General features: G+C 36.5%; 1 long non-coding RNA gene across 2 annotated transcripts; it reads right to left on the reverse strand.

Annotated features, from left to right (window-relative positions):
- Nucleotides 1-37677: 37677 nt before the first annotated feature.
- Nucleotides 37678-121692, reverse strand: LOC116645691. Of its 2 annotated transcripts, none has more exons than XR_004301996.1 (5): nt 121643-121692; nt 111995-112207; nt 50361-50412; nt 41109-41152; nt 37678-38083 (listed from the first exon to the last, which is right to left on the reverse strand). It is a non-coding gene; the product is annotated as an uncharacterized LOC116645691 (long non-coding RNA). The 2 variants fall into 2 exon arrangements; XR_004301994.1 differs by having other exon boundaries at nt 50361-50417.
- Between the last annotated feature and the right edge of the window lie 4060 nt (nt 121693-125752).

A 125752-nucleotide genomic window follows, 5' to 3' on the forward strand; every position in this document is an offset into this window, starting at 1 on the left:
AAAATCTATAAAAAAAAAAAAAAAATATACAGATGGGGCTGATTGTTGGCCAGGGCAACCAGTACTAAGATGACTGTCCCAAATTAGGCCAGTTGGGCTGATCCTTGGGTCCCAACCTTGAGTAGGGGCATCCTGGTTAAGTGATGAAAAGCAGTAGTTCTGCTTTAGGCTCCATCACATGCAGTGGTATGATGAATTTCCAGTGCTGTTCACTCAGTTGATCCCACGCAGCTGCCCAGCTAGCCAAGGGATCCAAGAGAGGAGTGACCTCCTCTAGCACCATGACAGTTGTCAGGAGACTGAAGATAAAGAAGGCTGCCACCTCACACAGATAGCAATATGCCAGAGGGCTCAGATTTGGCTTTATCTTACAGCAAGATGTTTCTATGGCTATTTTGAGCTTCTGTGATCTAAGGTATAAAGGGCAGCTGGATGCAGTGGGTCATAAGCTCTCATTAGGTGAGAGCCTCTATTTTCCAGAGAGCCCAGTATATGATAACCAACAATTGCCACTCTATTGGCACATAGTGCAGGGTAATTTCTCGCAACAGAAGCCCATGGACAACTAATGGGCATCATGAGTGATTCAGAGACTCTAAGAGGTGTGAAAGGAGTTTGCTAAAGTTTCTATAATGCAGGTACCTCGCAGGCCACACTTGTATTACAATTTTGGACAGATTCTAGATGGGCTTCCATTCAAGATGGGTCAATTTGCAAGTGACAGTGTAAACGAGTTTAAGTAAAATCTATAAACAGTGAATATATTTTGCCTACGGATCCCAAAAAGCCTAAAAACTGGGAGCGTGTTTTTACATTTTGGGTGCTGAGAGGTTAATAGCAGTTTCTTGACTGTGGAAGGGTTAGAGCTGTCCTATGTTTACCAGTTAATCCTCAGGAAGCTAATCAAAGTGGCAAAACCTTGTACTATGTGCAGAGTAATGCCCCATTCCCTTTTCAGGAGCTCCTTTGTATTTGTATGTCTTGAATGAGTGTGTCAAATGAATCTCCTCAGAGGAGAATGTCATCGATGTAATGAAATACCTATGCTTCTGAAGAAAGGTAGATACAGTTAAGATCTTGCCTGAAAGATTGTGTGTATGGCAAGGCTATTTGGGTACCTCGTGTGTAGCTGGGGAAAGGTATACTATGTCTCTTTGTGAAGGCAAAGTGCAGCTGAGAAACTGTTGAAATAGGCATAGAACAGAGCATATTAGTCAAATCTATATAATAGTAAAATACTTACCAAAATAGTTGCTAATTAGATGGAGTCAGTAATTTAAATAATATTGACTATGGGAACTTTAACGCATGAAACCACAACATTAAGCTTGTGGTAATCCACACTGAGGCGCCATCCGTACTTTCCATGTATAAGAACAAGTAAATCAGGCTATTACATGGAAGTGCAGTGGGAAAAATCAGTCCTTCACTAATTGGTCTTATATAATGTGTTTCAATCCTTGAAGGCCCTGTTTGAACACATTAAGATGTAGTTTCAATAGTTATGATGAGATGTACTTTTCTGGCTACTAATTTATGTCCAGGAATTTTCCTATGATTATAAGGTGTACCTTGTTTAAATTAGTGGGATGCCCACATGTGATTGTAATTTGAGCCCAAGTATTGATTAAGGGCATGAAGTTTTGCCATTGGTGCATTTCAGAAGATTATTAGATTAACTCAGAACCTGCATTGGTCATGTATGAGAGTCAATCAGAGCCCTTTTACTTTTTTGTTGGTAACTAATTTTAATAAATTTTGAATTAATAATTGGGTCAAACTATGGTGCTCTATTTAATTTTGTTGTTGTGTTCCCTTCCCTTGTATCCATGTTTCCAGGTTCCTTTCTTTCTTTTTCTCTTATCTTGTGTATGGGTGGGGGGGGATAAGGGGTGTTCTGGAATACTTTGGGAGGAGAGTTCTATTCTGCTCACATTTGTAAATTTCTCCATTTCAGAGAGTTTTATATCAGTATCATCAGGGTTAGGGACCTGTTGCTTTACAGAGCTTAAGGACTCTGGATTTAACCAGTGGGTGTTTTCAACCATTCAGTGTGTTTGTGTGTATGTATGTATATATGTGTGATAATATAGTCTATATATATATATATATATATATATGTATATGTATATATTAGTCAAAGACCACTCATCAAAGATCACTAGGAACACATCTATAGTTGTGAATAAATTACATTTCATTCCTGTTGCAACAACTAGGGAGACCATGCAATGTGGGAAACTATGGGGCATCTCAGTAAGAAGGTGGGAGAAAGAATTTAAAGAATATGGGCTTTGGTTAGGTGATTTAGGGGAGGACTCAAGGAAGTAGGGATTTTTCTCTGCATTGGGTAATATCAGGAAATGGAAAAATTCTATGACTGGATATGTTAATCTTATCTAGAACAAGGACAGACTAAAGCAAGGATCAAGCCATAATTAATTTAAAAAAGCAGCAGGCACTCATATTTGCCAGGAGGTGGGGGATGTTTTCTGGTGTGCACAGTGACCTTGTTTATGTCTGTGAATAGACAGAAATATGAAGTGGTCTTGCTTCTGGCCTCATTATGATCATGCTCCCATGGCAGCCTTGTCTGAGTTGTTCTGCAAAATGGTTTATGTTCAACAAGAGAACACCAAGGCCTAGCTGTGAGTGAAATATGAAAAATGAATGAAATACACACAAATATGTAATACACTTATCTCATTTTCAAAAAAGCAAGCATAATTTCCGAATGAGGAGAGACATTGGCAAAGAAACTTTCAGACACAGATACGTTATTAGCTAAGAAACTTTTGGTAGAAGACACTCAGGCTTTCAGATTCTGAAAATTCCTTCTCTTCAGAACTGATATGCAGACTCTGGCTTATCTGGCTTTTGAAAAGTTACAATCTGTTGATTTCATTTGTTCTCTAAAAGGGAGAAAAAAATCACGACATGGCCATGTTGGGAGATTGTGAGAGGCTATCATAAGACATTTGAGTGTCTTCCCAAAAGATATAGGGAATAGTTGAAGGAGTCTAACAGGTAGGTGAAAGAACAAAAAAAAAAGGGGGGGGGGATTTTTAGCTTAGAAAGATGACTCTCTATGGGTTGGAATGAAGCAAAATCAGAAACAAAGGCCGGATTGGAGGCTAGACATGGTTCATTGCCAGTGTCGACAGAGATGAGTGCTTTGAAGTAGGTAGAGATCATGAAGTATGGCAGATGGTTAAAAGTGGGGAGTGAGAGAGGAAAGACTTCATGGTGCTCCCACTTTTAACATGAATTTTATGTAAATGTAACTTCATCTAAATAAGTAATCATACCGGTAAAGGTTGAAGAAAGCCAGTGTTTATTTGAAGGCAGTACCATCTTTTTATCCCATCCTCACTTCCTTTCCATGCGTGAGTGTTGCTTCCCTCACTTTGTGACCAGTAAGTCATGTAAAGGCATCAGTAAAACGTGGTTTAGAGCAAATACCTCCTTATTCTGATTAATGGATTAATCCAACCATTGTTCCATTTATGGGCTGAATGTGTGCAGGGCTTTTCTCATTGAAAGAGGATCAGCTTCCAGCAATAGTATTTTCCATTGAACAAATAGATTATCATCCAAAACTGAGTACAGCTTTGTCCTAATCTCACACTCTAAAATGAACACCTTGCCCCTTATCAGTGTACAGTGAGCCTCAGTTGCCTGCTCTTTGTATTTAGAGACTTCAGCCAAATAGTATAAATAAAAATTAATAAGTGTGATCCCGAATAGCCCCTCTTGGAAATATCCTGTCCTGTCAATTCCTGGAAGTAGTAAAACAACCACCACTGTAACATTCAGTGCCTTTTCAGAGCGCTTGAGTATTCCATTTAAGGGGAGTGAATAGAAGCCCTGGTTAATAAGAAAGAAGTTTGAAAATCAGGTCCCTGCCCTCAGAATTTATGATAGATGGATGACAAGAGAAAGAATAACATTTCTAATAGAAATTACAGAAAACTCTATACAATTACATAATGGAGTGGTGAAGTTGTATGTATGTCCTGGAAAAAAATGGCAAATGAAACAAAATGCTATTTGTAATTGACCCATGATTATGTAGGGCTTTGAAATTTTGCTTCCCATAAATAATCATTTATTGAGTTACTGAATGAAGAGGAAAAACGGTTTCACAAATCTAGGAGATGAAGGCTCATTGGTCATTTGCAAATGTCTCTAATAGCAATAAAAATAATAATAGCCTAGATGATATATTAGGCTTTGTGGAAGGCCCTTTATAAATATGATGTTATAATGTGCAGGACAAGCATATAAAGGTTCATAGACAAGAAAGCTGGAATTAAGAGAAGTTAAATAAATTTTTCGTTGTAAATGTCACATACCCAGTAAATGATGTTCCTAACTGATCTATAGAATTGTGTACCTGGTCTAAATTTATGCTAGTTTATTGGTATTCAGATTAGGACTAAAATGGTTACTTAATGAATATTTTTGAGCATCAAATTTATGCTAAGCGCTAATCACTAGGAGTTCTTTATTTTTTTTTTATTTTTAAAGATTTTATTTATTTATGAGAGAGAGAGAGAGCAGGGGAAGGAGCAGAGGGAGAGGGACAAGCAAACTCTGTGCTCAGTGTGGAGCCTGATGTGGGGCTCAATATCAGGACCCCGAGATCATGACCTGAGACGAAAACCAGAGTTGGATGCTTAACTGACTGAGCCACCCAGGCGCCCCTCACTAAGCCTTTTTTTGTTTTTTTTTTAAGATTTTATTTATTCATTTGAGACACAGAGATACAGAGAGAGAGAGAGAGAGAGAGCATGAGCAGGGAGAGAGGCAGAGGGAGAGGGAGAAGCAGGCTCCCTGCTGAGCCAGAAGCCCAATGTGGGGCTTGATCCCAGGACCCTGGGATCATGACCTGAGCGGAAGGCAGACGCTTAACCATCTGAGCTACCCAGGTGCCCCTCTCACTAAGACTTTTTTAAATGAACAATATGATGCAGAGACTAAAGCAGTTTCTCAGTAAAATCCTGTATGTAATTGGGGCAACCACAGTTCAGATGAATTCATTTATGAAAAATTACCAGAGATGTGTCAAGCAACAACCAGAGTTTGGAAGAAAGGGCTTTACTAATTTTTCACCTAAGATCTGTAATTCATTATTTCTTTTCTTCAGTGACTCAGTTGAAATAAAACCGAGTTCATACCACTGAGATACTCTCTTTAAGAGATAATAGTAATGCCCACAGAAGAAGCACTCCCCTTGAATAAGCTGCAGGAGTCCAGGGGCACAAAGTGTTACTTTTCCCACCCCCAATTTACTACAAATAACAATCCTCCCTTATTGACTTAATAAAACCAAAAAATTACATGAGCGAAGCATATTCATGTACTAGAAATATAATCGAACAGAGTTCCCGTGTAAGTTTAGAATTAGATTTCCCCAGCTGCCCATGCAAAAATTTATTGTGTGAATGGGTTAGATGGTCCTGGAGCCTCTGATATTCTTTCTGTTAACACTACTGGTGCTGAAAACCAGTTTTGTGAGATTCAAATATCAGTCTTTCCACATCAGTGCTTTCCCCATTTTTGATCACAGAAACCTCAGAAGGCAGCTTTCCTGATTCTCAGAAAAAGCTCGCCTCTTCTGATCTGGCACTTTAAAGAGAAAGATAGATTCCTTCATTTTCTAGTTTATTTCAAGATGTAGCATTTATATTCTAATAGCGAAGGGCTTAGAGAGCTCCAGTGTGAATACTTTTCCCTCCCTGACATAGTTATCTTTTTATTGCTGGTCCCAATCATTCCTTTTCCTTTCTTTATGTAATAAAAACAAAGCACTACCTGCCCCCACCCCTCAAAAATGAGATTTGAATGATGATATTCTCAAAATGTTTCTTTAACACTTACTTCTTTTTCTATTTTAATCAATTTAGAAGCTGCAAAAATTGAAAGCTTTGATTTTTAGAGTGCCATCTTCAAAAGCCAATTTCTGACATTAAATGGAAATTGTATCCAACATAATGGCTGGCTTAATACAGCCTATTATGTTTATAGAAATCTCTACTTTTATTTCAGCAGTCTGTTCTAGTTCTGTGTGCATGAAATATACACAGCATTAGGAGCAAATTTTAATTTCCAAGTTGCTACTAATCTTAAAGTAAGTGGTCATTCTCCTTTCCCTGCTTTATTCATGCTCTTTGGTAAAAATATATTTTGAACACATATTGACTAGTTCCTGTATTCTTCATACTATGATTAGATTTGACTACTAGGATCAGAAAGGCAATGTTTTAGAATGAACCATAATCATCTTCATAAGTAAACACATATGTCAATGCTTTTGATTTATTTTCATGGTTTACATTATAGAATTATTTGAATTGCAGTTTTGTTTTACTTTGGATGATATAATATTTTATTAATTTGGGAATCTGAAATGAAATATAAAATTCACTTTAATTCAGCACAGATACAGTTAACATAATATGCAATCTTCAGAAATGTGTTACAAACAAATAAAAAATATTTTCTGTCTTTATAGCCTCATAATCTTGTGGAGACATATGATACATACATATAAGTGTACATATTTGAGTAAATTGGTTAGGTTTCTTGGATGTCAGCAGTAGAAACTGACTATAAGCACATATATTAATAATTTAAGGATAACTTTCATTATTGATTAAAGGGATAAACCACAACCACAAAACTGTAGAATTCACAGAAGTGGGTTGGCTGTTTAGAGTAGCAGTAATTAGTGAGCTGTCTTTTTTTTTTTTTTAAGATTTATTTATTTATTTTAGAGAGAGAGCACAAGTGGGAGGGGAAGAGGGAGAGGGAGAGAGAATCTCAAATAGACTCCCCGCTTAGCACAGAGCTTGACACGGGGCTCTATCTCATGACCCTGAGATTACGACCTGAGCCCAAACCAAGAGTCTGAGGCTTAACCAGTTGTGCCACCCAGGTGCCCCATTAGTGAGCCATCTTTTCAAACAGCTGTCCAGTTTAAACTTTCTTTATTCATTCTAATATCCTGATCACATTTATATTTCTTGGACTTGCTGTGTTTCGCATGATTTCTTTGCCCGTCATTAGCCAAGAAAGTCAGGGCCCAATACTGATAATCTCAACAGCAGTGCAAGCTGGACTTACACTTTTGACAAGGTGTAATATCGTACGGAGACTCACATTCTTAGTAAGACAGGAAATATAAGATATAAGCTATAAAGTGAAGAAGCCAAACAACATACAAGAAATGTTAAAGCATCATTGAGAACTATTGAGGCAATAGGACTCGAGGAGCCACATTATTCTGTAGTTGAAGTCCTGCTGTGCCCTTTTTGGAACTTTCCATAAGGGGTTCTGACTTTATTTGGCCAATGATGGGCATAAAAGTCAAGTGAGACACGACAAGTCTCAGAAACATGAATTTAGGAAGAGAACTGACAAATACATTCTCTCTACATTCTCAGAGCCATATTGTCTATGAGGGCATTTGCTGATTATTGGTGGAGATGCAGGTGGCTAGAAGACAGAAGTCAAAGATTAACTGTATACTGTGAAGATACAAAGAGCCAGCAGTATTTCTGACCATCTCAAAGAGGTAGAAAGATGATTTTGGAGTTCATCATTGCCAGGACTGCTAGGATGTAAGACACTAAAATCCTGTAAGAAAGGAAGAGTAAAAAAGTGAATTCCATATATGGTAGATTTTTGTACAAGGAAGTTGCCATATTCCTAAAATGCATAGAGTAAGAGACTAAGATGCTAAAAGGAAAGACACTAGAAACCAGATTAGAGATTTTTCATAGTTTCATGATATAAAGGAGACAAAGAATTGAGTTCAGAACCTATTCTGAAGACCTGGATGAGCCTAATAATCTCTTGAGGCTCTCATTTGAGATTCTTGGAGAGCTATGTGCTGAATGTAGTGATGAACCAGACGCCCCCAAAACTATAATCTGGCCCCAAATCTGGTTAGTCCCTGGTTATATAAGGTGGTATATCCTGAACCTAAATACTACCACAAGATAAAATAAACTCTCTTTAGAGAAGGTAAAATCATTACAACCCACAATTCATCAAATATGGTATCTGTCACACAATTGAAATTACCTGGTGTGCCTAGAACCAGGAACAACAACAACAAAAAGACTTTTCTTTCTTTCCTCTCCTTCCTTCTGTTCACCCATTTTTTTTTTTTTTTTTTTTTTTTTTTTTTTTTTACTTATTTATTTAAGAGAGAAAGAGAGAGCACAAGCAGGGGGAGCAGCAGAGGAAGAAGGAAAAGCAGACTCTCCACTGAGTAGGGAGCCCAGTGCAAGGCTGGATCCCAGGACCCTGGGATCATGAACTGAGCTGAAGGCAGATGCTTAACTGGACGGAGCCCCCCAGGCACCTCCACCTATCCTTCTTGTTTGTAAACTCTAGTAACAGGGGGCCTGGCTGGCTCAGTGAGCAGAGCATGTGACTTTTGATCTAGGGGTCATGAGTTCAAGCCCCACATTGGGCATAGAGCTTACTTAAAAAAAATAAATAAAAACTCTTGTAATAAAAGATGTGCCTCACCTTTAAAAAAATAAAAAGAAAAAAGCCCAATTAAGGGAAACAAACCTACAGTTGATCTAAACACAAAAATTGATAAGATGGTTCATTTCTCCAGAGAATGAGAATGCCAAGTAATTAATTAAAAAGAAAAAAATTAAATAAAAATGCAATATATTGAAAGTAAAAATTAAATACATTACCTTAAAGCAGATAAAAATCAGAAGAGAATTAGTGTACTGAAGATAGATCAACAAAAATTGTATGAGTTGAAGCAAAGAGACCACGAAAGAAGGAAAATATAGAAAAGGAAATTACCTATATGCACATTTCATTTAACCTTATGAAAACCAAACACTAAGAGAAATCTTAGAAACAACCAGAGTAAAAAGGACACATTGCTTTCAAAGGAACACCACTTAGATGACATCTGACTACTCAGCCGAAGGAATGAAAACCAGAAGATAATAAACTGCTATCTTTAAAGGGGGACCCTTGGCTGGCTCAGTCGGTAGAGTACGGCACGACTCTTGATCTCGGAGTTCTGAGTTCAAGCCCACGTTGGGAGAGATTACTTAAAAATAAAATTTAAAAAAATTACATGTTGTCTTTAAAGTGCTAAAAACGGGGCACCTGGGTGGCTCAGTCGTTAAGCGTCTGCCTTCGGCTCAGGTCATGCTTCTCCCTCTCCCTCTGCTGCTCCCCTTGCTTGTGCTCTCTCTCTCAAATAAATAAGAGAGAGACTCCCACTCCCCCTGCTTGTGTTCCCTCTCTCTGTCAAATAAATAAAATCTTTAAAATCTTTTAAAAAATTGAAAAATAGAGTGCTAAAAACAAATGACCACCAGCTTCTAATTCTATACCCAACAACAATATCCTTTAGAAGTGAAGGCAAAATAAAATAAAAAATTTTAAAAACCAACTTTTGCCAAATTAAAACTGAAAAAAAAAATCAGCTCTGCATGTATTTTAAAAAAATGCTAAAATCAGTTTATGCAGAATGTAAATATCTTAGAAAAATGATAATGAAAGAAAAAATTAAGTATAATAGAAAGGGTCAATATCTGGCTAAGTGTAAACAAAAATTAACTGTGTAAGCAATAACAAGAATGTCTTGTGGGGCGCCTGGGTGGCTCAGTTGGTTAAGCATCTGCCTTTGGCTCAGGTCATGATCTCAGGGTCCTGGGATGGAGCTCCACACGGGCTCCCTGCTCAGCAGGGAGTCTGCTTCTCCCTCTGCCCCTCACCCCATTCATGCTCACACACTCTCTCTCTCTCTCAAATAAATAAATAAAATCTTAAAAAAAAAAAAAAAAAAAAGAATGTCTTGTGAGTTTTAAAACTATGGTGATGGAGAATGCAACATGATTATGGCATTGTTCAGAGGAAGGTGTGATGAAGGGGTAGTTTGAGGAAGATTTTTATGTTACAGAACAGTTCTATACTGAGTGGGTGACAGTTCCATGAATCTATGCCTGTGTTAAAACCTGTAGATTTGTACAACAAAACAAAACAAAACAAAAATAAATAAACAAGAAAAACCACTAAAAACAAAATTAATATAATGACTACATGAGGATTTTTCAGGTAAAAGCTACATAAGCAAAGCTTATTTTTTATAAGAAAAAATGTGGGAGAGGACACATAGAGTTCTGAGGTTCTCACATTGCCTGAAAAATGATAAAAATACCAGTTTGTATTAAGTTTCATTAAATTAAAGATACATATTGTAATCTCTAGGGTGCAATGTAAAGGAATAGTAAAATAATTTAAAATCAATAAGTTTATGGAGGGGAAGTAGAATCATAACAATAAATTAATGAACAAAGAAGTCAGAGAGAAAGCAAGTGGAACAAATGAGATGAATGAAAAGCAAATAGGTAGAAATAACCATAAAAGCACAGTACTAACATTTTGTATAAATGGGACAAATGATGCAATTAACAAAGATTATTAGAATGCATTTCCTTAATGTTGTTTATTAAAGACACACCTCAAATGTAAGAACAAGGATGGAAAAAGATATACCATGTGAACAATAATCAAGGATGGCTGGTGTCACAATTATAACAGACACAATAGACTTAAATGCAAGAAGCATTACTAGAGATAAAAAGGAATATTTTATAATAAAATTGTATCAGCATACCAAGAAGATAATACAGTTCTGAATTTTAAGTACCTAATAACATAGCCTTGATATATATAAAAGAGTTGATATAACCCAAAGAAGAAATATCCAAGTCCTAACAGAAGTGGGAAACATTAACACACCTCTCAGAATGACTTAATAGAGAAAGATGACAAAAATTAATAATGATATATAAGATTGGAAAATATGAATATCAACTTTGACCTAATTGACATATGTACTCGGTTGATTGTTATCAGCTGGGATTACCAACAATCCCATTTTCCAGAATACAATTCCCTGTGGAGTTCCAGATTATAAGGACAGGGACTTTGGAGATTTGAAAGTCAGAAATGAAGCAAGCCAGTCTTTGGAAGATCTTGGCAGTCAGGTGTAGCAGATTTTCAGACTTTACAGTAGTTCACACTTCACTACACAACAGATCACAGATTTTTCTGATATTAGAGCATTCTTTCCTGCTCTAGGGCATCGGACTGAGACTTTACCACTGTTTTTCCTATACTTAGCCAACTACTCCCACATTTATATAAATTCTTTTCCCCTTATTAATTTCCTCATTCCCATTATACTTTTTAGTAGACACTGCTGGTGATCTGCCCAGATCCCCTTTACTGGTCAATGCACCCATTCCCCATGTTCTGTGACCATTGACAGCTAATGGTACATGGCTTCTCTCTTCTCTGAAGCACTGCCATCACCTGTAGATGCCACCTCACCCCAAAATTCCTGGGGTGACCTTTATCTACTTGAGCCCCTTTCATCAAGGTGAAGCAATTCCATGGTGCCCTTCATGCTCAAGAACTCGTCTGGGTGTTAAACTAAGGCTAGCCTTGAGCTAAAATAACACCTTTGTTTGTCCCCTACCCCCCAGCTCCTATCGTGCTTCTCTCTCTCTTAGCAGTTTCTCCTGAGAACACTCTCAGTCACTTGCAAGAGAATCCTTGTCTCAGACTCTAAGTCCATGGAAATCAATCTAAAACATACATGTAGTAGTTCTGTTTTTCCAATGAAACCCAGACTTACAAAGGTTTTGGTAATGGAGGTGCTTCAGGGGAACATAACCTTAAGGAGAGAAATTTAGAACTGAGTCTCTGTTCTGTTTTGCCTTAAAGGCATTCATGACTTCATTTCTAGTGGCAAATTGAACATGGGTAGCAAATGGCATACTATGTCAAAACACTTTCTTAAGTTGTCCCCTGAAGTCCCCTGGAAGAGTCCAGTCACCATGCAAAGCTTTGGGCGATCACATAGCTGCTACAGTAAAACATTATAGTGGAAATAAAAATTATAAAGACAGTGAGGTTGCTTGATTTCTTCTAATTATGCTAGTAAACTCATAGAAAAATAATGAGCCCAGGGCTTTAAACTCCTAACTCAAAGCCTAGTTAAGAAACCAGAAAGTTTCCATGGTCATTTTGAAAGAATCTTTCATCCCTGTAGCTGCAAAGAAAAGATTCCTAAAAACCAACCCCAGGGGCGCCTGGGTGGCTCAGTCAGTTCAGCGTCTGCCTTTGACTCAGGTCGTGATCCCAGGGTCCTGGCATTGAGTCCTGCATCGGGCTCCCCGCTGAGCAGGGAATCTGCTTTTCCCTCTCCCTCTGCCTCTTCCCTCTGCTCATTCTCTCTCTCTCTCTCAAATAAATAAATAAAATCTTTAAACAAACAAACAAAAAACACCAACCCCAAGTTAGATCTTTCCAGTTGCTGAATTTCAGCACATATGGAATTCACAGTATTCACAGCCTTGTAGGGTCTCTTCAAATAGTTACAGCAGTGATTGAAAAATGTAATCAGAACATATGGGGAAATTCTGTGAAACTCCCCAGATCTGCCCATCTTCCATTATCAGTAGTGATAGCCATTTTCACTTTCTATGAATGGTTATAGTTAAAAACCAACCAACCAACCAACCAACCAACAAACAAAAACCCTATTCCTCAAGCTCTCCCTCTCTCACCAATCAACACTCAGTGCTGCCAAACTTGTAACCAGATTTAAATCTCAGCAGACCCTAGAGGTATAGATTCCAAGTATGACCTGGAAAGATATTATAGGCACACTCAAAGAATTGCAAGATTTTTCCAATTAAGATTCACAGAAATCTTAGGAATGTGTATGAGAATGAATTCTCAAGGAATATAACATTGGGAGACGAGACAAATGTATTGCTATGAATGCACTAAGTAGATAGTCTAGATTCAGTTTGTTAGCTTGAACATTTGATAGTGGTTCCAGCATTTGGCTTAATGGGTTGAATGAAACTGAACCCAAAAGTGGCCTGCATTTAATGAAACAATAATGGCAGAACTTCATTTATAAACTGTATAGGAAAGTATCTGAAGGTTTAGATAGGGACACGGAGATGGATTTATCATAAGCAACCTACTCCTTTCCTTAACTATTTGTCGTGGAAAGGTCTATAGGATACCTCTTGAGACAGGGCTTTGAAAACTACAGTGATGAAGCGAGCGCTAGTTTTTTTTTTTTTTTTTAAAGATTTTATTTATTTATTTGCCAGAGATACGAGCGCTAGTTTTTAAAAATATCTCCAGTGGCTGTTCTCCACAGGCTAGAAGTTATAGTGGGAGATGCTGCCGTCAAAATGGGCTTCCTGAAATCAGCGGCAATGATGGGATCCCAGAGGGACAGAATCCAAATGGCAGCATTCAGTCAACAAAGATACAATGGGCATTATTGTAATGAGAATGAATACTGAAAGAATTATCAGAATAATTCCATCCTTGGTGATCTTTGGCAATAAAAATGGTTATTCCAGTAGCCCCCCTTATATGCAGGGGATGTGTTTCACAACCCTCAGTGGACACCTGAAATCATAGATAGTACTGAACCCTATATATACCATGTATTTTTCCTATACATATATATGTATGATAAAATTTAATTTCTAAATTAGGCACAGTAAGAGATTAAAAATAATAACAATAACAAAATAAGACAATTATAATGGTATACTGTAATATACTCTCTGTCTCTCTAGGTCTCTCTCTCTCTCTTTCAAGATACCTTATTGTACCATACTCATCTTCTTCTTAAGATGAAGTGAGATGATAAAATTCCTATGTGATGGTAGGTGAATGTATCTGTAGGCTACTATTTACCTACTGCCAATATATCAGAGGGAGGATTATCTGCTTCCAGACGGCAGTTGACCAGGAATAACTAAAACCATGGAAAGCAAAATTGCCAATGAGAGGAGACTACTATACTAATGTCTTACATAATTTGTATAAGCAAAAGTCTGTTGCTTCAGTTAACTGCGATCTGACCAGAGTCATCATTATTTAGTCATGGCTCTCTCCCTAATCCCAAACTTTAGTCCCAGAATCCCTTGAATGAAAGGAAGCCTTAAGGAAGACTGAGGTCCCCTTGAAGAACCTTAAAACAGTGCCTAAACTTTATACTGTAAGTCATCCTTGTGGACTTGCCTCAGAGGAATGTACAGCTATTCATCCAGGTAAACAAGTGTTAGAAAAAGGAAAATATGAAGGCTTTGGGGCATTATTGGACACTCACTCTGAACTAATGTTAAGTCCTCATGAACCAAAAAGCATTGTGATTTACCAGTACGAGTGGGGGCTTTTGGATTCAGGCAATTAATAGAGTTTTAACTTTGGTTATCTCACAGCCAGCCTGGTGGATGCCAAAACAAATCCCATGTTTATTCACCCACTTCTGAAATACAATTGGAATAGATACACTCAGCAACTGGTAAAATTTTCATATTGATTCTCTCACATATGAAATGAAATTGTTATTTTAGGAAAGGCCAAGTTTAAACACCTGCAACTGCCTCTATCTGCCAAAATAGTAAAAGCAATGTCACATGCTTAGAAGGATTGCAACGATGCAGCTACTATTGCAGATGCAGTTACTCTTGGGGAGCAGAAAACATGGATACGTGACATGCAGGTATCTATCTGTCAATTTTTTTTCCCTATATATTTATTTTAGGAGCAGTTTGTTTTCACCTGAAAAATGCAGCAGGATACCTTAACAGATTTAACTCACCAACAGTCTGGCACTCTACCACAATTTAATCTGTAGAAGAAATGATCATCTAACCATTCGACAGGAAATCAGTCTGGCCTACTACATCAATGTTTTCATTATGATTGTTGATATCATGATGATACCTATTGACCAAAAGCTAGAAGCTATCCTTGATACTTTGGTAAAACAAAAACAAAAACATTCATTCCAAGAGATAAAATAAAATACAAAAGTTCAGGGTTCTACCACCTTGGTGAGATTTCTAGAGGTCCACTGGTCTTGGGCATGTTAAGACCTCTCCAAAGTAAAGAACAAATTAATACATTTGGCGTATCTTATCACTAAAAAAAGAAGTGCAATGCCTAATGAGAATTTTTGATGGATTATATATTTTTGGGGAAGGTGCACTTCTCTAATCCATATACAGAGTATTTTCTAAGATTGCTAGGTGTTTTTTTTTTTTTTTTTAAGATTTTATTTATTTATTTGAGAGAGAGAGCGCATAAGCAGGAGGAGGGGCAGAGGAAGAAGCAGACTCCCTGCTAAGCAGGGAGCCCGAGATAGGGCTTGATCTTAGGACCCTGGGATCATGACCTGAGCCAAAGGCAGATGCTTAGCCAACTTTCACTTTTTGGAACACCCAGATCAACTAGCCAATGCCATAGGTCTGTGCAAGTCAGACTGTTCTGATTGCTGCTTTGACTCTGCTGTCCATTAAGGTAATTATGCTCACCTTGCCTTTGTTGGTTGAGTGCCACCACCTGGCCCCTGCCATCCTAGGATCCAATTACTCCCAAACCACTAACTGAAGTGGTTTCCCAAACCACTGACTGAAGTGTCCACTGCAAGGTCTGGCCTATAGAGAAGAGTGATCACAGAGCTCTTCAAAGATGCCAGATTTCTCCTCACAAATTTATTTTTCATAGTAGTGATAAAAGGTATGCCTTCTGGACCCTCCCAGAGTAGATGAGTAGGTCTTAAATGACAAATCCACTCTAATCCAAAATCCCCAAGCCTTTGAATCCATTCCTCTATGTTAAGCCAAGGCAGGTTCAGAATTTCCATTTCACTCACTGTGGGCCACTTTTTGGTCCACTTTTCAGACAAACTTTCAGAGCCCTTTCAAACTCCCAGAGTGGTAATATTAAATACAAAAATCTCTGCTCAGTAAGCCCATGTAAATAAATTCAGCTTGATCCAAAATGGTGTTCCTTCCACCATTATCCCATATCTAAATACCCACCGTCACACATATTTCCCAGATTTCTGTGTAAATTAGAAAATGCAAGTAGTTCTTGGAGTGTAGTATACCTCCTCATGAGTCACATTTTGTGCGTGTCACCTTTAGGAGTCTCTTAGAACTTGAGTCAGTTATAAGTTTAGAAGCAAAAGGGTAGTAAGGGTGAGTCCTTAGTAGAATCACCATTGTCTTGAATAGCAACTGCTTCAGGGAAAACCATTAGTTTCCTCAAGCAAAAAGCAGTGTTAATCTCCTCAGACCCAGGTAGAGAGTGTAGAGGCCTGTTCTACTGGCAAAGAAGAATCATTAGCATTTAGGGACTCAAGGTCCCCAGCTTCAAGATCTTTCCACACATTCTTATTCCAATTTACAGAATCCCATTCTTTCCCAGTCAATTCCTTCAGATACCCTGTGAGGCTGAAAGTTCAACTTGTGTAACTCAGCTGCCACTCACAGGATAAGATCCTGCATTCTATCCTCAGCAACCTCATCCCTGAGGCTATGGGAAATAAGGATCTGCTTCAGGCTCCGTGAGAAGCTTTTGGGTAATTTATGGGGAGCTTGAGCTGGGAATTCGATTTCCTAAATTCATCCTTTTCTCATTCCAGCAGCATCAGGAGTAACCAGTCAACCTCATTATATCCATTAGATTTCCAAAAATGTCTGAAAGTATCACATACACAATTACACAGCTCCTTGCTTCTTGCAAGTGGTTGATTGGGAGTATCCAGGGGGATATTTTGCATCTGTTGGCGGCCAGATCACACCATGGACCATCAGTGCTCTCTTCACCACTGGAAATAGACTCATTAGCATTTTTAAAAAGATTTATTTATTTATTTTGAGAGAGAGAGAAAGAGAGAGAGGAGGGGCAGAGGGAGAGGGAGAGAGAATCTCCAGCAGACTCCCCGCTGAGCGTGGAGCTGGACACAGGGCTCAATCTCAGGACCCTGAGATCATGACCTTAACTGAAATCAAGAATCTGACACTTAACTGAGCCACCCAGGTGATCCCTCATCAGCATTTTTAAATCTAGTTAGATTAGAAAGATTAGATTAGTCAGATTAGAGCCAATTCCAGAAATGCCAGAAACAATTCAGAAAACTTATCCTTAAAACTCTGTTCCTCTAGAAGTACTCTCAGTACCAAAATCTGTATCAGTCAGGGTTCTCCAGAGAAACAGAACCAATAGGGTGTGTAGGTATAAAATATATTTATTAAAAGGTATTGGCCACACAATTATAGAAGTTGAGAAGTCCAGACCCAGGAGAGCTGATGGTATAGTTCCAGTCTGAGTCCAAGCCTGAAGGCAGAAGATGGATGTCCCAGCTTAAAGAGTCAGACAGAGAGAGAATTATTTCTTACTTAGCCTTTTATTCTATTGAGGCCTTCAGTGGTTTGGATGAGGCCACCCACATTAGGGAGGGCCATCTGCTCTATTCAGTCTTATCAATTTAAATATTAATCTCATCCAGAAACACCCTCACAAACATACTGAGAAATAATGTTTATCCAAATATCTGGGCACTCTGTCAAGTTGACAGTCAAGTTGACAGTCAAGTTGACACACAAAACTAACATTACATCCACTTCTCTTAGACTCTTTATTCCTTCCTTGACCATCTTCTACAGTAATTCAGACATTTTTACTTTGCTGAGAGTTGGTCATTTTTTTCTTACAGGTTTCTAGGAGCCACCCTAGTAGCAAAGATACCTCATTCCCTAGTGTTCTTGTGGGGTGGCAAATCATGTGTCCTGAGGAAACACCCCTTTATCCAGTCTTGAATTACTAGATACAAATACAATCCCAGGAATACTCCCCTAGGTCCTGCTGGTACATGCTGTCTAATTCTTATATTTCTTTATTTTAATGTTCTTTTTACAGGCCCAGCATTGGAGGGGGGGAGGCGGCAGTGCATTTATACTGGGATTTGAACCCAGGTATTAGCCTAGCCTCTAGGATGGAAGGTGGGGCAGCTCCTGAGGGGACATTGGTTGCTTTGTGGGAAAGAGACATCTGCAGTATGTTCCAGCACAATATTAAGTGCTAACTATTACTAGAGAAGGGTGGACCACTTCTGTATATCCAGAAAGTCTGGGGGGATGGATAGAGTCAACCCTCTTAGGGACATCCATTCAATTTTGAGGATCCCAGATTTCCTCTATATGGCCATGACCTTCACATAACAGACTTGCCTTAACTGAAAATTAAAGCATCTCTGGAGCTCTGTTCTCACAATTAAGTCTTCAACCTGCTGTTTGTCTGTGTCTGCCCTTCCACTACAGGTGATAAGGGCCTTTTATAGCCACCATTGGGGCTCCCTGGCTCTCACACTCAGCCATTAACAGCTGCTTGTTAACAGCCCCTAGCCTCTCATTATCCTTCTGCGGGGAGTCAACAGAACTTGGCAGTTACCAGCCAACTCTGCTCTATCTGTAGGCTTTGTTTCATATCTTTCAAATGCCTATATCACTGAGCCTGCAACAGCATCCCTGCTCCACTGGGATACTTTCCCAAGTCACTACTGGTGAAACCTTTAACAATCAAGCCACTACTTTATCCTATCTATATCCATGCCACATCCCATCTTTGAGGCAATCCCAAATACCCATCTTACTGCCTGTTTTCTCAGATCCCTTGGCACCACTTATGTTAGCCCAGATCCTCTGAGAAGCAGACTTCGAAATGAAATTAAACATGCAAGTATTTTATTAGAGAAAATACCTATGCAAGAGAAATTGGGAGAGTGCTGGAGAAATTTGGGAAGTTGTTAGGCCAGACTGTAATCCTGACCCTTTGTAAAAGAGAGAGGGACAAGAGTTTGAATGGAAGTGACCTAGAATGCAGGTGGTCTCAGGAAAAAGATATGGGCAAAGATGCAGGGGAATCTTCAAGACAAAGTTGCCTGCTAGAGGAGTCCTGTGTTCACCTCAGTATCCCTGTGATGCTCAGTAATTGACCAGGAGCAGCCATCAGAAGGTATGGCCTTGTTGCAGACAGTAATTGGCTACATTTAAAACATGGCACTGAGAAAAAAAATGGCACTGCAGTATGGTGAGGGTAAGGATTTTATTAATAAATAATACTGATTAATTAGATCTGTGTATGAAAAAAAATAATTTTCATCTCTACTTCACTGCACACAAAATTTTCAATTCCAGGTATACCATACATCTAAATTTGGAAGATAAAGCAGTAAAGCACTTGAAGGAAATTATTGGCCAGAAGTAAGAAACATTACACAATATTTTCATGAGGTCCCAATAGTTTATTTTTGCTTTTGTTTCCCTTGCCTCAGGAGACATATCTAGAAAGAAGCTGCTACCACCATGTCAACTCAGTATCCTGCCTGAGTTCTCTTCTAGGATTTTTATGACTTCAGGTCTCACATTTAGGTCCTTAATACATTTTGAATTTATTTTGGTTATGGTATAAGAAAGTAGTTCAGTTTCATTTTCTTGCATGTTGCTGTCCAGTTTGCCCAACACCATTTGTTAGAAGAGACTTTTCTTTTCCCCATTGGATATTCTTTCCTGCTTTGTTGAAGATTAGTTTGACCATATAGTTGTGGGCTCATTTCTGGGTTTTCTATTCTGTTCTATTCATCAGTGTGTCTATTTTTATGCCTTTACCATAATCTTTTGATCACTACAGCTTTGTAAAATAACTTGAAGTCCAGAATTGTGATGCCTCCAGTTTTGCTTTTCTTTTTCAAGGTTTCTTTGGCTATTCGGGGTCTTTTGTGGTTCCATACAAATTTTGGCATTGTTTGTTCTAGCTCTATGAAAACTGGTGTTGGTATTTTGACAGGAATTGCACTAAGTGTGTACATTGCGTTGGGTAGTATAGACATTTTAACAATATTTGTTCTTCCAATCATGAGCATAGAATGTCTTCCTATTTCTTTGTGTTATCTTCAATTTCTTTCATCAGTGTTCCCTAGTTTTCAGAGTACAGGTCTTTCACCTCTTTGGTTAGATTTATTCCCAGGTATCTTATTATTTTTGATGCAGTTGTAAATGGGATTGTTTTCTTAATTTCTTTTTCTGCTGCTTCATTATTGGTGTATAGAAAAGCAACAGATTTCTATACATCGATTTTGTATCCTGTGACCTCAGTGAATTCGTTCATCGGTTCTAGCAGTGAAGGAAACAATCAACAGAACTAAAAGACAACCTACAGAATGGGAGAAGATATTTACAAATGACATATCAGATAAAAGGTTAGTATCCAAAATACATAAAGAACTTGAAAACTAAACACCCAAAATCCGAATAATCCAATTAAAAATGGGCAGAAGACATGGATAGACATTTTTCCAAAGAAGACATACAGATGGCCAACAGACACATGAAAAAATGCTCAACTGATCATCAGGGAAATACAAATCAACACTGCAGTGAGATATAACCTCACACCTGTCAGAGTGGCTAAAATGAACAACACAACACAAGAAACAATAAGTATTTGTGAGGATGTGAAAAAGGGGAACTGTCTTGCACTGTTGGTGGGAATGCAAACTGGTGCAGCCACTCTGGAAAACAGTATGGAGGTTCCTCAAAAAGTTAAAAATAGAACTATCCTATGATCCAGCAATTGCACTACAAGGTATTTACCCAAAGAATACAAAAATACTAATTCCAAGGGATACATGCACCCCAATGTTTATAGCAGCATTATCTACAATAGCCAAATTATGGAAACAGCCCATGTCCATTGACTGATGAATGGATAAGGAAGATGTGGGGGGTGTTTGTGTGTTTGTGTGTGTGTGTGTGTGTGTGTGTATGTATTGGAATGGATATATAGATGGAATATACATACACACACACACACATATATATATATTATTCAGCCATAAAAAAGAATGAAGTCTTGCCTTTTGTAATGACATGGATGGAACTAGAGTATTTTGCTAAGTGAAATAAGTCCGTCAAAGAAAGGCAAATACCATATGATTTCACTTATATGTGGAATTTAAGAAACAGAACAAACAAGTTAAGGGGCAAAAGAGAGAGAGAGAGAGAGAGAAGCAAACCAAGAAACAGACTCTTAACTCTGGAGAACAAACTGATGGTTACCAGAGGTGAGGTGGGGGAGGGGAGAGGTTAAATAGGTGATAGGGATTAAGGAGCGCACTTGTCATGTTGAGCACCAGGTGATGTATAGAAGTGTTGAATCACTATATTATATACCTGAAACTAATATCACACTGTATGAAAAAAAATTACCGAAAGAAACTATGAAGAAAAAAAAGTACTAATTTAAAGGTCAGAACTTCTGTTAATGAAATGACACCATTAACAGAGAAAATACAAGCTATGAAGTGGAAATAGCTTTTTATACACATATTTTTAAATCATTTGTACCCAGAATATGAAAAACCTCATAAAATCAAAAAGGAAATAGATAAGCAATTTATAAAAATGAGCAATATACATGAACAGTTACTTTACAAAAATAAGGATATTCAGATCAAATAAATTATATAATATAGAAAAGTGTCTAGCTTCATCAGGCATCCAGGAAATAAAGGTTAAAATCACAATGAGTTATCACTGTAGACCCACAGAATAAGGAAAATTAACCCTGACAATAACAAGTGCTGGGACCGGTTTGGAACAATTGGAACTATCATCCACTGCTGGTAAAAATGTAAATTTGCCAAACCAGTTAGGAAAAATATTTGACACCATCTCCTAAAACTAAAGATAAAGATATTGTGTTATTGAACATCTTTCTCTTATAATGCCTTTATATACTTAACAGAATCATGTACAAATTTTCACCAGAGGAGTTTCAAATATATTGATTAACAGCATTTTCATAAGAGTCCAAATTTATTATCTTATAGTTCTGGAAATTAGAGGTCTGAAATGAACCTCACTGGACTAAAATGAACATGTTGGCAGGGCCACATTCCTTCCTGAAAACTTTAAAGGACAACCCATTGTCTTGTCTTTTCCAACTTGAAGAGGCCACCCTCATTCTTGGTTTATGGCACTCTTCCTTCTTCAAAACCAATAATGGTCAGTCAGGCTTTTTCACATCCCATCCCTCTGACACTGATTTTTCTGCCTCTCTCTTCTGTATTTAGGGCCCCTTGGGGTTACACTGGGCCCACCTGGATAATCCAGGGTAATCTCCTTATTATAAAGTCAGTTGATTAGCAAATTTAATTACATCTGTAACCTTAATCCCCCTTCGCCAAGTAATGTAACCTATTCACAGCTTTTGGGGATTAGGACATAGACATATCTGGAAGGTCATTATTCTGCTTGCCCTAAGGTATGTTCACAAATTGGAATACAATACAGCAAGGAGAATAAACAAACTACTGCTATGAGCAATGATATGGGTAAATTGCACAAGGTTAATGTGGAGTAAGAGAAACCATACACAGAAATGAACATATTATATGATAATTCTATTCATATAAGGTTCAAAAAAATAGGCAAAACTACTCCATGTGTCAGAATAGCATTTATAGTTGAGGGGAAGGTAGTGCCTGTGACCAACGGGACTTCTGAGGTGCTGGCTATGTTTTATTTTTTGGTTTAGATTATGGCTACATATTTGTGTTCAATTTATGAAAATTTATCAAGTTATATACTCATTACTTGTGTGCTTTCTGTATGCATGTTATATTTCTATAAAGGATTACTTTAAAAAAAGTGGGGGGGCAATTGGGACTCAATGATTTCCCAAGAATGATATGGATGCTGTTATCAGAAGAAGAAAAATCTACTCTGGGCAGGCAAAACCATTGTACTCAAGTGTTACATGTCATTTTTTTTTTTTAATCTGTAAGTGTATGTATGTAATAGGTTCATATATAAGAATAAATAACCTAACAAACAACACCAAGCAATATTGGATAAATTCCAAAATAAATACTATTGCTAATCATTAGGAGTGAGTTTGGGATAAGGTACCATGGAATGATTTTCTGGAGGGCATATATAGCTTCTTGATTTTGAGAAATACCCATTAGTTGTATAGATAAATGAGGAGATGTTCCAAACAAGGAACAAACAGGAACTAGGATTCTCTTACATGCAGCTTCTGTAAGTGATACAGTTTTTTCAGAGAGCAATTTGGCCATATGTAGCCCTTTTGGGGGGCTTGTGTTTGCCTACCTCTTCACCTCATAACTCAACTCTACTCAAGATGAACTACTTTTAGATTCACGAACGGTCCATGTGATGGCTTTATTCAATACTTCATACCAATTTTTACATAATATGTAATGCTTGTGTTTATATTTTTGAACATGTCTTGGTTGTTTGCTTAAATACATGGTGGATTTCTTTGGATTTTTTTTCTGAAAAGGAATATCTTCTCATGAGATCCAGTCAGTATATCAGGCAGAAAATAATTAACTAGAGCTCCAATTCCAATTCTTAAAAAACAAAACAAACAACAACAAAAATGAAATCATTAAGCCCTAAACTAACTAGAAGTATGTCTGATGTGGCAAATGGGAAAGAACTTTATATATTATGAGTTGGAAACAGTTGCAAAAGAATTCCAAAAACAAAAACATTCCTATAGCAGAAAATACCTAACTTTCTGTCACAACCTAAATTGTGACAGAAGGGGGGAGAGATTCAGTAATTATAAAACTTTAGGGGCACCTATAACTTTCTATAAAGGGGTCTTTTGTGTCTGATCTGACATCTTGACAAGCAGGGGCCTCATAAAGCTAGGCCCACTATGTAGTGACTCTTGGGTGTGGGGAGTGAAGCCTCCTCTGTTTGTCATACTGCAGGGCAGGAATGGTGATGGGTGCCCGCCCCACAGTCAGACAGTGCTGAGTGGGAAAGAGGAAAGAGGTTTTGTACTCTCACACCTAATTAAGCTCAATTCATCAGGAATTAGAAAAAGACTATGATTAGGGAGCAGCAAGGGATGGATAGATAGAGCATAGAGGATTTTTTAGGCAGTGAAACTACTTTGTATTACACTGTAATGGTGGATACATGTCATTAATAATTTGCCATACCCATAGAATGTACAACACCAAGAGTGAACTTTAATATAAACCATGTACTTGGGGTGATAATGATGTGTCAATGCAGGTTTGTCAACTGTAACAGATGTACCCCTCTGGTGGAGGATGTTAATAATGGGGAGGCTCTGCAAGTGTAGAGGCAAGGATATATGTGAACTCTCTGTGTCTTCCACTCAATTTTGCTGTGAACCTAAAACTGTTGTAAAAGAAGTTTGTAAAAAAAAAAAAAAAAGGCTATGTGGGTTTAATTTATATATATATTATATGTATATATATATTATATATATATATCAAAAGTGAGGCACTTAATTGACTGAGCCACCTAAGAGCCCCATGTTTTTACTTTTACTTTTATAAATCTCTATTCCCATTAGTTCTTTAATGTAGTTTAGAGGGAATATGTAACTTATGTGATATATAAAAGAATATTAATTATCTAGAAGGAAATTGATACTTGTAGTTCAAATAAAACCTATCAGATTAAAGAAATCTATACCCCTTAATGACAAAGCCTATGAATAACAACGCCTGTGAACAAAATTTGAAAGAGGGAATTAACCAGAACCTTCAGAGATTTCAACTGAGTTTTATCACATTCAGAATCTTAGAAATCTTATGACTTATCTATAAAAAGAGAGAAATTTTATCCAAAGGAAGAAAATCTGAGTGATTACTTAAGAAATTACTTCATGCCTAAGTTGAATATGTGGGTCTCCATCTGTTCTCTGATGATGTTGATGACAGGACAAGAAAAAAAAAAAAACAGATCAATGTGGTAAAAGGAAGAGAATCAGCAAAGACATAAGGAAAAACATTTTGATAAAATAAATATTTAAAATATCAAATTCCACCAGTGCCCAAATCCCTTAGATGTCCCTTCTCCCTCTAAAGGATAATGAGATCAGTCAAAAAGTTTGATCCACCTAGAGTACCATTTGTTGAAAAGACCCAACTTAGTTCATGCCTTGCCTAAAATTATAAGCATTCCACTCTAGACATTTAAAAAAAAAAATAATCCTATTTTTTTTGGAATTATATTCCCTCCTTTAAGAAAAAAAGAAAAGCCTACTCTTCCAGGTTTTATTTGATTAATGAGGCTTTTTCTTATTAGTGACAAATGACTAGTGAGAATAAAACCATTAATTTGATTTACAATAAATACATTTAAATAAGTTCCTGTTCTCTATACATGCGTAAGATCAATCCAGAGAAATTTTAACATTACAGTGCTATTTGTGAATTCTAAATATTGATATTAATAATGATGTTCGAGTAACACATTATTAGTAGCCTCATAGGAGTTTATAAACTAGTGTTGTTGGCAATTTTTAAGAGTCTTTAATTCTTACTCAATTTATATTTTAGTTTTGTTAATCAATGAATTGGTTTATTAGGAAAACCCTGCTTTATTATCATTGACATAGAGACAAATAAATCTAATATTAATCATCTACAATGAGTGGATACTATTTTCTTATCTAGAATTCTAAATCATTGTGAGTAAAGGGCTAATTAAAATATTATTTTTAAAGTCTACCATTTGAATAAATTTGCCTCTCTTAGTCTCCCATAAAATGTGCATCTTTTTGAAATTCACTCTCCTTAAATATTTTGAAAAATTTATACCAATAGCATGCAGTTTTAATTACCATTTATAGACTTGAATTTAAATTGCATTTTAAACTAATTTGGTTTGTTCTTAAAGTTAATTAACTAATTGGGAGAATGTTTCTTGGTTGCAATTGAGATAATAGAGCAGATGTGGAAATTTATTGGCATCTCTTGAAAGCCTCCCAAACTAAGACATTTTCTCTTTGTCATGCTTAACTAACCTTTAAAACCATGTACTTCTTCAAGATGAGAGATGTCACTCTTGTTTATAGTGGACACTCAGCAATAGTCAGGGTAGACAATTCTGAGTTTATTACCTCCAAACTTTTATGTTTGAGATAAAACTAATGGTTCTTTCTACATAAATTTTGTTGTTGGATGCTAGCATTATACAAGTAAACAGAGTATATGGGGGTCATATTCTCATCTTAATGATAGGAGTTAGTTATTTCTTTTGCTTAGATTTACTGTAGCACTCAATTACTCAATCGTGTTTCCTTCAAGCAATAGAACCCTATGAAACAAGGTTCCTGAGTAAAAGCAATGAGTCCAGCTATGAAGATGGTAACATTCATGTACTTGACACCTTCTCTGTATAGAATTCAGACTTTGTCACTCCTTTTTATTTCCTCTCATACTATCTCAGCGAGGTATGGGAGAGCATATCTTCTACTATAAACATTCCTCATTATTGAAAAGGTAGTAAGTAAATGTTTATTATATGTTGGCTTTATTAGAGTTATTGCACAGAGTGCTTTATAGGAATCATCTTATTTAACCCTCATAACAACATATTATGTTATTTAATACTAGCTTCCCTTTAATAGTTGAAGAAAGTGGAGTACAAGGAGTATAGGTAATTTGTCCAAGATCCCATAGGGAGTAAATTTACAACCCAGGATTCACATCCAAGTAGCCTGAATTCAGAGCTCAAGAATTTTAAAGAAAAATATGTGCATAGGTATTCTGCATAACAGCTCACACTCTGCTGTTTTTACTTAAATACCTCAAATTTCTATGATTTTCATAAGAATAATTTTAATGGATACCTAATAATTACTTGGTTTGTATATCTTCACTGATTACATAAATTCCCTCATTATTAGACATTATTAGATTATATATATGTGTGCATATATAGCATACATGCACACATACATACATAGTATTCACTATATATAATCACTATATATATATATATATAGTATAGATATATGTATTCTACTTTAAATCACAGACCAAACATATATATGTGTGTGTGTGTATATATATGTATCTTTATACCAAAGAGGTTTTGATCAAGCTGATTTATGTTTTTAAAATTCTCAGAATTGGGATTATTAGCATAAAGATATCACTATTTTTATGGATTCTACCATATCTTATATATTTGTCAACTATAGAGACAAGCAAAGAGCCGTCAGCTGGTTTATATAATGGGTGGGAAGTAAAGGTTATGCCATCTGCTGAAGAGCAAGTTATTTCCACTCAGATCACTAGTGTGTATGAGGTAATTCAATATTTTAGTAATTATTCTCAGATAGGTCAATTGCTATGCAAGAACAAATGTGGCTTTAACATAGGAAGAACCATATACATTTCCCAGACCCTTATAGCCTAAGGATTTATGTCACATTTTTCTCAGGCACTAACAGTGTATTCATAACATTGCCAAGACCATTGACAAACTGTTGGAATATTTGTTGATAAAAAGTCCAGATAGCTAAGTAATATGTTTCATATTAGTAATAAGCCCCTCTAAAAAAACAATTAACCTTTCACCATTCTAGTATTAAGGAAAAAGGATAATGATCATTATCTTGCAGGTAGACCATGTTACAGCAGATATTTTTTATATGGGTACTTGCTATGGTTCAGAGGAAACAGTGTAATCTTTGGAATACATAGATATATATTTAAATGCTATAGGATGGAATGCTATGTTTGGTCTGTGATTTAAAGTAGAATACATTAGTTATCAAATACCTAAGAATGCTATGAAAATGAAAACCCCATTCATTACACAGCCACAACATACAAACTAGTTTCCTAACAGTGCTGGCTTTTATCAGTATATATATATTTTAAACTAAGACACAAAAGGATCATTTCTTGGTGTAAATGAAAGGATTTTGTAAAGTCAGTATCCTATGTTTTGCTGAAACCACTGAACTAAAGCATTTAGTTTGTACCTGTAAAAATCAGCACTATGGACAGCACAACCCTTTGTAGGACTTTACTATAAAGATGACTAAGTGCCACACGATAAAGTTTAGGTCATTTACATATCAAATGGCCATCATAACAAATTCATTAGCGCTGATGGAGACTAGATACACAAAACTAATCCAAAAGTTAGGTCATTGTGACCATTCAAATGAGTTTTACATTTTTCAGATGCAATGCAAGTTCTCACTCATGTGTCAGATTCTATTATTTTCCTGCCATACCAGTAGGTGTGGGTCAGTGCCTTAAAGGCCACTGGTGCTATAGCCTACATTTCAAAGAGTAGATTGTAGTTAACCTTTGGTTTTGTATTTGTAACAGAAATAAGCTTACCAGTGGTGTGTTAGTGTGCTTTGATACTCCTGTACTCTTTTTTCATTGACATACACAAGGCTGACATCCAGAGACACTCTTCTTGGGCATTCATGTGTATCAGGTTTGGTACTCTCACTGTCAGCTTGATAGGCCCACTAAATGACTGTGCATTGATCCAGAAGCAACTATTCTTCATTCTCTGCAACTTGGAAGATTTATGCATACTGTCCTGGATGACAGCTTTTTTCTTTTCTTTTTTTATCTTTTTTTTTTTTTTGGCAATGATTATACTCAAATTTAAATGTCTTTCCACTTTCTTCCCCATCAGCTAACATTTTTTTTCTTTCCCCCCACCTTCTCTCAAAAGATTTAATTCCAATTACATATATGCAAAAAAAAAATTTTCCACACTTATTATTTTTATAACCATTAGGTGAAGTTTACTTTCCTGGAGAATTGGGGTGTGTGTGTGTGTGTGTGTGATCAATCTTATGAAACAAGCAGGTGGATATAGTGACAGACTTGACTCTATATTATGAATTCTATATAAAGTCACTATTGTACATTCTGTCCCAATATATTTTTAGTTATCTTCCAATACTGTAAAGAAGATTTGGCAAAATATATTCATTTTACTCATACTTAGCATTTTATAATTTTCTTTTTTTTTTTTAAGATTTTATTTATTTGACAGAGACACAGCGAGAGAGGGAACACAAGCAAGCGGAGTGGGAGAGGGAGAAGCAGGCTTCCCGCAGAGCAGGGAGCCCGATGCGGGGCTCAATCCCAGGACGCCAGGATCATGACCTGAGCCTAAGGCAGACACTTAACGACTGAGCCACCCAGGCGCCCCTATAATTTTCTTTTTCTATTTATCTCCCCCATACCTGTTTAGTACATCATTTGACATTAAATTTATTTGCAAGCAGCCAGATTAGTTTGCACATGTTTGGGAACCCAGTTAGCTCAAAACGAATCATGTCTTAATCAATTACAAAATATTCTCTAAAGTTTTTCACTTTATTAAATAATGAGTCAATATAATTGTGTAGATATGTGGGCCCAATATTCTGCTTCTGAGTCTTAGAAAAATTTCATAGCCTCACTCTATAAATTTTTTGGAGACTTATCAAAAACAATGAATCATGGAACTACATCAAAAACTAATGACGTATTGTATGGTGATAACATAACATAATAAAATAAAATTTAAAAAAGAAATAAATAAAAAATAAAAAAAAATTTTTTTGGAGACTTAACCCAGATTCAGAGGACAGCATGTCCCTTTGAATGCATGACTTCAGAAGTTGATAGAAACTGCCAAAATATACTGAAATTTCTTCTTCCTGATTATATGTTGTATATTATTGTAAAGTGGATTTATGGAAGCAGGTTTGGCCAGAAGCAATATAGTATATTTTTGAGGAACATGATTTATATCTAATATGCCTAAAGAAGTTAATTTTTAAACACTTCAATTTTCTTGTATTTGTGTAGAACAATAATATCTAACTCATATTCTTTAGAGAATTAAATGAGGTATTACTATAAAGTGCATATTACCATATTAGATACCTAGTTATTACTGAGTAAGTGGTAATAAGGATAATAAGATAATAACTAGAATCATACTCAGATAGTCCAGCCAGTACACCGTGCTATATTATAAGTACACTTTACCGAATCTGGTGAAATCCACTCTCTTGAGATTAAGTGTATATTTAAGTGAAGCCAAACTGGACAATTGTAGGATGGATTGAGTGGCCAAGACATAGAAAACATCTAAACTCTCTGGTATCTTGAGTTATATTTGGTACCATCATATAACAGGCCATTGATCATTTGGAGTGAGAAATAACTGAGTTTAAAAGAAACTTACCAAAGAATTCCATGAGAGAAAGGTATGGGAAAGGTGCACTTAACATGTTATTTCCTATAGATTTAGTACCTGAATACTGACTGTATTATCTAAATACATGAGATCATTATTCAACAATGTTCGAGCTCTGACCTAAGAGTTCAGTTGGACTTCCCACGAGAGCTGCTTATAAAGCTTTATTATAATGTGATTATGATATAATTTAGCCTCTAAGTACATATGTGAGCCAAAGGGTACATTTTATAGACTCATTACTACAAGCTTAAGGGAAAAAAAGCATAGAATTATCATCTGAGAATTTGGTTTGATATTTTTAAATTATGAGTGAGCAATGACAGCATGTTCATTTTCAGTAGGAGAAAATATCATGGAGCCTTAGTTTTTGTTCACCTGGAAATACAGTGCATTCCACTGAATCCTTTGCTCCATCAATCCTAGAGGTAATGTAATATACTTGGAAATGCTTATCATTTTAAAAGAGGATGTGTTCAATTAAGCCTCATTACTAATAAGGTCATAAAGGAGAAGAAGAAAAAAAAAACATAAGGGGAATAAAATGAGCACTTTTTCAGGGACTGGAAACTGAAAACGACTATTATTGAGCCCCTTGAGGCAATTTCATTAAAGGTAGGGATGGAAGTTCATTAAACCCTTTTCTACAAACTATTGCCAGGCATTCTTATTCCCTGTCCCACCCCAACATCCATTCACAAAAAAATCAAAGACATAAACTGGTAGTATCCAAAGAGTTTTCACTTTCTGGCCTTTAGAAGTATGTCATAATAAATGAAGACTTTCAGATAGTTCACTTATGTTGTACAGGGCAAGTCTTACACATAGACCTAGTATTCACTTATATTATATTATAGAAGCTTTTCTGCCCATGGATATATTCTATACCAGTTATGTTTTCTGCCTGGTAATCCTATTTTTAGGATTATCCCGTTCAGATAGGTTAAATCATTGTGTATCTAGGAGTTCCATGCTCACTTTCAGATGTTGCTAACAGGCATAAAATATACAATTTATATTCACCTAACAACAGAAGTTTGCATGAAATGGTATTAGTAGCAAGATATTTCAGTATATCTGTCCTGTGAAATATACCTTCACAATATTCTAAATTTTGACATGAGGAGAGATAGAAATGGTGGGACTTAAAGCTAAGTATTATTCAGGGGAATCATTTTGTATAAAAGATGCCAAGCATCTTTAAAGGGACTGAGGACCTAAAGGAAGAAAATATTAAAATAGTTTCACTATATCTTAATTCTGATTCTGTATTTGAAATAATAAGGTTACTTAAGATAAATAGAATGGACTAAAAAAAGAAAAACGTAAAATCACTGATCTAGAAGCTCAGCAAACTTCAAGCTCTTCAAACCTGAAGAAAACTGCCACAAGACACACCAAAATAAAATTACTTGCAGCCAGTGGTAAAAACAACAACAAAAACAAACAAGCAAACAAACAAAAAAACAAACATCTTAAAAGCAGCAAGAGAAAATGGATACATTGTATAAAAAAGAATGAAGAAAAAGATGATAGCAGATTTCTCTTGGGAACAATGCACATAGGAAAATAGTAGATCATCAGTAAATTACTAAGAGAAATAATCAGTCTAGAATTCTATATCCAGGGGCACCTGGGTGGCTCAGTCATTAAGCGTCTGTCTTAGGCTCAGGTCATGATCCCAGAGTCCTGGGATCGAGTCCCACATCGGGCTCCCTACTCTGTGGGAAGCCTGCTTCTCCCTCTCCCACTCCCCCTGCTTGTGTTCCCTCTCTCGCTGTGTCTCTCTCTCTCAAATAAATAAATAAAATCTTAAAAAAAAAAAAAGAATTCTATATCCAGCAAAGTTTTTTCAGAAATGAGGCTGAAATGTAAACTTCCTCAGACATAGAAAAAACTGAAAGATTTAATTACCAGCTAAACTGCATTATAAGAAAAATTAAAGGAAAAAAATCATACCAAAGGGAAACATAAAACTGTATAAAGGAATGTAAAGAACTAGAAATGGTAACTTCAAAGATAAACATGTAAAGTTGTCTTTCTTATTAAGTGAAGATTTTAAAGGTAAAATTTATGGTTTCAAGTAGAAATAACAATATGCTATGAGGTTTTAAAATACTTCTTAGTAAAATGCAGTACAATGGTAACACAAAGGTTAACTAGGGGAAAATAAAAATATGTGGTTGAAGTGTCTCTATATAGGACACGTATGAGGTGATATAATACCATTTTAGATAGACTTTCATAAGCTAAAGATGCATACTATATACCCTGTAATAACTACTAATATGACACAAAAGAAAGTTGTAGCTAATAAAACAACAGAAGTTTATTTACATCTCTTCTTTATTGAGGGAATCACAAATACTCAAATGGTATAAAAGAAAGCACAAAAGGAAGGAAAGGAACAAAGGACAGATGGGACAAATAGAAATCAAAGAGCAAGATGAAAGTTGAACTCAGATCAACAACCACATTAAATGAAAATTATCTAAATATGCCAGAGAGAGTTAAACATTGAGAGATTGGATTAAAAAAAAGAAAAACCCAGACCCAACTATATTCTTTCTATAAGAAATTCACTTAAATATAAAGATACAAAAAGGTTAAAAGTAAAGAATAGAAAAAAATATACTAAGCTAACAGTGTTCAAAAGAAAGTAGAAGTGACTATATTAGTACCAGTTTTCAGAGCAAAGAATATTAACAGGAAAAAAGATCATTTGATAATAAAAGAAGTATCAGTTTACCAACAGTAAGTAATAATCCTAAAGTTGCATGAACTTGATAATAAAGCAAATCCCATGCAGAAAAAAAGATGTAGAACACCAAGAAGAAATAAATTTGCATCCCTCTTTCAATAATTTATAAAACAAGCAGACAGTAAATCAGTAAGGTTGTAGGAGAATTGAACAGTGCTTTCAATGAACTTATCAATGACATTCATAGAAGACCCCAACTAATCATATCGGAATACACATTTTCTTCAAGGGCACAAGGAAAATTTATAATGATCGACCATTGTTTGGACCATAAACAAATCTCAAATTTAAGAGGACTCAAGTCACAAAATGTATGTTCTCTGACCACAGTGCAAATAAATTAGAAATAACTTACAGAAAGATATTTGGAAAATCCCTCAAATAACACAATAACTAAATAACACACTTCTAAATAACTCCTAGATCGAAGATAAAATTCAAAAGAAAATTATAAATTATTTCAAACTGAATGAAAATGAAAACAAAACATAAAATTTGTGAGATGCAGCTATAGAAGAGCTTGGAGGGAAATTTGTAACTTTAAAAAATCTGTATTAGAAAAAGAGAAAGTTCTCAAATCACTTATCTCCATTTTACCTTAAAAATTAGAAAGAAAAAAAACAATGAACTCTGAAATGATCAGAATAATGGAAATGATGAAGATCAGGGGAGAAATAAATGAAAGGGAAAACAGATAACAATAGAAAAGATAAACAAAAACTGAAAAAATCAAATTGATGAACAACTTGCCAGACTAATCAAGACAATAAAGGTGAAAATACAAATGATTAATATCAGGAACTAGACATGACAAAAGCTTCTACAAAGATTAAAAGGATAATAAGGAATATTATGAACATTTATTATTAATTATTTTGCCAATAAATTCCACAAATTAGATGACAAGAACAAATTCCTTGAAAGATGTGAACTACTTATTGAAGGAAAAATAGCTAACCTGATTAACCCTTCTTCTATCAAAGAAATGGAATGTGTTTTTAAAAACCTTCCCACAGCTAAACTCCGGTCCCGGAGGGCAACAATGGTAAATTCTAACAAACTTATAAGGAAGAAATGATATCAATTCTACACAAACTCTTCCAGAAAATTGAAGAAGGAATCATTATCCATTCATTCTATGAGGTCTGTGTTTCTCTGAGACCAAAATGAGACCAAGACATTAAAAAAAAAACTACAGGCCAATATCCCTTGTGCAAATAGATAGCAAAATTCCTAACAAAATTTTAGTGAATGGAATCCAAGAATATATAAAAATAATATATTATGAGTGTGATTTATCTCAGTACAAGATTTATTTAATATATTTAAAAAATCAATGTAATTAATAATATTAAGAGATTAAAAAACTTTGTATACACATGCACATCTCAAAGGGGCAGTAAAAACATTTGATAAAATCCAACACTAATTTCTAATAAAATCCTTCAGCAAACTAGGAATAGATAGGAACTTTCTTAATCTAAAAAGGCATCTGCTTAACAACATACTTAATGGCCACAACCTGAACATTTTCCTACTAGAATGAGAAATAAGGAAAAGATGCATACTCTTACTACTTCTGTTCACTTATAGTAAGTTTCTAGCATGTGTAATAAGGCAAGAAGAAAAAACAAAAGGCATTCAGATTGGTAAGGAACAAAAAAATGTGTTTTGTTTTTTTTTCTGAGACACATGATTGTCTATGTGCAATATTCTATGTAATCTAGAAATATAGTACCAGAACTAACTAGTGGGCTTAGAAAGATTGCAGGATTCAAGATCAGTATACAAAGCCCAACTGTATTTCTGTATACCAGTAATGAACAATTGTATTTCTGAAATACAGTAATGAACTGTATTTCTGTATACCAGTAATGAATTGAAAAACATTACCACTTATAAGGTAGATCTCATGTTAAGTATTCTTACCATATTTAAAAAAAAAATGATTAATGCACTTGAGGTCTATTTTAAATGGATATGTTCCTCTCCTTGTATGAAAAAAGAATCTATGGCTTAATTTTTAAGTGGTAGGATTTCATTTTTAAAATAAAATTTATATTGCATAAAAAACCCACTTATGATAACACCAAAAATATAAAGTGCTTTGAGAAAAAATTGTTCAAAGATATGCAAGACCTACACACAAATTTACAGAGCATTGCTGAAGGAAATCAAAGAAGTTATAAATAAACTGAGCAAAATATCATGTCTATGGATTGAAAAGACTCAATATTATTTAGATATCAATTTCCCACATTGACCTATTCATTCAGTACAATCCCAATAAAAATCCAAATTGAGGGTGCCTGGGCGGCTCAGTTGGTTGAGTGACTGCCTTAGGCTCAGGTCATGATCCCGGGGTCCTGGGATCAAGTCCCACATCGAGCTCCCCCTGCTCTGCGGGGAGCCTGCCTCTCCCTCTGCCTCTGCCTGCCACTCCCCCTGCTTGTGCTCTCTCTCTCTGTGTCAAATAAATAAAATCTTAAAAAAAAAAAATCCAAATTGACAAGCTTAATCTAATATTCATATGAAAATGCAAAGGACCTAAAATGGCCCAAATTACTTGTAAAAAGAAGATACCATCTAAACTTCAAGGGTTGTTATGTACTCTTGATGTAAAGATTGATAAATAGATCAATGAAACAGAAATATACTTACACATGGATTCGATTTATTTTTTACAAGGGGATACACAATGTAGTGGAGAAAGTATAATGTTTTCAACAAATAATACTGGAAAAATTGGATATCCATATATTTTTAAATTATTCATCTGTGCCTCTCACCATCTAAAAAATAAACCACATAAAAATTTTTCTCTCTTCCCCTCTTTCCATATGTGTATGTATATGTAATATAACCATAGCATTATTTCCTCACATTAAAACACACTTCTCTTTTTTTTTAAATTTTTTTATTGTTATGTTAATCCCCATACATTACATCATTAGTTTTAGATATAGTGTTCCATGATTCATTGTTTGTGCATAACACCCAGTGCTCCATGCAGAACGTGCCCTCCTCAATACCCATCACCAGGCTAACCCATCCTCCCACCCCCCTCCCCTCTAGAACCCTCAGTTTGTTTTTCAGAGTCCATCGTCTCTCATGGTTCTTCTCCCCCTCCGATTTCCTCCCCTTCATTCTTCCCCTCCTGCTACATTCTTCTTCTTTTTTTTCTTTCTTAACATATATTGCATTATTTGTTTCAGAGGTACAGATCTGAGATTCAACAGTCTTGCACAATTCACAGCACTTACCAGAGCACATACCCTCCCCAGTGTCCATCACCCAGTCACCCCATCCCTCCCACCCCACCCCCCACTCCAGCAACCCTCAGTTTGTTTCCTGAGATTAAGAATTCCTCATATCAGTGAGGTCATATGATACATGTCTTTCTCTGTTTGACTTATTTCGCAAAACACACTTCTCTTGAGTCTACTTTTAGCCTCATCTACTTCCTCCATTTGCTTGCTACCAAAATTCCTGAAAGAGTTGTCCATTTTTTCTGTTTCGTCTTCTCTGATTCTCTTTTCAATCCACTCCAGTTATACTTTCGCACCAGTCACAATACTACAAGTGTTCTTATCAAGATCATCAGTGATTTCTACTCCACTAGATACAGAGGTCATTTCTCACTGCTCACTTTTTCTTAATAAATCAACAAGACTGGACACAGCTAATCATTTCCTCCCAGATACACTTTTGTAGCTTAGCTTCCAGGATGCTATACTCTTACTTTCCTCCTACCCAAACTGTTCATGCCTTCTTAGTTTCTTTTGATATTTTTCTGCTTATTTCCAGCCTCATAGTGTTGCAGTATCATAATGCTCAGTCCCTACACTTGTCCCTCTTCTCTGCTCTGCAAACATTCCCACCTTAGGTGAGCTCATCTCATCACATGCTTTTAAATACCAGTCATTTAACGTCAGATGGATAGGTAGGGCTCAGACTTCACTGTAGTTCCAACTCAAATACCCCAGTGTATACTTCTTCTCCTCTTAGGTATTTAATGGACATCTATAATTTGACATGTCCAAACCTGTAATGTTGATCTCCCATACATTTGGTCCACTGAGAGGCTTCAGAATCAATTAATGGCAACCATATTTTCATTTACTCAGGCCAAAAATCTCACAACCATCTTTAATTTCTTCCTTTATTTTATACCCCATCCAATCCTTTAGGACATCTTTTCAACACTGCCTTCAGAATACATGCAGAATCTGGCCTCTTCTCAATATTTCCAATGCTAACACAATAGATGGACACTTATTTCCTTCATTTGATTTAAAGAACTTCTCTATATATCCTATGTAATAACAATTATTTGTCTAATCTTTTTAAAAACTAAATATTATACCTATATTTACATTTTTAATTTTAATGGATTCAAATGTGTCTATATTTTTCTTTAAGCTTTGCCTTTTTATTTAAAGATTTTATTTATTTATTTATTTATTTATTTATTTATTTATTTGACAGAGAGAGCGAGCGAGCACACAATCAGGGGGAGCAGCAGAGGGAGAGGGAGAAGCAGGCTCCCCGCTGAACAGAGAGCCTGATGCGGGACTCGATCCCAGGACGCTGGGATCATGACCTGAACTGAAGGCAGCCGCTTAACCAACTGAGCCACCCAGGTACCCCTAAGCTTTGCCTTTTATGGCTCATTCAGGAAATATTCCTTAATCTGATTTAATAAAAGATAATTTCCTGTGTTTTATTTTCCAGATTTAAATGTTTGCTTTTCATAATTATGTCTCTAAACTACTTAGAACTTCTCTTTTCTTTTTTTTTGGTTTGGTGTGAAATAAGAATCCACTTTCCTCTGAAACACATTTATTGAATTGTTTGATTCTTAAAATGCTTTATTGTAATACCACCTGCAACTTCTTAGCCAAGGTTTACAAGGAAGCAAATTCTGGGCCGGGATTAAGGGCTAACACTGCATTTGTAAAATGCAAGCGGAGGTAATGAGGGTGAGAAAAAAAGAAAAGTGAGGTAGGGTAAGATGTGAAAGGAGACCATACCCTGCATTGCTGTTCCAGCTATGCTGCTTCCAAGGGAACCCACTGCTCAGACACACACCTCCCTCCAGGCTCCTCTGGCAAGACTTCCATGTGGATTACCTTCGAGTTGTCCCCCGGAGGGAGGACAGGAGGAAAGGTATCTGCCTGTCTGCTTCCCTCCTCTATGGTTCCATTGGTCGAAGTGCACGGTGCAGGGAGCTAGCTCCTCCTGCACCGCTTGGCTACATCTCCAAATCTCAGCCATTTCTCAGAAAGCTATATTCCACGCAGCACAGTAGGGTGTATTACTCCAGTTCAAAAGCGACCAACTGGTGGGGAGAGGGTGCCCATCAGCCAATCAAGAGAGAAAAGAGAGAGAGGTCAAGGAATTCTGTGAAGGCAAACAAGATTTACGTCTAGTGTGGTAATATTTCAAGGTACCTTATATGTTTGAGTCTGTTCCTGAGCCTACATTTCTGCTCCACTAGTCTATTTATCTATCCCTAGAGCAACATCAGACTATTTTAAATACCATAGCTTTACAATAAATCATATGTCAGATAACTCATGATAAACCTTACATTTTTATGGGCCAATCTTTCACATACATTTTAATCAGTTTGCCAAGTTCCAGAAAAGTATAACTAATAGTAATTGGTATTGCATCACATTTATAAATCTGGAAAGAAACATCATCTTTATGATATAGAATCTTTCCATCCTTGAACATAATATTTTGGGTCTTTTTCATAAACATCTGGAATATTTAGGTTAGATTTATGCTTTATGCATTTGTGTTCTTATTGGGAAGGGGATTTCTTAAACTCCATTTTTAAATTGACTGTGCTGATATATTAGAACAATATTGATCCGTGTAGGCTGATCTTTACCCAGCAAGCTTATTGAATTCTTATTACCTCTGTATTTTACATATATTCTTTTGAATTTGCTATCTAGATAGTGCTTTATTAATAATAAGTTTAGATTTTTCCTTTTAAATTCTTCAGCCTTTTACTTCCTTTACTTTTTTGTCTCATTGTATTATCTGAGACTTTCAGCACAATGTTGAATAAATGTAGTGATAGGAATCATCTTTGGCTTATTTTTGTATTCATTTGATCAGATGACTTCTAATGTTTCATAATTAAGGTTGATTTTGATAGATATACTCTATCAGGGTAAAAAAGTTCTCTTTTATTCTAGTGCACTGTCTGATTCTCATGAATTGATTATTAATTTATCAAATGATCTTTCTGTATCTGTTTACATGATTAAATATTTCCCATTTAACCTGTTAATGTAGTGAATTACATTATATAGTTTTCTAATATTTGAATGTACTTCCATAAAAACTACATTTTCATGTTGAATGAAAGAAAATATTTTTGCTGGATTCAGTACTGGGAAAATCTCATCCCTTTGAATATTATCTATTTTATATTTACCCCATCAGAACTCTTTTGTATCTAGACACCTGGCCTTCTGAGTTCATCCTGTCTGTTTCTTAATGACATTTTTATATTTTCCACAGTATTTTGCTTATATCTGTCTCCAAGCACACAAGTGTCTTCTGCTATGTCTACTCTGATCTTCGAATCATCCATTTATTTTATTTTATTTTATTTTTTAATAATCCATTTATTTTAAAACTACAATGACTACTTTTAATTTCTTGATGCCTTTTTTGGTTGTTTTTTTTCATATATGACCTTCTTTTACATCTCTCATTCTTTTATTTTTTTAAAAGATTTTATTTATTAATTTGAGAGAGAGAGAGGGAGAGGGAGACAGAAATAGTGACAGAGAGCATGAGTGGGGCAGAGAGGGAGAAGCAGACTCCCTGCTAAGCAGGGAGCCTGACGTGGGGCTCGATCCTAGAACCCTAGGATCATGACCTAAGCTGAAGGCAGATGCTTAACTAACTGAGCCACCCAGGTGCCCCAGTCTCTCATTCTTTTATTATAATTTCTATCCCTTTTAGAGCTAACAAACTTGAGCTTCTAAAATTCTCTTTCAGATATTCTATTATTTCTAGATCTTCGGGTTTAAAATTTCTTATTTATTTTATCTGTCCATTCTCCTTCCTGGTAGATGTTTTTCTTACATGGTGTATAATTTAACGCTAAGTTTAGTTTCAATAGGGATTCACATTTTTCTTTGGGAGTTCTATGTGCTCTAGGGTATTAACGTATCTCCTCAGAATAATTTTGGCTTATTCCTGATACAACTTTACATATGACATTGCTTCAGATTTGATGGTATGTTGACTGTTAGCTTGGGATTCCCATGCTGATGTCAATATCATGAAGGTGTCATAATTGTAGCCCCCCCCCCAGGCTGGGGGTTTTTAATTCACATGAAATCATTTTGTAAAATTATTCATTCATCTTGGGGCGCCTGGGTGGCTCAGTTGTTAAGCGTCTGCCTTCAGCTCAGGTCATAATCCCAGGGTCCTGGGATCGAGCCCCGCATTGGGCTCCCTGCTCTGCGGGAAGCCTGCTTCTCCCTCTCCCACTCCCCCTGCTTGTGTTCCCTCTCTTGCTGTCTCTCTCTCTCTGTCAAATAAAATCTTTAAAAAAAAAAATTATTCATTCATCTTTATTTTTTGTGCAAATCCAAAGGCAGGTAGCAAGTATTACAACTACTTCTCTGGGCTAGTGAGAGGTATTTTCTAGCTTGCTTTTCAGTGTCAAGTGGATTCTAGCTTCATGAAGTGCTTAGTTACAACTCTATCTCCTAAAACCTTAAGGACTTTGTCCCAACACCCCAGCCACCAATTCCTTCAACCTATATCTAAATCTTATGCACCACTAGACTGCCAAAGCTTCAATTAAAGCTCATTACATTGTATTTGAGTTCCCTCTTTGTTCCTGTCTTTGACTTTTCTTATTTCTTGGCTATATTTACAATCACTGTGGTCATAAATTCATCCATCCTTTATCTGTGTCTATAGTGGGGAAGGAACCATTCCACTGTTGCTGTAAGTTCTGGTCTATTCATTGTTCCACAAATTTTCTTGCAATTTTGATTTCCATACTTAAGCTCACTGTATTTTTATCATTTCTTAACCTCCTTTTCATTTATGAATCTTTCTTTCATTGTCATACCCAAAATAGGGTATGTCTGCCCGTAAGTAGATACAAATCTTATAACTTTAAAATTATATGTTTATGTGACAGTTTTTTACTGTCTAAAATATAAGCTTAAGGCAAGAGACTATGTCTCATCCTTCCATAGCTCTCTTCTTATAGTAGTTAATTAATATTTACTATTTGATTATAATAAAATAAAAATTCTAGGGAAACTAGTATTCAAACTTTTTGAGTGTCAGAGAATATCCTACGTGCTACGTACATTTTTAACGTGTTTCCACATGTGGAAGCTCTTCAGATCTCCTTCTGTGGGGAAAAAAAAAAAAACTGCTATGAAGAACTAGTTAGCTGACAGCTTTGAAATCCACCACAACATTCACAATGAGGTCAGGCTGTTCCCATTGAAGTCAAGCTCCCAGCAAATGAGTGAGCATGTCAGAAGTACTAGAGCCTGGCCATTCCTATCCAATGTAAGACTCCTCTAATGGGCCATCTTTGCTCTGGGGCTCTATTTGACCTGGCTGAGACTTTCTCAGAGCTACAATCTGAGGCTCTTATTACCTAAACCTCCCTCTTCTTCCCCCTCCCTCCATCCCACCACTCTTCTCAGTTCCTAACATGATTCCCTACGGTAGTGGGCACTCAATGAATACTTGTTAAATGCTTTAAATAAAGAGGGGATTTTATAACTGTTGTAAAATATTTAAAAGGCTAGCCAGTGAAGGGAAATCAGTCTCCCTATACTATTACAAAGTGTTTGTTGTATTTATTGGGGTATACTCTAAATTACTGTAACAGAGACATCATAAAACATAGTAGATTGAACAAGAAAGAAGTTTATTTCTCTGTCAGCTATAGTAAAGGCTCCAAGACTGAAGGGATAGTCCTGCTATCTTGAATACATGGCTTGAATTCCAGAGTCAAAATAACTCCTTCAGTTCTTGATATCTCTAACCAATAGCAAGGAATAAAGGGTACAGGGCAGTGCACATCTAACTGTTTCTTTTTTTTTAAAGATTTTTTATTTATTTGAGAGAGAATGAGAGCACATGAGAGGGGGGAGGGTCAGAGGGAGAAGCAGACTCCCCGCCGAGCAGGGAGCCCAATGCGGGACTCGATCCAGGGACTCCAGGATCATGACCTGAGCCGAACGCAGCCGCTTAACCAACTGAGCCACCCAGGTGCCCCACATCTAACTGTTTTAATGGCAAAACATGGACATAGCATGTATCATTTATTCTTCATTTATTTGCCTAGAACTTAGTCACATGGACACCTTGCTAAAACAGAGACTAAGATATATAGGATTCAGCTATATGGCCATATGTCAGTTAAGTCTCTATTCCTATAAAATCAGAGGAGAATGGATATCAGGGCAACCAACAGTCTACCATAAATATATAGTAAATATCTTCTAAATAGAACTGAATAAAAAACAGTATGTCAACGACAATTAGTGAGCTACTTATTATTAGTATATTTAAGCAGAAACATGATAACCATTTGCAAAGGATAATCTAAAACCAATTCTCTTTTTATTTCTAATGGAGGGTTCAAAGAAATGACTGTTAAACTATATTATATGATTTTAAGATTCATTTTTAGTTCTTATACCATGTGGGATGTATTGTATATAGTGGGGCTTAGATGACCTGCATCTTCTAACACTGTAAACTCCATGAGAGTAAGGACAGTGTCTGTATTAAAATCTACTCTATGCCAGCACATAGAAAAATACATGGTAGGTGGTAGACAAATGATAGGCAAATACATATTTGTTGAAAAAATGAATTCATGACTATTAAAAATCATGGAGTTGAAGCTAAAATGACGGGGAATATACCTCTGTTTCAACAAGAGGAATTTTAGATTGACACTCAACACAAATGCTCAGATATTGTATTGCAAAATATTTTACTACATCTGCAAAAGGTATTGCATAAACATGAAACGCAAATATATGTTTAGTGTATTTTTTGGCATTTCTCAAAGGCTTATAGCAGTGCTTTCTCTCCTGAAGTCACAGAAATAATGAATGGGTTTTTTCTTTTTTTTTTTTTTCAGGTACAAAATGACTGTAAACTCATCGTTATACATTAGTATCCCTCACTTGAATTTGAATCTTTGTTCAGCTTATAAATTCAAACAGCTACTATTTAAATAAAAAGTGGTCCTGGGCACCTGGGTGGCTCAGTTGGTTAAGCGACTGCTTTCTGCTCAGATCATGATCCCAGAGTCCCGGGATTGAGTCCTGCATCAGGCTCCCTGCTCAGCAGGGAGTCTTCTTCTCCCTCTGACTCTACCCCCGCTTGTGCTCTCTCTCTCTCTTTCACTCTCTCTCTCTCAAATAAATAAAATCTTTAAAAAAAAATGAAAGTGGTCTCAAAGTAAATAACTTAAAATAATGTCAGTGTCCCTGGAGAAGAACATTTTCAACCCTCTCTATACATCTCAGTTTCTGGTAATTAAGATTCTTCAGAGACTTACACTGGGGACTGGGTGGTAAAAGATAAATTTTACCAATTGCATATTCTCTTTTCTCTCCCTCTCCTTCTCTCCCTTTCTTCCTGTCTCTCTTTTGTCTCTCCCTCCATCCCCTTTCCTTCCTTGTTCTCTTCACTCCTACCAGACCCCTTCCATTCATCCTATGTATGCGCTCTGTCCATTCATCTCTTGTATGATTTACCAATGTATTTCTTTATTCCTCAAACCTGGATTACTCAAATACACTCTATCTCTGAGTATAGTAGTAATAGGATATATAGTCTATCAGAATCATATGGAGAATAAAGAAAAGATGAAGCAGAGATAAAGAGGAATAATATCACTTTTTTTTTTTAATTTAGTAACTGATAGAATCATCCAGAAACAATGTCCTTGGTAATTTTTTTCTTTTATTCTTTTTCTCTAAATTGTCCCTATTTCCCATTTGCTTTGGTCAGGTTTTGAAAGAATGGCTAAATTTTGATCAAGCATATTACAGTGTATCATGCACTCATATATTAATATATGTATCATACTCATATGCTCTGTGTTATTCCAGGGATAGATGAAAACCAGCTCCATTCTATGATATTTTATGAAAAATGCATTCTCTACACAAGTAATATCAAAGAGTCTAATATATCCTGAAGCAGCAATTCTGGTTTTTACAGTAGAATCTATTTAAGATTTTTAAATGACTTGTCTCTTCCAAAAGAATAGAATATTTGCTCATATGTGAGTAAGAGTGAATAGTTTTTGCAGAGGTGTCTCATGAAAAGCTAGGGGCTTACTTTGATGTCAGTAACAGTTTGAGAAGTAGATGAAATCCGAGAGCAGAACATATCATTCAGCGATAGAGTGGGAGGCTCCCTATGGCCTAGTGAGTAGAGAAATTGGTTATGTCATTCCATGTGTGCCATTGATGTCCTAAGTCACTGTTCAGACAGCCCTTATTTTTTTTTTTACCACTTCTTTACCACTGGCTTAACTCCTACACTTATTTAACATTACCCCATCAAAAACAACACTTTACTTTTATCAGACTTGGCCCATTAATTTGCTAATTCCTAGATATGTCAATGGCAGAGTCCCATATGTCATCAAGATTTGCTCTCAAATATCATCTGCAAGAATAGCCTTTGTCTAAAAGTAACATCTTACCACCTGTCCACGAGCTGTGTGTGCCATATCTGTGAGATCTATGTAGACCTAGGGCTACAGAATTGGCTTCACACATCCAGCTCTCAGATAACTCAGTGACTTTGGCTAAATTATTTAGTTTTCCACTTAGACTAGGTGATTGCTAAGGTTTCTTCTAGCTGTCCCTTTTGTTTGAGGAAAGTCTGTGCTGAGGGCCTCAAGGCAGATCACATGGGATCTGATCCCATTATTCTCTGGTGAATGAGATAAGGATTAGAAAGCATATTCTTCTCAGTGACAATCCTCCTGAAGTCGACAATAATAATTGTCATATAGCATTTCATAGAAACACAGCAAATGCAAACCTTCGCAGATTTAGCCTGCAGTGGGGTGTAGGACAACAGCTCTTCTCTATGGATTTTCCAAGGTCAGCAATCAACCCCATCCTACCCCTCCCTTTTGATTAAAATGTCCCATCTACATACTCCTAAACCACAAATCATTCAATCTTAGTATTAGTCACACTACAGTGTCATATTCTCTTTCCAACTTTTTTATTGTGCTATAATAACCATAACATAAAATTTACCATCTTAACCATTTTTAAGTATACAGTTCAGTGGTATTAAATCCGTCAATAATGTGTAGGGGCACCTGGGTGGCTCAGTCGGTTAAGCATCCGACTCTTGATTTTGGCTCAGGTCATGATCTCAGGGTTGTGGGATCAAGCCCTGTGTGGGGCTTCTCGATGGGCATGGAACCTGCTTAAGAGTCTCTCTCCCCCTCTCCCTTTCCCCCTCCCCCCACTAAGAATATATAAAAATAATGTTGTGCAACTATGCATCTATCACCACCATCCACCTCCAGAACTCTTTTCATCTTGTAAAACTGAAACTATCCCCATAAAACACTAACTCCCCATTTTCCCTCCCCCACCAGACCCTGTCAACCAGTATTCTACATTTGGGTTTCCATGAATTTGGCTACTATAAGCACCTTATACAAGTGGAAAAATATAGTATTAGTTCTTTTCTGACTGGCTTATTTCAATTAACATAATGTTCTCAAGTTTCATTCATGTTGTAGCATATAGTAGAACTTTCTTTTTAAGGCTGAATAATATTCCACTGCATGTTTATACCACATTTTGTTTATCCATTCATCCATCAATGGACACTTGGGCAACTTTCACATTTTAGCTATTGTGAATAATGCCATTATGAACATGAATGTGCATATATCTCTTGGAGACCTTGGTTTTGGTTATTTTGGATATATATCTAGAAGTGGAATTGCTGGATCATATGGTAATTTTATGTTTAGATTGTTAAGGAATCACCATCCTATTTTCTATAATGGCTGTACCATTTTTACAATCCTACCAACAATACACAAGGTTTCTGATTTTTCCACATCCTTGCCAACACTTGTTTCTGTTTTTTAATGGGTATGAGGTAATATGTCCTTGTGGTTTTGATTTGCATTTCCCTAAGGGTTAGGGATGTTGAACATATTTTCATGTGCTTATTGGACATTTGTATATCTTTGGAGAAAATGTCTATTCAAGTCCTGTGCCAATTTTTGAACTGGGTTGTTTGTTTTCTTTTGTTGAATTTTAAGAGTTCTCTGTATATTCCAGATACTAATTTCTTGTAGAAATATGGTTTAAAAATATGTTCTCCCATTCTGTGGGTTGCCTTATTATTCTATCAATATTGTTTTTTAATGTACTTCTTTTTAAAAATTTTCATGAAGTCTAACTTGTCTGTTTTTTGTTGTTGCCTATGCTTTGCTGTCATGTATATGAAATCATTGTCAAATCCAATGCTGTGAAGTTTTTCCTTATGTTTTCTTCTAAGAGTTTTATAGTTTTAAGCTTTACATTTTGGTCTTTGATTTTTAGTTAATTTTTGTGTGTGATGTTAAGTAAGGATCCAGCTTCATTCTTGCAGTGTCATTTTTATGTTATTTTTTTCTTCCAGATCACACTGTGAACTCTTCACAAATAGGAAATGTTTTTGTGGGGTTTTTCCCAATGTAAAAAGAAAAAAAAGTATCTCTGTCTGCCTTTCAATAATCTCCCTTGTTTTTCTTCTCACCTCTTTTTAATGACAGACTTTCTGTCACTACACATACCAATGACTGAGTGGGGCCAGACATCCCGTAGCTTATAAGTGTGTTCTCTCTGAGTTTCCATTCCTGAAGGAGAGAATTTCCTTAGCATGAATCAACTTTCCAAATCAGGTTCCCCAGGGCTCTGCATTTGATACCTCTGGACAGCTCTCTATCATTCCTGGTCCAATCATCTGTGTTGGAGATCAGGAGAATAGATGCCATGTTCAGTAATTTCAAACACCACTTACACACACTGCATACTGTAGTTTCTTATAACTAGAGAGAATAATGAGTTTGCATCACAGGAGACCTATACTATGGCCTTTAGAATAGGTGAGCCCTTCAAACAAAGAGCAAGATAATACTGGGATTAAATTAAAGTACTGGGAAAGGATAGTTTTCTTTTCATGTGGTGCTTTGTCTGGCTTTGGTATCAAAGTGCTATGGGCCTCACAGAGTGAGGTTGGAACTACTCTCTGTCTTACTCAATTTTTTGGAAGAGTTTGAGAAGGATTGATATTAATTCTTTAAATGTTTGTTAGAATTCACCTGTGAAGCCATCTGGTTTTGAGCTTTATTTTGGGGGGAGATTTTTGATTACTGATTCTATGTCTGTATTTGCTAATGGTCTGTTCATGCTTTCACTTCTTGTTTCAGTCCTGGAACATTGGATGTTTCTAGGAATTTATTCATTTCTTCTAGATTTTCCCATTTTTTGGCATATATTAGTCATATCACCCATATATATACTTTTTTTTAAACTTCTGTGGCATCAGTTGTAATATCTCCTCTTTGTTTATTTTATTTATTTGAGTCTTTTCTCTTTTTTGCATGGTTAGTCTAGCTAAGGGTTTGTCAACTTTGTTTACCTTTAAAAAAAAACAACTCTTAGTTTGATAGATTTTTCTGTTATTTTCTATTTTCTGTATTTTTTTAAATTTCTGCTCTAATCTTTACTATTTTCTCCTCTTTGATAACTTTGGGCTTAGTTTGTTCTTCTTTTCTAGTTTCTTGAGGTATTAGAGATCTTTCTTTCTGTCTGTCTTTATTATTTTATTTTATTTTATTTCATTTTATATATTTTTTAAGATTTTATATATTTATGAGGGAGAGAGAGAGACAGGGGGCAGGAATAGAGGGAGAGGGACAAGCAGATTCCACGCTGAGTGCAGAGCCCCATGCGGGGCTCAGTCTCACCACCCTGAGATCATGACCCAAGCCAAAACCAAGAGTCGGACACTTAACCGACTGAGCCACCCAGGTGCCCCTCCTTCTTTTTTAATGTAGGCATTTATCACTAGGAACTTCTTTACTAGTACTGCTTTTGCTGTATCCCATAAGTTTAGTAAATTGCATTCTATTTCTATTTATCACAAGACATTTTCTAATTTCTCTCTCAATTTCTTCTTTGATCCAGTGGTTGTTCAACAGGATGTTGTTTAATTTCCCACAGTCCTTTTGTTGTTATTTCTAGTTTTATTTTATTGTGGTTGGAGGAGATACTTGGAATTATTTCAGTCTTCTTGAATTTATTGAAACTTGTTTTGTGATGTAGCATAGGATCTATCCTAAAGAATGTTCCATGTGCCCTTGAGAAAAACGCGTATTCTGCTGCTGTTGGGTGGAATGTAATGTAGATGTCTGTTAGGTTCATTTGGTCTATATTGTTCAGGTCTGCTGTTTCTTTATCGATTTTCTGTCTGGATGATTTATTCATTATTGAAAATGGGATAGTGAAGTCTCCTACTATTATTACACTACTGTCTATTTCTCCCTTCAGATTTGTCAATTATTTGCTTTATATACTTAAGTGCTGATATGTTGGGTGCAAATATGTTTATAATTGTGATATCATCCTGGTGAATTGACCCTTTTATTCTTAGGTAATGACCTTCTTTACCTCTCTCTTTTTTAAGATTTTATTTATTTATTTATTTATCTGAGAGAGAAAGAGAGCATGCAGAGCCAGAGAGAGAACATGGGCAGGGGGAGGGGGGCAGAGGAAGAAGGAGAAGCAGGATCCCTGCTCAAGGATGCAGGGCTCCAGACATGGGGCTCAATCCCATAACCCTGGGATCATTACCTGAGCTGAAGGCAGATGCTTAACTGACTGAGCCACCCAGGCACCCTGACTTTATTTATCTCTTATGATAGTTTTGACTTAAACTCTATTTTGTCCTGCATTTGCAACAACATGGATGAACCTGGAGGACATTATGCTAAATAAAATAAACAAGATACAGAAAGACAAATACTATATGATACCATTTATATGAGGAATATAAAATAGTCAAACTCATAAAAATATAGAGTAGAATGGTGGTTGCCAGGAGATCAGAGGAAGGAGAAATCGGGATGTATTTATCAAAGGGTATAAAGTTTTAGGCGGCAAGATGTATAAGTCCTAGAGACATACTATACAGCACAGTTCCCATAGTATACTGCATTGTAATCTTTAAAATTTGCTAAGAAGGTAGATCTTATGTATACCTATCACAAAATAACAGGAATAACAGCAAGAAGAAATAGAAGGATGAGGAAAAGAAAGTGGGAGGAAACTTTTGGAGGTGATGGCTATTTTATGACATAGATTATGGAGATGGTTTCATGGATGTATACTTATCTCCAGACTCATTAAGTTGCATACATTAAATATTTACAGCTTTTTTATATGAATTATGCCTCTATAAAATGATTTTTTAAATAAATAAATAATTTTTAAAATGATAAGGAAGATACTTATGTTATCTTCCCTCAGGGAGTATATAGTCTAGCTTTAAATTTAGATAACTTTGTCTCTCTTATTAATACTAGGGGCAGAGATTCCTCCAGAGGGTGGTGAGGTATCAGAGACATCCTAAAATATTTCTGGTTCAATATTAACTTGAATAATTTTTGTGTTGTTTTCCCCCAAAGGAATCTAAAAACGGGCTAAATTTCAAGTCTCCACTAAAAAATTTCCAGCCAGTATCCAACATCAGGAAGCCTGAAGCAGCCTGAATTGCAGTGCTGGTAGGAAGGGTAATCCCAGGATCACCTGACCTAACGGGGCAGCATCAATGAAAGCTTGGTCCTGAACTGTTGCTTATAGAGCACAACCATGTAAGAGAACGCTGGAGAAAAGAGACAACTCTCAACAGGACACATAAAATCTTAGAAGGTGAGAACTACAGAGACCTGTATTTTATTTAGAAATGCCTCAAAGTTGGGGGAAGGCCAAGAGGACTAGCAGGTAGGTCCTTCATCCCTCTATCACCAAGACCAACTAGGAGTTTATATATATTGAGCATTTGATTTGTTTGATGCCTAGCTTGCACTACAAAATTCTTGTGTGTCCATTAATTCATTTTGTAGTGAAGAAAACTAAGGGACACAGAAGGAAAGGGAGTTGCAAATATCCAAGTCATTACACCAGCTTGTATGGGAATGAGATAAAAATTCCATGCCCTTTCCACTAGAGTACTGTGTCCTGTTAATTTTCCATTGGTCCAAGGACAAAAACATAAAGTCCTTTTCTGAATTATTTGCTTAGCAGTCAGACCTATGCGTGGAGTAACAAACACAATATTTATAGTTCCTTGGACTTAAGAAACCAGGTACTCATCTTTTGTTTCAGGTCAAGCAGTTCATTTCCCTGGGAGAATTTTGAAGTCAAATTCCATCTAAAATATTATTAACTTACCTGAGGGTTCTGAAAAATTAGTTCTTAAGCAACTTGACTCAGAGCATGTTCTCTTGACAGATTGCTGCTCCCTGACCAGCAGTGGTTACTTACTCAAATTCCTGGTGCCCATGAATGCACGCTTCTGTTTCTCTTGAGTCCAGGTCTTTACTGGGCCATGTGTCATAAAAAAAAAAAAAAAAAAAAAAGGATATTTTATTTCCCAACAACTCAAGCCATTAAATGAAATTCTGAATTTTTTAAAATTTTTTCTACACAAGTCGTTCCTTTGTTCTTGTTAGTTTTGTCACTCTTCTAGCATTACATTCTTTCAGGCTCTTTCCCTACCATCACAGGAACCAAAGAAAGAGTTTTTTGCAGAGCTGTATTTATCCATATGTTGGAATGGTCCTCATTCATTTGCTTTTTCATTCTAACCCTAGATATAAATACACAAGTATTTTTCTTATTATTTATCAAAAATTAATCCAACCTGGAAATATCAGATAACGTGTTAGTGGACAAAGTGAATTAAAACATAAATGATAGCTTGAATGGTACCAATAGATTCCAATTTATGGTCATGTTACATTTAGTGAGCTATATACATATGTTTCTAGGTTGAATTTGGAAATAAAAATGCTTCAACAGTCCTTTCTTCAGTTACAAAAGTCTTCCTATTTCCTTTTTACATTGCATAATAAAACCTATTAAGCATAGTTTCTGTTATAGTGTTTAAAAATGTGCTAGCTATTCACTATCTTCTAAACCATTAATCCTTATCTCTCTTACGGGGACTTTTAAGATCATGAAGAAGGAGATATCAAAAGTATCAGATGCTGAAAATAATCAGAAAATGTTCCTTCTTTTAATATACCTATAAACCATCCTGAGCCTTCTGCAATAGCCATGGAAGACACCAGCCTCCATCTCTGAGACTGGCTTTTTTATCCCAGCATCCAAGAAGCACCCATTCATTTGGGAAAGAATGATTAAAAGTTGTAAGCATTTTTTTCTTGACTGTGCCACAGAATGAGAAGCATAAACAGTCAACAGCAAAATGGCCTTAACAGAAATGTACAGAAACAGCATTCTAAATGTAGTCACTGTAACGTTCACATTACAGTCAGGAACAAGAAAAGGATGTCTATTTTCACCATAGTTACTACATATTATACTTGTAATTTACAAAATTTAAAAAGCATGGAAGTGAGATTTTAAATGGTAATTTTAGATTTTAAGTGGCATTTTTATGATTATATACATATATAAAATGCTCTATCAAACAAACTACTTGCAAAGAGAATTTCGTAAGTTGACTAGATACAAGATTAATATAAAATAACCAAATAGCTCTCTATATTTCAGTAAATCAATTACAAATATAATAGTAAAGAGCACTTCATTCATAACAGTAATAAAATTATAAAATACATAAGGATGAGCATATCAAGAAATGTGCAAGACCTTTATAAAAAACACCATATAAGTAGAGGGTATGAAACAATATCTGAATATGTGGAAAAAGACAATGCTCATGGATTGGTAGACTTGATATTTAAAAGATTTTAATCTGGGAATACAGTGCAATTCAATTCAAAAATTTCAAAAGGAATTTTTCATGAACTTGAAAAGCTAACTAAAAAATTTATTTGAGATATTAAATGTGAAAACCAGCTAACTGTATAATATTTGTACATAAATAGACAAATATATCACCAAAGCAGGGAGTTCACAAGTAAATGCAGTATGTATCTGGGAATTTAGAGTATGAAAATGATGGCATTACAAATTATTGGGAAAGAATGGCCTAGTCAGTAAAGGGTATTAGGACAATTGACTATTTGATGTGAGATAAAGATCTAATTTTATGGGGTTTTTTTTTACAAAGAAAAATAAATTCCAGTTAGATCTAAATGTAAAAATAAGGAAACTAAAACAAGTAAGAAAAATAAAACTAAGAAATTATTATGAAGAAAATACAGGTTATCCACAACATGGATTCATATGGAAAAGATTGATAATATTTTCATTCCTAATCATCCCTAATCAATCTGATACATTCAATGATATCAAAATATGAACACCTTTTGTAACAAAATATGCCATAAATAAAGTGAAAGTATAAGGAACAATCTGGGAGAAAATACAACATATAAAACAGAGATGAAATACTGTGGATATATAAATTAATAAATGTATATTAATTATGTATAAAAGGCATATAAACAACACAGTAGAGAATAGAGTATACATATGAAGGCAAATAACAGAAAACATAATAAAAATGTCAAAAAGAATTTTTAACCTAACTGATTTCTAAGGAAATGTAAGAACAAGAAAAAGCATCAACTCACAAATAAATATTTACAAAAAATTGAGAGTAAATGAAGTTTTGTGGAACTGAATCCACACTGTGGAATGCTGTGAAGCTGTTTTAAAGAGTGAAATAGTTCCATACATACAAACATAAAAAGATCTCAAGGGCAAATAACTTAAATCATGACCGGTCAGATTCATTATATTCTGAATGATTTTTTTCACTATATTATACTGGAGGTATGAACAAAAAAAGGCAGGAGCTCAGAGGAGGGACATTAGAGAACAGCAGAAGATAGGACCCCATAGCCAATTGCTAAAATATAAGTTAATATTTGATAGAAATATAGTGAATGGGACTTCTAGGAAGAGGCCATACTCTGAATCCAAGCTCCTTACAATTGCTTCTCCAGTCTTCCCTGTTAAAGTCCTGCCAGGTCATCTGAAATCAGCCCCCAACCAGCATCCTCTCCCAGCTTATGCTCTTTTATGCCTCCCTGCCTTGTACCCCTCTATTTTCCTCCACTAAGTATATCCCTCTGTTCTCTGACAGTCTCTTTCCATTTGCCTGGCTAGTGGCTTCTACACCTAGCTAGGGCACCACTTTCTTCATAAAGCCCTTCCTGATCCTGATATTCTCTGTTTGAGCTGTCCTAGTTCCTCATGCTTCTTTTACCATAGAATTTGCTCTAATGCTTGAGATTCAGAATCAGAACGGATTAAAGAGATTGATTTTTTTTTAAGTCCGTAAAATACTGATAATAAAAATGATTTGAACTCACATGCAGCATGAGCATGGGTGTGTGTTTCAATGAATAAATTATAGAAAGTGAAATACCAATAAAAGAACTTGAACAATTCTGTAAAACTTAGGTTAATTATGCAAATGATGCCATGTCAAAATTAGTATAGGATGTTATCTACCATGTAACTTCTTACTTGAAGTCCACATAAAGGCACATTTCCTTGATATATACACATAGGTGTAAAGAGTTTTTTTTTCCCTCTTCTGGAAATCTTCATAGGCTGCTAATGTCTCTTTCTCTTGTTACATTTACAAATGTCAAAACAAATGAAAGTAAGTAAATTTATAAGGTAAAACTTACAGATTTTCATTGTCAAGCACAACAATTTAAAAAACACTATGTGCTCCTTTCAGCATTAGATTATAAAATTGGGGATGAAAATGTCCTGCAAGATTTAAATAAATGACAAGCAGAGTCAGTATATTTTTTTCTCATGTTATCAATACTTGAAAAGAAGTGAAATCTATTTCTGAGTTTATAAAAAAACAGAAAAGCAACATAACTTTGATCACCAGTGAAAAAAAATATTCTTCATGTATGATAATAGACATACTATAATTGTTATATTATTGTATTGTCATTTAGTAAGGAGTGTTGAGGAGCAAGAAATTCCTGTCGCCTTCTAGGTCCTTCTAGCTGGACTAAGAATCAAATTAATATGTGACAGATTAATAGGAGAAAGTAAAATTTAATAGTGTACATACAGGGAATCCACACAAATATGGAAATTTCAAAGTCAGGCAAAATGTGGTATATATGTCATCCTGAACTAAGGAGATAGGGGTATGGGTCTGGGATTTCAAAGGGAAGGAATGCAATTCACAGGAAGATGAAAAAAAGTAAGTGGCTACTCAGAAACCATGGAACAAAGGGAGGACTTTGATAAAAGTAGCCTTGCTAGGTCCTCCCTGTCCACCATACCTGGTTCATATCATAATGTAGTAGCTATGGTAATAGCTCTCTTCCTGGAGCAGGTCCTCTATCTAAATTCTTTTTATGAGTTGTAGGGAAGGTAAAGAGCTTTTCCTGAATCTGTTGGGTTTTGATGGCTGTATAACTCAAAATAATCTTCAGGCCAAAGTGGTCCATCTTGGAGTGGCCTGCCCTTGGTCCCTACAGGAATGTCATTACCAAGCAAAAGGATTTCAGAGCACAAGTGAATTGAAACTATGGATGAGAAGGCAAACTAGAAAAATATGTAAGAGAAAGAAGAAAATTTGACAATATTGAAATGGCTTATTTATTCAGGCATTACCAGTAACTTTCCATTACCTTATTCAGTTTATTTTTTAAAGATTTATTTATTTATTTTAGAGAGAGACAGAGAACACGAGGGAGAGGGGCAGAGGGAGAGAGAGAGAGAATCTCAAGTAGACACCACACTGAGCACAAACCTGACTTGGGGCTCCATCTCATGCCCCTGAGATCATGACGTGAACTGAAACCAAGAGTCAGATGCTTAACGGACTGAGCCCTCCAGCCACCCCCTACCTTATTCAATTTAATCTAGACTGAGATTTAGGTTATTGAGATACCTGCCAACAATGTGGACTGGGACCATAACCATCAGTTAAGGGTTTAGATAGATCTGATACCTAAACTCTGCAAATCTAATAATGACTCCCTACTCCCTCATGCCCTTTTTATAAGAAACAGAATAAAAATCAGATCTGCAACTCCCAAATAGCCACCAATTGCTGAAGCATAACAACATTGTTTAGATTTAGTGGATGGATTGCTGTATACAGATCACATTTTGGGCTTGTCATGTAATACAGCTCAAAGCACTTGTGTTTGCTTAATCTGTTGGAGGTTTCCGTATACCTTTTAGGTGCCTGAATTAATACATCACTAACATAGAAGCCTTTCTATCCAGACAGATAGGAAATTAACATGTTGCTAAATGAATTATAGCCATGGTTTAGTAAAAAAAGGAAAAATAAAACCAAAAAAAAAACTCAAAACAGTGAGATGAAAGAGTTATATATTGATTCTTATTGTTAAAGTGGATTTCAATGTACAAAATACTAACTCAACAAAAATCAATAATTTCTTTCACTTCATAGTGTGCCATTAAAAACATCATTCCATTTTTCAAAGATTGGATGTTTAATTCAAGGCACATTCCTAATAGTTGCTGCCTCAGTTAAGAGTACACAATACAAGTTGGCAGAATAAAGAGTGGGAGATTCTAAGGAACTGTTAAAGTACATTCTCAGATCCATTCATTAGGCTTATTCTGATAGTGGGGGAATAAATTAAGACTACTGAAAGCTAATATTTTATTTCATTCCCAAGTTCTAAGCTATGTGAGAGTATCAACCCTTAATATTAAATGAATTTGTCAATTTTAGTTTCAATTTTGGAGGAGAGCTAAAATTTCCTTAAGACAAAAGAGTTTTCTTTTATTATTTGACCATTGAAAGACTCGAGAATTGGAGAATTCAGTAGCCCCTGCCTCCTTGGGAGTTTCACTCACTTTGTGAAACAACTCACTACCCAGCTGTTTCAGGTCTCATCTGTCAAAGAAGCATACCCATTGCCTAACTCATGGGGTACTGCAGAACAAGAATAAATAAGGCTGTTTTTCTTAACAAAAAGCATTATGCAAACGCAGCTTGTTAATAGAGAAGTTCTTTAATGTCACTCATAATTATGTGTGTGCATAATCAGAAATGGTCGCTTTACTTTCATAATATACCTGAAATGTCCTTTAGGACCAAATATGAAATATAATTGAAAGTGATTATTTTCTGTATTTATTTAAGCAATAGAGCAAATTGTCCATTCTTTAAAATTGTCACAATTTCACAAATTTGAAAACACGTGGTCTCTTTTCTTTCCCTGCCAACTCTGGTACCTTTCTTTAAAGAATTTAAAAGGACAGTCTAATCACCCTTAAAAGAAATCTGTTTTATTTTTATCTACTCTACGATTTAAAAATTCTTTCAATTTTTCTCCTGCAAGGAAAGTTTAATGAGGCATATTTGCTTGTTTCCATGGTATTTCAAAGGAGGATTACTAGCTGAAGGCAAGAAGATGTATACAAAAAAAAAAAAAGAAGAAGAAGGAGAAGAAGAAAAAGAAGAAATAACAGTGCTTGTAATAAGAGATGAACTTTACTTTTCAAATAAATTCCTTACAGTAGTAGTTACTCATTTATATTCTGTAAAATAATGCCAATCATTTTGAGTGTTATTTAAAGATGAGTTTTTCCTGGAAACCAAAAAGAAAAAAGAATGTAACAAGAGTTTCATCATACACCACAATCTGTCACTACAAAAATCCAAAAACACCCTGTCTTAGTAATGGACCAAAATCCAGTACCAGATAAACTGCTGTGTACATAGAGAAAATAAGGATAAAGTCCAGCTTGCATTATCTTTGATTTGATAGCTAGGATGCTGAGCATTTTTTGTGTAACAGATATTTTAAGTACCATGTTCTATTAACTTTGAACTCTGACATTTGCAAATCCAATCACAGATGCAGATTTTCCTGGGAGCAATCAACCAACATATATTGTGCTAGTCAGGCTCTTTCATCTACAAAGTATATATTGGTAATTTCCTTTATAATTTTGTTTTATAAGCATTTTGATGAGGTCTGAAATTTAAAATACAAAGCAATCATTCGAAACTTTGTATAACAACTCATGCAAGGATATTACAATATCACATTTATAACTTGTGATGAAAATTAAATTCTATTAATAACTCCAATCTCTCTTTAACATATTTAAAATTGAGAGGGTGAGAGGTCACATGTAATTGGGAGAACAGGTCTTGAATTCACTCACATGAGTCTGACATCATAGGTCCTATTTTAGCATCTCTGAAAAAGGGATACTAAGCATGAGCAATGTTATGTTGTTGAAGGCAATTCAGTCTATTGCCAATGGATAAAATGCCAATAAAATGAAAAAGAGTACAAACCATTAGAAAATGTCAATTTCATGGAGCAATATATTCTAGTAGAAAGAACCCTAAATTGAAGCTAAAAGGTGTCAGTTTCTAATCCTAAGTCTGCCATTTAGTAGAAATACAAAGTCTTGAGCTGCAGTTTCCTCATTTGTAAAATGGTGGTAGATTGGAGGATGGATTGGATGGATAGCCTTTAAATTTAGGCTAATATAAATTATGAGGGTGGGAGGAGGGAAGTAGTCAGTGGGCTTAATCTCTCTGATCATTGAGTAGCTGTGAGCTCAAAGGCTGGGAAAGAAAAAGGGCCACAGAAGGAAGAGTTCAACAGAGAGTGGACTATGACACCTCAGTCTTTTCCCTTTGTGCAATCAGAATACAGCAGAGTCACAACCTCAGTCTTTTCCCTTTGTGCAGTCAGAAGACAGCAGAGTCATAACCTCAGTCTTTTCCCTTTGTGCAATCAGAAGACAGCAGTCACAAAGATGGGAGCTGAAGACTGACTAGCCAACCTCTTGGACCTTCTTGTCTGTGAAGACCATTGTAGCAGCTGCAACACAACTAAGGGCCTCCAAAGAAGCTGAATTCACTCAAGGTAATGCTGCCAGTGGGGGTGTTACAGAAAACCAGACATAGTAGTTAGAGTGGTAAAAACAAATTTCAGTCACAAACTATTACATAGAAGAAAGGAGATGTCAGTGTAGAACTGAGCTCAAGTGGGGAATTATGGTGAAGGAACAGAATGAGAGCGTCAGTTGATGGGAAATCACTAAGGGGAGAGAACAAGGGTTGGGGTTAATCTTGCCAAGCTGACCTAATGAGATTCTTGTGAGGGCAGACCATGATAAGACATCACTTGGGGCATATTCAGTCAGATATGGAAGGTGATCAGGTAGGTATCAATGGTGGGTGAGTATCCCTAAAATGACTTACCAGTGTTACTGGTGCTCTGCAGGCCCAGCAAGGCTGGGGGCGGGAGAGGGAAGGGTAAAGGTCTAGGCATCCTGGAGAAGGGACCTCCCCAGAGCCTGACAAAAGCTTGGTCAGGAACAGAGTCCTTGTCAGTGACAAGCAGTGCACCCAGAAGGACACACGGAAGTGCAAGAATCTCTTAGGTGAGACATCAGCTTCAGAATAGCAACTGAAATTGTTTTAAGAAGGAAAGAAGAAAAAAAAAAAGTTAAGCAAATATGCGGGTCTATGAACAATTATATGCAGTGTATTAATGTTTTGGCTTGGTTTGTTGGGTTTTTTTCCCCCTAGAAGAAGAAACAAATTGTTTGTAGGTTTTACAGCTCTGTTGATCATACACATTTAAACAAATGTCCTCATTAAAAATTCAGATTCCAGAAGCTAGCAGCAGAGAAAACCAGTGCCCATTTTAATATTTCATTTAGGTTTTGTTTTGTTTTTTTTAAGGCTAAGATTTCCTTGTTTAGTTGAGATGTTCTGAGGAAAAAATAAGGAGAAACACTGCTTCAACTAAAGTGTTAAATATTCTCTGATTTCTAGAGCTAGCAAACTTCTCGGCCTAGGTTGAGCTGAATTTCAAAACCATTGTCATTCCTGAGACAACCTGTAGTTTTAAATGACTAGGCTGTCAGCCTTTTAGTTCTTTGCATTTGCCTTTTCTGCTATAGTGAATGGTAACAATTACATTACAAACAGCATGTTATTTCCAACTGTTTTTTTGACAGAAATCTTTGTGTTACAAATATTGCAAAGTTGAGTTCATTTGCATGATTCATTTTTTATGTAAATCTTGAGGATGCAGTTTTTTTAAGGCTTTAATAAAATAAAATAATATTGACTTTAAAATAATATTGACTTATCTTCTCACATTAAAAAATGCTTGATAAACAAAATAGTTTAAGGGCCTTTGTATAGATTTGGAAACAGTTTTTAACATAGAATTGTTAGGTTCATATGGCATGACTTTGTAATGGTTAGAATTCACTGATGGGAAGAGGTAATGCAATTGGGAGAAAGAAACGAGGGAAATTATATATTCCTTTTTTTTTTTTTAAAGAAGGTGTTGGCAATGTTTCTGTTCTTAACAGGGTTAGATTGATTTGTCTTAGAAGTAACCAACTGAAAATATCATTTTTGAAAGAAGACAGAATTTAAGAAAGAAGAATGAATTTTTGTGTTACAAAGTGCAGTAAGTTTGGGAATAGATGTTGGATGAGCCAGACCCTTGAAGATGTTTATCTTTCAAGCTGATTTAAACTTTTAGCAACTACTAAGCCTTTCAAGATCTAAGGAAAATCCAGTAGGATCAAAGCCTATGTTCTCATTTTAAAAAATACTCGAGTAACTAAAACAGACTTTTCTTAGCACAAAGACCTTGTATAGAAATTGTCATATAGATATTTTTAGTATATGTGTAGTAATTTATTTACAGCAATTTGTAATTCATATATATATATATATATATATATATATATATATATATATATATGAGGAGATCAGATTAGATGTAAAATCTTTTCCATTTTTAACATTTTATAGTTCTAGGAAATGTTTAATTTGCACAAGGCATTGGTCTTTGTAAAGGGGTAAGTGCATAATGGATACAAATGTTTCAACCATTGACCAAGAGGTTGCCTAAACTTTAGACAAATAAATGACAATTGGCAAACAGATAGCCTACTCATGTTGACTAACTTCCTCCATAACATTCTCCAGTATACCCTTTCCACTTTTCCCAAGGCTTAAAAATCATCCTGCCTTTTGTCTTAGTGGGGTTGCATTCAATCTCAATCCCTTATTACAATATTCTTTTTTTTAAATTTTTTATTGTTATGTTAATCACCATACATTACATCATTAGTTTTTGATGTAGTGTTCCATGATTCATTGTTTGTGCATAACACCCACTGCTCCATGCAGAACGTGCCCTCTTTAACACCCATCACCAGGCTAACCCATCCTCCCACCCCCCTTCCCTCTAGAACCCTCAGTTTGTTTTTCAGAGTCCATCATCTCTCATGGTTCATCTCCCCCTCCGATTTCCCCCCCTTCATTCTTCCCCTCCTGCTATCTTCTTTTTTTTTTTCTTAACATATATTGCATTATTTGTTTCAGAGGTACAGATCTGTGATTCAACAGTCTTGCACAATTCACAGTGCTCACCATAGCACATACCCTCCCCAATGTCTATCAGCCAGCCACCCCATCCCTCCCAACACCCCCCCCACTCCAGCAACCCTCAGTTTGTTTCCTGAGATTAAGAATTCCTCATATCAGTGAGGTCATGTGATACCTGTCTTTCTCTGATTGACTTATTTCACTCAGCATAACACCCTCCCGTTCCATCCACGTCATTACAAATGGCAATATCTCATTCCTTTTGATGGCTGCATAATATTCCATTGTATATATATACCACTTCTTCTTTATCCATTCATCTGTCGATGGACATCTTGGCTCTTTCCACAGTTTGGCTATTGTGGACATTGCTGCTATAAACATCGGGGTGCACATACCCCTTCGGATCCCTACATTTGTATCTTTGGGGTAAATACCCAGTAGTGCAATTGCTGGGATCATACGGTAGCTCTATTTTCAACTTTTTGAGGAACCTCCATACTGTTTTCCAGAGTGGTTGCATCAGTTTGCATTCCCACCAACAGTGTAGGAGGGTTCCCCTTTCTCCGCATCCCCGCCAACATCTGTCATTTCCTGACTTGTTAATTTTAGCCATTCTGACTGGTGTGAGGTGGTATCTCATTGAGGTTTTGATTTGGATTTCCCTTATTGCAATATTCTTAAATAAGGTCTTCCTTGCCTGTTTAATTCTGTCCAGTAGTTTTTCTTTGATACCCACAAGGAATACAAAATGTATGGGAGTAATATCATGTGTATAGTTCATTTAATACAAAACCAAAGTCTTGTAAATTAGTACAGGAAAAGTCACCAGACATTCTTAAGAGAGATTTTGCTTTGTAATTACATATACAAATGATGAGGGAGCAGAAGGCTAGATGAAGACAAAGCATAAACTGACCCCATGCAACCTCCCCCCCCCACCCCCTCTGCTGGGTGGGATATTTGTGACATTCTTCCAGTAATCTCTCAAACTTCTTAATGTTAATGCCTTGCTAGAGGGTAAACAACCTTAACTTGACAATGGCAAGGCCTCCATTATGTTGTAGGTCCTCTTTAGCATGTGAAAGTTCTTTTGAGACCTCCCTTTTGCTTACTTCCCCCAACTCCCAAGTATATAAACAGCCACCCCTCACAACCCTAGGGCAGCAGCTCTTTCTGCCCATTGGTCCTGTCCCCGTGCTTTAATAAAACCACCATTTTGCACCAAAGACATCTCAAGAATTCTTTCTTGGCCGTGGGCTCTGGACCTCCCTCCACGGAACCTCACCTATATTCCAAAACCACATCACAAACACTTAAAATGAACATATAGCCTCTATTATCAACCTGAATTTTAATGCATCACAATTCATTTATTTTTATCTCATCATATATACCTATGATGATTCCAAAATGATTTGTAGTGACTATCATGCCTTGTAATTATATTAGTGAATACACATTGAATTCTGAATGGTTAATGATTACCTAAATTTAATAATACTTAAGTCAACAGTTTCTGTCCTCAATGCTTATTGTAAATTCTCTTTACCTTTAAATTATAATTCTAATATCACAATTAGGTCAATGTTTTCAAAATATCAACCCTCAGACCATCCTAATTTGTCCTTTTCTTTGTACCCTGTATATCATTGGCCACTAGATCTTACTGCTTCTTAGGCAGTCCTTTCCTTTAGTCAACCATTGCCACTACTGAGAGCAAAACTATCTGCACTTACATCATTTACTGTCAACACTTACATAATATGCTATCCAACTGCATGTATTAATATATCTAATAAAGCTATAATGATAAAAAAATTTCAGGAAACACTTACCCAGGTAGATGAAGGGTTGCAAGTAACTATGTTTCAGAAATCTCCCCCAAATCCATTTATTCAAGCAATAGAGGACTTTCAAAAGCCCTTAGACCAAGAGATTTTTTACCTAAGATAGCCAACACTGCTTTAAAACCCTCAACTGGCTTTGTTTATCAGTGCCACACCATTAGGTCATAAACTATATTCAAGCCTTATCAGTAGCTTCCCAAACCACTAATAGGACCCCCCCCCCTTTTCTAGATAAAACTTCATTAATATACTGCCTGTTTCTTCTCTCCTCTTATGGAAGAAATGGTACCTTATGCAGCAGTCAGTAATAAACTTAGCTTTGCTTTATCAGCAGATTATGTTGATGGTATTTTGGGGGAATCTGCTGTTAGTACCACTGAAGACCAGTGGGCATTTGGCCATGAATGGTGGGCATTTCCCCAGGGTTTGGGTCTTTATTTTTTATTGGCAGCTATGAACTAAGGGATGGAATATTTATTATTTGGGGAGGGGATTTGTGTGGGAGCAGGGTTTCATGTTTTTTCTTCCTTACTTGGTCAAGGTCTCCAACCTTCTTAGTCTTGGGCCTTTCTGATTTGATCTGGCTTCTTGTGGCCCAATTTGTGGAATGCTGCTGGGGCAGGGTTCTCAGTTTCCTGATAAGGGGCTTTGACTCCCCCTTGGTTGGTCTTCAGGCACCCTGTTAAAGCCTAACTAACTGTAGACTCTAATAGTTGGAGGCATGAATTAGGTTTTTTATTGCTTTTCAATTTTCTATGACAAACTGACAAAGTACCTGAAAACACTAAATGCATGGTTAGATCCCCAGTCAACTTCCTGATCCTTACCTCCTTGAACTTTCTGTATCTTCCAGTTCTTTCCATCTCAGTCTAACTCTTGGTACTGGCTATACAAAACATAGCTCATGATTGACCTCCAGTTCTAGTGATGCGGACTTACCTACTTTGTTGTGCAAATTAATGTAAGTGAACCCAGGAATGATGCAGAAGTAGGTATGGGCATACCTTATTTGATTGTGCTTCACAGTATTGTGCACCACAGATACTGCATATTTTACAAATTGAAGGTCTGTGACAGCCCTGCATGGAGCAAGTCTATCAGCATCATTTTCCCAACAGCATTTGCTCATTTTGTGTATCTGCGTCACATTTTGGTAGTTCGTGCAATATTTCAAACTTTTTTGTCATTACATTTTTTATGCTAGTCAATGATCTTTGATGTTACTATTGTTATTGTTTCGGGGCACCCTGAACCATGCCCATGTAAGACAGTGAACTTAACAATAAACATTGTGTGTGTTCTGACTGTTCCTTCCCCTGTCTCTCTCTCTGTCTCTCTCTTTCTCTCCTTGGACCTCCCTATTCCCCAAGACACAACAATATCAAAATTAGGCCAATTAATAACCCTACAATGGCTTCTAAGTGTTCAAGTGAAAGGAAGAGTTGCAGGTCTCTTACTTTAAATCAAAAGCTAGAAGTAATTAAGCTTAGTGAGGAAGGCACGTTGAAAGCCAAGATAGGCCAAAATCTAGGCATCTTGTACCAGTTAGTTAAGTTGTGAATTCAAAGGAAAAGTCCTTGAAGGACATTAAAGGTGCTACTTAGAGCAAACACACAAATGATAAGAAAGCAAAACTACCTTCTTGCTGATATGGAGAAAGGTTTAGGGGTCTGGATAGAAGAGCAAACCAGCCACAACTTTCCCTTCAGCCAAAGCCTCATCCAGAACAAGGTCCTGACTCTCTTCAATTCTGTGAAGGCTGAGAGAGGTAAGGAAGCTGAAGAAGAAAAGTTTAAAGCAAGCAGAGGTTGGTTCATAAGCTTTAAGGAAAGAAACCATCTCCATAACATAAAAATGCAAGGTGAAGCAGCAAGTGTGGAGCTATAAACTCAACTCCCTTTAATACATACGGGGCTATTGTGGATGTCTGTTTCTTCTTGATTGAGCTTTTGTAGTTGAAGGCTTTCAAGGAATTTTTCCATTTCATTTATGTTCTCAAAGTTATTACCGTGGAGTTGTTCATAATATTTTATAATTATCTTTTTTGTTTCTATAGCCTTTAATGATGCCACCACTCTCACTGCTAATACAGATCATGTGTCTATTCCTTCTGTGTTTCCCACAAAGAAGTTGATTATTTTTATTGATTTTATCAAAGAACTAGCTTTTGGGTTCATTCATTTTCTCTATTTTTCTGTTTTCTATTTGACTTCTGTCCTACTAGGTACAATCTCCTTATTATTATTTGGGACTTAATTGGTTCTAAAATTTCCCTTCAGGTAGAAGCTGAGGATATTGCTTTGAATCTCTTTGTTTTTAAATATATCTGTTTTGTTTTCTCTTTATTGGGTTCAAAATATTTTCTAATTTCTATTTTTACTTTTTTAACTTCAAAATTATTTAGAAGTGTTTTATTTAGCTTCCAAACATTTCAAATTTTTAAGTCTTTTTTTCTGTTACTTATTTTGAATTTAAATTCCTTGTGGATAGATAACATATTTTATGTGATTTGAGTACATTTATGTTTACTGAGACTTGTCTTATGGACCAGACTATTTTGTTTTTAGTAAATGTTCCATATGCACTTGAAAAAGTACATAGAATCTTGTATTCATTGATTCTGTTGTTTTGGGATAGAATATTCTGAAAACATCAACTAGGTCAACTTAGTTGAGTATTGTTCAAGCCTTTTATAGTCTTACTTATGTCCTCTATATTTATTTTATCAATAATTGAGAGTCAGTTATTAAAATTTCTCAGTATAGTTGTAGATTTGTCTATTTCTCCTTGTGGTTCTTTCTATTTTCACTTTATGACTTGTGAAGCTCTGTAATCAGGTTCATAATTATTTAGAATTGTTGTAGATGTATTGACTCCTTTATCATATTGAAATGGCCATATTTATCCTCAGTAATATTATTTACTCTGAAATCTACTTTCTCTGATATTAATAGAGTTTTCATTAGTTTTCCTACTGGTATTTTTTTTTATTCTTTAATTTTTAACCTATTTGTGTCTTTATATTTAGGTCAATTTTTAATAGGGCCTTGATTTTTTCGGCAAATGGTCACTTCTGCATTTTAATTTGGGATATACGGATATATCACATATTATGATTATTGATAAAGTTGGATTTTTTAAAAATTTCCCCAGTTTTTCCTTACTTAGAAGAATGGAGGAGTGTCTGTAAACTATCTTTCAAACTGAAAAGGTAGTTTAAGACTAAAGAATGAAACAAGCCATTCCATACCTCTTACACAGAGTTTTATTCAGGGTAACTTACTGATGGGGAGGATCGGGTGGATGGATGATCCAGGCAGTACACAGCCATTCTCTGCCCAGTCCTGAGCCTGATCCCCAGCTTTTATACAGTGAAGGGCATGGTGGTGAGGTCACAGGGTAGTTATCCAAAGTGGCACTATCTGCACACTAGTCATCTCTACTAGGTATCTGAAGTGACACCTTAGGGATATCAGAACAAGTCTTCCCTCATTCCAGTCAGGGCACACAGTAACCTCCATGCGGCCTGGAATGCACTGCCCTGAGGGAGATCATTGCATGGGCATGGACAAGATAGAGTGTTAAAGGTTGAGTAAATATTGTGAGCATTCCTACACCCCTTCTTTTTTGGCCTCATTTTTAATTGAGTATTTCTTATAATTGCATTTTATTTAATTTGTTGCTACATTGGCTATAACTATTTGTTATGCTATTTTAGTAATTACTAAAGTGGATTTGTATTATATGTCATTTACTCATCACATTCTATATTTAAGTGAATAATTACTTCACATAGAATAATCCTATGACCATATACTTCTATTTTTGTCCTCCCAATCTTTGAACTAATCTCACCATATAATTACTTATACACATGTTATATAACAGACAATTATTATTTTTGCCTTAAACAATTTATTCTCATTGTTAATAGACTTTGTTTTTTAGAGAAGTTGTAAGTGCATGGCAAAATCAGAGAGTTGAGAGAGTTCCCATATATCCCTTTTTCTGCACATATATAGCTTCCCCAACTATCAACATCCTGTACCAGATTGTACAGTTGTTAGAATCAATGAACCTACAATGACATATCATTATCATCATAGTTTATAGTTTACCTTAGGATTGTACATTCTATGGGTTTTGCTAAATGTCTTATGACAGGTATGTACCACTGTAGTATCATACAGAATAGTTCCACTGTTCTAAAAATCTTCTATGTTCTGCCTATTCATCCTTCCCTCCCCATTACCCCCAGGACTATTGATCTTTTTACTGTCTCCATGGTTCTTTTTCAGAATGCCATATTGCTGAGATCATATAGTACGTAGACTTTTCAGATTGGCTTCTTTCACCTAGAAATACTTACTTAAATTCCCTTCATGTCTTTTCATGGTTTGATAGCTCATTACTTTTTAGCAATGAATAATATTCAATTGTTTGAATATGCCACAGTTTATATATCCATTTACTTACTGAAGGACATTTTGGTAATTTCCAAATTTTGGCAGTAATAAATAAAGCAGCTATAAACATCCATGTGCAGGGTTTTCTGTGAACATAAGTTTTCAATGCATTTGGGTAAATACCAAGGAGAGTGATTGCTAGATCATACGGTAAGAGTATGTTTTTAATTTTGTAAGAAATTGCCAGCCTTCCAAAGTGGTTGTACAATTTTGCACTTTCAACAGCAATGAATGGAAGTTCCTGTTGCTCTACACCCTTGCCAGAATTTGGTGTTGTCAGTGTTTTAGATTTTAGCCATTCTAATAGGTGTATTAGAATGTTATATAGAGGTATGAACGATAATGGGTATCTCATTGTTGTTTTAATTTAAAATTTCTTATGATATATAATATGGATCATCTTTTCATATGGTTATTTGTCATCTCTTTAGTGAAATGTCTGTTTAGATCTTTTTCCTATTTCTTTTCTTTTCCTTTTTTTTCAGTCTGTAGCTTGTCTTCTCATTCTCTTTGTCCATTTTCTTTTAAAGAGATTAAATAATCATAAATATAGCCTTGTATACTTACCAATGTAATTGTTAATTCTGCTGTTCTTCATTCCTTTGTATAGATCTATATTTTCATCTTACCATTGTCCTTCTGCCTTTAACCTTTCATACAGGGTACCTCTATTGGTGTTGAATTATTTCAACTCTTCTATGTCTAAAAGGCACTTATTTTGCTTTTATTTATTTTTTAAAAGATTTTATTTATTTATTTGAGAGAGAGAGAATGCACAACTGGGAGGAGGGGCAGAGGGAGAGGGAGAAGCAGACTCCCGGCTGAGCAGGGAGCCTGATGTAGGGCTCAATCCCAGGACCCTGAGATCATGACCTGAGCCAAAGGCAGCTGCTTAACCAACTGAGCCACCCAGGCACCCCATTTTGTTTTTATTTCTAAAAGATATTTCCTTTGGATTTAGAAATCTAAGCTGTTTTGTTGTTGCTTTAATCAATTCAGTACTTCGAATTTGTTATCCCATTGTCGATTGACATGCATTGTTTCTGATAAGAAATCTGCTTTTATTCTGATATTTATTTATTGGGTCATTGAGTTTTTGAATCTGTGGGATGATTGTTTTATTAAATTTGGAAATTTGGGGCATTATTTTTTTAAAGATTATTATTTTTTTTTTTTTTAGAGAGAGAGAGTGTGTGGAGGTTGGGGGCAGGGAGGTGCAGAGGGAGAGGGAGAGAATCTCAAGCAGACTGCTAAGCATGGAGCCTGACATGGGACTATATCTCACAACCCTGAGAACATGACCCAAAATCAAGAGTTGGTCACTCAACCAAGCAAGCCACCCAGGCACCCCTGGTGCATTATTTATTAAAATACTTTTCTTGGGGCCCATTTTCCTTCACAGATTCTAATTAAAATGCTTGAGGTTGTTTCACAAATCATGATGTTCTGGGTTGGTTTATTTTTTGTCTTTTTTGTTTCTTAATTTTTAGTTTTTTCGCTATGTATTTAATCTTATCCACTGTAATATATAATGTACTGTTAATTCCTCCTGCATATTTTTCATTTCTGACATTGTAATTTTCATCTCTAGAAGTCAACTTTGAATCTTTTCCCCATTATCGTTCATACCTCTATATAACATTCTCAATCGTTCTCCTAGGTTTGACCATATTAAATAAGGTTATAATAACTATTTTTTTTGTATTCTTATCTACTAATCTTGTTATCTGTGTCATTTCTGAGTTGGTTTTGATGGACTGACATTTCTACAAATTATGAAAAATAATTTTCACCTTCTTTGCATGTCTAGTAATTTTTTTTATTAGATTTTACTCATTATGTACTGGACATTTTTTCATTCCTATAAATGTTCTTGACTTGTGGGAACAAGATGTGATTCAGTTAAGTTGCTAGTAAATTGATCCTTTCAGGTCTTGCTTTTTCATGTTTGTTATGGGGAACCAGAGCAGTGCTCACCTGGGGTTAACTTTGTCCCACTATTGAGGCAAAGCTTTTCTGAATGTTCCATGTGACACCATGTGAATTATGAGGTTTCTCACTCTGGCTGGTAGGAAAAGGAATCATTCTTAGCCATGTTTGAACCCTAGGGATTATTCCTTCTCATCCTTTTAATGGTACTTATCCCAGCCACAGTTCATGTTCTCACATCCATTCACTGATCAGTACTCAGCTTAAGAATTGAGTGGATTCTCCAGAGTTTTCTCTCTCATCCTGTCCTGTAAATTTTAGGTGTCTTTCCTAATCAGAATTTTAGTTTTATCTCATCTCAAAGAGACCACTGGGCACTGCCATAGTTCCCATTGGATGCCATGGCCTGGAAATTCTCACTTGGCAATAAATGAGAAATGCAAGAGCATCTCATTTGTTTCTTGTCTCAGAAATCATTGTCTTCTCTTGCCTGATGTCCAGTTTCTTCAGAATCACTTTTTTTCTTATATTTCGTCTTTTGTTTTTCTTAGTCTCTAATGTGAAGGTAAATTCTGACCTGTGACTCCCTCTGGGTTGGAAACAAAATGTCTCTCTTTAATTTTAAGGCCAATTTGTACTGTGTTTCTAACATTCCATGCTAATTGTTTTGATTAAGGTTTTGTTGAGTTTGAATATTGATGTAAAGAAAAAATACTGAAATTCTAAAAATGCATCATCTGAATATACTTTACTTTTAAATGTAACAGCCACAATCCAGTCACCTATTCTTTTTTAAATGAGCACTTTATATGTGCATTAAAACAATTATTTAAAGCAAAAAAATTCAAGCACTCGGTTTTCTCTTTTTACATAAAAGATTTTGAAAAAATAATTTTTCAGTAGGATTGTGAGTGCTAGGTTTAACTAAAGGATATGTTAGTTGCTCTTTCTTTGGTTGGAACAATTTTGATGAATTCTTCTCTCAAGACAAAGTAATGATTTTTGAGACCCTTTCCTGGATCTTTCACACTCTGTAATACTAGAACTTGCCTTCATTGCAAATTTTTATCCACCGCACATATAATTTTCTTTGCCATAACAACTGTAGTATGTTTTTAAGTTTTGCCTGAGTCTATATGAAACAATTCCCAAACTTTATGTTAAATTATTAAACTTTTTTGTCAATATTCACATTGTCACTGGACTTATAAATATAGTAAAGATAGGGGAGAATTCAGCAATCAGAAAGTCAATATCCAGAAGTATCTCCCAATAATTAAAATACAAAAAACAAACCAAAACACTTTCCATTTAATAGATATTAGATTAATACAGAGTAACAATTAACTCCTAAGAGTAATTCAATTGCCAAGCAGCTCTACTTCCAACCAAGTCAGCTTCAATGATCCATTTTTTGCTCTTATTCCTTCCTTCCTTTTCCTTTCTTTCTTCCTTCCTTTCTCTCTTCCTTTTTCTTTTCTTTCTTTCTTTCTTTCTTTCTTTCTTTCTTTCTTTCCTTCTTTCCTTCCTTCCTTCCTTTTTCTTCCTTCCTTTCTTTCTTTCTTTCCTTCCTTCCTTCCTTTTCCTTTCTTTCTCTTTCTCTCTTTCTTTCTCTCTCTCCTTCTCTCTTTCTCTCTTTCTCTTTCTTTCTTTCTTTCTTTCTTTCTTTCTTTCTTTCTTTCTTTTTCTTTCTTTCTTTCTTTCTTTCTTTCTTTCTTCCTTCCTTCCTTCCTTCCTTCCTTCCTTCCTTCCTTCCTTCCTTCCTTCCTTCCCTTCCTTTCCTTCCTTTCCTTTCTTTCCTTTCTTTCCTCCATGATATTGTATAGGGCAATATTAGGACAATGGTGCTGAGTTATAATGATAAATGATGATGATAAGCCATACCTAGTAGATTTTCATTCTAACAGAAATAAAAGTGGAAAGGATTGACTTTAGATGCTTCCCTATCCTTTTCATTTTTTAACTGATGATGCAAAGAATAGTTTTAAATTCTTGCATGTGCATGTCTCACACATACACACACAATGAAAAAAATTCAAAGCAATTATTCAGATAAGTGAGGCCTTAAAATTCCCACTATGTCTGATATTTCAAGATAATGAAAAACAGTTCAAAAATTGTTTTTACTTAAATTATCTAGATACATGCCTCATCTGCACTTTGCTCTTTGCATGCAAATATATCCTGACTATTTCTCAGGGTCCTCTTTCACTCCAGCCAGGTTTCAGTTTTTTAATTGATTTGACTGGTTATCTCACAACTGTATTTACACATTTACACCCAGACAATTATCAAGTTCTAAAATAAACTTTGACAAATGACAAATATAAACTTTTCCCTCTTGAATTGTGGCTGAGCTGAAACAGACTTGTGGATTTAGCTAGACCTAAAATTGGTGTGTGTATATGTGTGCATGTGTGTGTGTGCATTAATACATTTATATCGTCTCATTTTATACTTTCTTTCAAGTTTTTGTCCACTAAGCAGCTTTGTGAAACAGATGCTATTTATTATGTCTTTGTCTTCCCCTCAGTTGTTGTTAATTTTAGAAGTCAATGGGAAACATTAACTCTAAAAGCTAAAAGCTTTGTCAAATTAAATGTGGTCAAGAAGACATCAGAATATTACAAGAGTCTATTGGAAATATATATGCTTATTGGTTCTTGTATTGTCTTCTTTTTGCAGAGATCTATATTTATGCGTGTTCCCTGTTTGCTTCCTTAGAAATCTATAAATTATATCTATATCCGTCAGTCTGACAAATGTATTACCTTATACACCAAAGGAGAATTTTATCAGGAGAATTTTAATGGCCTGTAGGTATTGAACACAGCTGGTGACAAACCATTTCTTCTGTTATTGATCACAGCTTTAAAACAGCTTTCAAAACAACATTCAAGAAAATCAGAAAACTTGGGTACAATATGTATTATTCATTAAAATAAGGTACTGTTTATAGAAGAAAAATGCAGATGTTCTCAACTTTCTTATTGGATTTAAATGGCAATTAATTAAGAAATGTCATAGTTATTATATCTGACCCTGTGAAGAAATCTTTAAATTTAAACATTGCAAGAAGAGGTTATAGAATTATACCACTCAGGAGACTAGAGGAGGTTAGGTGATTCTTATTTCTGACCTTTCACATTCAAAGCATCACTGTAATCTCAAGGTTTTTCCAAACTTTTTTCCTTTACTATGCGTCTAGCACTTTTAATGTATTATTTAATCTCCACAAAAAAATATCCAGGAGGTAGATAATCTTAGCACTGTTGTACTAATGAGAAAACTAAATTTGGGTAGAATCAGTATATTGACCAAATGTTTACAGTTGACATTTGAACTAAGACTTTCCTATTAAAAAAGTCGTTTTTTATTAATTACACAATATACTCTCAGTTAAGTAGCAGAGGGTGATGAAATAATGAGTACTTTAATTTGGTAGATTGTAAAAAAGAAACAACCAGGGATTCAGATATTCCCTGGCACATATTCACCATTAAAAAAAAAATCATGGATGAATAAATTAAACATCAAGATACATCAGGAAACATCAAGATACATTTCTTCGTAAAGTTTGTCTATTATCTTTCTCCCTTTGCCTTTCTTGCTGTAAGTATTTAATAGTGTATCATTGTAGGAAAATAAAACTAATGTAAAAGTTCGTAATAATGATCATTAAGTACCCTATGCACCAATGTCATGAACCCATTCTATTTTAGAGTCATTTTCAAGCCACAGTGTTTGACAAATTGCCATGCATTTTCAGAAATCAACAACTAAAAGACATTTGGATTATTTTTATGAGAAGTGTCATTTAAATATCCACCATCAATTGCAACTTTGCACTGAGATTTTAGTAAAATAATTTGCTTTTATTTTCTATTATATATCAGAGTGCCTTAATTGAAATCCCATCATTGCTTTCTTAAAATTTGGTCTCACCTAGAGCAAATAAAGGAAGCTAACTACATTACTAACAAGTACTTTGACTATTTCAAGTGCTTATTTTTGTGTCCTGAATATGATGATCAAATATCATCCCTTATAAGAAAAGAAAAAGAACTGAGTGATTTCTTTTGAATCTTACAGCTCTTGAATCTTTTCTTTTTAAATCAAATACATATCTTAGAAATAATAATGCCTTTCAAATAATGAAATAATTATTAGACTTATTTGCTCAGGCATTTCTTATTCAACAGTTTTCAGCCTTAAAACTAGATTTTCATTTATTCATTCATTTTTAAAAATATTATTGAATAACTACTATATGCCACCTCTGGTGCTAGATTCTATGGATACAATGGTGGAACAAAGCAGATACAGACTTAGCAGTGTGTTATAGTGGGTTGGCTTGGAAGATATTAATCAAATACTGATAGAAATGTATTATGGTAAGTTATGTCAGGTGCTTTGAAGAAAAAAGATAGAGTGTTCTATAAATATCAGGAGGCCTGGTCTGGTCTGGTGTGGGATGGGGAATTTGGCTGGGAAAGTCTTCCCTGAAAACAATGTTAAAACTGATTTTTTTTTTTAAAGGGATATGTAGGGGTCCCTGGGTGGCTCACTTGGTTAAGCATCCAACTCTTGACTTCAGCTCAGGTCATGATCTCAGGGTCCTGGGATCAAGCCCTGCACTGGGCTCCTTGCTCAGCAGGGAGTCTGCTTGAGGATTCATTCTCTCCTTGTCCCTCTGCACCTCACCCTGTTCATGCTCTTTCTCTCTCTCTCTCTAAAATAAATAAATCTTTAAAAAATATATATGTAAAAATTAATTAGGCAAAGAAGAGAAACAGTAATTCAAAATAAGAATCAGTACAAGCAAAAGTCCCTGAGGTGAAAAAGAGCATTGCTGCTTTTGAAGGAAAGACAGAACCACATGAAACAGCCAAGAAAAGTAGAGGCCAGACTAGCTAGAACTCTGAGGTCATTCTGGGTGTTAGAGCCTCTACCCCAAGAGCATTGGAAAACCACTGAAGGATTATAGCTAACTGACACTGAATAAATATTTAGACTTTTTTTTTTCTTGTAAGGTGAATTACCCCACAAGCTAGAAGAAATATTCCTTTTGGCTGTAACTTTTCAATATTGAACATGGAAGAGTATATATCCCATCTTGGAGTAAAATGCTATCTTTCTATAAATGAATAATGACTTAGGACAAAAAAAAAATGACAACGTTCACTGTTTGCTAGAGTGTGGATGGCTTGGAAAATCTTACTACAGAATTGCTCCATGATGGCTATAGAACATGAGCTTTCTAAACTAAATTCTACTGCAGATAATGAATTGACCTTACTCCCCATTATCTGACTCTCAGTGAAGTTCTGATGGGTAGAGTAATTAGATTCAGAAAGGGTAAGTCTTGAGAACCTGCCATATGCAGACACATGAGCTTGTCCTTACTCTTTCCTGACAAGGTATTTTCTATTTACTGATATATCTTCAAATAATGTTTTCCTGATTCTTTGCCTTTTAAATTTCCAAAACTTACATAAATCATTATTTATTTTTTCTATATTTTGATATGATTTTGACTTATTTCACCTATTTTCTTATTTAAGATTTACTTTTGTTTTGTCAAAGTATTGCCCTACAAATGTAACATTAAATAAAAGCTAAAATGCCATTTAACAGCAAAAGATCAAATTGAAAAAAAATTAGTCTCTTGTTTCCAATTTCCTATCCCATCTTTCTAATCCCCTAATACAAAATCTTTTAACTCTTCAACAGTTACTTTTGTGAAAAAAATAAACTGCCAAATTTCTAAGTAATTGGTATATTGATATGACATATTCACTAGTTAGTAAATATCAACTTACTTCCTCTTTTTATGGCTGAATATTTTGTCATACACCCCTGATTTCTTCCTGTATTATACTATTTATATATTTATAATTTATTTTTAAAGATTTTATTTATTAATTTGAGAGTGTGTAAGCAAGAGAGCATGAGTGGAGGGAGGGGCAGAGGGAGAAGCAGATTCCCAGCTGAAGGTGGAGCCTGACACGGGACTCGCTCCCAGGACTCTCAGATCATGATCCCAGACGATGTCTGATTTAACCAACTGACCCACCCAGGTGCCCCATATTTGTAATTTTTTACTGTAGTAAATTATTGTCTCATTTTTGCATTTCTACTTACACAGACTTTCATTTCCTTCTCTTCAGCTTCCAAACTCACTCCGTTACATTTCAGTTTTTCAATTTTCTGAACATCTCTGGGTGGCTTCAGGGATAGTGGTTGTGTTTTTTCTTCTTCAGAATCCTCTACTTGCAGATGTTCAGGGTTGACTGCTGTGATGCATGCACAGACACACACACACACACACACACACACACACACACTGGAAACCAACATTCATGTCCATTCCCTTCGAGTATTCTCCTCTGCTACCAGAGGCTGGTAGTTGGCTGGAAGCTGCATGCATGTTCCAGAATTTTGTAGTAGCCATATTCCAGTTTAGATTCCACCAATAAGAGCCATATGTTCAAGTTTTGGTAGTGGAAGAGAAACAAAAGTCATCACAGCAGATACCTGTGTTTTGCATATGAAAGATACGAAGGTTAGCCAGTTGTTTCCTGGCATTCTATTACTATCAAGCACTTCAGTGCTAAAGGCAGTTGATTACTAATTTTCCTTAATTGTTGCAATTCTCTGATTTCCCTGACCTTCACTTCCCTAGACTTTCAAACATTTTGAACCCCTCATTCTTTCTATTAAATCTCTCCCAGCATCAAAAATATAAACTACTTTCTGTTTGGTAAATCGTTTCTCAGTTTTTCAACCCTATCTATTTCATGTATTATGCTTTGTTTTTAGAAATAATTCCTAATTTCATCAAAGACTGAGTTCATTTTTCTGGTCCTCAACCTTTTAAAAATTATTCATTTTAGCAACGACTTATTTATTCAACTGATTTATTCAACTCAATTTATTCAGTTAACCAACTGAATACCAGCTCTGTGCCAACTAAGAGAGCATACAAAAAAAGTATAAAGCCTTCCAGCACTGAATGTGTTAATTAAGTCTCAGATAGAATAAATAGTTAATATAGTAGTTCAAGTAACAATTTCAATAAGTGCCAAAGGGATTTATGGAGAAAGGGGAAATCAGTGTGCTCAATACACAGCCCGGGGAAACTGCAGAGGGCAGGTGTGACTCAAGCTGGGCCCTTAGTAAAAGTACTTTGGGGATAGGTGGAGAGAAGGAAGGGCATGCATTGAGGAAAAAAATGAGATCAGATACTTGGAACTAGAAATAATTGTAGCAAGTTAGAAGCAGTAAGAATAAGATGGAATGAGAAGTAAAAGATAGGTTAGTTAGATATACAAGCACGAGATTACTGATAGCCTCAGAAACCAGGCCAAAAATATTTTTATAAGAAATGAAAGTTGAGGATTATCATTCAGAGCAGAAGGCATGATAAGAGTGCATTTTGAGAAAACTGGTTTAGCCTCTCAACTGGCACCGATGTCAGCTATACCACAGTTTTTGGTTTCATTTAAAAGGGGTTAAACTCTAAGGTAGGAGAGAGACATAACCATCTAGGGTGGGTCAGGCACCCAGAGCTCCAGGGATGCTGTGATAGAGAATAAAATGTGCAGTGGGAAGGTGGGCAAAAAGAAGGACAAAAACAGACATTTGTCCTAGTCTAAGTGTCCAACGCATATCCAAGAAATTTATGACTTCAGGATCTGGCGTCTGACAGTTATTGTAATGTTGGTTCTTTATTGCCATAATGGCTATATTACCAGTTTCTGTGATGTCCTTTTAGCCTGAGTAGCTCTACAGTCCCTGATGGACTATTCCTTCTGTCCTTAAGGATTCCCAGCCAGAGCTCCACCATCATCAGTATCATGTTTACTAGCACAAAAGATAGGACACACAGAGGATCTCAACCACAACCCCTATTAGGTACTCAGCGATGGAAATCAAAGGGGAAAAGGGACATAGCAAAGATGTACCAAAGAGTCTCAGTCTAGATAAGAATGAAACAGGCAAGGGGCGCCTGGGTGGCTCAGTCGTTAAGCGTCTGCCTTTGGCTCAGGTCATGATCCCAGGGTCCTGGGATCAAGCCCCGCATCGGGCTCCCTGCTCAGCGGGAAGCCTGCTTCTCCCTCTCCGATTCCCCTTGCTTGTGTTCCCTCTCTTGCTATGTCTCTCTCTGTCAAATAAATAAATAAAATCTTTAAAAAAAAAAAAAAAAAAAGAATGAAACAGGCAAGTTACATCTACAGTTGGTTGAAGGATGAGGGCCCTACCTTTAGATTTATACACGTTAACTTGGAGAGTTTAGATGATAGCAGGATTTCTAAGTGTCACTATTTACACTTGTCCTGAAAGTTGGAAGAAATAATAGAAGGAAAATACTGTGATAGGCAGATGGAAAGAGAATATTCCAGAATGGTGATTCTCAACCCTATTTTTCCCAATGCTCCCTTCTTTATACACACTCTTTTGTAATGCCTATTTACCATCCTGAAGTGAAATTCATTGATTATAGAACCCACTGATGCCCACCTTAAAATTAATATGACTATCATACAAGGTAACAATTAAGAGAAATAATAAAATATAATAAAATAACATGTGTTTCCACATGTAAATGTTTGGTCTGACTTCTGTAGAAGATACAGGGAAGTATTCGGGTTGCTTGCATCTATGTGTGGAATAACCAGGAATGTGGTAGGCTCATGCAAGTAAATACAGGTACATTATTTTGGTTACTTCAGTGCCATGAATGTAATTGTCATAACTGGGACACTTTTCTGAAAATGGAGAACAATTCTTGATTGAGTTCCAAAGGAAATACATCTTTTTTCTCAATTTACACGTGAGTTGTGTTCTTGTAAACTTTAGTGTGCATGAAAAGCATATAATAATATAGCATTTACATGTAGAGTTAGGTTCTCAATTATAAATGGGCTTTGCATCTAGATAAATATCTAGAAGAGCCTGAAAAGGGTTTTTTGTTTTTTGTTTTTTGTTTTTTTTAAGATTTTATTTATTTATTTAACAGAGAGAGATACAGTGAGAGAGGGAACACAAGCAGGGGGAGTGGGAGAGGGAGAAGCAGGCTTCTCGCAGAGCAGGGAGCCCAGTGCGGGGCTCGATCCCAGGACCTGGGATCATGACCTGAGCCAAGGGCAGATGCTTAATGACTGAGCCACCCAGGTGCCCCAAGCCTGAGAAGGTTTTCTGTGATGTGGGAAACCATGTCTTTGAAGACATCTAGCGTTACTACATGGCCTATTCAATGTAATTAGCACTATTCAATGTAATTAGTAGTGATATGGGAAACCATGTCTTTGAAGACATCTAGCATTACTGCATGGCCTATTCAATGTAATTAGCACCACAAACATTAGGACAGTAAAAAAATCTCCACAAATTCCAATACTCTTTCTGGGGAGTGGTAATACCTGTTATTAATCTGTTCCAGGGACATAATATGAGTGGGGCAGAGATGAATATGGTTGGATCCAGGAAATATTTAATATGGTTATTCATCCTTAAACCCACATTCTGCAAGTTATTCTTCCTGGGATGTCTGCATTTTCTTTCTTCCACATCATTTTCCCTTCCATATAATGTTTCTTATGCTTTGCCTCTCATCTCGACCAAGTGCACAGAAACAGAATTATTGGATCAAAGAATGTGAAAGGTGGAAGGGTCTTTAGAGATTACCTTCATTTTAGAGTCAAAGAGAGTGAATCCAGAAATTACACAGTGTGCCCCAGTTGTAGGCAGAATTTCAAGTGGAAAAATTCAGGGTTCTTTTTTAGTGGATGGATTCATATTTTAGCCACATGTATGAAATGCATAGTTTTATTTATGCCGCAATGAAAAACTCACAATAATATTGTAATAATTATGGAATATAAAAACACATAAAACTTTTAGCACGTGGCTACAACTCCACTAAATCTGAGACTTTGGCCCTGGAATCTCTACTGCACTGGTGTCTGGTAGACCTACCCACATACAGGTATGATCCTGTCCAACCCTTGCATAACTTTGTATCTCTTAGTGCACAACATCTTTTTAGCATTCATTCATAATGTATTTTAGCCAGAATTGGTTGTACTTTCTTTGTTGGTGTTGGTAATTACTTATAAATTATATCAAAACAAAATCAAAATGATTTGCTTTCTAGCCATTTACAGGGTTTTGCTACTACAAAAACTTCTGTTGACTTATTTCCCTCATTTCTTTCATATCATGATCTCTTTCCTCTACCCACCTGGCCCACAATCCTTGGGAGTGATCATATGATGTGGAAATTAAACATTAAGATAATTACTTCTTAATTTCAGAATCAAGAGAAGTAAATGTATTTTAGTGTACAATGTTTGAGAATCAAAAATGATAGCATATAGCTCTCCATTCACAGTAGATGCATACAAATGTATGTACATGTATATATGTATGCATATAAATATATATATATATATATATATAAACCTGTATATGTATGTGTTACATATGTATGATGTTAAGGACACACTATAAGGAAATTAGATCACAGTCTCAATTCTACCACTGACTCCTAATCCAGTACTTTTTCAACCATACAAAGAATTCCAAGGGTCAGACCTGTTGGGTGACACAATATGCCCCATGAGGGTCTTTTCATTAGAGTGAACTTGCATAGATAATTGCTTTAACCAGAGATCTTTCTTCTGACATTATAAAATCAAATATCCAAACCCTATAGAGGAAGATCCTGCCCTCTGTCACTTCCACGTGGACAAAGAGAATCCAATTCAGTGTGCATGTAATTTACAAAATAAGCATACTATGTCTATAATTTATCTTGATTTCAGTTGTAAAACAGATCTGGGTTTTCTGTTTTTTTCTGTTCTTCTAACCTCCTACCCTTGCTTAACTTCCCTATCATTGATTGGTTTTGACATATTTTAATGGATGTTTTTGTAGTAATAGGGAAAGCTGGGATATTCATATCAGACCCACTGTTTGCCATTCTGGGGTGATTCATCAATATGTCAAAACAGTGTAGGGAGAAATAAAAACAGCCTGTGCAATCTGGTAGCTCCAAAGATTAAGTCCCCATCCCAACCCCCAACCCAGAAAGAACCATAAAAGGCTTTTGCTTAGGCTTTTTTTCATTCAGGAAGTGTACCCTAATGATACCTCATTGATTTTGTAATGCTTAATTTAAAAGGGCAGTCAGGCTAGTACATAATCTTGTGTCCAGTAAAGACAAGGTAATTTATATGGCAAAGCACCAGATGAAATGTAAAAGTTCCAGTTGACTAACAAGTACATAATTCAAGCCAAATCACATTAGGGGAACCTGTGTGGGCTTCAGCACAAAAGCATCCCAAGGGACAGTGGCACAGATCTCTTTGCATTGAAATCAAACCCATACAAATTGTAGAGTTCTCAGTGTTTGAATTTCTACTAAGAACTCATTCTCCATGGGCATTTATTCCTGCCTCCTCAGCAGAGACAAAGAGGAACTCTCCCCATGTTTTAGGGAGCTATAACTGTCATTTCTTCAAATTTTAAAGTGGCCATAATAAAGTCTTTATCATAGGGTTATCCTGAGTATTAGTGAAACAGGTATACAAAGTGTTTAGCATACTGTCTGACACAGCACAACAGTTAATAGATGGTTGTCATTCTTCTTCTCCTTTATTCATTCCTTCAACAGATAATTATTAAGTGTTTGGATGGTGGGTGCCAGGCAAACAACATCGACTACAGTAGACAGAATCCATGCTCTATAGGTGGGAAGGGGGTGGGGGCCATAAACAAAATAAGTAAAAATACATGCAATAAGTCAGGTGGTGAAAATGTCATGACAGTAAAATCTAAGGCAAAATAAGGGAATTGGAAAGCTAGGTGGTGGTAGAAGAGACACATTGCTGTTTGTATAGGTGGTTAGAGAGGCTCTCTCCGTGACAGTGACAGTTAAGCAGAGACTTGAAGAATGGGGCAGGGGGACTTCACTATTGAAGTCTGGGGAAGAACAGTCCAGCCAGGTAAGGATAGGATGCACCCCAGAAGGTGAACAGTTCAAGTCAAAGTCACATCCAAGTCAAAGGCAAGAAGGAGGAAAGAGGAAAGAAAGATTTTTTTTTTTTTAAGATTTTATTTATTTATTTGAGAGAGAGAGAATGAGAGAGAGCACATGAGGGGGGGAGGATCAGAGGGAGAGGCAGACCCCCTACCGAGCAGGGAGCCCAATGTGGGGCTCAATCCAGGGACTCCAGGATCATGACCTGAGCCGAAGGCAGTCGCTTAACCAACTGAGCCACCCAGGCACCCGAAAGGATTTTTTTTAAAGATTTTATTTATTTATTTGACAGAGAGGGACACAGTGAGAGAGGGAACACAAGCAGGGGGAGAGGAAGAGGGAGAAGCAGGCTTCCTGCTGAGCAGGAAGCCCAACTCAGGGCTCAATCACAGGACCCTGGGATCATGACCTGAGCCTAAGGCAGACGCTTAACGACTAAGCCACCCAGGCGCCCAGGATTTTTTTTTTAAAGGAAAATACTTAATTCAGAAGCAGCTACAGTATACTGGGCACTTATCATATGTGCTCACTTGCAGGTGTTCAATAAATATTTATTGAATGAATTTATACATAGTTATAATTTATTGAGCCCTTAATATGCTCAATACAATTCTAAACATATTTTACATAATAGCACATATAAATCCAAAAAATATAGATTGGTGAGCAACAACCTGTCATCATTAAAATAATATAAATTATTAAACTGATAGAATGATAATATTTATTAAACAGCCAATAGCCTAAATATGTATTTATTTATATGATTGTCAAGTGCTTTTGTCTATTTTTGATGGTCTCTAGAGTCTTAGAATTCCAGAAAATATGATTTTGTCCATAAGCTTGTGAAAGACCCTCCTGGCATCCTACGTTCATCAGCCTAAGTAAGGTCATCCTTTACCCAATTAATGGGTTGAATTAGTTACTAAGCAAGAGTGGAATAATATTCCACAAATCTAAAATGAAATCATCTATTTTTACCTAAGCACTTCCCATGCTCAGCTTTCATAATTTGTAAAAGAAAAAAAAAAAGAAAAGGTCACTCTTTTCGGTCCCCAGACTCATCGCTGTAGCATTGTTTCAAACTCTTCCTTCTCCTTAACTCCCCGGTGAGTCCTGGCATACTAGACCAAAGCTCTGGTCTTTCCAGTTGTTCCTCACACTGTCTTTCTGAGCTGGCCTCTTCTCACCAGTCCTGTAGCCATTAGCCACATCCAAGATTGCTTCCAGGTTTACCTTGTAAATCATCCTATTTATAACTTCTAAAGGCACACTAGTTCTAATTTATTAATAATCTGTTCAATAAAATTAACAGCTTCCAATTCTCTATGGAATGGTATCTAAACTCTTTACCCGTTCATTGTTCTACCAGCAAGGTATGGCAATTTTATGTCCAGCATCATTTTATGTTCAGCAAGAGTTGCAAAGATAAAGGATTATAAGAGCTATGCCATAAAGAGCTTTGGTTCTTAAACTCATTAACTAATAGCAAGATGCAAGTTTGGATGGACATAATGAGAGACTGAGCAGGAGTTAGGATGCTGTTGTAAAAGCTCTGGTATCGAGTGAGTTTTTTAATATAATAACCACATAGTTATTAAGCACCTTCTACATGGCCCACAGTTTACATACAACAGCCTTGATGGGTTCCAAATGGCACATTTGGTGCTCTTGCCTTGAAAAATACATTTTTGTTCACCACATCATTTGTCATGATACTATGCTCTCCTTATGCATTCAGTAAATAATCATTTTGGTTGTGTCACTAATTAAGTTCATAACCTTGAGCAAATATTTTAAACTCTTGAACCTTTGTTGGATTAGGTCTTCTATAAACTACCATGTAGCCCTATAGGTCTATGATCGCACTGGAGGAAGATAATCAGAAAAATTCCCCAAACAATTCAGTGTGTTCGGAATATGTTCTCTCAAGAATTGTTTATATGGCCAAACATTAAGTATCCATCAATAGAAAATTGGCTAAATAAATTATGGTATATTATTATGATGGAATAAACATGCTATTTTTAATGACTATACAGTATGTATTAACTGCCACTCATTCTTGAAAGCAAAAATGATTTATAAATGATGTATAACATGACCTCATTTATGAGGAAGAATATTAACCATAGTGCAAATTTCAGTAATCTCTGGAAGGAAGAATTTCAGATAAATTCTATTTTCCTCTTTATGTTTTCTTCATTGTTTGATTATTTTTGCAATGTTCCTGAATCATTTTTGGATTCAGATAAAAGAGCTATATAAATGTTAGGAAAAGTAAAATTGACTACACTAGATTATCAAAATAAACATAAAATATAACCCTATGATTATGTAAATGAATATGCTATCCCCTCTAGGTATTTCAGAGCTTCCTCAACTTATCTATACTCAGAACAAAAATCCCATTTCATTCAAATATTAGAACATTCTAATGGTAGAAGGGAGAATGGGTAATGCGAATGTTTAAGTCTGCTATCATGATTATAGCTTTCTTGTCTGAATTTTTAAAACATTGCAGTCATTTTCTGAGGCAGTGGAATAAGTCAATGAGGAAAAGTCTGGTTCTCAATATACTGATCTCTCACTTCTTTTTATTTATTGGTCATAACAGGCAATTAGCCCATTAAGGAGATTTCTGTTCAGTTTCTCATGTGGAAATGTGAACTGCTTTATCTCTCCCCTCTACCTTATTAAGTAAAAACTGCAAAAGACTCAGAATCATTGCACCTGAATCCAATTGGCAGCACCCATTTCAGTTTCAAAGTGGAAAGGTTTAGCTGTTCAGTCCCTGCTGCTTGAAGATTCTGTATTCCCAATTTAGAGTGTCAAAAAGCTATGGCTAATTATTCTCAGAGCAGCGATAATCACACCAATTATGATTCTTAAAAGAACTGAGGAGACAAGAGTACAGGTAAGACTCACAAAGACAAGGTAGAAAAAAAAGAGTGATTTTAAATGTTATAAACCTGAACCTGTGTAGACTTTTCCTTTTGGAAAGAATAACAATTAAAAATGTATGAAAGAATCAAATGATCCCTGTTAAATCTATCAAATGTGGGTGAGCTATCAATTGCATCTTCATACCCTAGTCCCACTCCTGAGGACCGCCAGCTTCCTGTTTGTAGCAAGCTGTCAAACCCCATCTCCTTCCCACTCCAAAATGTATATAAAAAAAAAAAAATCAGCAGCAACTCTAAGGAAATGAAAGTTATAAAAGGAAATATATTGTTCCTTCAAGAGAGTTTATCTTTAGGTAACTTTATGGAAGTTAGTAAAAGTTACAGAGAAACCATGAGTCATGGGCAGATGCCTTTATCCACAAATGCACAAAAACATGTTTCTTTCTGTTTTACTTTAAGCACAGGGGAAATTTGTCTTATGCTACATTAGTAATAGTAACAGAAGGAGAATCATCTAGATTATACTTTTAATCTGTTCCTCAAATTTGATAAATCAGTAAGCAACACTTTTTATTTCAAAATTGTACTCCATATTTCAGGTCAGTTACAATGATCAAAACAGGGTTGGGTTTAATTTACAACATACTGAGGCTGCAAAAAGATTCATCAGTCAATATTGCACTAGAGTCTAAATGGTAGGTAGGATTACAGAGAATATGAAGACTAAGCTAAGCTTGTGGAAGCAGTGGAATATATTATCAGGACTGATTTTTTCTTCTTGTCCTTTGTTCTTTATTTCCATAGGAAAACAACTAATCTTTTTCAGATGGTTTGATGAAACTGCTGTGCTAGAAACTCTTCATTAGAGAGGATAGGTTATGTGAAAACAGTGAGATGCGTAGCCCTTTGACTTAGTCAATTGAGGCTGCTATAACAAAGTACCACAGTCCGGATGGCTTATAAACAACAAAACTTTATCTCTCACAGTTCTGGAGGCAGAAGTCTGTGATCCAGGTACCAGCATTGTCGGGTTCTGGTGAGAATCCTCTTCCCCTCACAGACTGCTGATGTCTTATCATATCCTCAGACTATGAAAAGAGAGAGCTACTTTCTGGCCTCTTCTTATAAGGACACTAGTCCCATTTGTGAGGGCTCCACTCTCATGACCTAATCACCTCCCAAAGGCCAGACCTCCGAATGCCGTCGCTTTGGGGGTTAGGTCAACCTATGATTGGGGTTGGGGGGAGACACAGACACCCAGTCCATTAATAGCACCCTTCAATTTACTCTTTGGAATGAAGTCAGAAATAAATGAACGAATGAATTAGTATGAACTTGGTGCCTCTAGCAAGAACATACATCATGGATTGCAGTGAACATAGGTGGAGATACAGATGTTCAGCATCAGCTAAAGCTCCCTGTAAAGGATCTAAGTATTTTGTGGATTTAGGGTGAAATTGGGCTACTTCTCTGTTATTTAAGCTGAGATGATTTCATCCCATTTCTATTAATGCTCCGGATGCCTGCTGAAGATAATGCCAAGAGACTGTGTAACCATATGGCTGAGATGCCAGCCTCTCTGAAAGCAGCACCCAAAGGAGCCCACTGAGGACTCTCAGCCATGGGCACATTTCTTTTCCTCTCCTTTCTCTGCTTCTTCACTCCCCCACATGCCCACCCTCCTTCCATTCTTCCCTCAAATGTTCTGTCACTGTCAGGTTTCTTTCATAGAAATATGTGAAATTATAATGAGACAAGAGTTAGACGTGCTGGAACTGAAAAGACTCTAAGTTTAAAAAAAAAAAAAGGAATTGCTAAATCGCTACACTCTTTGAAAGCCTTTAAAAGGAGGAAGGAAGTAGATGAAGGGGTTACCCTGCTCAGGAAGCTCTCCCCTTGCACATTTAACTTTCAAAAATGCCTCTCATCATTTTCCAGGGCACTGGTGCTGAATTAAACCGGGTCCAAACAAAGCTTCACTGTGGGGCTGAGCAAGTTGAGACCCAAGGATGCTGTCCTTCCGGCCTGAATGGCCATCAGCTCTGAGTTGTCAGTCACAATCAAAGTCTTCCTGATCAAAGTCTCACAGTTAGTTAAGTGGTAACACCCGGTCTGAAACCTAGGCCTTCCAATTAGAAATATCCCATTTTATAAGTGATAGAGTCTAGGTTCCAGAATGTTAATGACTTGCACAAGATCTTGTGCCGAAATTCATAGGCAAAGTGGCACCAGACCCCTGGGCTTCCGGATCCTGGACAGGCAGCCATGCTTTTCTGTATTCTGGCTGAAGGGATTGTTCTGGTGTGAATATGGGTACTGTTTACTGAGATAAGGAAGGTTTGGAGTGGAAGATTACAGGTTTCATTTTGAATATGATGAGGTTGATCTGTCTGTAGTGGAGTTAAATGGAAGTCCATCAGGTATATGGAAACTAGTGTTCATGGGAGATACTTGGACGGCAGTTATAGACTTGGAATTCATGAAAGTCAGATAGAAATTGAATCCAGAGGAATGGATAAAGATACCCAAAGGGAGTGCATTGAGTTAGAAGAGAAGTGGATTTAGAATTCAGTGCTGCAAAATGACAGCATCTAAGGCATAGGCAGGAGGTAATGCCTTTGAACAAGATGAGAAAAAAATAACCTGATAACTGGGTACATTGGAAGGGAGTTTTTGTCTGCAATCAAGAAATTAAAAAAAAAAAAATTCTGAAAATTAAGATTTAGTAGATCATTTGGCAGCAAAGACGGACCTGAACTGACATGAGGAATGCATCCTAAATTCCAGGGCTCTTCTTGATTTATCGTAACAAGAGATATATCTGGAAAAGAACCTAGGATTATAATAATGACCCAAATAAATGAACCATAACTCTATGTCATTTTATTATATGCACTAATCAAACCAGAATCAAATACAGTTGGTGGGGAGGGCGCCTGGGTAGCTCAGTTGGTTAAAGTGCCCAGCTCTTGATTCCAGCTCAGGTCATGATCTCAGGGTTGTAAGGTCAAGCCCTGAGTGGGGCTCCATGGTGGGCATGGAGCTGGCTCAAGATTCTCCCTCTCCCTCTGCCCTCCCCTGCTCTCTCTCTCTCAAAGAAAGAAAGAAAGAAAAAAGAAAGTGCAGCTGGTATAGTGTTAGCTACCCTGCCTCTATCAAGACCTTGGTGAGGACACAACCCTCAGAGTTTCCTCAGCAACAGGGATTGTTTTGTGTTTATCTGTCTCTTCCTATCAGAACTCCTTGCTGAAGAGATCAAAAAGCTATCACTGAGGGTAGCCCTTCCAACCACACTTAGAAACTCAGGAAATAAGCACGGTAAGGGTTTGAGATACCCTGGACCATCTTGTGCAGTTGACTCCACCCCAAACTGTATTGATCAAATGATTCCCTTGAGTCTCACCCTAGCGTGTAGATGGTAATATAGGCAGGATCCCCAGAGACACACTGAAAGCTCTGCAGGGATATTTCCCTCATCCCAGGATCCACGTATCCTAGATATCACTCAGATGTTACAGAGCTCTTACTCAAAGTTGCTACACCCTCTTCTTTGATTCTGGGTTTATAAAGTGACTCACTTCAGGGAATTAAGAGAGAAGTTGTGACTCCAATGAGGTCTCTTCAATCAGGCTGTTCTTTGGCCAATGTGGAATTTTCCCATTATATGTCTTGGGGTTATACATCTATCTGATCCTGTGATCTCATGAGCAGGCATTCACAGATGGGGAAGTGCTGGGCTGCTGCCTCTCATGGTCGCCACCACCCCTTGCTTCTGCTGGTATAGTGCTTGTTGTCAGCCTCCACCCCCTCAAGATCTTACGGTCTCCTCCGAAAGTCAGGGGGCCCACTTCATCAGCAAACTCTTCCACTCTGCTACAGATCTGAGCTACCAAATAGTCATATGTTTCTTCCCAAAGAGCTGGCTCACTACCCTCAATTCCCACAAGTATTTTCTCAAGACTTTGGAGTGGTTCCATCTTTTGGGTTCTCTCAGGGACCACAGATTGGTCTCAGGTGTGTGTTGGGATAGGCCACCATAAATCCATTCTAGCACTCTTCTCTTTGTGGTTGTTTTGATTATTTCTCATATCATATTCCAGAAGATTTCTGACATAGTGTCTTCACTGAGACTTTTTTTTTTTTTAAGAGAATGGAATTTGGGTTCACAAACTGGGTACAGTTTTGGTGGAGCCAGGGTCTGTGATGTTGGGCCTTGCTTGTGCTTTGGGTGTGGGCAGGGTACCTTAATGAGCCTGTGTTGATTGATCTGGGCAGCTTTTTATAGTTGTGAACTTGGCTTTAAATTGTTTTAGTTTGAGTAAGAGGCTTTAAATCAGCCATGGGTATTTTGACCTCAGGGGCTGACTGCACTTGACTCTACAAGTAAGTGCTTCTTTCTTTTTTTGTTTTTAAGTTTTTAAAATTTATTCATCTGAGAGAGAGCGAGAACACAAGCAGGGGGGAGGGTCAGAGGGAGGCAGAGAAGCAGACTCCCCACCGAACAGGAAACCCAATGCAGGACTCGATCCCAGGACCCCAAGATCATGACCTGAGCTGGAGGCAGACGCTTAACCAACTGAGCCACCCCCAGGCACCCCAGTGCTTATTTCTGCACAAGAAGAGAATCAAGCAAAGGCTCTTGGACCTCTACAAAGCACAGGTCACAGAACCAACTGAGCCACCCCCAGGCACCCCAGTGCTTATTTCTGCACAAGGAGAGAATCAAGCAAAGGCTCTTGGACCTCTACAAAGCACAGGTCACAGATTAGAGCCAAAAGGCAGGTGTCCTAAGTCAAAAAGTGGATAAAGAACAAGATAGTCTTGCAGGCTTTAGTCAAAATTTGGGGGCTAGCAAGAAAGGCCAGCTACATGCATTGTTAGCAGGTTTGTACCCTTTCTTCAGTGTCAGGATGTAAAAATGAAGTCCACCTCAGTTTACTACCTTAGTTTTCGCTAAAGAGATATGATTATGGCTAATAGGTATTTGGTACCCAGAATGAATTTTTAAAGATTTATTTATTTACTTTAGAGAGAGAAATAGAGAGAGCATGAACAGGGGGGAGGGCCAGAGGGAGAAGGAGAGAGAGAATGTCCAGTAGACTTCCTGCTAAGTGTGGAGCCAGATGTGGGGCTCTATCTCACAACCCTGAGATCAAGACCTGAGCCAATATCAAGAGTCAGATGTTTAACTGACTGAGCCACCAAGGCACCCCGAGAGTGAATTTTTTACTAAACCCTCCTCTGTATGATAAAATTATTTCCCATAATAACCATGTAATAATATAATTATTTTTGCTTGTTCTTTAGTTGTAAAATAAGTCAAAAGGAAGAATAAATTTGTGTTTTAAAGATATTATTGAAGTTCAGCAAAATGCTTCATGTATGAACTGAAATTTAGACCAACTACACAAAAGTACTACATCTCACAGTTAGCATTCTGTTTCATTCTTGCAAAGAGTAAACGCAAATGAAAACTTCAGTGTTTGCACAGGCAGAATCAAAGAGACTAAAGTTAGTTTCTTTGCCTTTGCAATCACTTGTGCCATGATGTTTATTTGAATCTATGGTTTAAATGCAGGGATATGTAATACAGCAAGGGCTGGGGATACAAGTTGCACTTGAAACAAACTTGAACAATTCTAAACATTTATACACTGGCTTTTGAACAAATGTATATAGAGAAGTCTGCATATGTCAGGGGCTGACTATTTATGGGGGTGCTCAGAATTACTTTCTGGATAAAAACACAATGTTTATTAAAGGGTAGGTAAAAGTGTGTAAATTTAAAGCTTATTTATTGTTAAAATTTAATGGCAGCAATTGTTTCAAACTTAAACCAACAAAAGGTTTTATCAGAAAGGAATATTTTATCACTGGCATTTTAGGATTACTGATGAATGGTAATAAAAATTAGACCAGCTTTTAGTAAGTATTAGTGTAGTTCTTCATTTTCTTAAAGCATCTTCTTATTGTTTGAAACCAGGCTGACTGGCCCCACCAGCCTGCTCTTGGTATGTCTGGTTAGGCAACAGCTCCATATTGGGAAAGTAAACATTTTATAAGCCTTTGAAGCATTTGGAATGAGAAAAAAGATTTGCTATACTTAAGTTAGTTTATGTGGCTAGATTGTGTGCACCGTAGTGAAAATGAGTAGAGTTACAGGTTTAAATGGTTAATTACTAGCCAATGGAGAAAATTGGACAGAAGGAAATTTGTGGAGGTTTTGCTGATCCAGCACTCTTATGATTCTATGAAATAGTTTCCCAAGTCTGGGGCTCACTGTTAGCAAGCATACCTGGCTAACAGACCTAAAACTGTATTTTCCTAGGGGTCTCTATCAGTAGGCCACCCAACTAAATAGGTGATATTTGCCTCCATCTTTACTCTTTGTAAATCCTTTCTAGGATTATTCTTCAGTTAGGCAGGGAATCTGGTGCTGTGTATTAGGGGCCCTTCAGAAATACAGTCACAATTATATCTAGGATTCGATTAACTAACCCTGTGAAAATGTAGAATCAGCTCTGTCTATCCCAGTTAGCACCCTCAGTCAAAAATCCTTGATCAGGGCGCCTGGGTGGCTCAGTCGGTTAAACGACTGCCTTCGGCTCAGGTCATGATCCCGGGGTCCTGGGATCAAGTCCCACATCAGGCTCCCTGCTCTGCGGGGAGCCTGCTTCTCCCTCTTCCACTCCCCCTGCTTGTGTTCCCTCTCTCGCTGTGTCTCTCTCTGTCAAATAAATAAATAAAATCTTTAAAAAAAAAAAAAATCCTTGATCAATGAATCTATATTGGTAAATTCACTCTGATCCAAAATACTATTCCACCCTCTTTGCTTGAGTCTATTTCCATGTATATTGCTCAGGTATTCTTTAAAAATAAAAAATAAATAAATAAAATTTTATTACTCTGGGGGAATTGTGAGCTTTGTCCTCCCAAGGTGAAGTTTGCATTTGCACCAGTCCTGGGGCACACTGGGATTTGGTTCTCATCAATAGTTTTGAAACAATGGGAACTGGTTGCCACTGGGGCACGAGAACAATTGGCTTCCCCTTGCAGGTGACCTTGAATAACGTCTTTGGAAGGTTGGTAAATCACTCCAGATAATAGAAGGAGGCTGCTCATTTCACAAAGAGAATTAAGGAGTATTTGGGTGCTGCCAAGAGTGGGGACAAGAATAGTTCAAAGAACTCTGAATCTCCTCAAGCTTTCCTTAAGATATCATTCCAATACTCAAGGTCATCTATACTTTCCCAGTAAATGTCCTAAAATTCTCATAGGAGACCTTGTGAAACCATAAATTTAAGTGAGCTTATAATCATGGAGCCCATTAGATCCGCTTTCTGGTGCAATAAGAAAAAAGATATTTCAGCCTCCATGTGGCAAGAAATGAGAGAGATTCTTCTTAACACGGTCATAAAAATCCCTTTTAGCATAGACACAGAGAATCAGTCTATAACTTGTTTGGAAGATATAGAAACTTCAGATTGGTGGTCCTTTTTCTTTAGCTTCCCAGCATTGTTAGAAACAACCACACATGGGGCACCTGGGGGGCTCAGTTGGTTAAGCATCCAACTCTTGGTTTCCACTCAGGTAATAAACTCAGGGTTGTGAGATTGAGCCCCGCATTGGGCTCTGTACTGGGAGTGGAGCCTGCTTAAGATTCTCTCTCTCCCTCTCCCTCTGCCCCTCCCACCACTCTAGTGCATGCTCTCTCTCACTGTTTCTCTCTCAAAAAAAAAAAAAGAAGAAGAAGAAGAAGAAGAAACAACCACTCATATCCATAGTCTTTGAATTCAGCCCCCCCTTCCTGGGAGAGTCCACTCAGTTCCCCAAATTTCTGCCTTTGATGTCACTTCATTTCTGACAACTACAGGTGATATTAAATTAGTTTCTGCACCACTGCTTGCCTTGAAGTGCTAAGGTCAGATTCCCTAATACTACCTGATTTTTATTGCCTTCCATCCAACCAAGGCAGAAAACAATTTCCACTCTCCTCCATGACGTTATGTGCAACTATTCCTGGAACCAATTTCTATGTCGATCTGAAAAGGGTTTTATTTGCTAGTAACCAAGCCAGCTCAATGATTCAAGCATAAAATAAAACTTGTGGGGTGCCTGGGTGGCTCAGTCAGTTAAGCATTTGCCTTCAGCTTAGGTCATTATCTCAGGGTCCTGGGATTGAGCCCTGCGTTGGGCTCTCCACTCAGCAGGGAGTCTGCTTCTCTCTCTCCCTCTGCTGTGCACACTCTCTCTCTCTCTCTCTGTGTCAAATAAATAAATAAATCTTTAAAAAAATGTGTGGAAGGCCATTAAGATGTCCATAGATTTACTGGGAACTCTAGAGAACCAGGCAATGAAAATTGGAAAGAGCAGAGGGACTTTAAGACAGAAATATCCAGGTCCATTCTCATGGGACATAGCTGCTGCCTTCCATGAGCTTGCTCTGTGGGTGCTATCTTAGACTTTAGAGGCCTCTGCTGGTACCCCTGTCACTACTAGATCTTGTCATACATTTCTAGCTCCAAATATAAGGTATGGCCAATTGGTCTGACCTGAGACACATGCTCATGGCCTTTACTACCTTCTTTAGCATTGGTGTAGAAAAACTACAGAAGCAAGAAATTCAGGTTCTTAGTTTCCATGCAAGAAGCAAATTCTGCTTCCCACCAGAATGTCTTGGGTGAGAAATTGTCTAACCATTGAGAAAAGGACTGTGGAAACCAGCCAATGTTCATTATACCTTCATTCTCTGCAGCAGTCACAGTGGCCACCTTCTTCCTGACCTGGAACATTCCAAGCTCCTTCTCTTCCTAAGACACCCACTGGGGACTCTCTTCTCTTGATCTTCCTCTAGCTGGCTTTCTCATCACTCAGGTTCCACATTAAATGTTGTCTCAGAGTGGCTTTCCCCCGCTACACTGTCTAAAGGAAAGTGGCTGCTCTCACCCATTTCCGTCAATCTCACTCTACCCCATTACTCAGATTTCTTGTTTGCATCCCTCCTCACTATCTGAAATGATCTCATTTAGGTGTTTAAGTGCTTATTACCTGCCCTTCCCATCTAGAACATAAGCATCATGAGGTCAAAGACCTTGTCTGTGACCTTATTCGTTGTGCTTTTACCACTGAATCCCAGCATCAAGCATAGTAGTCGTCACATATCAGAGTTCAAATGGTATGTGGGGACTAAATAAATTAATCAAGATCCCAGTCAGGGCTGGGCAAAAACTCCTGTGCAGTCTGAGGTCTAGATAGGGCTGGGATGCCAGGACCTCCCATAACTCTGGTGTGTATTATTTTTGGCTTTCATTCTTCCCCAGAGTGCTCAGCATGGGGTGTCAGCTCCCAAACTCAGCCTGAATCTAAATAATGCATGATTTTGAGAGACTTTGAAAATATAACAGACCACATCAATTCCAAGTCTTATTCTCAATGCATGTGAATTGTTCCAAAGGCTCCACTTTCTGGCCAAAGTCCACATTCTATGTGATGTAGAGGTCCTACTGAGTAAATCGCCATTTAAGTTATACTGATTTATGGCAATTTTTTGTTGAATTGATGAACTCTGCATGCCTCTATGGTATGTGCATTTGACATTTTCTGGGCAATGTTATAAATGTTCGTGTCTGGGGTTTTTACCATTCACCTTGGGGAATTAAATCCATGTCCTGGTGTCTCTGAAAGGGTCAGAAAACATGAAAACATCCTAAAAGCAAATCCCGGTGATTCTGGGACACCAGACAAAATTTCCAGGGGTATCTGGAGAGGACACCTCCAGACACATCCTCCTTCTAAAATGGCATAAAATACAGTTTACACACATTCATTGAGTAAATCATAATTTGTTTGAAAAATTATATCTTGGCTTTGGATTCTGAGTTTGACCAAGAGGCAGAAGTGTATTGGTCAAACACCCAGGACTGCAGTCCTGAAATGACACTCTTCTTATTTTGTCATTACCTAAATTATGACCTTGGGCAAGTTACTTTACCACTGTGAACTATAGAATATCGGATAAGACAATCTCTAAGGTCACATGGTGCTAATATTTCTGCTCTTTGAACGCCAGGAGGTGACCTCTCCATTGCCTTTGTGGCCATGTTGGTGGGAACTTCTTCATGATTCTGAGATGAAGCTTAGTTTGATTTCAAAAACATCATGTCTAAATGCTCTTTTTAAACATTCCTTTCTGTGGATTATAAAGGCAATCTCTTTCAAGGAGGTTTCCCCTTTAGAGAAGTATTGTCTATTAACTAAAACCAGGTAAATATTTTAGATTTCCATTCTAGGACTGTCTTTGTCCATTTACAAGTAGCCAATATTATGAACTCAAGCAATGACTTTTGAAATCCCCTTCTGATCACTGCCTCATTTAGCTCTGACACAGGGGAGACTTGCCATCATCTTTAGAAATTCCTTCTCTTTTTGTTAGCTCTGCAGAAAATCATCTCCATTTTTATTACTTTGCTTTATCATTGATTACGACGTAAGCCCCTGATGTCACTGTAAGAAGCTCCTGATCAGCTTTAGTTGATTAAGCTTCCACGAAGAGAGGGATGAGGGCAGAGCAGCTCTGGTTTTGCTTTAAGGGGAAGGCAGCTGGGCTCAGCTGCCAAACTGATAAGGAACAGAGAACTGTGTACCATCCAAGCAGAAAACTCAGAGTCTCTAAAATTGCGAAGGCAGAGAAAGGCATAAGACACATGTGACTAGTTCTGAGCATATGTGCTCAAGCCAGAGGAGAAGATTTAAGGGGAAGACTGCTTTCTTGTGCCAATTAGAAGTCCTTATATCATTCATTTGACAGGCAAACCTATATCATTTGAGATTTCTAAAGTACAACATGTCTCTCACATATGGCATAGGATATTTTTATCCCTAAATCCCACATTATCTCAAAGGGAAATCATAAAGATAGAAACATAGCAATATATCCAGGGTAAAAATTAGCCCCTCCAAAGCCAAATCTCCCTCATATCTCTTCCTACCCTAACTCCTATTCACTTCACTGGGATCTGTGACCTGTGATTCCCTGTATCCACTCCCAGTATTTATAATTATTTGATTAAAATCGTCAAATTCAGTGAACATACGTCACATGGCCATTTCAGTGGGGGCACATGAAGTATTGTTGCAGTTAATTTCCATGCCGCAAAGTTTTCAAAATGGTGAATCCCAGAGATAGTGTAAATTTCTACCACATGCTGTTATTGTAAAAACAAAAACCTAAACAAACATAAAAACATACATTGTCCCTCCAGGCATGGACTATATGATGAAGCTGTTCAACTCGAAGCTAAGGTCATTGCCAGCATTAGTATTCTATGATTATATATCTTTTCCACAAAACAAACCGCAATTTAAAAATCTATTCAACTTGCTGCGGAAACACAAACAAAACTCAAGCTTCCTGGTGCCACCTACAGGCACCACAGATTCTTCAAGGAGACACTGACTCACCTCCGCTCCTTTTACTCCCTGTGACTCGCAGTGTTCAGATGAGGCCACACCCGCCCCGGAAGCCTGTGACAGTCTATTCTCTCTCAGACGTGTCCTTATGATATTTATCTGAATTGTCCTTTATGTGCTGATAAAAAGAATGCTTCTCCAGGGAGGGAAGTGTAGAGTCCATTGGATTTGGATGGTCCCTCGGGAACCCCGTTCAGTGGTGATGACATGAAGGGCTGGTAGCTTTGCTAGTGTTACTGCTGGGAGGCATGGCCACCTCCCCGCCATCCTGTTAGGCTCCCAAAAAGATGGTCCACTGTGGTAGGTAAGCACTTAGCGTCGAACACTGGAGGCCTGGTTTGATTCTAACTCTGCTGCCTAATTCTACCGGCTTGGGCAGGTGACTTGAACGCTTTGTGATAGTTTTCTAAAGTACACAGCGGACGTGATAATGAGAGAAACTGCCTCCAAGCTGGGGTAAGGATTAAGTTGGTCAAAACATGAAAGTGCTGAGAACAGAGCCAGGTACATGGTAAGCACTATAGAGGTGTTTGCTGTTACTATTATGTCATACACAACACTTTGCATAAGTTAGTAATTCTTAAAGACAGAGTGACTTTTGAATTAATATTTTATATAAAGTCTGTCATGAATAGACATTTCACTCCATTTGTACCACAACTCAGTAAAGTAGGAAAGATAATTTTGCTCCATGTTACCAACGAAAAGCTTGATATTCCTAACTGTAAGCTATGAAGTTAGATACAAGTAAGAAAATTATACCAGTATTCATATGTATTGAGTGCCTACAGCTGGTCAGACGTAGTCACCAGTAGAAAGACAATATCTGAAGAGGCTCTTCTTAAGTTTATGCTCTGAGGAGTTGTGTATATTTAATTAGGAATATATAATGTAAGTGGATATCTTATTAAAATCCATGTGATGTATCAGTTATTTACTATAGCTATGGTGGTGTAGGAGAGAGAGAAGACTTTTGCCTGGAGAAATTGGGGAAGGCTTCACAGAGGAGGTGATATTTTGGGGTGGCCTTCTTCTCCAGAAGAAGAAAGGAGCAATGGTGATTCTGGGAGGACATGTTTGGTGACTTCTAGCTAGATTTCCTCTCATGACTAGTTGATTCTCATCAGAATAATGACTGTCAGCTCTGGGAATACTGACATCAAGTCCCAGACAAATAGAGCCTCAGAGCCTGCTCTCTTAGTGCCCCAGTCACAGGGTTCTGAAGCCTCCATGAATGCAGAGCCCTATCTCTTAAGGAAGCAGCAACATTCATTACAGTAGCCCCATCTAATGCTTTGTGGCAAGAGAAAATATAACAACTACCAAGTAGTTGGTTTCATTATCTCCTTCTTAGTATCAGTGAGGGTCCTTCTGTATTTATCATCAGCCTAAAGTATTTGAATTCACCTGATCATGCAAAAGAATACTAGTGGCAGTCAACCCTGTTGCCTGGTAAGGAGTAATATGTGTCCCTGTGACCCCCTGCCCTTCGTGGTTTCCAAAGCTGCATTCCACTCTGCCTTCTCCAGCAGGCAGGAAACAAAGTAAGATCATTTTGGAACTGTTTTTAAAATAACAACAAAATTGTCACCCTCCCGACTTTCTGTTTTTATGAGATATCATTGCATAAGAAAAGTGAAGATCGGATTTCTTTATAATAGATTCAGTCCACTCTCTGACTGTGTCGTTGGTATGGAAATGCTTCAACAAGGAGAGTGCCTTCCTCTATCTTTTCTCTTGTTCTGTGGTGATTTTTTTTTTTAGAAGTTATTATTTTTTAGAACAGTTGTAGGTTTACAGCACAATTGAGGGGAAGGCATAGAGATTTCCCACATACCCCTGACCCCACACATGCATAGCTTCCCCCATTATCAACATCCCTCACCAGAGTGGCACATTTTTTACCAGAGACGAACCTAAATTGATACATCATAATCACTCAAAGTCCATAGTTTACCTTAGGGTTCACTCTTGATGTTCTCTGGGTTTGGATAAATATATAACGACATATCTACCCTTATATAATCACGCAGAATAATTTCACTGCCCTAAAAATCCTCTTTGCTTTGCCTGTTCATCTTCCACCCCCAACAACACTTAGCAACCACTGATCATTTTACTGTCTCTATAGTCATGCTTTTTGTATAATATCATATGGTTGGAATCACACAGTATGTAGCCTTCTCAGACTGGTTTCTTTTACTTACTAATATGCACTTAAGCTCCATGTCTTTTCATGGCTTCATAGATCATTTCTTTTTAGTGGTGAAAAATATTCCAATGTCCAGATGTACAAAATTTTTATATCCATCCTCTTACTAATGGGCATCTTGGTCATTTCCAGGTTTTGGCAATTATGAATAAAGCTGCTCTGAACATCCATGTGCAGGTGTTTGTGTAGACATGTTTTCAACTCATTTGGGTAAATACCAAGGACCATTATTGCTGGATTGGATGGTAAAAGTATATTTAATTTTGTAAGAAACCACCAAACTATCTTCCAAAGTGGCTGCACCATTTTGCATTCACACCAGCAATGAATGAGAGTTATTGTTGGTCCACATTCTTATCAACACGTGCTTGCTCTCTCTCTCTCTCTCTCTCTCTCATCAACATTTGGTTTTGTCAGTGGCCTGAATTTTGACCATTCTAACATTTATATAGTGATATCTAATTGTTGTTTTACTTTGCATTTCCTTGATGACATAGGATGTGGAGCATCTTTTTATTTGCTTATTTGCTATCTGTGTATCTTCTTTGGTGAGGTATCTGTTAAGGTCTTTAGCCCAATTTTTAATTGGGTTGTTTGTTTTCTTTTCTTTTCTTTATTTATTTGAGAGAGAAAGAGCACAAGGGAGGGGAAAGGCAGAGGGAGAAGGAGAGGGACAAGCAGACTCTCCACTGAGCATGGAGCTGGACGTGGGGCTCGATCCCATGACCCTGAGATCAAAACAGAGCTGAACTCAGGAGTCGGAGGCCCAACTGGCTGAGCCACCCAAGTGCCCCAATTAACAACTCATTTTAAGCAGAAAAATTTATGTTTTGAATTCTGTTACCAACTTCTCCACATTTTTACTTAGTTCCTGTTTAATTAAACTGAAGCCTAATCATAGAAAACTGTAAAGGCAGAAGAAGAGCAAAGAGAGAGAGAGAGAGAGCAAGCACGTGTGAGTGGGGGGGGGGGAAGGGGCAGAGGGAGAAGGAAAGAGAGAATCTTAAGCAGGCTCCACACCCAGCACAGAGCCCTACGCGGGGCTCAGTCCCAGGACCTTGAGATCATGACCTGAGCTGAAGTCAGACACTTAACCAACTGAGCCACCCAGGCACCCCAAGGGTTGTTTGTTTTCTTATTCTTGATTTTTAAGAATTCTTTGTATATTTTAGATAACAGTCCTTTTTTATGTTTTTGGGTTTTGGTTTTGCTTTGTTTTGTTTTGTTTTTTTGCAAATATTTTTTCCCAGTCCCTGGCTTTTCTTCTCATCCTCTTGATGTTGTCTTTTGTAAAACAGGAGTTTTTAATTTTAATGAAGTCCTGCTTATTCATTATTTCTTTCATGGATCATGTCTTTGGTCTTGTATCCAAAAAGGCATCACCATACCCAAGGTCATGTAGATTTTCTCCTATGCTATCTTCGAGGAGTTTTACGGTTTTGTGTTTTATATTTATGTCTATGATCCACTTTGAGTTAATTTTCATGAAGGATGTAAGGTCTATAACTAGATTCATTTTTTTGGCATGTGGATGTCCAGTTGTTCTAGAGCCATTTGTTAAAGAGACCATCTTGGCTCCATTGTATTGCCTTTGTCAAAGATCAGTTGCCTAAATTTATAGGGATCTATTTCTAGACTCTGTATTCTGGCCCATTGATCTATCTGTTCTTTCACGGATACCACTGTGTCTTGATTACGGTGGCTTTATAGTAAGTCTTGAAGTCAGGTAGTGTCAGTCTTCCAAATTTGTTCTCCTTCAATATTGTGTTGGCTATTCTGTGTCTGTTGAGTCTCAAAATAAACATTAGAATCAGTTTGTTGGCATCCATAAAATAATTTGCTGGTATTTTGATCGAGAGTTGTAGTGATTTTTTTTTTTTTTTAGAGAGAGAGAGAGCGCAGAGGGAAAGGGAGAAAATTTCAAGCAGACTCAGGGCTGAGCACAGAGCCTGACATGGGGCTCGATCTTATGACCCTAAGATCATGACCTAAGCCGAAATCAAGAGTTGATCACTTAACCAACTGAGCCACCCAGGTGCCCCAAGATTTCTAGTGATTTTTACAGTGATTAAAACTGCACTGTCTAATATAGTAACCAGTAGCCACAAGTTCTTGAATGAGTCCTTGAAATATAGCTGGTCCAAATTGAGATATGCTGTAAGTGTAAAATACACACAGGATGTTGAAGACCAAATATAAAAAATAGTGAAAATGTATTAATTGTTTTATATTGATTACATGTTGAAATGACTATATTTGGTGTATGTTGATATGATAAATATATTATTAAAATTAATTTTTCTACTTCAGCTTTTTAAAAAAATAAAGCTCCACGAAAATATAAAATTGCCTATGTGGTTCACATTATATTTATATTGGACAGAAAGGTTTTAGAGAGCCTGGAAATGCAACTGTTTTCTGCTCTGTTCACTAATGCTCTTCCTAGCTGATTGACTGGAAAGCCAAGGATAGTTTACAGAAAAATATCTAGTATTATTTTAGTGTAGACTTGGAGATCCTCCTAACTAATCTATAAGAGTCCTTGAAAATCTGTTAGTCAATTCTGCTTAAATTATTTCCATCTCATGGAAATATCTCAAAGTTGAATCCCCTTACTCTGGTAGACACTATAGACTATCTAACTACAGACACTCATTCTCAACTCTCTTCCTTGATGCTTTACACTTTGAAGGCTACACATTTTTAAAACTTTCTTAGTCTCCTCACATAGCTTGATATGCCCAAATAACACAGCTTTAGCCAATGAAACATAGCTGAAGCCTGCCGAGGTATAATTCTTGTAAAGGTTTTTGTTTCTCTGGCAAAAAAAAAGGATAGCTGCCACTCCTGAAGCCTCCCACTCCTCACTATTTTTTCTCTCCAATGCAGACGTGTTCCTAACACTTCAGCCTCCAACTTGTGTCTAGGAAGGCCAGGCCAAGAGAATCACATAAATCTGTGTCTGTCTCTTTGTTGAGCTGCTGAATCCATGTCAACCGTCACTCAACTTCAGACCTCTTGTAACTGCAAAAGTAATCTGCTAGCCATGTCAGCAGCTGTAAATTAGGATTCCTGTTACGTGCAGCTGAATGTACTCCCAAATGATAAATTGAAGCAGCTATTCCCCGAGTGTTCAGATTTGGAAACTTGGTGCCATCATTGACTGCCTCCTTTTTACCAAAAACTAAAATTTATTACTGGACCCTACAACTTAATCTACTTTGTTATCTGTCCCATGCACTCCTATCTTTTCAATCTCATTCTTCTCGTCATAGTAAAATCCTTTGTTATGTAATTCCTAGATGATATGACAGATGCCACTTTCCTCTTCAAACCTTTTAAAATGATCTTTTATTTCTGGGGTGCCTGCTTGGCTTCATAGGTTCAGTTTCCAGCTCTTGAGTTCAGCTCAGGTCATGATCTCAGGGTCGTGAGATTGAGCCCAGCACTCAGCAGTGAGTCTGCTTCTCTTTTTCTGCCCTTTTCCTTGGCCCCTCTCCTCACTCGTGCTCTCTCTCTCAAATAAATAAATCTTTTTAAAAAATTATCTTTTATTTCTAATCAATGAAGGTCAAGTGGTGTAAAATGGCAAATAATTCAAGGTCCTTCACAATCTGTTCATAATCTATCTTTCTAGGCTTCACTGTCCCCACTAACATACATATATATTTTATCTAGTTCACATAGTATTTCTCAAGAGTCTCCCTAAATATTTATATAACTCCTTAACACCCTTAACTATAGCACTGCTTCTTCTGGGGTACTTTGCCTCTCCACAGCATGTGAAAAGACAGCCTACTTTTTTAAAAGCTGATGATGTGTACCTCCATACTCATATTATCTTATCCCTCTCTAGCCAAAAGTGAGCCCTCCCATCCTGTAGCTCTTTTGGTCATGCACAAATTTCACTAAGTCCCGGGTATATATAACAAGCACTGTGCTGGGTATCAGGAATTGAATGATGAGAGGACAAAGTCCATGCCATTAATGGACCTACTGATGTGTGAAACAGACAGAAAAAGATAATAACAGTATACAAAGGTCACTTAGCCCAACCTTGAGGGGGCAGCCTTTTAGAAGGTAATGCCTGAAGCAAAATGAAGAGTGAGTAACCCAGCGAAGAAGCAGGCAAGGTCAACTGAGAAAGAAGAAATGAACAGCAAAAGCAGAAAGACAAGAAACACCATGCTAGGTTTAATGCCTACAAGCAGTTTGCTGCTGCTGAATGTGCGTTCAGTCAATGACCAGACTTTATAGAGATGAATGGCAATTTGATGGACTAAAATGCCCTCAGATTTGATTTGGTGGCAAACATTTTTATAATACCGCAGTCTTCCCTATGACAGGGCTATTAGTAATACTTCATTTTAGTGTTTTTTTTTTTTTTGGAAAAATAAAACACAAAATGATCAGCTCATGTATCCTGACAAAATGATCGACCGCTCCTTTTTTTTTTTTTGCATTCTTCCTCCTAATTCTTTGTGGAATTTAATCTCTAGTGGGTGTAAGTATAAGAAAATAAGAAAATATATATAAAAATTAATCCTTATTTGCTAAACTATGCAATGATGTAGTATCTACACATAATAATGAAGAGATCATATGGTTCCGTTCTTACACTATCATGGGAACTTGTCCTTGTGAGAAGAGTTGATTCATTAAGGTGTCACTAACAGCTGTAGCAGATCAAGTCTAAAACCTCAATTGCTTAGCACAATGAAAGTGTGTTTCTAGTGGACCTGACAGGTCATGTGAGCCTTTCCACTTGAGTGTTTCTTCTTCAAGTACTGATTTGGTGATACCTCCATCTATCCTGTAGCTCTATCTTTTTCAACATGTTCCCAGGTACTTTTTCACTATTCTAGTTGGTTGGAGAAAGGAAAGAACATACCAAACTTGCACTTCTATGCACTAAATCATTTCTGCTCATATTCCTTTGGTTGGAACTTCCTAAGGGCAAGGGAGGTCTGGGACTGTGGTTGCCTTATGAGTCCTGGAAAAACAGAAAGTGAGTTTGGTGAACAGTAAATAAGCCAGGGCACAGGGGACAATTAATGGGTAAATTAATTCATTCCATGTGATGACTTTGTGCTAAAAATTTAAAGGGTTAATATACTGTATCAGAAGAACAAAACTACGTATTACAATTATATTGCTTTTCTCTACTAAAGGTGTTTAAGTTCATTTATTGATTGATTCACTCATTAATTTCCATAAGCATACACTGAGAGCCTAATATAAGCTAGGCATTATATTAAGAGAGATTATAAAGAGACACATACCAGAGATATTGACATGGAATAATTTGTCTCTCCATCTGGTGGAGTGCTTGTCCCAAAGTAGGTGCTCATTAAGTGTTTGTTGAATTAATTATTCAATAAATGATCATGAACATTGGAACATGCACTATTATAGGGCTGCAGTAATCACCACAGAGGTGATGGAGTAACAACATTTTATATTGTATTGGGCTATCTGAATTCCAAAAAGCTGCCCTGGGTGTATTTTGGCTATTTGTTGGAGAGATAAAAACCTCATGTACTGATTTGCTTCCACTGTTCATTAATTCCTTAGCTAAATACTAAAACACCTAGAACAGTGCCAAATACCAAAGGAACACTCAATTGTATGCTATTTAATGAGGATGATGACAATAAAAGTTACAAGTCTGGAAAATGAATAGCATTGCTATGATCCCATTTTAACAAGCTAGATGGTTTTTCAAAATTGCTACATTTAGGAATTGGGGCTTTTTCTTCTTTTTCTTTTCTTTTTTTTTTACCCCTAAAGAGTATTTTTCTAAAGGAAATGGAAAGTTGTTGCCATCCAGTATGGCATTTATAATTCTTTTATTGATAATACATTCTTTCTGAAAGACATGTGGGTGTTAGGTAACCATAAAGAGGAAAATGTGTGAATTTGTGGCAAAGGAATTTAAATCAATCAATTTATCAGCTTACAAAATTTTGGGACGTTAGAGAGTATTGTAAGACTAATGAATCATCAAGAAATATTTCTTAAAAATATGGCACAATAAATTAATGCTTTGTCATACTCTCTCTCCCAAATGATACAAATGTAGAACAATAAAAGATACAATCTAAATAAGATAATCAGTAGGCTATCTCTAGCCTCATAACCAGGAAAGATATTTCTGCATACGCAAAGAGTACAGAAAACTGAGAGCTATAAAAATGGCAGGCAGTGGCAGCTAAGAGCTTGGCTCCTGCCAGGGAACAAAGCCTAAGTGTTTCATACAAGGTGACCTAACAAGATAGAGACCTACACTTAAAGCCAGGGGTTTAGAGTGATCCTTAACAATACACAGGAGAACCTGGGAACCTGCCACTGCATGGGTTCATGACTTCCTGAGAAACTCTGGGCCCAGGTAGGCCAGAAGACAGATGAATTCTGATGACAAGAGAGTGGAACAAAATAGCATCTATTTTGTGAATAAATGTGTAAATATCCCAATATCATTGCAGAGAAGGATCCCAAACCTAGTTTTTGCCTGGGAGCTATAAACAATCAGGTGGAGGCAATATCCAAATTTTTAGATAAGAAAGGGAGAGTGGAAAAAAAAAGACAAATAAAATTCAAAATATAAATTTTTCTGCTTAAAATGAGTCATTAAGTCAAAATTTCAAAGTATGAAAAAAAATAGAACACTACAAAATGAACCATAGATACAGATTTAATTTCAGATACAGTATTTATTTACAGAATTTGAAAAAAAACTTTAAATAGAATTTTAATGCTCAAAATGATAAATACAATAATTCCTTAAAAGAAATAATTATGTATAGAATAATGTTTTTGGTTTTTATTTTTTTTATTTTTTTAGAAGATTTTATTTATTTATTTGACAGAGAGAGAGAGCGAGAGCAGGAGCACAACCAGGGGGAGTAGGAGGAGAAGCAGGCTTCCCACTGAGCAGGGAGCCCGATGTGGGGCTCGATCCCATGACCCTGGGATCATGACCTGAGCCGAAGGCAGATGCTTAGCGACTGAGCCACCCAGGTGTCCCGTTTTTGTTTTTCAAAGTAAGCAAAGATTATGAAACAAAAACAGAAATGATACAAAAACTGAAAGATATATTTTAAAACCTATTCATGTATTAAAAATGAAAAGCATAGGTTACCTGGGTGGCTCGGTCAGTTAAGCATCTGCCTTCAGCTCAGGTCATGATCCCAGGGTGCTGGGATTGAGTCCTGCATCTAGCTCCCTGCTGCTCAGTGGGGAATCTGCTTCTCCCTCTCTCTCTGCCCCTCCCCCATCCCCCTGCTCCTGTGCACGTGCTCACTCTCTCTCTCAAATAAATAAATAAAATCTTAAAAAAAAAAATGAAAAGCATAGTCTTTGAAATTAAAATATATATATATGATAATACAAAATACAAAAATATCTGCCAAAAGATTCATGAATTGGAAGATTCACCCAAAATGTAGCAGAAATAAAATGGCATTAGAAATATGAAAGAGTAAAAATAAACATGAAAGAGTAATCAATTTCTATGGAGAATAGATTGAGAGATTCTAGCACATTTTTATTGGTTTGCATAAAGGGATGATGGTTAATTTTCTGTGTCAACTGTCTAGGCTGTAGTGTCCAGTTTTTGGTCAAGCACCAGTTTAAATGTGGCTGTGAAGGTATTTTGTAGATGTGATTAATCACAATCAGATGACTTTAAGTAAAGCAGATTACCTCCATAACATGGGTGGGCCTCATCCAATCAGTCGAAGGCCTTTAAGAGCAGAAGTTTTCCAGGAAAGAAGGAATTCTGTCCTAAGACTGTAATAAAGAAATTCTACCTGAGTTTCCAGGCTACTGTCCTACTCTATGGATTGCAGACTCAGTCTTGCAATATCAACTTTTACTGAATTCCAGGCCTGCCACCTTGCTCTATAAATTTCTGACTTGCCAGCCCCCTAAATTGCATTAGTCAATTCCTTAAAACAAATATCCGTCTCTCTCTGGATATAAACTATTGGTCTGCTTCTCTGGAGAACCCTAACTGATATAAATAGAATGGAAACGATGGAATGAAACCAATATTTAAAAAACTTAGGTATGGCGTTTTTCTAGAGCCAAACAAAAACAGAGTCCTCAGGTTAAAGGAAAGTGGATTCCAAAATCTGAGTAGGATAAATACAGAAAAATCCAAACATATTTATTGAAAATACAAAATAATAATCTTGAGAAAGAAAGAAGAAAAAAAGAGAGAGAGAGAGAGGAAGGAAGGAAGGGAGGGTGGAGGGACAAGGGAGAGAGGGAGGAGGGGACACAAGAAAGCAAGCAAGCAACCAGGGTGAGAATTCAGGTCACCTAATAAAAATGGCAATTGGAGAAGCAGCGGGAGATTTAATTATCAGCAACAACAGAGGCCAGAAAACAATGAAGAGATAGATATAAAGTCCTGTGAGGAAAATACCTGAAACAAAGAATTTTTAAACTCAGCCAAATTACACAATAATAAAGATATTTTCAAAAATTTGTAAGAGAGTTTATCAAACATCAATCCCTCAGTAAAAGGATTATTAAAGAATTATCTGAGAAAGAAGAGTTAACAAATTGGAAGGCATGGGTCTTAAGAATTGATGATACGGAGGAAGTTGATTAAAAATGTAGGTTAATTAATTCATTATTATTATTATTATTATTTAAGGTTTTATTTATTTGAGAGAGAGAGAGAAAGAAAGAGAGCACAAGCGGGGTGAGGGGCAGAGGAAGAAGCAGACTCCCATTGAGCAGGGAGCCCAATGCAGGGCTCCATCCCAGGACCCTGGGATCATGACCTGAGCCAAAGGCATTCGCTTAACCAACTGAGCCACCCAGACTCCCCTATTTTATTTATTATTATTATTTTTTAAAAGGTCTTTTCATTTATTTTAAAGAGAGCACACACACACAAACACACACACACATGCACGCACGATTTGGGGAAGAGGCAGAGGGAAAGGGAAAGAGAATCCTTAAGCAGATTCCCTGCTGAGCGTGCAGCCTGACAGGGGCTCTATCTCATTTCTGGTCCAGCATGTAAGAAGCTTAGAAGTTGCCACTCCCTCCTAGAAAAAAGTAAAAATCTGGACAAATTGGAAAAATCAAGAACTCTTCTTAGCCCCATCAAGGAAGTGAGGTCACAGGAACAAACCACTGCCCTCAATTCGGAGACACGTGAATTCAAAGAATTACAGTTTACTGGAGCAGAAACCTCCAAGGGAACCATTCTTAAGGTGGAAAAGCCTGAATTATATTTGACAAATTTCTGGAGACACAGTGGACAAGTCTGAAGGTTAAAGACTCCAGGGGAGCTCAGTCACTGGGGGGCCCTGCAATACTGTGAGTTTTACCTCCATGAACTTGACCAGCTTTTCATAGTATATACCAGAAAAACATCTGCATATAGCAAAGGGAGGGTGTAAGGAACAACTTTGAAATATATCAGCATATTCTGTTCTTAAAGAGGCCTGCCTTTAAGAGAATTTTTTTTTAACAGAACCTAAACCACTGAGGTTTTACCAGAGCTTAACTGACCTAGGGAGGTAAATACCCAACTCTAACCCCTTCTAGCCATCCACTCCTATCTGAAGGGGACTGGGGAGCTAAGAAGCACTTGTGATGTTTACATCTTTGATGCACAGGCTCACCTGAAGTCAAAGAGCTGATCTCTGGACATTGAAATGCTTGTGCTTCCCCCCACCCCTTGCTTCGCTTTACCAAAGTCCTGTTTACAGCAGTTCCTTCAACAAGTGCCTCAAGTCTGGCTGTCAAGAAAAAAATCACAAGGCAGACTAAAGGCAAAACACACGCGCACACACACACACACACACACACACTTTGAAAAGACAGCAAATATCAGAACTAGATTCAGAAATGATAGGAATATGGGACTAACAGACCAGGAATTTAAAACAGCTATGATTAATATCTTAAGAGCTCTACTCAATAAAGTACACAGCATATAAAAACAGATGGACAATGTAAACAAAGAGATGACAATTCTGAGGAAATATCAAAAAGAAATGCTAGAGACCAAAAATGGTAACAGAAATGAAAAATGTCTCTGATAGATTAATTAGTAGACTGAGTGTGGCTGAGGGAAGAAAAAAATCTCTGAACTTCAAGACATGTGAATAGAAACTTCCAAAATGGAAAAACAAAAAGGTAAAAACACAAAAGAAAAAAAAAGAAACAGAATATCCAAGAACTGTGAGGTGACTACAAAAGGTATGACATATGTGTAATGGGAATACCAGAAGGAGAACAAAAAAAAGAACAAAAAAAAATATTTAAAGCAATAATGACTGAGAATTTCCCTTAAATTAAATTAGACACCACACCACAGATCTAGGATGCTCAAAGAACACCAACCAGTATAAACTTCAATAAAAACTACACCTAGGCATATTGTATTCAAACTGGAAAAAAAATCAAAGATAAAGAAAAAGTCCTGAAAGAAGCCAGAAGAACAAAATCACCTTACCTATAGAAGAGAAAAGATAAGAGTTACATCTGCCTTCTCTTCAGAAAGCATGCAAGCAAGAAGAGACTGGCATGAAATGCTTGAAATATTGAGAGAAAAAAATCCACCACCCTAAATGCTGTATCCTCCAAAATTATCCTTCAGAAGTGAAGGAGAAATAAAGACTTTCTTAAACAAACAAAAACCAGGAAAATGTGTTGCCAATGGAGAAGGACAATGATGTAGATCTGAACTTAGATCTATATAGAAAGCGAGCATTGGAGAAGGAATAAGAGAGGGTAAAAGGAAACTTATTATTTTTTTCATATTTTTAATTAAGCTAATAGACAACATTTTGTTTAAAATAACAACATATTCAATTATGTATACTTGTGTGTGTGTGTGTAAAGCATACACATATGGTTATGAATACCTATGTATAATGAATGACAGCAATGATACAAGGGATATGAGTGAAGAATTAGAAATATTTTGTAATTATAAGGTACTTGTACTATCTTGTTATTTGAAAGTGGACTTAAAGTAGTTGTAAGTGCATGTTTCAAACTCTAGGACAACCACAAGCAAAAAAAATACACAAGTAAAAAAAACGGGAGTCATATAAAACATTTAATTAAAACCACAAATGCAGGAAACATGCGGAAGACAAAAATAAAAAGAAAGAACAAGGGCCAAAAATAGAAAATGGTAACCAATATGGTAGATATTGATTCAACTGTTTCAGTAATCAGTAATCACTTTGAATGTCAATGGTTTGAATTCGTCTATTAAAAGGTAGAGATTGTCAGAGTGGACCAAAAAAGAAGACCCAACAATATGTTGTCTATAAGTAACCCACTTTAAATATAAAGACACATATAGTTCTAAAGTAAAGAGATGGAGAAAGATATACCATGCTAATGCTAATCAGAAGAAAGCAGGAGAATCTCCTTTAGACCTCATAGTAAGGAAAGTCCTCAAGAATAAATTGCCAAGAAGACATGGCAATTCTTTATGTGTTATCCACCTAAAAACAGTGTCAGAAAGAGAAATAGGTGAATCCACTACTATAGTTGGAAACTTCAATACCCCTATATCAGATATAGACAGGCAGAAGATCAGTAAGAACATAGTAGAACTTGAAGTGCCATAAATCAACTGGATATAATGGGCATGTATCAACTAGTTCATCCAGCAACAGAAGAATATATATTCTTCTCATGCTCATATGGAACATTCACCAAGATAGACCACGTTTTGGACCATAAAACACACCTTCACAAATTTAGAAGGATGGAAAGTATGCAGTGTCTGCTCTTAGACACAGTGGAATTAAAGTAGAAATCAGTAACAACAAGATAGCTGGAAAATCCCCAAATACTTACAGATTAAACAATACAGTTCTAAATAACACATGAGTCAAAGAGAAATTTAAAAAATAGTTTGAACTGAATGAAATTGAAAATAAAACATCAACATATGTGGGATGCAGAAAAAGCAGTGCTTAGGGGAAATATGTAGCACTTACTGCATATATTGAAAAAGAAGAAAGATCTAAAATTAATCATCTAAGCCTCTACCTTAGGACACTAGAAAAAAGAAATAGGAGAAAGAAATAATAAAAATTAGAGCCAAAATCAATGAAATCAATAGAGAAAATCAACAAAACTAAAAGCCGGTTCTATGAAAAAAATCAATAAAATCAATATGCTCGGCAAACTAAGAAAAAAGATGAAAAGACACAAATTACTCACATCAGAAATGAAGGAAAGGACATCACTACAGATCCCATGGATATCAAAAGGCTAAAAAGGCAATATTATAAACAACTCTATGCCCACAAATTGGAAACACTAGATGAGATGGACCAATTCCTTGAAAGACAATCTGCTAAAAATCACACAAGAAGAAATAGACAATCTGAATATGCCCATAACTATTAAAGAAATTGAGTTGATAATAACCTCCCAGAACAGAAAACACTAAGCCCAGATGAGTTCCCTGGTGAATTCTATCAAACATCTAGGGAAGCAATTATACTAATTCTCTATAATCTCTTCTGAAAGATAGATCCTGTGTTGCTGGTCTTTTGGGCTGATACCTGGAGACGGTCTCAACTTGTGATAGTGACCAATGTTTTATGGTTAATTGTTTTATTTCAGGATGTTTTGGAAAAGTCACTCCTGCAGAAGCTGCTAGACAGGATGCTATTGCGTTCTTGTCTAAGCTGTAAAACAGGATGCTAGTGTGGTTTTGTCTTAGCTGTCCTGGCTCCCTGTTTTCTTGTTGGTGACCCTGGCCCTGACTACCTAAATGTCTAGTTAACCTTGAACATTACTGCTATTATTGTCACCATCAATAACCCAGAAAATTATTTCAAGTAACAGTTTCAAGAGAACTAACTACTCCTTTCTTATTATTTTTAAAGTCAGTGACATTTAAAAGTACAACCAAGTTCATGATAGAACACGAAGATCTTGTAACTCTAATGGAATACAAACAATCTCCAATTTTTTTCTTCTCCTTTTATGGAAACACTCACTCAGTATCTTCCAATAATAACCCATTTGCCACATCTCATTGCTACTTCTTTCTTTGTAATCTTTTAAAATGATTATGAAATAAAGTAAGTCAACAGCACAGGCCTCATCAGAACATATATTTGTTGATAAAATTTTGCTTTCCTGCAATGTTCCTCAAGATAATCTTCAAAAACCTGTTAACATTGCATACCTATTAGAATTACCAGAAGAGCTTACAAAAAAAATTGACAATGCCAAGTGCTGGAGAAGATGCAGAGCAATAGGAATTCCCATAGATTACTGGTGGGGAATGTAAAATGGTGTAGCCACTCTGGAAAACAGTTTGACAGTTTCTTATAAAGTTAAACAGACACCTACCAATAATACCTAGCAATCCTACAGATATTTGCCCAAGAGAGATAAAAATATATGGCCACACAAAAACATTCATGCAAACATTGAGAGTGGATTTGTTTATTTGCCTAAAACTAGAAGCAACTCAAATATTTATGAGCTAGCAAATAGTTTATCTATATAATGAAATACTACTTAACAATAAAAATGGCATTCAGTAACAAGGATAAATCTTAAATGCATACTGATATGATAAAGAAGCCAATTTCCAAAAGTTGTATAAACTCTGTGTGATTTTGTTTATATGACAGTCTGGCAAGAGCAAAAACTAAGGGAATGGAAAACAGATTAGTGATTTCCTGAGGCTGGGCCTGATGAAGAGAATGACTACAAAGGGACACAGGAGAACTTTTTGGGGAGATGGAAATGCTCTGCGTTATGATTGTCATAGTGGTGGTGGTTATATGATTGTATGTCAAAATTCATAAACCTTACACTAAAAAGAGTGAATTTTTCTATCAATTATATCTCAATAAACCTTTTGAAAAGAAAGAGGAAGAGGGGAAGGAGGAAGAGTAGGAGGAGGAAGAAAGAGGATAGGAAGGAAAAACAAATGAAGGATGAGCTGTGTGAGAGAATTGTTTGAGGACAACGCCTTCATGATCCTGGGATTTGTGTCGATCAGGCCCTGGTCTTGCGTAAAATCAACCTTCCCTCTCTGGTGTTGGATTCTCCCCACCCATCTACTCACTCCCTTCTGATCCTCAGGATGGAGCCCAGCTCCAACCGTGCACAGGAAATATAAGAAACAAAACAAAACAAAACAAAATAAAACAACAATAAAAAAATCGCATCTCCAGGATGTGATGTCGTAGCTGAACCTGAAACCGGTAGGGTTGTGTGCACATGTGGCCCTTTCTCCAAAAAGCTGTTCTGGAAAAGGGAACTTGACAAGACAGAAAGGGGGCATTAAAATTAAAAAGGAACTAAACAGTGTAAATTATTCTACAAGTTCTTTTTTATTTCTAGGGGGTTTTTTTTGGTCTGTTTTTCTTTGACTTTGTCCCATTTCTGCCATTAAAATATATATATGTTGGTAGAGGCAATAGGTTACATGTTTTTTAATATGATTTTGAAATGACAACTCAGATCACATTTTAAAAAGCACAGTCCAAAACACATACAAAATAATTTAAAAGGATTCCACAATTCATGCCTTTTCCTGAATGATATTAAGGGGTTCCAAGTCATAATACCTAACAGTTTTTCTCCGGTCTGTTCCTGCCTTACCCCCATACTCCATGGACCCCGTGACTCACCAAAACCTAAAATATTTCTTTCCCATTCATCACTGCCTACTTGGCACTCTGCCTTTAGGCAAAATGCTGTCCACTCACCATGCTTTTCCAGAGTCCTCATTGTGGCTTCATAGGGAGTATTCCCCTTTTTGTGTCTTGGTTTTCTTTTGAGAATTCCTCTTGGGCGTCTTTAGTTCATTTCACCCCTTCCCATAGCAATTCTGCATTTTCGGAAGAGGAGGGATCTCTCAAAGGTTATGGAATATAGAAAATGAAGCCACTTCCTGAGTGTCCAAGTTTCAAAATAATGTTCTTAAAAAAGAAAAACAATATGACAATCAGAAACAAGTTCTAATTAACTTACTGAATTTTATTTACTCTAAGACACACATTTCCTCACACTCATACATCTCTTGAAATCAATTAATATTGTGTCATAGTTTAGAGAGCAGCATTTACTTTTCTTCATGACATATAATAAATATTATATCTTTTAATCAGAGGCCACTCAGATTTGATGCAGTTCTGTAAACACAGAATTAATTGTTTTCCAAACACTCAGAAGATACTGTGCAACCTAGAACAAGCAACCTGAAATCTCTCTCTTCTGTCTCCCTGAAATCCAACCTTCCCAGGCCTGTCCAACATATCATTTTTCCCCGAACACTTTATTATATATATAAAGAAACTTAAAAAAAAATTGTAGCATTTAAGCCCAAGCAACATAACTGGTAAGGAAGGAGAAGAAACCAAGAAATCAGAGTTCAGTTTTGATGAGCACAGGTAGGCTTCTAGCACTTTCTATTAGTAATTTTACCCTATCTCATTTATTAGGAGGAGCCTTATGAGGCAGGACATGTAATATCTCTATACTAGTTCTTTCATTTACAAAATACTAACATAATTTACAAAGTTCATCGTAATAACATCGCTGATTCATTTCTCTGAATGCCTGAAATTGAGTAGCTCTATCAAAACTGGACAGTTCTCTTTATTCTTTCATTCCTTGACAGACACTTTGGTTGTTTCCATACCTTGGCCATTGTGAAAAATGTTGCTATGAGCATGAGAGTGCAAATATCTCTTTGAGATAAAGATTTCATTTCCTTTGGATATGTATCCAGCAGTGGAATTACTGGATCATATGGTAGTTCTGTGTTTTTAATTCTTGAGGAACCTCCATACTGTTCTCCAGAGTGATTGCACCAGTTTGCATTCCCACCAACAGTGCACAAGGGTTCCCCTTTCTCCACAACCTCAACGACATTTATCATCTCTTTTTGATATTGGACAATCTAACAGGTGTGAGATGATATCTCATTGTGGTTTTGATTTGCATTTCCCTGATGATGAATGATGTTCAGCATCTTTTTATATTCTTGTTAGCCATTTATATGTCTTCTTTAGAAAAATTTCTATTTGGTATGTCTAAATTGGGTACCACTGGATATTATTCATTCTTAAAAAAAAAGGAACTCATGTCATTTGCAACAATATTGATGAACCTGTAGGATACTATGCTAAGTTAAATAAGCCAAACAGAGAAAGACAAATACTCTGTGGTATTATATAATCATATATATGTAGTCATATATCGTGTAGTTGAACATATAGAAACAGAGAGTGGAATGGAGGTTTCCACAGCCTAAGTAGTTGGAAAAATAGGGAGATGCTGGTAAAAAGGTACAAACTTTCAGTTATGTGATACATAAGATCTGAGGATCTAATGTACAACCTGGTAACTATAGTTTATAATACTATATTTGTATAATTAAAACCTACTAAGAGAGTAGAACTCAAATGTTCTCTCTCACATGAAGGTAAACATGTGAGGTATTGGATGTATTATTTAACTCAGTGTGGGAAATCCCTTCACAATGTATACATATATCAAATCATCACATTGAACTCTTTAAATGTCTTACAATTTAATTTGTCATTTGTATCTCAGTAAACCTGGAGAAAAAAAGACAATGGCATTACTTTGGCTAGATCATAGAGGGTGAGGAGGGTCAGGGTATTTCTTTGTAATTAAAAGCTTCCTCGGAAATTAGACTTGTTTTAAATTTTGACATGAAAGACATGATTGCATTAAGAAGATTAGCCTTTGGTCATTATTTTTTGGGAAATGTCTATTCTAATGGAATAAGTTAAAGGAATGTATACCAATGTATGCCTCAGTGAATAACTGGGCCAGAGGAGAACATATTTATCACAGATTCGTAACAAATGACTTATATCCTCTTTTATCCCATAAGGCAGTAAGGCTTCCCCTCTGGGGAATTGGTAATTTATGTCAAACAGGTAAAGAATAATAGTTTGTTTTCATAGGTTCATTTTCTTCCTTTTAAACTAAAGAAATTATAGCACCACTGTGAGATTTGCTACTTCAGCATTACTGCCATTATGATAAATAAGAACATATATATTTGCTCTATTTATTGGTTAAAAGTGTTAAATGACATTTATACTAAGGTAGACTAACATGCCATTTGCTAAATTGTGGATAGACTTTTAGACACAGAGGCCTTGCAAGTTACCTCTTATGTCGCATAATGACCCCAAGTTCCTAAAAAATGGTGTTTCCAATCTCATACATTTTTTTTCTTACCTCTTATGTCTGTCTAGAATCTCAGTTATAGGTATAAAAATTGGAGTGATAATTGATAATTATTAAGTAGATATCTCCTGATGTTAAACGTCATTTCAGGAACAAATGTCACTATCAGATAGTTTTAGATTTAATACTCTCAGTGTTTTGGCATCCTATACTGAACAATTTACTGCATATTACTAGAGCTGGGGACATTTGAACTTATAGATAGGTATATGATGATGCGACTAGGCAGTCTATAATTTTGATGAATAGGATTCTTATTCCTTCAGTAAATGATATGTTTTTCCCTCTGTATACTCTAACATTGTTACTGTATATATTCTGGTTTCATCAGATCTATTTTCATTTTTTGTGTCTGTGTGTTCTTTTCTGAAATAACTTTGGTCTTTTGATATGTGGCTTGTTTTTCCTCATATTGTAATACTTTGTTTATGTCTTTGCCATTTAAAAATTTATTTATTATTTTTATATTTATGATCTTTAATTGTATGTATGAGGTTCTTGGGGTATAATCATGTTGTTTCCTATGTGAGATCAATTTTAGCTAACTATGAGGTTTTGGTTTAAAGTATTTCCCTTATAAAAATTATTTGCTCTTACCAATTAATTCAGAGATATTCTCCCACTAGGACCACTTTTTACTGTTAATTTTGATGTATAATTCCCTGATGTAAGAATAAAGTCTTTATGTTGCAGGTAGTATACATTGGAACCATAAACTTTTTGATGGTAGCTCTAAGACTATGAATTCTCAAGACATACCATATTATTCCCACCAAAAGAGCAGGCCAATATAATCAAGTTTCCCTGTTGTCTATATCTGCTGGACTGGTGGACAGCTTTTGTGGTCTGTCTTTTCAATGAAGATGTAGCCATCAAAACCTTGGCTTTATGTGGGCAGTCTAAATGTCAACTTAACTAACCTAGGTCCAAGTACTCTTATGTTCCTGATAGCCTTTCAGACTCTCATTGGTTATCAAGATCTGGAATCTTCCTGAGAAACCTCTTGGTCAACCCATTTTGCTACTCCTCTTTTTTTTTACCCCAGTAGTTTCCCCTTAAGTTTATGGGAGCTTAAATATGCTTCTTAATATTTGTTATATTTATTCATGTCTTCTTTTTGCTTTGTAATTAAAGTGTAACACATCATCATAAATAAGAATATATCATTTATTAAGCATATGCTAATATTACTCTTACATATTTAGCTTTTAATAGACTGATATCCCCATTAGTCATCTCATCTTTTAAAATATCACCCTGTCGGGGCGCCTGGGTGGCTCAGTCATTAAGTGTCTGCCTTCGGCTCAGGTCATGATCCCAGGGTCCTGGGATCAAGCCCCACATCGGGATCCCTGCTCGTCAGGAAGCCTGCTTCTCCCTCTCCCACTCCCCCTGCTTGTTTTCCCTCTATCGCTGTGTCTCTCTCTGTCAAATACATAAATAAAATCTTTAAAAAAAATAAAATAAATAAAATAAAATATCACCCTATCTGGCTCCAGGAAATATGTACACTGTTACTCTATGGTAGAGATTTTTCCTTTTTATCTGTAGTAAAACTCAAATCCATTAAAAAATGTAGCATCCATGGATGTGATTACTTCATCCACAGACATAACAAAAGGAGTACAGCCTTAATAAACATGAAAATTGAGTTTCTTCATTAACATACTACATTTGGATGAGTGGAAATTTGTATGCTGTCTGATTTAAAACCTTTTATTTTCTTCATCTGAAATTCAGAGAAGTACATTTATAACACAACTTCTTGTAATAATTCAATATGTCTTTTGACATTTTTTTTAGAAATGCCACCCAAATTACTAATGCTAATTATATTACTGCTGAAAGAAAAGTTAAGAACATGTTGAATATCAAGATCCTGATGTTCTAAATAGTATGGAATGGGCTATTCTTTGTAATCGTTATGAAAACCAAATTGGTCAAAGAATCTATTCAGAGACTGTCATAGTGTTGTTTTCAGTTTCTGGCCATATTTCATGATCATACTAGCCATTAGCATAGGTATTTTATCAGAGCTAAATGTGCCAGATTAAGGGTGACTGAGATTCGGGGACAAGAAGGGTCCCCTGAAGTTCACAGAACATACCCTCCTGTAACCATAGTATTAGTAGCAAAGAGAAGGGAAGAGAATGGTGTGTGAGGAATAATAGGTGGAGGCTCAAGTGGGCACATCTGTATCAGATTTAATAATATGGACAATTGGCTGTCCTCACATTGTCCAGGCTAAGCCAGTCCGAGAGTTAGCATCATCTAGGAGAGATCCAGCTCAGATTTCAGACTTTGAAAAGGCTGGGGAAGAAGTAAGAAGCAGTGATATTACTTCTAGGCTATGGCTATCACTTGCAAGGGAATCAAAGAAGTATTAAATAAAGATCAAAACACAATTGACTGGAGTCAATCTGGCCAAGAACTGAGCTAAAAATTTTGAAGGACAATTCCCCACTGTAAGGTTAAAGTCTTTATATTTCCTTTGTCAAGGGCCAAATTCATTACCAAAACTAAGATAAATCTGAATCTTTAGGTGTGGGTCAATAGATGGGGAGAGAGGGAGGGACAAAGGCAGGTCTATGTTGATATAGCTGAATACATTGGAAGGGCTCAGGGAAGTTAATTAGACAAGACACTGGATCAGTAGAGTTTGCTTGTTTTGTTGGTGTATAATCACAAACATTTCAATACATGTGCTTGTAATATACAGTCGGTTCATTCAATTTCTTTCACTTACTCTTAGAAGAGGAAATTTATATTAATCCATTAACATGATAATTGTGACAAAGCAGAGCTGTAGATGAATTTGTTTATAGGGTTAAAATATGTTTTTGATAATGGCTATAGCTCACTCTTATATGTTAAAGAAAAATATAGTTAGGATTATTAGATAATAGAGTCTTAATAAATGGAATGTACTTTCATTAACAATTCCTCAAGTTTTTAATTAGTGCCTGTTTACAGAGGCTGGTTTTATATTTTATACATTAATGCTATAAAAACTCTTATTTTCTCTCCATTCTATTGCACAATTTATGCTTCTCAAGATTGTGCCACAATTGTCTTTGTTTCTTGTAATTGTTTTAAATTTATATATGAAGCTAAAGTTGTATAATGGAACCTCAGTCTGGAGCTTCTGGATGGTCTTCCATTCCACAGATATAACTAAACAACAATCAATTTTAAAATAAATGAAGGCATCAACTCTACATTTATTTTAAAAGAAACATGGTTTCAGGGGCACCTGGGTGGCTCAGTAGGTTAAGTGTCTGTCTGCCTTCAGCTCAGGCATGATCTCAGGATCCTGGGATCGAGCCCCGCATTGTACTCCCTGCTCAGTGGGGAGCCTCCTCCTCCCTCTCCCTCTGCCACTGTCCCTGTTTGTGCTCCCTCCCTCTCTTTCTCAAATAAATAAATGAAGTCTTAAAAAAAAGAAACATGGTTTCTGTATCATGTACCCAATGTGTCATTCTCAATAGGAAACAGAAATCTCTTTATATGGATGAACCACTATTATATTGTTCCTGTCTTTTCCCATTAATCATGAGCTGAAATAAGCATGTGGATTCTATTAATAATAATCGAGAAGGATATTGCCATTTATATTATTAGTCAAAGCCTCATTTTTTAAAGATTTATTTATTTATTTGAGAGAGAGAGAGAGAGCATGCATGAGCAGGGGTTTGGCGGGGGCAGGGGGAGAGGGAGAGAGAGCAGACTTCCTGCTGCGTATGGAGCCCCACGTGGGGCTCGATCTCACGGTCCTGAGATCATGACTAGAGCCGCAATCAGAGTCAGGTGCTTAACCAACTGAGTCAACCAGGTGCCCCATCAAAGCCTCATTTTTATTAACATTGTTTCTTGATAGGAAAGGCATATCTATGATGTGGGAAAAAATTGGGAATGGAAATCCCTATATTCTCTTTTGACTTGGTCTGTACATTTAGGGTGTCCAACAACTACTATCTGCTAGGTCCTTGGCTACCTTTAGCTTTTTTACTGTCCTTTCAAAAATACTACTGTTCTATTTTGACTCTGTGACTCATGCAAAGAAAGTTTAAACTTAAAAAAATGACATATTTATGATATGTGACTTTTAATGTCACACACCCAATATCTAATGCCAAATCTTGATTGTTTTTCACGTTTTGTAGAGACGGTAGCTATGTGAAAAATGCCCAAAAAAATGTCCCACATGATTTTTCCACTTAGTTTTGGTGTCTATTATTTGTTTGTTTTACCCTTAAAAGATAATAATTATAGGGCGCCTGGGTGGCTCAGTTGGTTAAGCGACTGCCTTCGGCTCAGGTCATGATCCTGGAGACCCAGGATCGAGTCCCGCATCGGGCTCCCTGCTCAGCAGGGAGTCTGCTTCTCCCTCTGACCCTCCCCCCTCTCATGTGCTCTCTCTCTCTCAAATAAATAAATAAAATCTTTAAAAAAAAAAAGATAATAATTATAGACAATTGTATTATTCTTTCTAATTATTTTCTATGGAAAAAATATATTTTATGAGAAAATCTGTGCCAATTTGAAGCAAAATGTACAAAATAACTTTAAGAACCCAACCTTTGTAAGTTGAAAGACTGCCTTCCCTTACTTTATATCACTGTGGTAGAATACTTCTAAAAGAATAATGATTAGACTTGTCTTGGGACTTTAAAATAAGCAACTGTGCTTCGAGTGAATGGTTTGAATCTCAGTGAATTAAGCTTAATAAAGGCTTTCAAATCCTCAGTGTTCAAGTAATGGGGGTGCAGAAACATTCTGTTGAAGAGCAAATTTGTTTTGAAACAACGGGCTTTTCTTCTCTTTGTGGTTTGAATTATTTTGGAAGTTTAGTGTTCTAGAAACATGGAGACCGACTAGCAGAATATCTTTCCTCCTCAAGAATGTCACATGCCCATATGTAGTTTATATAAAATGTATGAGTTGCCTCTCTTCCTCACCCTCTCCTCCCCTGAGAGGGTAGAAGGAGGTAAGCAGGGTCCAGTGTAATTAGATCTTTCTGGTAGATCCATCTCAGATGGGGTTTAGAGCTTGACTGGTCAGGCTGACTGTTCCAACATGTAGTAACATTTTGGTCCTAACCAAAACGGATAAATGTCCTACTTATGAAGGAATTATGCTTAAGTGCCCTCCTTAGTAAGTACTACTCTTTAATAAAAGTTAAACTATGGAAAGTAAGACTTAACTACTTGTAACCTTAGAATGAGGGTTTAGAACCTTTGTGAGAAGGCTCACAAGGTCCTTTTTAGCTATCCCTAGCCTTGACCAGCATACATGTGACAACAGGAATCGTTAAGAAGAGAGGAAAGGAGAAACTACTTTCATTCTGACTTACAGGACTTTTGAGTGGAAACTTAGTCTCATTCACCCTTGATCCTAAAGTATTCATGCAAACCCACTACATTTTTTGATGTTTCTCCTCTTTAAAGATGGCTTTTGCCTGGCAGGCTTCGAGTTAATGTGGGTTGCAAATCATGCATGGGGAATTTGTAAGATGTTTTTGCATACAACTGTTGACACAATCACATATATTAATGAACATATAAATAGTGCAGAATTGTAAGGGATGTTTTAGTCATCAAAATGGCATTATCTAATCAGTGCTAACTCATAGCTATTAAAAATCTGAATAAAGGCATAACTATCATTTACACCACATCCTTATTACCAAAAGCAAGATTTTCCATCCTTGACAAGGAAAGGATAGGTGAGTCAATATTTCTCATTTTGCTGTTCCAGACCCTCTAAAATATGACCGATCTCATTTATTCTTCTTCATTCTTTTCCTTGCTGCCTTCCTTCTTGAATTTAAGAAAGATTGCTCAATTAGCTAATAAATACAAAACACTGCATTTGACATTAAAGAAATACAAAAAAAAAATAAAAAGAATCTTTTCTATAATAATGTATATTCTTGTGATGAGGAAAATACATATGCATGTAGTTAAAATAGGACACAGGGTATGATTAAGTAAGATTTAAACAAGATTTAGAAAGTCATTTTTTGGGGTGGCTATTTATGTGAGCTCTTTTCTCTCTATCATGGAAAACAGCCATGCTTCCTCAACTTGTTCGTTTATCTCACATCATCCCTGTGACAAATGTCTACCTCTACATTTGTGAGTTTCTCATGCATGTTCCCTTGACATAGCCTGGACGTCCCTAAGCCCTACTGCTTCAAGTGCCAACTCAAGACTCACTGTTTCTGTGTCATTTTTCTTAACTGTGCCAGTCATAGTGATCTCTTCCTCTTTTCAACAATTATTGTTTTTAGTATCACCCTGTTCTGTATTATTTTATCTTTTATGTATAGACTCTATCTTTACAATTGATGATTAATTAAGTACAAGAAGAAATAATACCTTCTGCTTCCCTGTAACCCCAATTTTTGCCTTGCAAATTTTTAACAATAGAAGGGATTTGAACAATGGAAAATAGAATCAGAGAATACAGAAAGGATGTCATGATAAATTATGCTTCCTCTTCCCGTTCCATTGGCAACAGAAATGCCTGGTTCACAGATTTCAGATTCCATTGTCATGTATGTAATGCTGTTTTATAGTTTTACACACAATTTTTAAATGAATGGGTAATAAACAAATCTAAAATTTTAGCAACCTGTCACCAGGTGGTGACAAAGTCACAGTGGTGCATAGTTCGAGCAATTCCAGATGGTAAATCACAAACATACTTGAACATGCAGCAATATTACACAAACATATACACATGTAATTTCAGATTCTTTTCTAACTACTTTCTGTTCTAAATTCTGGAAGTACACAAGGATCCTAAACCCAGGTTGAAAGTGAGACTCTCTTCTATTCCTACAAACCCAGTTTTTTGTATGTTCTCTTTCCTAGTCTCCTGAGGCACACAATTCATGTATGTATCATTTTGTCTTGTTTCGCTATCAGGGAGACCCTTACGTGTCAAAAGATTGGCCTCTATTTTTCCTCTCAGTTTAAAATTACTAATACTTCCTGGATTCTTGTTAAAACTTTCCTTTTTTTTTTTTCTTTCTTTAAATGCCAGAAAGAGAAAAGATTAAACAAGATAAAACAAATCATTCAAATTTTCAAACAATTTAAAACTTTACAGCTACTACTTACCAAAGGAGAAATTTGGTCTCTCATCTGGGGCCCCTTATCCTATGATTTTGTTTTAGTCTTTCAAACTTACCTCCTACACGGCAATATATATATGCCAATTAAATATAGCTCCGGTTGCTGCCTTCCAAATAAACCCATATTTTCCAGACCCCATACATTTATCATGCCTGTATATTCCATACTTTTTCTGACATTCAGAATCTCACCGTTATTTCAGGTACAACCCAGATGTTACCACCAACAGGTAGCCTTCCCTAACACCCACTACTGTTTGGGATTCTTTCCTCACTTGAATGCTTATATCAGTTTGTGCATTTCTTATGGCACTTACATATATCCCAGTATTGTAATTATTTTTATAGTCCTGTTTTATTTTGTGTTAAACTGAAAATATAACATAGACCAAGCTAATTATCTCTGTTTCCTTTATTCCAGTAGAACTCACTACATCTGCATCTGTCTTCCTCCTATTTATCAAACAAGAAACTATTGATCTAGCATAAACAGGACTTATTATATTATATACAGTATCACTTAGCTTTTGAATTGCCTTGGGTTATAGACACAGATTTTAAAAGAAACAGAAAGAACAGCTAGAACAGAAATTAGAAAAGCCTTTCTTATGTGCACACACACAGTGTTAAACTGAATCTGTTCAGATACAATGACAGACATTTTGGGGCAACTATTTTTACATATTTTAAATGTTTCACACTGAGCTGGAGAACACAGGGAGAAAAGAGGGTATTTTTGTTTTGTTTTAGGTTTTAGGTTAATCAGGACTAACTAGTGATTTTTGTGATGGGAATTTAGAGAATATTGTGTGAATGACCAGAAAACACAAGAAAAGGGGCATGAAGGAAAATTTGGAAGGGGCGGAAAAAAACAGTAAGGAAGCACTAACATGGCAGGCTAGATGGAATAATGGAAAAAAAAGTTTGTAGAAATAAATTAATTAGTGAAGTAAATTACTAATGCTAAGCTTAAGAAGCTTGAATTATATGTGAAAGACAGGCGGGTGCTGGTAGAATGAATTAGAGAAAAAATTACATGAATTGAGTGGAAGAAATGTGTGATTTTACAGTAAAGCATTTCAAGTACATAGGAATGAAAAGAGAAAAAAAATCATATTCAGTTACAAAAAATAAAATTCCCTTAATAAAAATGTGAACAATCACACGTAGAGAATGATTCATTGCAGAATGAAGGGTGAGCCTTGGATCTTGAACAGTCATCTCAGTATGTTGACCTTTGTAGATGGAAGGACAAATAGGAAATGCCAACAGGGCATCACAATCAACACAAAGGGAGGCAAAGTTATTGTAAGAGCCATGGATTTAAGCTACTATTGTGCAAAAACAGCTTTAAAGTAAGAACCATAGCACTAGGGAAACAAAATCCTAGGAATGATTTAAAAAAAAAAAAAAAGGCTAAAATTTTAGGCCTCTCCACTGAGAAAATTCTTTAAGCCTTCTGAGGACCAAAGAACACATCTATCCAATATAGTTTTTTAAAGTTTTTATATTGTTAAGAGTGTATTTAAGAATTTGTTTTAGCAATTAAATATTGACATTAATGTTAGAATAAGACTGTTCCTTATTTCTTTTTTTTTTAATTTTTTTATTGTTATGTTAATCCCCATACATTACATCATTAGTTTTAGATATAGTGTTCCATGATTCATTGTTTGTGCATAACACCCAGTGCTCCATGCAGAACGTGCCCTCCTCAATACCCATCACCAGGCTAACCCATCCTCCCACCCCCCTCCCCTCTAGAACCCTCAGTTTGTTTTTCAGAGTCCATTGTCTCTCATGGTTCTTCTCCCCCTCCGATTTCCTCCCCTTCATTCTTCCCCTCCTGCTACATTCTTCTTCTTCTTTTTTTCTTTCTTAACATATATTGCATTATTTGTTTCAGAGGTACAGATCTGAGATTCAACAGTCTTGCACAATTCACAGCGCTTACCAGAACACATACCCTCCCCAGTGTCCATCACCCAGTCACCCCATCCCTCCCACCCCACCCCCCACTCCAGCAACCCTCAGTTTGTTTCCTGAGATTAAGAATTCCTCATATCAGTGAGGTCATATGATACATGTCTTTCTCTGTTTGACTTATTTCGCTCAGCATAATACCCTCCAGTTCCATCCACGTCGTTGCAAATGGCAAGATCTCATTCCTTTTGATGGCTGCATAATATTCCATTGTATATATATACCACATCTTCTTTATCCATTCATCTGTCGATGGACATCTTGGCTCTTTCCACAGTTTGGCTATTGTGGACATTGCAGCTATAAACATCGGGGTGCACGTAGCCTTTCGGGTCCCTACTTTTGTATCTTTGGGGTAAATACCCAGGAGTGCAATTGCTGGATCATATGGTAGCTCTATTTTCAACTTTTTGAGGAACCTTCATACTGTTTTCCAGAGTGGCTGCACCAGCTTGCATTCCCACCAACAGTGTAGGAGGGTTCCCCTTTCTCCGCATCCCCGCCAACATCTGTCATTTCCTGACTTGTTAATTTTAGCCATTCTGACTGGTGTGAGGTGGTATCTCATTGAGGTTTTGATTTGGATTTCCCTGATGCCGAGCGATATTGAACACTTTTTCATGTGTCTGTTGGCCGTTTGGATGTCTTCTTTGGAAAAATGTCTGTTCATGTCTTCTGCCCATTTCTTGATTGGATTCTTTGTTCTTTTGGTGTTGAGTTTGATGAGTTCTTTATAGATTTTGGATACTAGCCCTTTATCTGATATGTCATTTGCAAATATCTTCTCCCATTCTGTCAGTTGTCTTTTGGTTTTGTTGACTGTTTCCTTTGCTTTGCAAAAGCTTTTTATCTTGATGAAGTCCCAATAGTTCATTTTTGCCCTTGCTTCCCTTGCCTTTGGCAATGTTTCTAGGAAGAAGTTGCTGCGGCTGAGGTCGAAGAGGTTGCTGCCTGTGTTCTCCTTTAGGATTTTGATGGACTCCTGTCTCACATTGAGGTCTTTCAACCATTTGGAGTCTATTTTTGTGTGTGGTGTAAGGAAATGGTCCAGTTTCATTCTTCTGCATGTGGCTGTCCAATTTTCCCAACACCATTTGTTGAAGAGACTGTCTTTTTTCCATTGGACATTCTTTCCTGCTTTGTCAAAGATTAGTTGACCATAGAGTTGAGGGTCCATTTCTGGGCTCTCTATTCTGTTCCATTGATCTATGTGTCTGTTTTTGTGCCAGTACCATACTGTCTTGATGATGACAGCTTTGTAGTAGAGCTGGAAGTCCGGAATTGTGATGCCGCCAGCTCTGCTTTTCTTTTTCAACATTCCTCTGGCTATGCGGGGTCTTTTCTGGTTCCATACAAATTTTAGGATTATTTGTTCCATTTCTTTGAAGAAAGTGGATGGTATTTTGATGGGGATTGCATTGAATGTGTAGATTGCTCTAGGTAGGATTGACATCTTCACAATATTTGTTCTTCCAATCCATGAGCATGGAACTTTTTTCCATTTCTTTGTGTCTTCCTCAATTTCTTTCATGAGTATTTTATAGTTTTCTGAGTACAGATCCTTTGCCTCTTTAGTTAGATGTATTCCTAGGTATCTTATGGTTTTGGGTGCAATTGTAAATGGGATCGACTCCTTAATTTCTCTTTCTTCTGACTTGTTGTTGGTGTATAGGAATGCCACTGACTTCTGTGCATTGATTTTATATCCTGCCACTTGACTGAATTCCTGTATGAGTTCTAGCAGTTTTGGGGTGGAGTCTTTGGGATTTTCCACAAAAAGTATCATATCATCTGCAAAGAGTGAGAGTTTGACTTCTTCTTTGCCAATTTGGTTGCCTTTGATTTCTTTTTGTTGTCTGATTGCTGTGGCTAGGACTTCCAATACTATGTTGAATAGCAGTGGTGATAGTGGACATCCCTGCCGCGTTCCTGACCTTAGGGGGAAAGCTCTCAGTTTTTCCCCATTGAGAATGATATTCGCTGTAGGTTTTTCATAGATGGCTTTTATGATATTGAGGTATGTACCCTCTATCCCTATACTCTGAAGAGTTTTGATCAAGAAAGGATGCTGTACTTTGTCAAATGCTTTTTCTGCATCTATTGAGAGGATCAT

Source organism: Phoca vitulina, unplaced genomic scaffold (assembly GCF_004348235.1).
Source record: "Phoca vitulina isolate PV1807 unplaced genomic scaffold, GSC_HSeal_1.0 scaffold33, whole genome shotgun sequence".
Taxonomy (NCBI): domain Eukaryota; kingdom Metazoa; phylum Chordata; class Mammalia; order Carnivora; family Phocidae; genus Phoca; species Phoca vitulina.